Below are 143,171 nucleotides of genomic sequence, written 5' to 3'. Positions count from 1 at the left end.
TGCTTACTTTAGGTTAATTGATTGAATATTTGTTTCTTTATAAAGGTTTTCTTGGTTAAGAAAATGGTCATAAATGTGATCCATACTTTGGTCTGAGTATTTCTAGTTTAATTGCTATGTTAAAAAAAAAAAAAAAAACCTTCTTGAATTCTTTTATGTGGAATTGGGTCTTTTGTATAAAGTTTAAATTGATTGTATTGGGTCATCCTGAGGTTATTTAAAGGGCCTCTGAACATAATAGTTGTTTTTCTTTGTCCTTTTGAAAATGTTTCTGTTATGGACAATATGCAGTTTGGGATGTTTTTCTATGTATTGGGTATTTTAAAAGCAAACTGATTTGTATGTATAATGTTCACTCATGTAACATCTACCTAGATATGATAATTGTTCTAAGTTGTGAACTTACTGAGGCGAAATTTCTTTCTGTTATTACTGTAAGGTTATGGTAACTCTTTAAGATTTATCAGAAATTTGATTAATGACATTTGTTATTGGAGGTAAAAGTTTTGGGCTTAGAGTTAATTAGCTAATGCTATTTGGGAGTTTTAAAGCTCCACCCTCTGACAGTTACTGGGACAATTGATTGATAAGCTGTTAAAACTCAACTGCTTGTGTTATGTTATAGTTGTGTTCTTGCATTTTTCCTTCTGTAACTGATCTCTCTCTCTGATCAGAGCAATGGTCAATAGAATTGTTAATGCAATTCAATTATGTCAAGCCTTGCTATTTTCAGTCTGGCTATATGTAATCATTGTATCCTAAATGCTTGGGCAACTGAGTATTTCGCCTGGTCATCTGTCTGTTACTGGATATTTGTATTTTGTTCCTTTAAGGTTTCTACATGATAAGTGGACAATTAACAGGGGTTTGTAAGACTGCAGCCGTTTGCTTGGCCTGTAAAGCAAACTCGTCTCTTCACACAGGAAACTGCTGGCCAATTTATTTTGGCCTCCTCATGTTTTGCAACAGTTTGGTGAACTGAGTCTATCTGAGACTGATCCAATCTTTATGTGTTAGATTTGTGTTTTTGTTCTAGATTTTGGTCAAATTACAGGTATTGACTTGCTTCTGGAACCTGGATCAGCTTTGATCAGCTTTGATTGTCACCACGGCACACACCCACTCTGCAAGGAATGAGAGCCTCCTATCACTTCATAGCCTGAAGCAGCAGTTTGAAGCAGCAGTTTTAAAATGAGACCATGGACTGGACCCTGCATCGACTATACTTTGGACTAATATGAGGGACTTTGGGAATGGTTGATGACTGACTGTTAAACCTTACCTGGATCATCTATTACTGTGTATTTCAGATTTGATATGGATTTGTTAAAACTGTGTAATTATTGCTGATATGTTTTGAGGGCTTTTTAGGAAATGCTACTGTATTAGTCTGTTATGTATAGGGATTTTGATTTGCTCTTGGGATTTATATGGGGAATGGTCATTTGATAATTCCTTTCCGTGAGAAAAAAAAGGGGAGGTGGAGATAGAACATTGGGGAAATTGGTATATTTTTTCAAAATACCTGAAAGAATGGGAACTCCTAGCTTCCTATTCACTTTGCCTTAGGCATCTCTGCCCCACCCTCTATCTCATTAGTTCAGATTGAATTTGGATGCTTTAGTTTTAGAATCCCTTATTTTGTTAAAATTTCCCTGGCAGACTCAGTTTTGGAGATTATTTTTTGGAAAAGTTTTAGAAATCAGACACCTGTCGTGACACTGGCAGTCTCTCTGATCTATTTTTCTTCATTCCTGTAACCCCAGTTCATTAAGTATTTCAGCATTTCAAAGGACCTTGAAGTTTGGCTTGAGGCACCTAGTTTGGAGTTTGCCTGCCTTGATGGTCTAACTGCATAATCTGCTCAGAAATCTGTATTCTAATAGCAGCCCTGCCTGTTTCTCTGGGTGGGGACGGGTGGAGCTACTACAAGCCTCATCCTTCCCCCATGGAGAGGGCTTCCTCTCTGAATGGGCCTTGGACCCAGCTGCTTTGTAAGCAGAGACAGTTAAGTGCACAAATGACCACAGACCTAACTGTCCATCTCAAACTGGATTCTCTGGCTGAGATGGTGCTCCAGAACTGTAGAGGACCTGACATGCTTGCAACAAGGGAGCCTTTGTACAGCTGTTAACTCTGGAGTTATCAGGGAGAGACTTGCTCTTGCCATAAGTCCTTACATTTTTCTAGTTTTATTTTTGGCTCATTTGCTTTACATAAGGTGGGTCAAAGACCTCCTGGGTATCTAGAGGAAGGTGCTAAGATTCAAAGGTTTGAATATTTAGGAGAAAGAGTGTGGAATGTTATGCCACAGTTTTCTTTAACTGTCCTGACTCAGTTTCCCTGTCTCAGTTACCTTAACTGTTCTGTCTCTGACCCAGTAAAACTAAGGATTATTCGCTCTTGGGTTATAAATTAGCAAGATAAAAGAGTAGATCTCCTGATTCTTTTAGGGATTTACAATATTCCTTTAGAATATTCCAAGATCAACCCATGATATCTTTACTTCTTTGTCTCTGGAATTTTTAGGTTTTATGGCTTCCCCTCCCTGATAAAAAAACTTTCCCTCCCTTTCTCTTCTTTGTCTCCAAAAAGGTATTTAAGAAGTTGGGGTTCTTCCATTCATTGCTGGAGAATGGCGTCTGGCAGCTGTATGCTGGACACTGGATTCTTTGGGTCCTCCAGCCCTGGGACCAATATGGATTCCTTGGTCCCAGTATACTTATCTCTGTCTGACTGGATAATCTGAGACGAGAGTCCTGTCCAGTCAATCTTACTCTCCCATTAATAAAATATTAAAAACTCTCTAATCTCTCTCCTGCCTCAGTTTCTCCGGCATTACAATTTGGAGGCCCCAGCGAGATAATAGACCACTTGAGTCCCCTACAAAGTGATGAGACTCAATGATTGCTAATTATTAAATTATGGGTTCTTTCTCAGATTGTAGAACTTGGATTTGGCTTGTCATATAGTAACCTGAATATTTTTAGAAGAAGGTGAAAACATGTGCAAAAAATGTTCATGGCAGCCCTTTTTGTAGTGTCTAGAAACTGGGAACTAAATGGATGCCCATCAATTGGAAAATGATTGAATAAGTTATGGTATATGAATGTTATAGAATATTATTGTTTTGTAAGAAACAAGCAACAGGATGATTTCAGAGAGACCTAGAGAGACTTAATAAACTGATGCTAAGCAAAATGAGCAGAAACAGATCATTATACTCGGCAACAAGACTATACAACTATATATTGCTTGCATTTTGTTTTCCTTCTCATTTCCTTCTCAAAAAAAAAAAAAAAAACCAAAAACTTTCTAGATCCGATTTTTCTTGTGCAGCAAGGTAACTGTATAAATATGTATACATATATTGGATTTAACATATATTTTAACATGACTGCCTACCATCTAGGGGAAGGGGTGAGAGGAAGGAGGGAAAAATTTGGAACAGAAAGTTTTGCAAGGGTCAATGTTGAAAAATTACCCATGCATATGTTTTGAAAACAAAAAGCTTTAATTAAAAAAAAAAGAAAAAAGTGAAAAGTTTGTTGAAACCTATTATGTTATTTTAATCCTCTTTTATAATGTTTTGTAAATGCAATTTAGGGACTTGGATGTTTCCACCATTACTTGTGAGTTAAAAGAATTTACAGCTAAATCAATTTGTCTATCACTTAAAAGTTATGATAAAACCTAAAACTGGTAATTGCTGTGTATGGTAGGGAGGGGGTGAGGTCAGAACCATATCTACATTGGTTTTGCATTTTAAAGTAATTTTCCTTAATATTTGAAGATATACAGAATTGGGGGGGGGAGAATTGAGGGGGAGGAGGGGAGAGGAAGGGAAGTAATCAGAAAACAAAGCCCACAAGAATAAATGAGTTGAACAGGCAGAAGAAGCAGCAAGCTCCTTTTAAAACTTTTCTATGATTTGTAAGCTTGCTAGTGTTATGCCACAGTTCTTTTTTATTGTCCTGACTCATTTTCCCTAATTGTTATGCCTCAGTTTATAATTTTTCTGCTCAATCCTGTAAAGCCACCCCTCCCTCTTTATCAGAATATTTGATACGGATAAAAGATCTTGTATTTTAGAATATCAGAATGCCTCTCCCCCATCCCAAGCTATCAAAGTATCAGATGCTGTCTTATCAAGATGCCTCTCCCCATCTCCAGGGTTCCTCCCCAGTTATGTCATCCCATTTCCAGTGGCTCACTCCGCCCGGTCAGAGTCCCATTCCCACTCTCAGCACCCTGACTCCATTCCTGTCTCAGTCTACCCCCTGAGTATGAGCCATGTGTCTATAGGTCATTGAGAACTCACATTTTTTGCTGGATTATTGGAGACGATAATGCATTCAGTCCTGGGACCAAACCATTGGTTCTAGAACCATTTGGTTCTAGTAAATCTCTCCCTTTTAAATAAATTATTAAATACTCTCTAAACTCTATCTTGCCTCAGTTTCATGTAGGTCTCTCCAGGCCTCTCTGAAATCATCCTGCTGGTCGTTTCTTACAGAACAATAATATTCCATAACATTCATATACCACAATTTATTCAGCCATTCTCCAACTCATGGGCATCCACTCAGTTTCCAGTTTCTTGCCACTACAAAGAGGGTAGCCACAAACATTTTTGCATATGTGGATCTGTGTGGGTCAGAAACCATTAATAAAACAACTGGATAGATCTCTAGAAGCAAAGCAAAGTTTATTATATGTCCTCGAGAACAGGCGTCCCACCCATCGAGCAGACAATCGAAAGGAGGAGGCACCATAGCGGGCAGGGTCTACACATTTAATCCCTAACGCAAATTCCCCTCCCACCGCTGACCCTCATCCTTATTGGCTGAGGATCTTACATTCTAAATACGGGAACTATTTAAGAAATTGAACTTGACCAATAGGTACATAGGTACCCATATTTGGCTGAAATAGGGAGGATAACAAGAAGGGGACTTAAGTATGCCCTTAGGGGGTAACAGGGAGGGGATAGCAGGGAGGAGACTTTAAGTATGTCTTTAAGAAGATAGCAGGAAGGGGCTTTTGTCTTTAAGAAGATAGCAGGGAGGAGACACTTTAAGTATGCCCTTGACTTAATAATTAAAGTCCTTCAGGCCTACTCAAACTTTGAAATAGATGAAACCTTACTCGATTTTCACAACTGTCTTGAAAGATCTCACCTTATGTCGTTCAGATCCCTTTCCCTCCTTTAAGATCTCTTTGGGATATATTCATGTGAGGTCTTTTAGTGAACACTGGGGCAACTAAGTCATATATAAATTTCAAACCAAGAACTGTAAGATTTTCCACTCAAACTTACAGTCTTAGGAGTAAAATGAGAGGGATTTTCAGTATCCATATTTGAAGCTATTAAGTTAAAATGAAAAGAATTCATTGGACAACTTTATTCCTGAGGCAGGGAGCAATTTATTAGGAAGAGTACAATGAGGAAATATAAATAAAATAGCCTTATTAACAAAAGAAAAATAAATAGATACATAGTCTGTGTTAAGGAAGAAAACAGAAGAGGTCTAAAAATTCCTCCATTAAAGGTGACCCTGAAAAGAGAAATTGAGGTAGTACAAGTAAGAAAAGATCCTATTCCTATGGAAGGGAAGAAGGGGATTGTGTTCCCAAACCCTAATAATATTGTGGGAAAAATTACACACCAGATGTGTGTAATGAATGGTTTAATGTAGTAGATTTAAAGGATGCTTTTTTAGGGCTGCCTGCTAGATCCAGAGAGAAGTTTATTCACTTTTGAATGAAAAAGTCCTTTTTCCAGGAAGAAAGTAACAATTTAGATAGACTGTTTTACCTCAAGGATTTACAGTCCCCAAATCTGTAAAAGAGCAGGAACTTTGGAGAAATATACTTAAGGTTCAGTATGATTGATTTAAACAAGGTGTTAATTCAGTGGAATTGATAAGACAATGGTTATCTAGTTTAGCATGTGAGTTCGCTAGTTCCGTATGAGCGCCCTAGTGATATAATGATTGGTTTATAGTCAGTATGCTATAATGATGTAATTGTAATAGAGCATATAAACTTGGACAAACTCAACCAGAGATGGACTGGGAGAAGACAGAGGACTGGAGGCTGGAGCTCAAGTTCTCAGACTCAGAAAGACTTTTAGAGAGAGACATTCTATCTTTATCAGCCTTGTGGTGGCTCTCCTGCTTCCCCCACTGAGACCAAGGCCCTACTGAAGGCCTCCAGAAAGCTTGCCCAGGCCCCAGTGAAGAAAACAGACTGTGAGTGAGACAATAAAAACTTTTGGACTTTATCCCTGGCTATTCTTGTGGTGATTACTCTGCTGAAACAAAGACTGGTCCCAAGACCTCCAGAAAGCTAATCAGAACATTACACAAATCTATTTGGAAAAGTTTTGGAATAATTGTTAGAAAAATTTACAGTTCCAAAAGAAATAATTTTATTGCAATATGTAGATTTGTTGATATCTGGAGAAAAGAAAAATAAGGTAACAGAAGCAACAAATTTCCCAAGAAAAGAAAGTCTTAGAATAAGAAATTACAGTATGTAGAGAGGAAAGTCAAGTCCTTAATAAAGGAGTATAGCTTCTAGGGGAAACAGCAATAATTTTAAGGTTTCCTGACCTTAGAGTGTTTCTACTCTAACAATCTGCATATGATTCTAAAGTCTTGTGGCCTAGGAATATAATATTTCTTCCATTAGACTTTAGGGGAGATACATTAGTGATCCTGAGACTCAAACCTTTAGAGTGCTATTGTTCTGACAATCTTGTCTGTCAATGATTCTAAAGTCTTCTGGACTTAAAATAATCTAGAAGGGAGGAGGTGAAAGGAGGGGAAAATTTGAAACACAAGTTTTGCAAGGGTCATTGTTGAAAAATTACCCATGCATATGTTTTGTAAAAAGAAAGCTTTAATAAAATTAAAAAAAAAAAAAAAGATAATCCTAGATCTGCTGATCAGTGATAACCACATTCCTGAGACACTCCTCAGTTCTACTTCTAGGCTGTAAAATTAGCTTATCAATAACATGAAGAACTGGATAAATGTGTCTCCTTTCTTTGCTAAATTTTTTTGGAACTTAGCCCACTTCAATTGGTGCTATAATTACAATAAACTTTGCCCTTTGATTTAGATATGGGCAAGTTCTTTTGAGATACCTTGGGAGACCAGTCTGCAACTCCTAACATTTTGGGGTCCCTTTCCAATCTCAACATTGGAACACCTCATTTAAGAGGAGAAGCGAAAAGTTAAGTGTTGAAATAATTAAGGGAATTATGGCATTAGCCCTCCCCCAAACTAAGCGGAAATTGAGATGTATTAAAATATGAGGCCATATTAATGAGAAAAAAAAAGATCTAGTATTAGCAACTAAATCTTGTATCAATCCTGCCTCTTTCCTTCAAAAAGGAAAGAAAAGTAAAACTTTGGTGCAAAAGAGGAATGATAAACAGCAAAGGGAAAGAATTAATACATGGAGAAGTGATACATTAGGCTGACTAAACTCATTGTTACCAATGAAATTACCACAGTGTAATGGATACCAGAGAGGAGAGATATTTGAGGCAAAGGGGATCAGCAGATGAGAAAACTAACAAGTCAGCCTTGTTCAAGGAATCTACAAAAATGCATGTGTTAATTCTCCAAGTGACCTTTGTGTTTATGAAAACTTAAAAGAAAGATTTAAATTTGAAACAATTGAAACTGACAGGGTGAATTCTGAAATTGTGTCCCCTTTAATCTGTGAAAACTGTGTCCTTTTTGATCTGTAAAAGAAGGGATATTCAGGGAGAGGGCATATTTTCCAGACAAACCTTTTCCTAAGATAAGCAGGATCATTCAATTGGAAATCTCGGGCAAATCACTCCACATTGATCTTTTGGGTAGCGGGATTTCCATTCAGAAAACTTCAAATTTTGGGAAAAGTTTTCAAAGTGATTTTCATTCCACTGGGAGATCTTGGTCTGATAATCAGCTCAAATTGCCCAAGCCCCAAATCTGCTCATAAAATAGGTTTCTGTTCACTCATTCTTTGCAAATCTCCTCATTAAGAGATTTGTCCACTAAGAGAGAGCTTCTTAGTGAAAAATAAAACTTCCCTTTTGCCATTCAAACTTTTCAGTTTAATATGATTGTATGTATAACTATATCATATTGATTTCTGTATTTGGGAGTAAAGAGGAAGGAGGGAGAGTAAAAAAATGGAAACAATATTATAATAAAGTAAATGTTGAAAATGAATTATTTTTAAAATTTTCAATCCAAAAAGGAGCCACGTGTACAAAAATATTTGTAGCATCTTTTTTTGTAGTGGCAAAGAACTGGAAATTCAGGAAATGTCCATCAACTGGGGAATGGCTAAATATTTGAAACTTAAAATCTTACAAAAATGAATGTTGAAAATTATCTTTACATGTAATTGTGGGGGAAAAATAAAATACCATTAAGGAAAAAAAAGAACTGCAATCCAGAGTTGCTCTGGGCATATATGGTTCTCTTCTATGTTTCCATAAGAGTTGCTCATCCTCCCATATTGACACTAAATACATTGGTGGGAAAATGTGACTTGGATTTATGGGTGAACCATGATGTTTTAACTGCTTTTGTCTTCTATTAAGTAACTCTGATGAAACAAAACTTATTTTGTTTTCTACCGAATTAATGCAATAATTATTGTTTTTGCTTTCTTATTAGTAAATATCTTATGTTTAAATGTTAATAGTGTAATGCAATTGATTTTGTATAAATGGGAGGCAGGTTATTGGGGGTGCTTCAGGTGTTAGCATGGCAAGAACTGGGAGAATATCTCCCCTACTATAAGATAATCCCAAGAACCCATGTATTGTAAGTCATAGCCATGTAGCTACGGAGTTCTACAAACTCCAGACTTGCCAGCATAAGTTCATGATGAGGTGAATAAATCATCCTAGAGAACAACACTGGGGCTCCACTTTATGCTCAGGCTATACTACCTACCTCCAGACAGAGGTGATGGGCTTAAGGTACAGGATAAGACATATATTATCAGAAAGAAGCAATGTATGGATTTGTTTTGCATATCTATAACAAATCATGATAATGCAAAACAAATCCTCACATTGTTCCCATGCAAAAATAGGCATTTGCTTGAATTTGCTTCTTATTAAGATTTTGATTTTCTTATTTGTAATTTAAGAGGGTAGATTTGGAACAGGAATGGACTAGCTCCTTTGATGATGTCATTCAATTAACAATTGTTCAGGAACTATTTATTACTTGCTGATGTGGTTTGAGTGGTCTCAATTCCTGGTGGTCAAAAGGTTAGTGGCAATAAGAGAGTTGTTAAAAATCCCCTTTAAATCGGCCACATGTTTAGGAATGAAAGAATTCACTTATTCCGGAATTATTAGTTGCAAAACGAAAGTTTATTGTTGACTAGAAATCAGTTTACCAAGAGATTGACTTCTATAGTGGCAGATCTATAGAAAATGGAGTTTTGACACTGAGAATGGTTTCTCAGTGGGCAGAAGGGTCCTGGCAGCTGAGTGCACTACCTAAATCCATCTGCAAAAACCTTGGTTGAGGGAAGCTGTTATATTGGGTATCTTGGTAGGGACTGGGACAGCCCAAGCAGATCAGACCAGGTAGGGGCTGGGACAGAGCAGATCAGGATTCCTCAATTGAATGAGAATTTAGGATTTCTATGGCAATTGATTCTCTTATCCTGAAAGGTATGGGCTCTGTCTCCACTCCTTGGAGCCTGGGAGATCCTCATCAAAGGGAACACATTCTCAGTGTGATAATCTTAAAGAATTTATAGTAAACAAGTATCTTAAACAATTTATAGTAAAGGAAACAGTTCCCTCCTGCTTCACTTACTATATACCAGGAACTGTGAAAGGTACTAAAAATGAAAGAAAAAGCAAAAGACAACCACTGCTCTCAAAGGTTCACAATCTACTGGTGGAAACAGATGCAAACAAATATGTTTAAGCAAGATATATGATGGAAATAATCATTAGAGAGAAACTTTTGTTTTCAGTATTTTTATCCTATTAAAAATTATTGAGGATCTCTCCAAAGTGTTTTTGTTTATCTTGGTTATATTTATAGACATTTACCATATTGGAAATAAAAACTATTTTTAAATTTATAGACCCTCTAAAAGGGTTTCAGAAATCCCCAGGATTCTCTACACCATACTTTGAGAACCACTGACCTAGATTAATGGGTCAGGAAAGATTTCTTGTAGAAAATAATATTTTCACCGGGACTTGAAGGAAACATTCTACTCATGAATAATAGCATAGTCGGTTGTAATGTTCTTCTCTAAAGTGTAATGTTGTCTGAGAGCAGGTTTCTTGGGGGACTTCTGGGGGCAGCCTTCGTTTCAGTTCAGTGTAATCACCCCAAATGCAGCCAGGTGTTAATATCCAAATCCTTTATTGTGTCCTTCAAAGTCTTGAGCTTCAGCCCCTAGCTCTTCCAAATGTCTCCAGCCAGCACAAAGGTGGAATATAGAATGAATCTGTCTCTGCTCCAAGAGTGGGCTTGTTCTTTAGTGGGCTCCTCCTTATATATGCTCTCTTAAAGGTGTGAATTATGTGGAACTCTAATAAGTACTAAGTACATTAATAAACTAGAGAACTGTTAAGTACCATGCTAAATTAGATAATTATTGTCTCTATCAATTCCAGTGACTTAATACCTTGTAAAAATCCTAACGTCTGTGAATCAATTATCTTTTTCAAGAAGTGACAAAGAGGTCAATGTGACTGATTCACAGAATACATGGACAGCCAGTGTATGTGTAAAGAAGCCTGGAGAGGAAGAAGAAATCCAAATTTGAATATCAAAGATTTTATATTTGATACTGGAGGTGATAGACCTTGGGATTTATTAAATATTTACAAATTAAGTCAGACCTGCACTTTAAAAAGATAATTTAAGTGGAGAATGCACTAAAGTGGGAAGAGATTTTTGATCATGATGGCATCTATAGCTTAACTTCCAAGGTTATAAGATAATAGTTGGCATAATATAACATAACAGGATCGTTGCTCCTCACTGGGGCCCACTCAGATACCATACCAGGGGTATAGTCTTTTGCTGGAGTTTATTTATTCCATCAGCTGTTGCTGTTACTCTTTGAAGCCTTATTGATTCTACCAATGTGCAATCTAAGGGATTGATACTAAGGGAAGATTCATTGTAACAGCCTGCAATTTGAGGCATACTATTCTTATTTGGATGTTTGGCACTTAATACATCTTACATATATTGTTTGCATTATTTAGCTTATGCAGCAGTGACATAAGGCAGTTAAACGTTTTTATTATTATAGCTTTTTATTTACAAAATATGTGCATGAGTAATTTTTCAACACTGACTTTCTGTCCCAACTTTTCCCCTCTTTCCCTCCCACCCCCTCCCCTAAATGGCAGATAGTCTAATGCATATTAAATATGTTAAATATATGTATACATATTTATGCAATTATCTTGCTAAGGCAGTTACTGGTCTATACTACAGACTAAAGAAGTTGAAAAATGATGAGATATTCAGTTTCAGTATTAATATTTATCTATCCTTCCCATAAATTATGATCAGAAATAATGGCAGAGCTATCAGAGTTGAGAGAACTCTTATGATTAAGATACAGTAGAACTGATGAAGTGGATTAAGTCAGACACTACTAGGAAGGCTGTGTTTGCTGGAAGCATGCAGTTGTTAACTGAAGTTGAAATATGCATCTGAAGGACTTTAACTCAGTCATGCTGCAGAGATAAGAACTGAAAGAAGGAACCAAGGGAAAGAAAAATACTTTTATCAGATACATGCAAATAGCTCTACTGTAATGTTCTTCTTTAAATTGTAATGTTCTCTGGGAGCAGGTTTCTTGGGGGCTTCTGGAGGCAGCCAGTAATCACCAAAAGTGCAGCCAGGGATTAAAGTCCAGATCCTTTATTGTTTCCTTCAAAATAGACCAGTTAGCTTTCTGAGAGGCCTATCTCTCTCTCCTTGGCACCGAGAGCTCTTGCCACTAGTCCTTTGTCTCTTCCAGCCTCTAGCTCCGAATGTCTCCAGCCAGTATAAAGGTGGAAGATGGAATGAATCTGTCTCCATCTCCAAGAGTGGCCTTCTGTGTCTTAGTCTGCTTGTCCTTTAGTGGGCTCCTACTTATATATGTTCTCTTAAAGGTGTGAATCTTGTGGACCTCTAATAAGTACTAAGTACATCTAGAAAACTGTTACGCACCCTGCTAAACAACCATTGTCTCTATCAATTCCACTGACTTAGCACCTTGTAAGACTTCTAATATTCTCCTAAAGAAAGCAATAAACAAGGATTTGAATGAATTTTATCTGCAATTTAATATTATGGGGCTAATAGGTACTTTAGGAATTTGCATGAGTTTTGATGTTTTGGAATTATTTAACATAAAGTGTCCTTTTCCTTGTTGTCTACTTTTTAAACTACATATTGGATCTCTTGCAGCATTTGTCCCATGCCAACCATAGAACCTGATTCTGTTATTCTTTAAATATAGTCTTCTTTGAACAAATCTGGAAGGTCTGATATATGAAAGTCATTTTACAGGGTCATAAGCATGATTAATGAAACTTGCTATTTAAGAATGAAAATCTAAAGGGACTATTAGCTGCTATTATTCTGAGGCTAATACTGGAACATATATCTAAATTAGGCATCACAATAAAACTTTGCCCTTTGATTGGGAGATGATTCTCCAGATTGTGAAATTCATAAAATTGTGAAATGTGAAGCTTGTAAATTCATTATGGATGACTTTTTGAGACCTTTGTCTCAAAACTGAGGGTGGCTTAAATGACTTGTCCAGGGTCACACAGCTACTATGTTTCTGAGATCAAATTTGAACTCATGTCAACTTCTAACTCTAGGAACAGCGCTCTATCCACTGGGCAATCTATCTGTCCCTATGGAGTCATAGGAGCATGGTTGCCAGTTCAAATAGAGACAAATATATCTATAAATCCTGATGGACAGCCCATACCAACTACTAGCTCTAGTATAGTAACTGAGAAATCAATCAGTGAAAGATAAACTGGTCCTGTTATTAATTACTAGACTAGGTTAAATTTAGATAAACTTATAGTTACATTCATATCTAAGTAAAAATGCTAGAGATTGTCCAAGTAAAATGTTTTGCATATAATTGCAAATATTTATATCTCTACATGTGAATTACTATATATTTGAATATGCTTGTTTCTTATTTTACTGTTATATTCTTTGACTATATTTTGTGTAATAGCAAAGTCTATTAATTAATTGCTTTTCATAAATGCTATTGCTTATAGTTAAAATATACCTTACATATAGGCCTAAAATTGTTGTAACCTATTATAATTTATTAATTTATATTATTTATGTCAAAAAACAAAGAAAACTCCTCTATTTCATGAAATATCTATTCCTTCCCTGTCCCTCTCCCCCAAGGATTATTCTGAAATTTGCTGGGTAAATTATTCTTGGTCATAATCTTAGCTCCTTAGATTTCTGGAATATTATATTTCAAGCTTTTTGTTCCTTTAATATGGAAGTTACTAACTCTAATGTGATTCTGATTGTGACACCATGATATTAGAAGTATTATTTTTTAGATGCTTGAAATATTTTCATTCCTGACCTAGGAGCTCTGGAATTTAGTTATAATATTCCTAAGAGTATCCATTCTGATATCTCTTTTGGGAGGTGATCAGTGGATTCCTTCAATTTCTATTTTATATTTTGAAGCTAAGCTATTGGAACAATTTCTTTTATAATTTCTTGAGATCTGAAATAGTCTTTTTCCTTTATAATAACTTTCAGACAATTGAATAATCCTTAATTTATCTCACTTAAACTTATTTTCTCCTTCAGCTGTTTTTTTCAATGAGATATTTTACATTTTCTTCCATTATTTTATTCAAAAAATATTTTTATTGATGTCTCATGGAGTCATTAGCTTCCAATTGTGCAACTCTCATTTTTAAGGAATTAATTTCTTTAATAAGCTTTTGTATTGCTTTTTACATTTGGCCACTTCTGCTTTTTAAGGAGTTCTTTTCTTTAGTCAATTTTTGTGCCAACCAAGAAACAGGAATTGATTGGGTGCCCATCAATTAGGGAATGGGTGAACAAGTTATGATATCCAATAGAACATTATTGTTCTATAAGAAATGATTAACAGGTTTATTTCAAAAAAGCTTGGAAAGACTTACACAAATTGGTGCTGAGTGAAGTAAGCGGAACCAGGAGAACATTGTACACAGTAACAACAAGATTATGGGATGATCATCTCTGATGGACTTTGCTCTTCTCAACAATGTGGTCTTTCAAGGCAATTGCAATTGACTTGGGATAGAAAATGCCAATCATATCCAGAGACATAATTATGGATAGATCAAAGCTTAGTATTTTCATCTTTTTGTTTTTTTCTTTCTTATGTTTTTTTTCCCTTTTAGTCTGATTTTTCTTGTACAACATGACAAATATGGAAAATGTTTAAAAAGATTATATATATTTAATCAATATTAGATTAGTTGCTGTCTTAGGGAGAGGAAAGATAAAAAAAGGGAAGAAGAAAAATTTAGAACACAAAGTTTTACAAAAATGAATATTGAAAACTATCTTTACATGTATTTAGAAAAATAAAATGCTATTGAAAAAGATTTTGTGTCACTTTTTTCATTTGTTCTATTCTGCTTTGTAATATATTATTTTCTTCAGTATTTTGTGCCTTTTTTACCAAGCTGATAATTCTCTTTTTAGAATTTTCTTATATCATCCTCATTTCTTTTCCCAGTTTTTTCTCTATCACTCATTTCTTTTAACTCTTTCAGAAATTCTTGTTGGACTTATGTTCAGTTAGCATTTTTTTCTTAGAGGCTTTGCATTTAGTTGTTTTCATGTCATTGTCTTCTATATATAACCAATTACTGGGGAAAACTAGGGTTTTTTCTCTTCCTCTCTCCTCATTCTCAACTGGATCAAGTTAGCATCTGAGAGCATTGCTGATAATGAGATTGGATTTATTTTCTCTCACTCTTGTTCAGATCCCCCTCAAAGAGAAACCCACTATCCTCTATTCAGGCTTGGAGAAGGGGGAGTGGTAGATCCTTTGTCTAGCTTGCTTTAGGTAATAGTACTCTGAATAAGAAATAAATCTCTTTTTCTAAGACTGACTGATCAAAGTCAAGTCCCTCATATTCTTATTATGTTAAGGTATAAGGAACCTCAACAATGTTAGGGTCCTCAAGTCAGAGTCCTGAGTATGATAAAAGAATTCACAAATTCAGTTTGTTACCAAGTTAAGGGGCAAAGATTTATTATACTGCTAAGTTCCAAAAGAATTTACTGAAGAACCAGGAGCAAGAAGATAAATTTATAGGAAAAAAAAATAGAAAGATCAGGTGCTGCATATCACTGATATGCTAATTTCATGACTTAGAAGTAGGATTGAGGAGTAGTGTTAGAGGGAGAGTTGGGGAGTATTGAATTCTATGGCTTTAGAGATGGAGATGAGAAGTGTTCTGGTAGGCACTTCTTTGTTGTCTCAGAAACTTTATTATTGACCAATAGATTGTTATCTGACAGCTAGCATTGTTTGTGGAACTATAGCACTCCCAAGCCAATGGTCTTAGGGTTATTGCTGTATCCTCCCTAGGAGCTACACCACAACATTCCCCTTTCAAGCAATTGGAACCCAAATTAATTTGGGGCAAAGGGAAGAAGGTCTCATCTTCTGGAGCTGATTCAGACTGATAAGGGGTATAGAGCTGGCCCTGCCTAGTGGAGTTCAGACTTAGGAGGAAGCCATGACTTGCAGAGGCATCTAGAAGATGGTGAGTCTCAGAATTAGGTATTCTAGGAATTCCAGTGGTATTCAGGATGAACAAGGAGTTGGAAGTTCATGGCCTGGAGTAGAAGATGCAAAGCTCACAAGTAGTATGGGAGAAAACAATTAACTTAGAGAAGGAGAGGATAACAACAACAATAAAAAGCTAGGATGAGGAAAAGGAGGACACACAAGTTCACCCTCCTTTGTCCAGTACGTTTCCAGTGTTTCCAGAAGTCCTGTGAAATAGTAGTTTCAGGTCCTCTATGGCTTCACAGGAATATCCAGAAAGATCTGAAGAAGAGGTAACAGGAATAAAACTTTCATTTCTAGAAATATGAAATCCTATTGGGAAGGCCTTCCAGTTTAACTGACGTTGACAAATCAGAATGACTATGGTTCTTTTCATTTTATACCCAGGAGATCCTTCCAAAATTTTAAGTCTACCATGTCCTCCAGATTTACTGGGGTGACAGTCTGGGCATGAAGATCTTGGGGCTTAGGGATATGTTTATTTGTATGTTCAAAAAGAGCCTTCTGGACTGCACTAAGCTATGTGACAAATGGAGTGATCAGATACTGTTCTGAATCTGTAAGAATGTTAGAAGTTAAGAAGGGCCCAAAGCTTAATATTCTCCCAAGGTTCAATGCAGACTCTAAGCAATAATGAGAGATTCTTCACTCAATCCAGGCACAATTTAGTAAGGACTCACTTGAGAATGTGATTTCAAGATTGAGAATGCCAGGAGATGATGATTAATCTAAAGTTCTTCAACTATAGCTTGGCTTATTTGAGAAGTGAAGGCTGGATCATTGTCACTCTATAAAGAGGCCAAAACAAGGTATGGTTTCTTTTAGCAAACACTTTGATACTTCCTGGATTTTTTCAGTTCTACAAGAGAAGGTTAATACCCAATTAGTAAAGTTGTCAACAAAAAACAAAAGTAGTTTGAAGCCCCTACAAGGGGGCATACATGTAAAATCTATTTGCCAGTATTCTGGGAATGTACCCCTCCTCTGAACACTCTTCAGGATGGGGGGATTTAACAGCCCCTTTGGGATTTACTTGAGCACAAATTGGGCAGACCTGGTAGATTTGTCTAATTGTTTCTTCCAGCTTGTGACCAATGAAAATAGATTTCACAAGGAATTGAAGGGCATTTTTCCCAAATGAGAAATTTGGTGTAGGCCAAACAGAAGTTTCTACTGGCTTGCCTTCAAGATCAGAAGCTGGCCGGAGAATGTCTGAAACCACCCCGAAGAGGAAAGGGAATACATTCCCTTTCTTTAGCAAGGTCCTGTTCCTGGGAGCTATATAAAGTAGTATAGAAGTAAGGTAGTTGGGGAATCAAAAGTACCATGGTCAGGAGCAAATGGGCAGTAGCACAGGCAGCTGAATCTGCAAGCCTATTTCTCTTGGCCTGAAGGGAATCCCCCTTCTGGTACTCTTTATAAAACATAACAGAAACTTCTCTATGTTCATGGACAACTTGCAGTAATTGTAAAATTTCCCCTGTATACTCAATGGTGGAATGTTTGGCTGTCAAAAAGCCTTTCTTTCCATATAGCCCCATGAACATGCAAAACATGAAAGGTATATCTAGAGTCAGTATAGATGTTCACTCTCATTCCTTTCCCTAGTTCTAAAGCTCTGGTAAGGGCAACAAGTTTGGCCCTCTGGGCAGAGGTCCTGGAGGGAATGGCTTCCTCACAAAATAGGTGAATAAAATCACCTGACTGAGTGCTGTCAGGGAGCAAGGTGGCAAGGTTGAGTGTGGCACACTCAGAGAGTCAATTCAGTGGTGTCTAACAGGAGAGCCGGATACCTGGGAAACCTCCCACTAGCAAGCCACATTTTTAAAAATTTTTTTTATTTTTTATTTTTTTAGAAAAGCCACCTTTGCTTCTAGAATGCTCTGAACCTAATGAGGAGTTGGAACCGCAAACAGTTGGCCTAGGGTGAGCTTGGAAGTTTCCTCAATTAGAAAGGCTGTGGCAGCTAACTCTGAGACAAGGAAGGCCACCCTAAGGACACTGGATCAAGTTTCTTGGAGAAATAAGCAATGGGCCTAGGATGGGGTTCCAAGAGCTGAATTAAGACCCTTAGGGATTAGTTTGGTTTTTCATTCACATACCACATATCAGCATCAAAGGCTTTTCTAAATTAAGCAGGGCTAATGCTGGTACAGAGGTCAGTTTAGCTTTCAGGATCTCAAAAGCCTTGGTCTGATCAGGGCCCCAGTCAAAGGGTAGTGTGTCAGGGTCTTAAGGAGAATCATAGAGGAGGTTGGCAATAATCCCAAAGTTAGGTATCTAGATTCTACAAAATACAGCCATGCCCAGAAAAGTGCAGAATTGTTTCTTTGAAGCAGATTCAGTGACAAGATCACCTGCTTCCTCTCAGCTGTGAGTGAACAAGAGATAGAAATTACATGGCCCCAGTATTTAATAGACTGACAGGCAAAATGTGGAACTTGGACAAAGAAACTTTCTAGCCTTGGGAGCCCAGAGGTAAGAGTTTTTGTTAGCATCAACATACTGAATGAGGTTGCTATTAAGCAGCTCCAGATTTCTCAGAGCTTTAATCTGTGCTGGAAAATAAATGGGGGCTATCTTGAAAGCCTTGAGATAGATCTGTCCATGTTAATTGATGGGTTCCCCTGGATTTGTCCATTCAAAGGCAAAAAGAAATTGTGAGTATGCAGTGATATAAAAAGATTTTTTTTTTCTGCCAAGTTCAGTTTTATTAAGTGTCTATAAACAATCAAAATAACATTTCATGGGATAGTCACTCATCTTGTATTTCAGGGCTCAAGATTGATAAATATTTTCAAGAAGTCTACAACACAAATAATTGCAGCTTATGTCCCAACATCTGTTGCCAAGGATGAAGAATTTGATAAATTCTATGGAAAATGATAAATTCTTTGTATTGGGGAGCCAATACAAAGAGGGCTGCTACTGTCCCTGCTTTAAAATCTCTTTGGGATATAAACCCAGTAGTAACACTGCTGGATTGATAACTTTTTGAGCATAGTTCCAAATCATCTCCAGAATGGCTGGAGATTCCACCGACAATGTTATCAGCATCCCAATTTTCCCACATCCCCTCCAGCATTCCACATTATCTTTCCCTGTCATTCTAGCCAATCTAACAGGTATGTAGTGGTATCTCAGAGTTGTCTTAATTTGCATTTTTCTGATTAATAATGACTTGGAGCATCTTTTCATATGGCTAGAAATAGTTTCAATTTATTCGTCTGAGAATTGTCTGTTCATATCAATTGGAGAATGTCTTGATTTCTTATAAATTAGAGTCAATTCCCTATATAGTTTGGAAATAAGGCCTTTCCTTTGACTGTGAAATGTTTTCCCAATTTATTGCATCCCTTCTAATCTTGTCTGCATTAGTTTGTACAAAAACTTTTCAATTTGATATAATAAAAATTTTCTATTTTGTAATCAATAATGATCTCTAGTTCTTCTTTGGTCATAAATTCCTTCCTCTTCCACAGGTCTGAGAGGTAAACTATCCTATGTTCTTCTAATTTATTTATAATCTCATTCTTCATGCCTCGGTCATGAAGGCATTTTGATCTTATCTTGGTGATTTGGAACTATGCTCAAAAAGTTATCAATCCAGCAGTGTTACTACTAGGTTTATATCCCAAAGAGATTTTAAAGCAGGGAAAGAATGCAAGAATGTTTGTAGCAGCCCTCTTTGTACTGGCTCCCCAATACAAAGAATTTATCATTTTCCATAGAATTCATTAAATTCTTCATCCTTGGCAACAGATGTTGGGACATAAGCTGCAATGTTAAGTGTGGGTCAATGCCTAGTTTCTGCCATATTAATTTCCAATTTTCCCAGCAATTTTTGTCAAACAGTGAGTTTTTATCCCCAAACCTGGGGTCTTTGGGTTTATCAAACACTAGATTATTAAAGTTATTGACTGTTTGGTCCTTTGAACCTAACCCATTCCACTGATCTACTAGTCTATTTCTTAGACAAAAGAAGATCTTTAAGATCTAAAGTAGAAAAGCATTGTGTGTTCCCTGCGATAGTATAGGTGATGAGTTGCAAATGATGAGGTGTAAGAATTGAGGTAGGAGATCCCCTCTGGTTGAGGCACAGGTCCTATGCAAAAGGATTCACAAACCTGAAATCTATGAGGCAAAAAGGGATTTATTGGTATGTATAAGGCAACTTGCTAGGAAGACAAACTTCTTAGTGGGCTGAGTCCTGGCAAGACAGCTTTCTAAGAAGAGAGCTTTCTTGGCAAGCATAATCCTGTTTTGAACTTCTGCAAAGATTCAGGGCTCACATATAAAAAGATGCTCCAAGTCATTATTAATCAGAGAAATGCAAATTAAGACAACTTTGAGATACCACTACACACCTGTCGTATTGGCTAGAATGACAGGAAAAGATAATGTGGAATGCTGGAGGGGATATGGGAAAACTGGGACACTGATACATTGTTGGTAGAATTGTGAATATATTCCTCCATTTTGGAGAGCAATTTGGAACTATGCTCAAAAAGCTATCAAACTATGCATACCCTTTGACCCACCAGTGGTCTTATATCCACTGGGCTTATATCCTAAAGAGATTTTTAAAAAGGGAAAGGGACCTGTATGTGCAAGAATGTTTGTGGCAGCCCTCTTTGTAGTAACCAGAAAGTGGAAACTGAATGGATGCCCATTAATTGGAGAATGGCTGAATAAATTGTGGTATATGAATATTATAAAATATTATTGTTCTGTAAGAAATGACCAGCAGGATGATTTCAGAAAGGCCTGGAGAGAATGATTTGATTGATACATGAATTGATGCTGAGTGAAATTGAGCAGCTTCAGAAGATCATTATATGCTTCAACAACAATACTATATGATAATCAATTCTGTGGATATGGGCCCTCTTCAACAATGAGATGAACCAAGTCAGTTCCAATAGAGCAGTAATGAACTGAACCAGCTACATCCAGGGAAAGAACTCTGGGAGATGACTATGAACCATTACATAGAATTCCCAATCCCTATATTTTTGTTCACCTGCATTTTTGATTTCCTTCACAGGTTAATTGTACACTATTTCAAAGTCTGACTCTTTTTATACATCAAATTAATTTTGTTTGGACATGTATAAATATATTGTATTTAACTTATACTTTAACATATTTAACATGTGCTAGTCAACTTGCCATCTGGGGGAAGGGATCGGGAGAAGGAGAGAAAAAGTTGGAATAAAAGGATTTGCAACTGTGAATGCTGAAAAATTACCTATGCATATATCTTGTAAATAAAAAGCTATAAAAAAAAATTCAGGGTTCATAGTTGTCTTTTATTAGCTGTCTGAGGCTTAGGGCTTCAATTCAAAATTGAATGAGATTCACTCAATGTTGACAACCAGGCCTAGATCTCCAATTGAAAAGAGATTACTTATCTTGGGAGTTTGAGCTATTGGGAGTGGTTCTGGACTAATCTTCAACTCAATAGAGGCTGTGACCACATCTCTGGCCACAATCTCCAACTGAATGAAATCACTTAACTGGGTTCCCTGAGGATGGGCCTCTTTCAGAGGAGAGTTTGAGACTCAGGAACTTCTCCCAAGAGATGTTTACCCCCATCATTTTCTCATCAAAATTTTCAGTTTTCATCATAGGGATTAGGCAAAATGGAGTGAATAGTTTCCATCAAAGGTGGCAGTCCCTCTCTGGCCCTTGGCTCCATTGCTTACTGGCATCTGTGAGGGAACACATTGACATTCTGGAGGAATACTAAATCTGGGATGGCATGAAATAGCCCCCCCCTACCCCCACCCCAGGGATTTGTTGGTCCCAGACAGAGGAATCTACTCCCTCTCAGATTATAGATGGAATATGGGAGGCTTTGAGAGAAGCACAAAAAGTGCACCCAAAGGTCTGAGAAGGGAAAATTGGGTCCCCAATTTCACTATAAAGTTGAGTGGGACAGTATTGACCACAAAAATAGAGACTCTCTGAATAAGAAAAAGCAAAAAGGGATTTATTATGATCTTGAGAGAAAGGGCATCTCTCATCTGACAAAGTGTCAGTAAAAAATGAGGGCAAAGTAAAAACTGCAAAACACAAGATTAAATTCCCTGAATGCAGAAGCTCTCACCCCTGCCTGACCTTTTCTCACATTGTTTGGGGGATTCAGGGCTTACATTCTAGTCGCAGAAATCTAACCCAGAAATAAAAGAATAAAAGCCAATAATAATAAGTTCTTAATTTAAACTTTCCTAGAGAACTAAAATACAAACAGATATTCTAGTATAAGAGAATTCAAAGTCAATATCAGTTTTAAAAGAAATAATTTAATATTAATTAAGAGGTGATGGGAAAAAGGAGGGAACAAACACCTGCAACTTTTAGTTATAGCTCTATTTGTTATTATAAAATCTCAAGTCACAATTAAGGCTGTACTTTAAGGCTATATTCCTAGGAGAGTATCTTCTCTCAGTTAATTCCACATAAAGTCATGACCTAACAAGTGGGCAGGACAGGAGGATATAAGAAAGAGATCACCAAACTGACAAGTCAGAGGGAAGATCTTAGAATTGTTCCTAATTTTTCTTCAATTCCAATCATCCTCTAAGGGGAAGATATGAGTAGAGCCAGAGTACCAGGGCATGACAGAATACAAGGTCTCCATGTCAAGGAGAAATTCAGTGGACTTACCTGCCACATCCAAAGTGGGTTCAGACATCATGATGGAGTAAGAGGGAACTTGGCCAAATCCTGGGGCACTGTCAACGCTGGTTATGAGGAGACAGGAGGACAAAGCATTGGGAAGAGATGATTCAACCCCACTGCAGAGTATCTCTTCTAGTGCCCCTCCTATTTGCACTTAGGGAAAAGACCTGGAAATAAACTCCAAGGACAGTTGTGTGAGAGGAATGGTCCTGGCCATGGCATCTGAAGCATGAATCCCCATGGTTTCTGGATATGGCAGCAATTGAGCCTTTGCTGCAGCTTGGTTCCTATTGTTAAAAACAAAAAAACAAACAAAACCCAAAAACCTCTAAAGGCTATTTCCAACAGCTGTGTCTGGGAAGTTTGAGGACCCATGGCTAACTTCTATAGCTTCCTCTGAATGACTGGGACAGACTGATTAATAAAATGCATGTTGAGTTCAGGAGTACTCTCTAGAGTAGTGGGGTCCAGGTTAGTCTATTTCTTTAGAGCCTTTACAAGGTGCCCCTGAAAGAGGGCAGTATTTTACTCAGGTCTTTGAATAACTTCCTTAAGTTTTTCATAATTATATGCTTTTTAATTCCCTTCTTCATGCCATCAGTAAAGGCAGATTAGAAATTGACCTCTTTTTCTCTCCTGATGATTCTATCCAAGGTCTGAGACTGGGACAGCAATAGCTTCTGGTGGGTATCTACTATAGATAGATACCCACCATGGACTCAGCCATAGCATTCCCAAACTTCTGGGCTAGATCCCAGATTTTCTTTAAGATAAAATTGGAGTGAGATGATTTTAAGCTTTCAACAATAGTGGAGTCCTCAGAATAATGGCCAAGTTTTCACATTGAAAACATTGCATCTTGGGTGTTCCACCCTAAGAAAATACTACTTTTGTCAATGAGCAGAGTTTAGGAAGATGGCTGAATCAGGATCCTGAGGAAAAGAATAAGGGGTCCTGCTCCTTGTATGGTAAGGATTGAAGAGCTGGGACCATGAGATTTCAGAATCTGGGTCAAGAGGTGAGGGTCTATTTACTCCAAAGATATAGGAAGTATGAACATACTCCAGGAAAGTCTCATTCTTCTCTCCAAAGGATGAGTTTTCCACCATTTTTGAACATGGCTTGTATGATGAGAGTGGGGAATATGTCAAGGAGGAACATGAAATGGGAGGTCCAAGAAGTCTGTTAATTTTGTCATTCTCAACTAATTGGGGTGATGGAGGAGGAACCTTGTGTTTCAGGAGAGGAAACATAAGGCTCATTCCCAATTCAATAACCTTGGATTCCCCCACAGGGGATCTACCCCTGGGTGGATCCCCTGTTTCTTGCAAGAACAATAGATAAACCAACTTACTTCATACACTCCTGAATTCTTTTTATCTTTGTTGCATATTTCTAACAATTAGTCTAATCAAGTTCATGTCCAGGTGCAGCATGACTGCTGAATGAGTATGCATTTCAGGTTCTCTTGGTCGGAGTCCCAAAAGTTGCTCCTAGAAGTTGTTTCTTATTCCTCTGGGTTTTGATGCTGCATCATCTAGAAAAATCATACTCTACAATAATGGAATGCTAAGGAGTCCTCTTTAAAACTCTGAAGACCATAATCTTTGTTTCTTTTCCTGGTTGCTTCTATGCCTTAGGAGTGTTGAAGCAAAAATTCAGGTGATAGCTGACTTTTTGAATAACTCTGTAGTCTTTTCTTCATCACATGGTAACAACCAAAACCTTTACAGAGTATTTTAAGTTAATATCTTTAATTTTCTTTACCTTTATTTAAAAAAATTTTCAGTTCCAAATCTCCAAATCAATTTCAGTCTCCCTCCCCTCTACAACTCACCTACCCATTGAACTGAGAAGGCAAGTAATCTCATGATTCTTTTGAAAGCAGCTCCCTAGCTTTCTCTTTCTGGAGAGACATCTTCTTAATGTTTTCCACATGCAGATGCTATCTGGGCATGTGCCAGACCTCAATATTTTGGATGGATTTTTTTTTTAATGTCATTTTTAAACATAAGCTCAGTTAATCTTTTCTGACTGTTACTGATTTCATTTTCTAGGCAAAGACACTCTGGCTTTGTGATTTCTGCTTTCTCAGAAAATTCTATATAACTTTCTGTAGAATAATGGGGGGAGTTTTTGGAGGGTATTTTACTTTTTGATATGAAAGAGGTAAAACTATCTTGTTTTACAATCATGACCAATAGTGGTGTGTCCAGACTAGTTCTCTGGAGGATCTCTGTACCAACTCAAGTCCTTGGTCTTGGAAGAGGAGTGAAGAGGCAGGACTCACATTCATGGTCAAACATGGAGTCCATCTATTCCCAAATTCAGCCTTATATACCCTGATACCCTTATATAACCATTGCACACTACACATGCCCAAACTATATACTGTGCATGTGGGACCATATAAACAACTTGCTATTGTGTGTAAATATCTCTTTTTCATTTAGTATCACTCTGGTTTAATTACAATACAAGTGATCACCTGGCTTTTCAGGAAGGCTGAGAGCCTTTAGGGGAAATGGGGAGCTGAACTAGACACTGTAAACGGGTTCCCTCTAGGCTGAAGGATCTTATACCTCACCCAGAATTCCCCCACTATCTGTGGCCTTCTACAAACAGAAATTCACCTGAGAAAAGGGAATCTTTTCCCTATCTTGGTAGACCATAGATAAGAAAGGGGGTTCTACTTGATCCTCACAGAAGAAAGTGACTCTTCAGTAGAGGTCTTTTAAAAGGACCCAAATTTTTTATCATTCCCTTGACTGGGCAGTTGGGAATGAAAAGTTTTGGTTGGTGAGTTCTTGTGTTGGAATCCTTATAAAGTGTTAAGTCTTTAGAATTGATAGAGACAATAATTATCTAATTTAGCATGGTTCAGTATGATTGATCTGATCCTACAAGGAGATGTTATGGACCAGTACTTGAAACAAAGTACTAAGTGGAGTTGAGGAGACAATGTTTAAATCTAGTTTAGAATTGATTTAATCCTACAACAAATAATGGTTTCCCAGTGATATAACGATTGGTGTGCACTCAAGGTACAGCATATAAGCAAGAAGCTCTCAGGGCTAAAGAGCCCTCTGGGAGAGACAGAAGCCCACTCTGGGAGGCAGAGACAGGGTCATTCTATATTCCACCTTTGTGCTTGGCTGGAGACATTCGGAGGGAGCTAGAGGCTGAAGCTCAAGACTTTAAAGGACACAATAAAGGACTGGATTTTAACTCCTGGCTGCGTTTGAAGTGATTATTACTTGGAACCAAAACTAAGGCTGCCTCCAGAAAACCTCCCCAAGAAATGTCTCACAGAGAACTATTATATTATACAAAAGAAGAGAACACCACATTCTTGGTTGGTTTTCAGGAGGTCTCTGGACCAGCCTTCGTTTCAGCAGATTAATTACGACAAGAATAGCTAGGTGTTAAAGTCCAAAATCCAAATTCTTTATTGTCTCCTTACCTGGGGGCTGGCTAGCTTTCTTGAGGCCCTTCAGATGGACCAAGATCTCAGGGTGGGGAGCAGGAGGACAGGTCAGCCACCACGAGACTGATGAAGATGGAATGAATCTCTCTTCTTGGCTCTGAAAGCTTGAGCTCCCACCTCCAGTCCTCTGTCTTCTCCAAATCTGTCTCCAAGCCTCTCAGTTCCCCAGGAGAGTGACCAGGAGCCTGACCGAAGATGGAATGTCTCTGGCTGAGTTTGTCCCAGCTTTATATGCTTTATTTTAATTATATCATAGTAGGTGTGAATCTTGTAGAACAATATTAAGTATTAAGTACATGTACTGAACTAGAGAACTATTAAGCACCATGCTAAACTAGATAATCACTGTCTTATCAATTCCACTGACTTAACACCTTGTAAGAATCCTTGTTTCAAGTACAAAGTTCTGGCTCATAACAAGGGAACTCTGAGTGGTTGACAATTTAGGGGTAAACTAGTATCAATTCAGGTCTAGGAACAGGATTCATGTAAATTTAATGATGTTGCTACTACTAGCCATTATGATTGTTTTTACTTTAGGAAACCTACTATTGAAGGGTGAAACTTCTAGTGGAAATTCAGCAACAACCCTAAGGCCACCTAGCCTTGAGAGCAATGTAATTAAAATGTAGTAAATAATGATAGATTTCTCTCTCTAGTTTCTACATGAGATGTAGTAGTAATAATCCGAAGGTCTCTGGCCTTGGCAGTGTGGTAGTTCCACAAACATTGCTGGCTGTCAGATGAATAGGACCATGTAAATATTTCTCAGAGGCTGTAGGACTTTATGCCTAAATTTCAGGAAGTCACATGATCCCTATTCTCAGAGGGCTTTAGGGCAGAAAAGGTCAAACCCTAGGTCTAAGTTTCAGGAAGTCATGTGACCCACAGGAAGTAGACAGCATTGCTGACCATTGGTCAATGGTTACTTCCTTTTCAGTCCATCCAATGAATCCAAGTCTTTTGCTATATAATTCACTGCCTGTTTCCAGGCAAGGGCCACACACACACCATGCTGAGCTGCTCATCTCGTGTGCTTGGACTTTTCCTTGTTAGGACCCAATAAATGCTTCCTGTTTGTATCTGAAGATGTCTTTGAGTAGTCAATTTGGGTAAGAGGGTCTAGCATCTTGTCCCACACACAGACAACAGTCTCTTGGTCAGTGATAACAAAGTTTCTTTTTTTTAATTGTTATTTGTTTTTATTATTATTATAGCTTTTTATTTACAAAACATATGTGTGGGTAATTTTTCAACATTAACTCTTGCAAAACCTTCTGTTCCAACTTTTCCCCTCCTTCCTCCCACCCTCTCAGATGGCAGATAGTCCAATACATGTTAAATATGGATAACAAAGTTTCTGAGACAATAATGAGGTACATGCCAGATCACTCCTCAAATTCACCCCTAAGCCATAAAATTAGTAAATAAGTAATATGAAACTCTGGTATCTCTAACTTTGTCCTATAAATTTATCTTCTTGCTCCTAGTTCCTAGTTCTTAATTAGCAGTACAATTATAATAAACTTTGCCCCTTGACTTGGAGATTAGTCCAAACCTGCAAATTCACTGGTCTGAAATCACAACCTTTTTTGAGGGATCTCCCATGACCCCCAATATTATTAACTTTTATTGTTCAGTTGATTTTTTTCATTTGTTTCTGATCCTTTCTGGCCTCATTTTACAGATGAGGAACTGAGGCAAACAGTTAAGTGGCTTGCTAGTAAGTATGGCTAGTAAAAGATGAGTCTTCCTGACTCCAGGTACCCTACTCTATCCACTGCATCATCTAGATACCTCTGTTAACTTACCCTGACAGTATTCTAATTATAGGAATTTAATGTTTTTATTATTTGTATTAAGCCCTGGCTAAGAATACCTCACAACCAGTCGTCTTCCTTCAGTAAGGGGTTAAATTTACAAGTTCCACAGAAATGAATCAAAGCACCTCAACTTCTGGCAGATAGAAGGGAGGTTCCTATGTTCTTCATTAAGAAGCCAAAATATATGAATTACAGAGACCATAATGCATGTCAGTTAGATAGTCACTAAACATTTATGAAACACTTGCTATGTACCAGATATGCTAAGTGCTAGAGATAAAAGAAAGAAGAAAGGTAATTCCTACCCTCAAGTTGCTTACAACCTAATTGGGGAAGAGTAGGAAAATGAAAGGACTAGGAGAGATAGGAAAGAAAGAAACTAGCTTTTGGAGAATGATGAAATCCATAAGAGTGCTAGGGAAGGGAGGGGTCTAGCTGGACCCCCTCCTTAAAGTAAGATTATAGGATAAGCCCTCCTATCAGTAGGAGAAACTAGAGGGGGAAAATACTGATAAAGTAATAGTTTCCAGGCTTAGATCTTGCAGGATGAAGAGATTCTTAGGGCTGAGGGAGAAGTCCAGGAGAGTTCAGCTGGCTGAGAAATGAATGTCAAGCTAGAGAAAATGTCCTAATCCAAACATCAGCATCTTCACTTGATCACCTCTTTTACCAAGGAAAGAAGAGAAGGTATGAAGTGGTCAGATATTGAAAATCTACTACTAATTATAGAATAGTTCAGCCTGGGAAACATAAAGTTAATAACTACAATAACAATAAAGGGTTTTTTTTGTATTTGTATTGTTTTATTTTGTTTTTCATATTTGACATTTAAACACCCATCTTCCTCATAAGGTATACAGTGTCCATATTTCTCTGATTTCACAATCATTGCAAATTCTACCTCAAGATGGTCTGTGCAGTGTGTCTAAAGGGAAAAATACCTTTCCCACAACTCTCTTCCCAGTTTGTCACAATGCCTGAAATTCTCACTATTAAAATATCCACCATTGGGTTAAAGTAGCCAATGTTAATGTTATCTGGGAGGGAAAAAAGACAAATAAATACCTTTCTATTGCTTTAATAACTTGTCACAGATTACTTATTCATATTATTTAGCACTTCTGTAAGAATAGTTAAAATTGGAAGAATGGGACAAAAGAAAATTTATATATATGAAAAAAGAAGGGAGAATGGTAACACTTGGTGGAGAATATTGTGGTTGGGAGAGAATGGGGAGTAGAGATGGTAAAAACATCATGACCAAAAAAAAAAAAAAAAAAAGTTGTATAACCCTGGTACAGTTATTTCCTCTCTAGGCTTCAGTTTTTTTTAGTCAGCAAAATGAGAAACTTAGATTAAATTATTTATTAGCATTTGGCCATCTGTAGGGTGGTAGAAGGGAAGCACTCAAAGTACTTTGACTGCCAGGTGTGGCAAGAAATGAGTGGGTTTAAAAACAAAACTTCTACATTTAAAAGTCATTCCCTTTCAACTTACTAGTAACAACTGGGAAGTTAAAAAATGCTGCCACTAATAAAAATATTTTCCTTCTTTTTTTCTTTCCTTTCTTTCCATTTCTTCCCTCCTTCCTTCTTTCCTACCGTTTTAAGAGGCTACACAAATCAAGTAAACAAACATTTACTTTAAGTGCTTACTATGCGCTAAGCACAGTGCTAAGTGAAGAGGATTTAAAAACGGGCAAAAAAGCCTGTCCCTGCCTTCAAGAACCTTACATTCTAATGGGAGAAGACAACAAACAAAGGCATACACAGGATAAATTGGAGATTACTAAAAGAAACCAAGATAAACTTCTTGCAAAAGGTGGAATTGAAGGAAGCCCCGGGGCAAGGACGAAGAGGGAGACCATTCCAGGTCGGGGACAGCAAATGAAAAAAAGCGGAGTGCAACTCTTTTATTTTTGGTATCTACAGTGACTATTACTGTCCACAACCCTTTTCCCCCATTACAAACCGACTTTCCCTCATTTTGTTCCTGCTTTGAGACGTATCAGTTTTCAGCATCGCCATCTATAGAACAGAAGCTGCACTAGAACCGAGTCGGTCTCCTCGCTCTCCAAATTACGTCATTCGGGTCCACAGTCTCGAGGTCTTGCCGCTCGCCTTGCATTCTTGCCGGGCGTGGTGGCGCGCGCCTGTAGTCCTAGCTACTCGGGAGGCTGAGGCTGGAGGATCGCTTGAGCCTAGGAGTTCTGGGCTGCCGTGTGCTATGCCGATCGGGTGTCCGCACTAAGTTCGGCATCAATATGGTGACCCGCCGGGAACGGGGGACCACCAGGTTGCCTAAGGAGGGGTGAACCGGCCCAGGTCGGAAACGGAGCAGGTCAAAACTCCCGTGCCGATCAGTAGTGGGATCGCGCCTGTGAATAGCCACTGTACTCCAGCCTGGGCAAGATAGTGAGACGCGGTCTCTCTCCTTTTTCGCATTTTGCAATTTATGCTTTACATAGAAAACAAAACAAAACCATCAAATTGGGGAATGGGAGCGTGGTTTCATGTGTGTAAATCTTCTCTATAAATTAGTCGAACTTAAAAGGCAGAAAAAGATAGTGAGATGTTGAGTTCATCAGTCAGAGGATGTTTAAAACAAGTCACTCGCGTGTTAGAGTTGTTGGTTGAACTCTGCTTTCTAAATGACAATGAGAAAAGTTTTATTTCTCTTTGTTAAAATTGACAGCACAACTTGCACACTTTCTCTGCACTGCCTCCTGCTGGATATTTCGCAAAATTATCCGAAAACATAAAGCAAAGAACTTTTGGACCAGCAGGAGTCGCTAAGACTTCAGTTTGGAAAGTATATGTAAAGGAAGAAAACTACAGAAAAGCCACAGGATCGACTGCCCTCCTTGAATTTACTCAGAATATTTGTCCGGGAGGATAGATTAATAGATTAGAGACATTCTGTCTCTGTCTACTTTAAGGAATTATAAATACACTATATCCCGTATTACTTAGACGCGCGCTTCAATGAATTTTGGGTCCGCCGGTCTACCGTCAGTTTGATTTCTGCGCCTGCGTGTGGAGGCGAGCCGCTTAGAGTCTGAGCAGACTTGAGGGAGGAAGGTGCTGGTCAGGAATCGGAGTGTCTCAGGATCTTTCACCATGAAGACGCGTTTCAGCTCCGTAGATATTTGCGCCATCCTCTCCGAGTTCAATGCCAGGTAGGATCGATCAGACCGGATCTGTGCGGTGGAGAGCTGAGAGAAATCTACAATGATACGACATACCTGAGGTCTACTCTCGTTTTCCTTATAATTCCAGGCCTTGTTCGGGCGAAGTGGAGCCTCGAATTTTGGGGAGCGGGTGGCCGACCAACCTGAGGGTAAAGGTGGGCGGAAGGCCCGAGCATTCGCCCACTGCGAGCTCCTGAAACCTGGGGCTGGCCTGGAATGGGCTCTTTCCGTCTGGGAAGTTGTCATTGCCTATAGTCTACCCACCGTGACTTCCGAATGGATTCCCTTGCGAGAACCGAGATTGTTTAAAAGCCATTTTTAATCTTTAAAGCATTCTGTTTTAATCTTAAAAGCATTCTGTGAACCAAGCCTTAGTCAAGCCCCGAGGGTGAGCTTGGAAGTCAGAGAAACCTCTTGGGTTTCCCTGCAGTGGCATAAGTTAGCCTCTCCTACACTTAGAGATATTAAGTAGTAACACTTAATTCTGTAACTTTACAGATAATTAAATGTGTCAGTAGGAGATGAAATTAGAGATCCTATCTAAAAAGAGAAAGTAAATAAATGGGAGTAGTCATTACCATTATTGTTATATTATACTAGATCTCTCTTAATACAGTCTAAAGTCAAATTTTTGGGGGGAAGATACTTTATTCACATAGATGTCAGAATAAGGATAGATTCAGGATGTAAGAATAGTTAGTATTGCCCCTTATTATAGAGTCCTTTTCTATTCCCTTTAGCTATTCTTAATGGCAGCAAAAAAACCCAAAAAAAACTGATTTTAGATGGGAAGGAAGAGTATAGCTCCGAGCATTACATTTTAGGAAAAACATTGACTCAGCTGGATTCAATCTACAGGATTACAACCAAGATGAAAAGGACTGGAAACCAGTGGATCGTTTGAAGAAAGTGGGGATGTGTGCCAGAGAGAAGGAGTGTGTGTCTGTGTGTGTGTGTATATTTCTTAATATATTTGAAGGACTTTCATTTGGAAAAGAAGCTGGACTCCTTTTAAAAAGGAAAGATTTCAATTAGAACAGTCCAGAAGTAGAGTGGACAGTCTTTAAGTCGGCTAAAAACCTATCAGAGAAGAAAAGGGGGGGGGGGGTAGCTAGGTGTCCCAGTGTGTAGACCACCAGTCCTGAAGTCAGGAGGACCGGAGTTCAAATGTGGTCTTGGACACTTAACACTTTCTAGTGTGTGACCCTGGGCAAGTCATTTAATCCCAATTGCCTCAGCGCAAAAAAAAAAAAAAAAAAAAAAAAGTAAAGGGGGCTCTTTTTTAGGTATTGATTGGACTCTTCTAAATAAGATTCTTTTTCTCTCAAGTCCTAGCTCTGTTCATATCTACTTCTGTGAATTTATATAAATTATCTAGCTGTCTAGTTCCTCATCTACTAAATTGAGGTTACATTTAAAAATCTGTGTATGTTGTTGATGTGTACTGTTTTTTCTCAGTCCTGCAAAATGTGACTTGTTACATATTTTCAATTTGCCTTACAGCTTGTTGGGAATGAGAGTGTACAATATTTATGATGTGGATAATAAGACATACCTTATACGCCTTCAAAAGTAAGACTTTTTTATATTTCTTGTTGTGATTATTTAAATCTGAGATTGTTCATTTTTCACCTTAATTTTTTCACAATTGTTTCTTTGGCAAGTATTATTTTTAAGGTATATTTTATTTCTTTTTTTCCCTATAGGCCAGACTTTAAAGTTACGCTTTTACTTGAATCTGGTATACGAATTCACACAACAGAGTTTGAATGGCCAAAGAATATGATGCCATCTAGCTTTGCCATGAAGGTAACTTTTCCTTGGAGAAGAAAAGCTAAATTTTAAAATTGAAATCTTCTTACTTAGAGTTAATTTGATTTATATCCGTGTGGTATTACCTTTTTTTTCGTATTAATTGAATCAAAGATATACTGTGCAAATTCACTTACTTTTTACTTACCCCTCATTTTTTTAATCTTTAGAGTGAGGGGTAGAATTCAATTTCTCATAAATTTCTAGGATGTATTTTTAAACAAATAATTACTAAAAATCCAGAATAGGAAATTGTAAACACAATGATTTCATTAAGAACAAGTATGGTCAGACAAATGTCATTTCCTTTTTTGACAGGTTTACTAAAATGGTATATGAAGGTAATTCAATAAATATATGTTAAGCACTTGCTATATATAAAAGCATCATGTCAAGTGTAAGAGATATAAAAATTAAATATTATGCCCTATTATGTTCTACTTAGGAGATAGAACTTGTACACAAGTAAATTTATTACTGGGATATTTTATAGGGAGAACACTCACATTAAAGGAGTCAGGGAAGGGTTCCTAAAAATGTCACCTGAGTTTAATTGAAGAAAAGGAATCTGAAAGGTATAGTTAAAAAGGCATTTCCAGCATGAGAAGTCATTTGTGTAAGTGCATGGAGGTGAGAGATAAAGGACTAAGTGTGGAGAACAGTTAGTAGTCATATTTGACTAGAGTGTAGTATTCATAAAATGAGCATGGAAAGGTAAATAGTACCAGGGTTGTGGAAGGCTTTCAACATCAGACTGAAGAGTTTGCATTTTATCCTATAAAAGTCACAACCCCAGGTGTCTTTGCTAAGTGGAAAAAAGGGGATGGATTTATGAGATGCTATGAAATTGATGAAATTTTTAGTGGGGGGGTGGGGGGGTAAAATTGATAAGATTTTATAGTAGGGGGAAGACTTTCTAGCTACCAGTTCCAAATCATATTTCTTCTCTTCAGTCTTTCATTACCACTTCTGTACTAGAAACTTGGGCTTTTCCTCTCCAGAAAACACCATGGGCTCTGATAGATGAGTTTTCATCTTATCTTGCCTAGAATTAGCCTCTACATTATTTCCTTGCCACCACCAGCTCTAAGCTTAGCCCTACTCCTCCCTTACTCTTTCCAAGTTCCAACTCTCTTCTGTGCTCTAAGACTTGGGAGAATCCATTGTTAAATTTTCAGTGTGAGCATTTGTACCATGAAATATTTACAAATTCCAATTTGATTTATTATTTTATTAATTTTGTAGGCTTAAGAAAATATTAGTAAATGTAATTTCAAGTTAAAAGTGTTGTGGGGCAGCTAGGTAGTGTAGTGGATAGAGCACCAGCCTTGAAGTCAGGAAGACCTGAGTTCAAATCTGGCCTCAAACACTTAAGACTTCCTAGCTGTGTGATCCTGGGCAAGTTACTTAACCCAATTGCCTCAGAAAAAAAAAAAAAAAAAAAAAGTTAAAAGCGTTTGTGGTTCTAAAAAATTGGTAAATTTGGAGGAGTAGCAGATATATAGGGAAGATAATGAAAATTTCACTTTGTAATTAGTACATTTCATTTGTTTACTGAACATCTAAGAGAAAATATTCAGAGACTAATGTATGATAGATAGTTCAGTAGATAGTTTAGGACTAGACATAAATTTGAGAGTTATCTGCACAGACATAGTAATTGAACTTAGGAGAGAGGAGAGACCAGAATAACATTGTTAGGGACTAAATGCTAAGAGTTGAATCTGACCTTATGAAATTTAATAGAAATAAATATGAACTTTTATAGTTGAGGCTCAAAAAAATAACTACACAAGTTGAAGTTGACATATAGGTAAACATTAGTTTATGTGGAAAATATCTGAGAATTGTAATAGACTGCAAGCTCAATGTGAATTATCAGATATGAAAGTCAACAAATATTATGTAGTGTTATGCTACATTTAAAGATTCATAGTGTCCAGAACCAATAAATGTGAATCCCACTGTACTTTGCTGTGATTAGAATATATCTGGAGTATTATATTTAGTTGTAGGCATTGCATGACAAGAAGGACATTGATAATCTGTAGAGCATACAAAAGTAGGAAGCTAGAACATCAGAGGGCCTTTAAAATCATTCATTGTGACAATCTGTTGAAGGAAGTGAATTTATAAATTAATTAAAAGGTATTTAAGTGGTTACTATATACTATATTTTAATTTTTAATTCCCTCAAATAAGGAGAGTTAGCTTGTCACACAGGAGTAGTGGCTAGTGAAGAGTTTTGTTCTAGAAAGTCATAAGGATGATAAATCAAAACATAGGGTATTCTATTATAGGCATACATTTTCCAGAAGCTGGTAGTGTTGTTTGCTGCTGGCACAACAAAAGATACAATGTCAGGAGGTACATATGTAACAGCAAGACTGGGAGATAACAAGGGTGAAACGTTGTCAGTTACCTGGATCTGGCTAGTTAAAGATATTTAGCCATAAGAATAATAACAGGGGAATATAGTAGTCATTTACAAGTATTTGAAAGACTGTTGTTGGGAAGGGAGAAAAGACTTTTCCCCCCAAGGCAGAATCATAATCAGTAGGTTGTAATTCAGGCTTTCTCTTTTGAGAAACAGAGAATGGTCTACCATAGGAATTAGTCTCCCCAGAGGTCTTCAAAGACTTGAAAACTACATGTCAGGTATATCATGGAATGGATTCTTATTCAGGAAGATTTCAGATGTCCAGTCATATTGATTCTGTTTCCATAATATTTCCCTGTAACATCAGTCATCTTCTCTATTAATGTGACCCACTGAAAAAGCTTCTTGATTCATCTCAGTTTCAAGTTCCTTCCCCTTTGGGGGGTCATTCTTCATGCAGCATAAATTTCCTATGGTACAGGTCTAATTGTGCTATTTACCTACTCAAGAACCCTTAGAGATTTCCTGTTGCCTTTCAAACAAAATATTAATTCTTCAGCCTGGTCTTTAAGACCTTCCACAAAAAAATAAAAATAATAATTAAAAAAAACCTTCCACAATCTGTTCTTAGCTGCCTTTTTCCACAATCATTAAACATTATTCTAATTTTCCAGCCAAGCTGAACCAATTAGCTAGTGATTCCTTACTTTTTTGATCAAATAATATATATAAAATTATTTTTAGGCCTTATAATAAAAGCTTTTACAATCCAATACTTTGCATGTAGTAGATGGTTAATAAATATTTGTTGAATTCAATTAAAAAATATAAATATATTAAGCAAATTCTGATCTAATAATAGATGATTTAAGAGTTCAGTTTTATTCAAACTGAATAAATGACTTTTCTCCTCCCTTGATAGTGCCGAAAGCATTTGAAGAGTCGAAGACTGATCAGTGTAAAACAGCTTGGTGTGGATCGGATTGTAGATTTTCAGTTTGGAAGTGATGAAGCTGCCTATCATTTAATCATTGAGCTTTATGATAAGGTAAGTTGACAACTTTTTTTCTTTCTGAGAAATGACAATTATTATGTCATGTATTTGGCTTGATGTGAAGCAGGATTGGGGAGTTCTTTTTCTATCAATGATCTATAGGAAAAAATTATAGTCCAGAAAAAAAGTATCAGTGATTGTCTACAGGGAAACCCCCCCCAAAAAAAATTAATAGTTTTGGGGGGTTAGACTTCAGACAGTCCTTAGTTGTCTGAAATAGTAGGCTCCAAAATTACAAAAAACTTTACACACAAATAAAGTCAGATTTAAGTAATTGGAAAATTATTAGGTGCTCTTGGATAGGCCGAGCGAATATAATAAAGATGACAATACTTCCTAAACTGATCTATTTATTTAGTGCTATACCACTTGGACTCCCAAGAAAATATTTTAACGATCTAGAAAAAATAACAACAAAATTCATATGAAAGAAAAAAAGATAGAAAATCTCAAGGGAATTAATGAAAAAAAAAATCAAATGAAGGTGGCCTCGCTGTACCTGATCTAAAACTATATTATAAAGCAGCAGTTATCAAAACCATTTGGTATTGGCTAAGAAATAGATTAGTTGATTAGTGGAATAGGGTAGGTTCACAAGACAAAATAATCAACTATAGCAATCTAGTTTTTGACAAACCCAAAGATCCCAACTTTTGGGAGAAGTATTCATTATTTGACAAAAGCTGCTGGGAAAACTGGAAATTAGTATGGCAGAAATTAGGCATGGACCCACACTTAACACCGTATACCAAGATAAGATCAAAATGGGTCCATGATTTAGGCATAAAGAATGAGATCATAAATAAATTAGGGGAACATATCTCTCAGACTTGTGGAGGAAGAAGAAATTTGTGACCAAAGATGAACTAGAGATCATTATTGATCAGAAAATTGGAAATTTTGATTATATCAAATTAAAAAGCCTTTGTACAAACAAAACTAATGCAAACAAGATTGGAAGGGAAGCAACAAACTGTGAAAACATTGTCACAGTTAAAGTTTCTGATAAAGACCTAATTTCCAAAATATATAGAGAATTAACTCTAATTTATAAGAAATCAAGCCATTCTCCAATTGGTAAATGGTCAAAGGATATGAACAGACAATTTTCAGATGATGAAATTGAAATTATTTCCACTCATGAAAGAGTATTCCAAATCACTATGGTCAGAGAAATGCAAATTAAGACAACTCTGAGATACCACTACACACCTGACAGATTGGCTAAGATGACAGGAAAAAGTAATGGTGAATGTTGGAGGGAATGTGGGAAAACTGGGACAATGATGCATTGTTGGTGGAGTTGTGAATGAATCCAACCATTCTGGAGAGCAATCTGGAATTATGCCCCAAAAGTTATCAAACTGTGCATACCCTTTGATCCAGTAGTGCTACTACTGGGCTTATACCCCAAAGAGATACTAAAGAAGGGAAAGGGACCTGTATGTGCCAAAATGTTTGTGGCAGCCCTGTGGTATATGAATGTTATGGAATATTATTGTTCTGTAAGAAATGACCAGCAGGATGAATACAGAGAGGCTTGAAGAGACTTACATGAATTGATGCTAAGTGAAATGAGCAGAACCAGGAGATCATTATATACTTCAACAATGATACTATATGAGGATGTATTCTGATGGAAATAGATTTCTTCAACAAAGAGAAGATCTAATTCAGTTTCAATTGATCAATGATGGACAGAAGCAGCTACACCCAAAGAAAGAACACTGGGAAATTAATGTCAGCTGTTGGCATTTTTGTTTTTCTTCCTGGGTTATTTTTTTCCTTCTGAATCTAATTCTTCCCGTGCAACAAGAGAACTGTTCGGTTCTGCACACATATATTGTATCTAGGATATACTGTGACATATTTAACATGTATAGGATTGCTTGCCACCTGGGGGAGGGGGGTAGGGGAAAAGTCAGAACAGAAGTGAGTGCAAGGGATAATGTTGTAAAAAATTACCCAGGCATGGGTTCTGTCAATAAAAAGTTATAATTTAAAAAATAATAAAATAAAACTAACCCAGATATCCAAAAATAAATGAATAAATAAAATAGTAGGCTCCAAAATGTGGACTATGATCTAACCTTAAGAAATGTGTGATTAATTGGAGGATAAAAAGGTGGATCCTTTTTTTTTGCTGAGATAAAGTGAGTTGCACAAGAGTAGATGGATGAGTTATGTCAGATTGCAAATCTTATTTCATTATTTTTTTTTCAAAATATTCCTCTGTTCCAAATATTCCTATTACTGTTAAGAACACCACCATCTTTCTAGTCTTACAGGTTTCATAACCTTGATGCCATTTTTGACTCTTTATTCTTCCTCACTCCATATGTTCAATCAGTTGCAACTTAGGTTGTTTGGTTTCCATGTCTCTTGCATTTGTTCATTTTTTTTTTTTTTTTTTACTTATATAGTATAGTTCAGGTTTTTATCATGTCTCACTTGGACTAACAGTAGCATTATAATTGACATCTCTGCCTCAAGTATTGTCTCACTTCTGGTATATCCTCTACACAATGGTCAAATTGATTTTCCTAAAGCACAGGCCTTCCATTTCCTATTCAATAAATTCCAGCGCTCCTTATTGACTCTATGATGAAATTCTATTTCATTTTAATTTCATTCTTTATGTATTTCCCATCTGTGTTTTATAATACACAAATTTACTAGTATATACATATTAGTATGTAACAAATAAGTAAATAAAACATATTAAAAATTTATGCTCAGAAATTTTTTACACATGGATTACAATCAAAAAAAAACTTGGAGATCCCAAAGCTAAAATAAATGTGGTATAAGAGATAAGGCCTATGTTGTAAGAAAAAAGGTCTGGCTCTCTTCAACAATGAGATGATTCAGACCAGTTCCAATAATCTCATGATGAAGAGAGCCACTATACCCAGAGAAAGGACTGTGGGAACTAAGTGTGATTCACAACATAGCATTTTCACCCTTTTTGTTATTGTTTTCTTGCATTTTGTTTTCTTTTTTTTTTTTTTTCTAGTTTGATTTGATTTTTTGTGTGTAGCAAGATGTATAAATATGTATGTATATATTGGATTTAACATATTATAACACAAGGTTTTGTTCTTTTTGTTTGTTTTGTTTTTCTGCTGAGATTAAATGACTTGATTGATCAGAGAAATGCAAATTAAGACAACTCTGAGATATCACTACACTCCTGTCAGATTGGCTAAGATGACAGGAAAAAACAATGATGAATGTTGGAGGGGATGCGGGAAAACGGGGACATTGATGCATTGTTGGTGGAGTTGTGAACGAATCCAGCCATTCTGGAGAGCGATCTGGAATTATGCCCAAAAAGTTATCAAACTGTGCATACCCTTTGATCCAACAGTGTTTCTATTGGGCTTATACCCCAAAGAGATACTAAAAAAGGGAAGGGGACCTGTATGTGCCAAAATGTTTGTAGCAGCCCTGTTTGTAGTGGCTAGAAACTGGAAAATGAATGGATGCCCATCAATTGGAGAATGGCTGGGTAAATTGTGGTATATGAATGTTATGGAATATTATTGCTCTGTAAGGAATGACCAGCAGGATGAATACAGAGAGGCTTGGAGAGACCTACATGGACTGATGCTAAGTGAGATGAGCAGAACCAGGAGATCATTATACACTTCGACAACGATATTGTATGAGGATGTATTCTGATGGAAGTGGATTTCTCTGACAAAGAGACTTAACTGAGTTTCATTGGAGAAATGATGGACAGAAACAGCTACACCCAAAGAAGGAATAATGGGAAATGAATGTGAACTATTTGCATTTTTGATTTTCTTCCCGAGTTATTTTTACCTTCTGAATCCAATTCTCCCTGTGCAACAAGAGAACTGTTTGGTTCTGCAAATATGTATTGTATCTAGGATATACTGCAACATGTTTAGCATATATAGGACTGCTTGCCATCCTGGGGGGGGGGGGGGGAGGAGGGAGGGAGGGGGAAAAAACGAAACATAAGTGATTGCAAGGGATAATGTCGTGTAGAAATTATCCTGGCATGGATTCTGTCAATGCGAAGTTATTATTAAATAAAATAAAATTTATTATTAAAAAAAAAAAAAAAAAAGGAAAGCTACAACCATAAAAAAAAAAAAAAAAAAAAAAAAAAAAAAAAAAAAAGAGATTAAATGACTTGCCTAGTGTCACACACCCAGGAAGTGTTAAATGAATGAGGTTAGATTTGAACTCAGGTCTTCCTGACTTCAGGGCTGGTGCTCTATCCACTATCTAGCCCCCAGCTGCCCCATAACACAAGGTTTTGCAAGGGTTAATGTTGAAGAATTATCCATGCATATGTTTTGAAAAATAAAAGCTTTAGTAAAAATAATATTTACCTTGAAAAAAAATTAATGTACATCTATAACTAGAAATAAGAAAATTTTAAAAAAGAGAGTAAGGGGAAAGTAATGAAATTACATGCCCAGATCTGATTTTTCTTAGCTTCATTTTTTAACTTGTTTCTCATTTTGTCCATCTTCTACAGAGTTAGACTTGTCCAAAATTTGGCACCCTTTAAATTTTAGTTATGTATACCTTGCAAAAATATTCCATTTTTGGAATTCATGATTTGTATTGCAGATACTTTCTGTCAAGGTATCAGGAGTCTAATAGCAGTCACAAAACGATATGGCAGAAAGTTATGAGTTATGTTTGAGTTCTGTAAAAAATTTGAATATGAATCACAAAGGACACATATCAAAGGCTACTTCTTTATTACTGTAAGTTTAATATGTAAAATATGGTGTTAATCACAAAATTTTAAAGTTTAATTGAAAATAACAAAAGAACATATTTGGACTGTGTCTTTCTAAATTTCTTTTTTAATAAAGCTCCATTTTTGTTAATTTGGACTAGGCCTGTGATTTTGTCCTTCCAGGAACTCCCAAAAAGGAAACTTCCTCTGCCAATACAAATAGGCAGCTGATCTGGAACTTGAATGTTAGCGAGCTGTTTCCTGGATTGAAAGGTTAAATGATTTTCTTAGGGTTATATAGTCAGCATTGATTGGATCAACACACACTCTTGAGGCTAGCTTCTTACATACTGTGCCGGGTTCACAACATTTTTGTTTTTCACACCTCTTTGAACAAAAAACCCAATACTTCTTAGTGTTTGTTATTTGACAGTTATTTGGCTGATGATACCAAATACATTCCAGTAAATGAAGGCATCAATAGATAATAGATATTTTACCATTTTAACTTTTTTTTTTTTTTTTGCTGAGGCATTTGGGGTTAAGTGACTTGGCTAGGGTCACACAGGAAGTGTTAAGTGTCTGAGACCAGATTTGAACTCGGATCCTCCTGACTTCAGGGCTGGTACTGTATTCACTGTGCCATCTAACTGCCCATCATTTTGACTGTATGTTGTGATTTTCAGAAATGCATTGAATGTTTGAAGTGGGGACCTGTAGTGCTTTATAGACAGCCTTTAAATCATCTCTAATGCTATTGCTGCTAAAAGCTAAGTGGTATGTGACACTAGGTCATAGGAATTGCCTTGCAATTAAAATTACAAATGAGATATCTATTTGTACTCATATGTAACTTCAAGAATTATCTTAGCAGTAGTGGGGAGTCTAATATCTGTTAAAAAGAACAGAATATCTGTTAAGAATATTTGTGTTTTTATTAATTTGAAGAACTGCCAGTGAGGATATACTCTGATTGCAGATTGGTTTCATAAATTATACTGCTTCTAGTAGGCTTCAAACTGGAGTTCTTTAGAGTTTCTGTAATCAGATCATTAAGGGATGTTAAAGAAATAAGCTAGAGAAGATATTTGGACCTTCTGTTGTTTTTAAACTTATTTCACTGCATGTTGATTGAAGCTCTTTGAAGATTTCCCTTTTCTTCCTTGATACAATATTGAGAAAAATATTAAGCTACAAGTTCTTTTTAAATTTTTATTTCAGGGGAATATTGTTCTTACCAACTATGAATACCTCATTTTAAATATCTTGAGGTTTAGAAGTGATGAAGCAGATGATGTGAAGTTTGCTGTTCGAGAAAAATATCCAATTGATCATGCTAGGGTAATGGAACCATTACTTTCACTGGAAAGGTAATTAATGCTTTATTTATAATAAACATATTATTTTTTTTAGGGAAATAAAATTAGACCTTGTCATAATATGATTTGAAATGTTTGAATCTACTTTTAATTGGATAAATTAGGTTTGATAACATTGTCTAAATTGACAGTTGTGTATAATGTCTGATAAGTTATACGCACCTGTGATCATTTCAGGTAAATAAATTCTACTTAGGAATGTAAACTAAAGCCATTTAGCCACGTTTTTTATTATTTGTGAATGGATGATAGTTTCCTCCCAAAATGAAGGGCATTTGGATATTTCTGGTTCTTTTATAGAAAAATGAGTATTCCAAGTGTAAGAGAAACAAATTATGAGGTAGACAATTGAGACTGAAAAAAGATGGGGTTTTATAACATGTTCTCAGCTTCTAGACAGCAATTAGTGTGCATGAGCTCTAGGAGAAAAAATTTCTTCTAATAATAACAAATAACTGATTTTAAAAAGTGCTTTTGTTGATCAGTTTTATTTCATAGGTATCATAAATTTACATAAGTGTAAACAAAGTATGTTATTGCTAGCAGTAAGCATTTTAAAATTAAAAACATTAGATGTTTGGATGTGATAGCTTATCATATATTTCATAACAGTTCATGTTGCCTTTTGCTTATATAAGCTAGTATGTTGGAAATTGTTATAATTTTTCACGTTTTTGTCTTTAAAAAAACTAGAATTTTGTTTTAAAACTTATTGTATTTTGTTTGAAAATATTTTTGTGATTTTTGCCTGAACCATGGAATTGTTATTTAAAATATTGTTATATAATACACATTATACATTATGATCATTGAAAGTAAAGCTATGTTTGAAATAGCTAAAATTATATTGGCATTTGTTCTATATTTGGGATTTGGTATTGAATCTAAGTTTGTAATGTTTTGTCAGAATCATGGTAGTAAAGACATCCCTTGTCTCTACAAATTTCCTCATTTTTCCTAATTACTCATAATAGACATTTACAAAAAAAAAGAGTTAAAAAGCAACTTAAGAATAGACACAATTTTTTTGTGTATATTCAGCCAATTTTATTTTCAGTTCTGAAATTCTCTCCTTTCCTGTACCCCTCTCTCATCCATTCCTCACCATTGAAAAGGCAAGAAATACCAAACAATACCAATTGTATTTATATATCAAGTTATACAAAACATATGACATTAGCCATTTTCACTACTGCTACTAAAAAATAAAAAGGAAAAAAAAAGTTTCGGTCTATATTCAGTCCATCAGTTCTCTATTTGGAGGTAGAGAACATTTAAATGATGAGCCCTTTGGAATTGTATTTAGTCATATTGATTAGAATTATTGAATAAAAATTGATTATCATTGTATATTGTTGTTACTGTGTAAATCATTCCTTTGGTTTCACTCTTTGTGTCAGTTTACATAAGTATTCTGAGGTTTTTCTGAAACCATTCCTTTCATCATTTCTATAAGCATAATTTTTACAGTATTACATTCAAAGACTATAACTTGTTCATCTTTTCTCCATTTGTTAGTTCAGCCAAAATTAAAAGTCACTGATTGTGCTGCAGATATTACTTGGTTTTATCAATAATGATTTCTTATTGGCCCAGGATAAAATATTTTCAGTGATTAGTTTTAACTGTTCTCTATATTAATTGAATGTATACATTATGTGTAATCAACAAAGAAAATGAAATGGAGAGCAAAGTGTTTCTGTGTGTCTGCCAATATCATTTTTGTCTTTGTAGAACTCTGAAATTGTGTAGAATAGAATTCGAGAAATGACAGGCTAGACCATTTTTATAATTGAATTTTGGCTGGAAAAAGCTGCTTGCCATAAAATGAATTGCTTCGTTAAGTGATTGATCAGATAAAGACACACACAGAAGTGTGACGACATCATACAAGAACCATATGTATCATTTTATTTTCTGAAAGTAATTTTTCCCCTACGTAATGTAGCTTCAAGGAAATTAAAAAGCTAATTCTCATTTTTTCATAGATTAACTGAAATAATATCCAATGCACCCAAAGGAGAACAATTAAAGAGGATTCTTAATCCATATCTCCGTGAGTAATACTATGTATTGCAGTGTGATATTTGTAAGATAATAAATCTAGGATAATGTCTTTTTTAAAAAATGTTCTTTGATTTGTTTTTTTTTTTTTTTTTTGGAAAAATGGAAACTAGCATGCTTGAGAATATTCAGTTCAGCAAACTTGTATTGAAATAGAAATGAAAGTTAATCTGTATTGAAGACAAGGCCTTCTGAAGGATTATATTAAAGGTATCTTAGCAAGGAGAAGAAAAAAAATCACAAATATTTCCCACCAAAAAAAAAAAAAGGCCAGTAAGAGGACATCATTCACTGTATTTGGGGCTATCCCCAAATCATCTTGACTTTTTTCTTGCCACTGGACTTCATTGACTTTGGAAGAGAGCTGACAAATTTGGACAACTCTGTCCCGTTTAAATCTAATTCATGAGCAAGTTAAGACATCATCTGTGGTCATTGGTCCTCCTTGAAAATGAAGGATGAACAACAATAATTCATATGGCTTCTTATTTTTATACTGTTTTCTTTTCCAGCTCACTTTACAGAAAAGGAAACTGTGGCAAATAGGGTTAGACTTGCCTAGGGTCACACAATTAGTAAGGGTCTGAGGACCGGATTTGAATTCCAGGAAGATGAGTCTTCCTGATTCCTGGCCTGACCCTCTTATCCACTGTACCACCTAGCTAACCTACTGAAAGAAATAAAGACATTCAAGACATTTCCTAATCTGGCTCCAAACTCATTGTAAATATTGCATAAGTAAACCATCAAGTATTTATTAAGAACCTATTATATGCTAGACACTGCTAGATGCTAGAGATACAAAGATAAAGATGAAATATTTTCTGCCTTTAAAGAGCTTATTAAGGGAACAAAAGCAAATACATACAAAATATGTATAAAATGCATAGTGTTTTGGGAGGGACTTGCATTGAGGGCAAGGGAAGATCTGAAGAAAGACTTTTTGTAGGAGGTGGCACTTAAGGGAAGTTTTGAGGGAAGTAAGAGATTCTAAAAATAGAGTTGAAGAGTGGAAAGAATTCAAGGCAGGGCAGACAGACTATGCAAAGGCATGGTGATGGGAGATGGAAAATCATGTGTCAGGGACAGCAAGAAGGCCAATGTGGCTAGGATGTTTAACACCAGAAAGGGAGTAATGTGTCAACCAACAAATATTTATTAAATGCTTACTGTTTGCTAGGAATTATGCTAAATATTGAGAATTAAAAAAAAAAAAAAAAAAAAGCAAAGCAATCTCTGTCCTTTATGGAGCTTGTATTTCAGTAGGTGTGGGGAGATAAAAATAAATCAAGAGTGTATAAACATTTCAATTTAATTAAAATTTTAAAAATACTCAAAACATACATGCAGTGTGGATGGAAAGTAATCTTAGAATGGAAGGTACTAGTTCACCTGGGGAGGAAGGACGGAGAATAGACTCCTTGTGAAAGGTGGTGTTTTATCTTAATTTAAGGAATTCGGGAAAATAAAAAATGGCAGTGAGGAAGAAGAACATCCAGTGCATTGACACAGAGTTGGGAGATGAAGCATTATTTGAGAAGAACAGTAAATGTGTGGCTTAATTTTAGAAGTCATGGAAGTTCATGTAAGAAGACTAGAAGGAATCAGGTTGTGCCAAACCAAGGAGTTTGATTCTTGATGTAATAGGGTTTCAGGTATTCGGAGTTTAATGGGCTTTTAGTACTGTGGTCAGACATATACTTTAAGAGCATCACTTTGGTAGCTGTGTGAAAAGTATATAAGAGTTGGGAGGCAAGGAGATCATTTAAAGGAATATTGAAATAGGACCTTGAAGTAGATTGGTGTAATATTCTCTTCTCTAAAATATAATCGTTCTCTGGGAACAGGTTTCTTGGGGAGCTTCTGGAGGCAGCCTTAGTTTCAGTTAAGTGTAATAATCATCTCAAATGCAGCCAGCTGTTCAAGTCCAATCCTTTATTGTCTCTTCCAAAATAGCCCGGTTAGCTTTCCTTGGTTCCAAGGACTCTTGTTGCTAGTCTTTTGCCTCTGCCAGCTTCAGCCTCCAGTTCCCTCTGAATCCAAAGCCTCCAGCCAGCACAATAGTGGAATATTAAATGGATCTGACTCCTCCGAGAGAGAGTGAGCTTGTGGGAGCTGTGACTTGTGAATCTTCTCCACTGAATCCTGACTTGTGAATCTCCCGAAGTCTCTAATTGGCTTGTGGGAGCTCCTTATATATGATTTCTTAAAGGTGTGAGAGGTGTGAACTCTAATGTGTGAACTCTCCCAAAGGTGTGAACTCCAAAGGTGTGAACCAAGTACATAAGCATTGTTTCTATCAATTCCAGTGACCTAGCACCCTGTTTCAAGTTCTGGCCCAACCAGCTAGAGAAAAGGAGAAATAAGAGATGATGTGGAGATAGAAACAATAATGTTTGCTAACTGATTTGATAGATGAAATGAGTACAACTGAAGAATCAACAGTGATATCAAAATTTTGAATCTGAGACTGGGGTTTTCCCAAGTTCTGTTTTGGACATTTTGAATTTGAGATGCCTCAGGGCTTTCCAGTTCAAAATGGCCAATAAGCAGTTAGTAATGTGGGACAGGAGTTCAAAAGAGAGCATAGGGCTGATTATGTATATCTGAGAATCATAAGTATAAGGATGATAATTGAACCCAAAGGAACTAGTGGAATTTGTGAGATAGAATAGATGAATGAGAAGAGAGTCCTGAACAGAGCCTTGGTGATCACCCATAGAAAAATGGCACTATGTAAATGAAAATCCAGGAAAAAGAATGAAAAAGAGCATCAGATAAATAGAAGAACCAAGGGAGAGTACACACAAAAACTTAGAGGGGGAGAGTATCCAGGATGAGAAGGTGATCAAGTAACAAATCCTGCAGAGAGGTCATGATGTAGGAGTATTGCGAAAAGAACATTATATATTGACAATCAAGAGATCATTGGTAATTTGGAGAGAGCAATTTCAGTTAAATAATGAAGTTGGAAGTTCTTTTGCAGAGGATTTAGAAGACAATGAGAAAGAAATTGGAAGTACCTAGTACTTACAGCTTTTTTAAGTTGTAAAAGAAAGGTGAAAAATAACAGGTTGACTAATAGGAATAATAGGATCAAATGAGTTTTTTTTTTTTTTTTAATGGGAGAACATGGGTATGTGTGTAGACAATAGAGTGATTGGTCTAACAATCCAGGAAAAATTAAATTGTTTTAAAACTTCATTTTGCTTAGGTTGTAATATGAAATTGACTGGCAAATCTAGTGAGTTTTATGACAGGTATGAAAGAAGAGTATAGGTCCAGAATCAAATGGGATTGCATTTGGGAAGTGATGCCATGCTTCCACTAATCCTAAACTCTAAATATGAAAATCGATCTTAAAAAAGTTAGGTTTTGGGATCATTCAAACCACCCAAAGTCAAGTAGGCTCCAAGTAGGCTGTAATGATCATTACCATAGGTCTGAAATGTATGATCATGAAACATAATGAGAGAGCAAGGAATAAAAGATGGACAGTTTAGTTGCTCTACGAGTACTGAAAAAGTATAATGACCTGGATAATGCTCATAAGCATACACTCCATACAGGATTCCTTGGAAAATATAAACAAGCATTATAAAATATGGATGCATTATGAGTTTCATCAACAAGGCCATAGATCCCTTGAAGTTTAAACAGTAATCTATTATAACTTTTTTTTCCTACATTGATAGAACAAACTACCATAAAAATCGTGTTATCTAGATAATTTTAGGAATAGGCATTTTTGTTATTCTTAATATTAATGAAACAACTTGAAAAAAATGAGTATATATTTACCTTTCCATATTCTTAGCCCTCTTTGGTTAGGTGAAATTCCTGAAATTCCTCAGAATTGAAATCCTTTAGTTGATAGGACTGAGTGAATCGCTTTCTCATTCAGATACAACAGTACTACAAATTCAGTTTATAGTTTAGGAGAATAAGAAAAACAGATTATAACATATCTTTTCAATAAGTATTTACTAAGAATTTTATATATGACAATTAGCTTTAATCCCATGTTTTGATGCTTCTAAGTTAGCAGATTGTTCTCTGGCTGATTTGACAAATAAATCCCATTGATCTATTTAGAAAGTATCCCATTCTTGGGGCAGCTAGGTGGCACAGTTGATAGAGCACCAGCCCTGAAATCAGAAGGACCCGAGTTTAAATTTGGCTTCAAACAGTTAACACTTCCTGGCTGGGTGATCCTAGGCTAGTTACTTAACCCCAATTGCCTCAGCCAAAAAAAAAAAAAGAAAAAGAAAAGAAAAAAGAAAATAGCCCATTCTTTAGACTTTGTTAATAAATATCCCATTTGACCAATGCAGAAACATATGCATTTAAGTCTTTTCTCCACCATCTAAACTTCACGGTTAAGGTATGGATAGGCTCTGTTAAGCTGGACAGCTTCCAGACTGCAAATCTGCCTTTGAAGAGGATTATTGTGAGAAAATGAAGTAGTCAGTATTATGTAGATTGAGAAGAATAAAGATTTAAATTGAGTAATTAAAAGTTCATTGATAATTTTGAAGAAAGCCCTTTTGTGTGCATAGATAATGGACAACATATGGAACATAAAAATGAGTGGAAAAGCAGAAAAGGTAAATTTTAAATACAAGTAATTTTTGACTCTGGTCCTCATGTTTGCCTTTAAAAGGCAAAATTTATTTTTCAGTAATTGGTGCTCTGGTAAAGATCCTTTCTTTGTGATCTCCTTTGAGATTTTCTTGGTAAAAATACTGGAATTGTTTGCGATTACTTTTCCAGTTTATTTTTAATTGAGAAATTTAGACAAACAAGATTAAATGACTTACCCAGGGTACCCAGCTAGTTAGTGTCTGAGATCAGATTTGAACTAAGAGAGATCTTCCTTATTTTGAGCACAGCACTCTATATCCTGCATCACTTATGCTCAGTCCCAATCCTGTTATTCCCTATACCTGGAATCTGCCTTTTACCACTTAATTTTATATAAATACAGAGAATCTTTTTGTCATGGATTATGAGGATTGGCCCAAACCAACTTCTTGTATTTGTCTGCCAGTCCTACTGAAAGGTATGCATATTATGGGAGGAAACGTGATCAAATCTATATATTAATAGAGACAAGAAGAGGCAAGGCTAAATTTAATGGCAGAGGTCCAGGAGATGTTAGATCTAGAAGAGACTGGTAGATTTTACTAATGGTTTTTGAGGACTTTTTACTGATCATAGAGGATAAAGTAAGGGCAAGGGCCAATAAGAAGTGGAGTATATGACTCAGGTTCTGTGAATAAAATTGCAAGGGAGAGGGAGGCAGAAATCAATATTTGCAAGGCACTGGCTTAAGCAGGGAAAAAAGGAAAAGATGGAGAACAATCCTTATCCTCAAAAAGCTTATAGAACTAGAACATATAAATAGATAAATAAAAATATGAGGAAAGACAAAGCATCAGCAGATCAGAAGTTTACTAATAAGAATAGATCCAAGTTGAAACTTCAAATTAAGTATTCTAAGAGGTAGAGGTGAGAAAGGAGTGCATACCAGATTGGGGGAAGGGGGAGAACAACTTGCCCAAAGATGTGGTGATGGAAGATTTTAGAGACCACTAGGTAGGCCAATTAAGGGGAGCTATGTATATTGAGTCTGGATATGTTGGCTAGGAAGGAAAATGGACATGGAAGTGGCTGAATAAACTGTGATATATGAATAGAAAGGAATATTATTGTGCTTCAAAGAAATAATAAATATGAGGAATCAGAAAAACTTAGCAGAATTCTGATTGATGCAAAACAAATAAGCATTCTGTAATACATTCTGTATCTTTAGAGAGAGTTTGCATATGGGGAAGGAAGTCCCAACATCCCTGAAATCAGAGGTCTAAACTCATGTATGTATATGTGTCTATCTACATGTACTTGTACACATTCCTACAAGTACATAAACATTTATTTTATATTTACATAGACAGTGTAGACAGGCAATAATGATGGAAATGATCTTGACCCAGAATTGTGTAGTAAAAGACTGAGATAGTTTGAGTTTGAGAAATTTCACAGTGCTTTCAAATTATTCATTGCTTTAGAAACACATCTCTTTTTATTATTATTATTATTATTATTATTTGCTGAGGCAATTGGGGTTAAGTAACTTGTCCAGGGTCACAAAACATGTTTCTTTAATACTAGTATACTCTTGTATGTTTGGCTGGAATATAATTTCTAAAGAATCAAAATTCTGAGCTAAGATAACTGAAAAGATACATGATGGGACATAAGCTTATTATGATATGTTTCCAATAATCATTTGTGTATAAGAAATATCATAAAAACATGTGACCAAAAATATTTTCAGAAAAGATGCTTAGCTTTTCATTTATTGAGAATAATACATGATAAAAGCACATCTTAAGTGGTATATTTTTATTCCCCAAATATTAAAAGCTAGAGAAATGCATTAGGTAGATCTTTTTTGCAGGAACAAGCAAAGGATGAACAGTATGAATCATTTTTGATTCATATCAATGGAGGTAATACCTACATGATCTATGAAATCATGGTTCTATCACAGGTTAAGTAGTATTTACAGGATTTGTCATGTGAAATTGAGGCTGTGTTTCATCTTATTAATTTAGCATCCATCATAACTACAGTGGATTATTTCATTTTTGAATGAATGAATGAATGAAGCCTTTAATAAACACTTCCTCTATAAAGAAGAAGTTCTATAAAGAACTGAAGATACAACTATAAGTGTAAGATAATCCCTGTTCTCGGGGAACTCATGGAGGAGCAACATATGAGAGGCTTCACTTGAAAAGGTCCCACACCTTTTTTGCCCACAATGGCAAAACAGAAATGCTTCTTTTCCTCTTTCCAAATGTCATTTCCACTGTAAAAGTCATGTCATTTTCTGATGATGAGCTATCTGACAGTGCCAAAGACTTTTAGTGGCAACTTTTTTTCCTTTGTATCTTCAGTAGTAATGGCTGCAGTACCTGCAGGAGCATTGACCAAACTGCTGCTTCCCAAGATGATTGCTTAGATACTAAAATGGAAATATTGCCATAAGCTCTTTGGTTCAGGGTTCTGGGCTTTTTTCATTTGGGTCTGAGGGGAGATAGTGGTAATGGTTTGATTTTCTTTTTTCCTTTTTTTTTTTTTTTTTTTTTTTGCTGAGGCAATTGGGGTTAAGTGACTTGCCCAAGGTCACACAGCTAGAAAGTGTTACGTGTCTGAGATCAAATTTGAATTCAGGTCCTACTGACTTCAAGGCCAGCACTCTATCTACTGCGCCACCTAGCTGCCCCCGGTTTGATTTTCTTGACACATGTTGACATTCCTTCAGGATGCTTTGCTACTTTTGAAATTTTTAATACTGCTTTATTTAATATTGGAAAATACTAAGTATGATGTTTTCTACTATAATAGCCTATGGGGCCACTCTGATTGAACACTGTCTTAGAGAAAATGGATTTTCCAGCCATTTCAGAGTAGATGAGAAATTTGAAACTGGAGGTATGTATGTTACAAATTTAAATATTCACTTTTATTTATTTTGCTTCTTTCTGTTTGCTTTTTGTTAGTTTTCAAATTATGAACAATGATTGTTTCTAGAAAAGAAGTAAATAAATAATATTTATAACTTAGAATACTTGATATACATACACACAGACATATATATACATACATCTTACCTTCCCTTTCTCCTTCCATAATCCTCCATTACTGAGTTTACTACCCATTTGCTATTGGAGCTCTATTAATGCTTGTAATGTTTTACTGCCACCAGTAAAATGATATCTAGCCCTCCTTTCCTCACAGAACACCTTCACTGGAACCACCATTGTAGGAACTGTAGGAACCACTGTAGGATGTAGAATATCCTTTGATGCTGAGCAAGAAAAATGTGTTTTGGGCATCTAGAGTTAGAAGTTTGATTTTATTTTTCCAAAGAATCTTCCAAATTGTTGAGTTCCATAGTATTATCGAAATTGTAGTTCTGTTATATTATTGATTAAAAAGTTTTTTGTAGGCTAGACTTGGAATTTTACTAACATTCTTTCTCATACTTAAAATGCTAAGACTTATTTGATGTGCTAAAGTACAGATCGTACCATTTTTTTTCCTTGAAAAGGGTTTAACTATTATAATTTCAGTTGCCTTAGCGATAACATGTTTTCAAAGCTAGTAGGTCAAACAAGAGTTAATTTCTTCTGTTGTTAAAAAAAACAAAACTAGAAGAAGACTTTAAAATGTATTACTAGTTCTTACTAACAAAATTTGTTTTGCTTCAGTATCTGTAATTCAAAGCATTATTGTTTAGGGATAATTAATTTTTACTTCTTTAATTATAAGTGATTTATGCTGCATTGACATAATAAAGGAAGGAGAAGGTAAATTGTTATTTCTTCTTTCCCATAATAGATATTGAAAAAATACTTGTTTGTCTGCAAAAAGCAGAAGATCATATGAAAACAATGTCCAACTTCAGTGGAAAGGTAGAACATTACTTAAGTTCTGGTTTTATTCCTTTAGCAACTTTAGAGTTGGCGATATAATTTATAAAACCTAGTATGTGTAAATTTTGTGGTCTTGTTATCTGTATTACCTTATGTTTTACATTTCTACCTATATGAATATTTTGAATTTTGTGGTTTTTTAGCTTTTAAGTTATCCATAAAATGAACTGAAACAGATTAAATTAGCTGTAAAAGCTCAGCTAGGTGGTCCAATGGCTAGATCACTGGGATTGGAATCAGGAAGACTCTTCTTCCTGAGTTCATATTGGGCCTTAGATCCTTACAAGTAGTGTGAACCTGGACAAGTCACTTAACCCTTTTTGCCTCAGTTTCCTTACTTGTAAAATGACCTAGAGAAGGAAATGGCAAGTAACTCTAGTATTTTTGACAAGAAAACACCAAATGGGGCCACATAGAGTCAAAAGTAACTGAATAATAAGAAAAGTGGCATAATTAGAATAGTTTAAATGATCTTTTCTTGGAATGAGATATGAGGAATAAGTTTCAGTTTGTTAGACCTTTTAAAAGGCTTTTACTGTATAGCTTCCACTAGTAGAGATGTTGCCTTATATTTGAAAAGATTGCTGAACTGGAAATCAGGAGACCAGATTATATTATTAGATCAGCCACTAGCTGTTGTTTGATCTTGGCAAATTGTTTTACATTTCTACCTCAGGTTTTTGTTTTTGTTTTTTTTTTAAATTTGAAAATCAGAGGAATTGGATTTGTCCCTTTCAGCTCCAATAGTCTTTGTTTCTCTAGACTAATTTTCTGTTAATTATCTCATGGCTTGTCAGTTTATTCTTTACTGTTTCCTACTTCTTTGGTATTTTTTGATATAGCCCTTCACTCACTCACCCCCAAAAAAGCTAGCAACAAATTCAGTGCAAATTATGTTTGTAAATGAAAATGTAAAATAGAAAACTTAATTCTGATAAATTTAATTTGTTTGTTTGATTTCTTTAGGGGTATATCATTCAGAAAAAAGAGAAAAAACCAAGCCTGGAGCCAGATAAGCAATCTGAAGATATACTCACGTAGGTATTTAAAGATTAGCTCACATTGGTGATTTGTTTAATATAAAATGTTTTAAATTATATTATGGATTTATTTACAGATATGAAGAATTTCATCCTTTCTTATTTTCTCAACATTCCAAATGTCCATATATAGAATTTGAATCATTTGACAAGGTGGGTTTTCTGGTAATCTGTTTGTTTTATTGGTTAATCTAGATAGATTCATATATTTTCTCCAATTGGGAAATGTAACAATGCATTATAGAATAATTGTTGACAGTTCTGTGAAATGTTGGCAATATGTGATACAATCATAGTCTGTATATCTACTTATATTTATTTACCATTTTGTTTAAAGATGATGAGCTTCGGCCAAAAATTAAAGGCTCCATGATTGGTCCAAATCTGTTAATTTCTTAGAGAATTTTTATGGCACAGAAAAAAGTGAAATACTTAGGGAAAAAGTTACTGCTTTATTAAGATATGATATCTTAAGTGGTTATTTATTCAGAGACCTCTCAGGTTGTTCACAGAATGTTTAACCAAATTCTCTGCTTTTTTTCAACTTTTGTTAATTTGTTGCCTGGCTTATTGATGCAATTGCATTATGGTATTATTAAATTACAAATTAACAAATAGTATTTATGCTTTTAGAAAAAGTAAATTTGCTGTATTTTCATTGTGAGTTTGAATGTGATAGAACTGTTTTTGCACTGTTCAGGACTGTGTACACTAGCAATTTTATGTTCTAGAAACAGGCATGGATTCAAAATAATCTTTATTATTTCACTTCTCAGCCCTCTCATTCTTCTTCCATTCAAGGATTCTATAAAAGAAATAAATAATATATGTCTGTTTTTTCACGTCTTTTGAGAGTAGGCCCATGTCATTCTTTTTTTTAATCTAGTGATAACATTTTGAAGACTTCTATGCAACATGTGTTGTCTGTATTTTTTTTTTTAAGGCAGTGGATGAATTTTATTCTAAGCTAGAAGGCCAGAAGATAGACTTGAAAGCTTTACAACAGGTATATTTATATTTATATTTAAAAGCATACTGTATTTATGTTTTACAAGGGACAAAAGTGGGGCAGCTAAATGGCTGAGTGGATAGAGCACCGGCCCTGGAGCTAAGAGGAATTAAGTTCAAGTCCTGCTTCAAACACTTAATTCTTCCTAGCTGTATGACTTTAAGTCACTTAACCCCAATTGCCTCAAAAAAAAAAAAAACCTCTAAGTGACAATAGTTTGATTTAATTATTAAATTGTTCTTTTCCTAGGAAGCCTTTTCAGAAGTTAGTTGCCAATTTACTAACCTTTATTATACAAACCAAAAATATTCACTTGTTTGAGGAAAGGCTCAGACCTTCTATTGAAAAATACCCTCCAGCATTCTTCCAGTTAGACAGCATCTTCTTTTAAAAATCAAATACTTTGAGGAAAATTAATCTTATTGTCCTAAGTTTCAATATCATATAATTTAGTATTAACAATGCTAACAACAGCAAAAACAATTTATTTCTGTGACCCTAAAATTTCCTTGAAACTCAGAATTCCTTTGAGGAAATGAGAGTTTTAGTGGGATGATGGCAGAAGAGAGATTTTTGGCTTAATTGAAAAATTTTGTAATTTGGAGAAGGCTAGGTCCAGGTCCAGTTATACAATAAAAGCATAGCATAGTCCCAAGGCAAAAGTTAAAAAAGGCTAGAAGCAATAAATGATGGTAAGAAAAAGGTGAAAGAAAAAGATTTCTTTCCCTCCCCTTCCCCCCATTTTTGCCAAAAAATAATCCCCTAGATAATTCTGACATGGACAGATTTTTAGATTGTTAATGTAAGCGATATTTGGTAGAAATAAGTAATGAGGAATACTTAATAAACTGGAAAATAAACATAGTAAGAAAATACTCTTTCTTTTCAATTTTAAAAATAAATTTGGGTTCTAAATATCGTGGCCTAAGTGATTTTTTTTTTGGTTTGACATGATGATTTTTTAATTTCCAAGAAAATGAATTTGTGCAAATGTTTAATCAAATCTTTTTTGTTTTATGCTTTAATGAAAGATAAAAAACATCAGTGTGATGCTCTTTTAGCTTCCCTTTTTATTTTTCATGTGTATATTTGGCATGAAGAGATGAAAAATAATAATTTGATAAAAATCCCATTAAATTTTCTCTGAGCAACATGTTTCATTATCTAAAATGATTCTGTGACCTGTTTATTTTTAAAATATTTTCCTCTGAGTTGAAATTCAATTTAATACTTACCTAGATTTGTATTTGTAATATCCTTTGATCTATTTTGCTGATGAAAGGAGAAACAAGCATTGAAGAAATTGGATAATGTCCGTAAGGATCATGAGCACAGATTAGAAGCCCTTCACCAAGCTCAGGTATTAAGTTTTCTATTTCACTCTTAACTACTTGTTTTCAAAAGGTTTATTTAATTGGCATTGGTGGTAATTATTTTTCTTAATTCCTTAAGGAAATTGATAAAATCAAAGGAGAACTCATAGAAATGAATCTACAGATAGTTGATAGAGCCATCCAAGTAGTTCGGAGTGCTTTAGCCAACCAGATAGACTGGACAGAAATTGGACTAATTGTAAAAGAGGCCCAAGCTCAAGGAGATATTGTTGCAAATGCAATCAGAGAATTGAAGCTGCAAACCAATCATGTCACAATGCTGCTAAAGTAAGTATTGTGAAATATAGTAATGAGAAAAATTGCTGATGTCGACTATTTTTGATCATCTTTGACTCAAAATAACTTTTTTTCCCTATTCTTTTCCCTGATATATTCATTTTATTATCTGCTTTTCCCCCCTCACCCCCCAATTTGCAAACTTAAATTAGCATCATTCACTGCAACAAATAGAATAGGAACTACTTAGATATGAAGAATTTGAAAATGAGTAAGAGTAATTGGAACAAAAGGTTGGCAATTGTCAATGCTGTAAAATTACCCATGCATATAAACTTGTAAGTAAAAAGCTATTAAAATTTTTTTTAAAAATGAGTAAGAGCCTTGACCAATTTCTCTCACTTATAGCAGTTCCTTCATTTGATAATTTAAGCATTCTTTTTAGGTAGGGGAAAAAGAAACTCATACATAATATTCACTGTCAAGAGGAAATTCAATTTTTTCCCCCAAGCATTTGTTATTTCTCTCTCTCTATCTCAGTGTGCCTTTCCTCCCTTGAATAATTAAAAATCAAAACAAAAACAAATCTCAGCACATAAGTCCAGCACATAAGTCTCAGGACATAAGTCCAGCAAAACTAATTCCCATACTGGCCATGTCCAAAAATGTACAACTTATACTTTAAGTTTATCACTTTTCTGGTGAAATGTGAGTGGCATGTTTCTTCTTTATTCCTGTGGACTTGTGATTTACCCTTATATTGATCAGAGCTCTGCAGTAGTGTTTGAAAATTTTTTTCTCTGTAATATTATTTTCATATGAATTGTTCATCTAGTTCTGTTCATTTCACTCTATAGATTCCACTTAAACTATTTTGGCATTTTTTTCTGTGGTATAAAATGAAATACTCTAAAAGTCTTAATTGTGCTAAGATTTTTTGTTAATAGGTTAAAAATGTGCTAAGACTTTTGGGACACTTCATATCCTATTATATTCATAAACCATTATTGTTAGTTGTTCCCCTATAGGAGGATAACAGGTAGTTTACAAGTTTTGACTACTATGAAAAAAGCTGCTGAAATGTTTTTCAAGAGCTGAATCAAAAGATATGTACAATTTAGTAACTTTTTGGACATAGATTACAAATTGCCTTCTACAATGATTGAACCAATTATAACAATGTATTTTCCCATAGTCACTCCCAGCACTAGAGGAAATTTTTAAAAGGATATTCTTTACATCTGACTGGAAATAGGAGCCAGATATTGAGGCCTATAAATCTGTGTCCAGATTAGGACAATGATGTGACAGTTTCCCAAATTAGAATGATGTGGCAATTCATAAATGACTTCCTAGTTTTCCCTGTTTGTATAGAAAAATCCCATGTCTTTCCATATTTATGCTTTGGTATTTTTGAGGGAGATGAATGTATCAGAGCAAAATATTACTTGATTTACTCGAGGTTAACTAAGGGGCTGCCCTGAGCTGAGATGAACCCTTACCTATGGAAAAAGGAAGGGGAAGAATTTTTCAGCTGGTTTTAAGGGTGGAAGCAACAAGCAAGAGACATTTAACCCTTATGGGAAACATGGCAATCACTTGACAAGTGTCTAAAGTCTGGCTTTCAAATGAGGAATTAGAGACATTATACAGGTACTTTGACTTTTATTTTGGGTTTGAACACGTGAAATCCAAATTCAGGCTCCATGGAGAAGGAGGAATAAACTTCCAATAAACCGATTCTAACAAGATCTTTACTTATCTTTATTAATATACATATGTTTGAATACATATATTTTTAATAGCAAGCAATATTGATTCATTACATGTCTCAGACTGTGGAAAGAACACTTGTAGTAACAAATTATAGGTTGCTGGATATTGCATTAGATTGACCACTGAACTTGGAGTCAGGAAGACCCAAGTTAAAATCTAGTTTCAGAGTTTATTACTTGTGTGACCCTGGGCAAATCACTTAACCTCTGTGGCAGTTTCTCTGTCTCTAAAATGGGGATACTGATAACACTTAATTCTCAAGGTTGTGGTGAAGAGAAAATGAGATATTTGATCCTGCCATAAAATTTACCCACAATGTGTAAAGAATTCATTGTCTCTTATGTTTACATGGAGCTTTGGAATTATTTTAAGTTCTACAAACTAAGTATCATATAATGTTTATAATTAGAATAAGTTTGTTTTCTTAAATTTGAAAAACTAATGTAATTTTGAAATGATTTCCCTAGAAATCCATATCTAATATCAGATGAGGAGGAGGAAGATGATGAACTTAACATTGAGAAAGAAGAAACAGAAGAACCAAAAGGGAAAAAAAAAAAGCAAAAGAACAAACAGCTTCAAAAACTTCAGAAAAATAAGCCATTACTTGTTGATGTTGATCTCAGTTTGTCAGCATATGCCAATGCTAAAAAGTAAGATTATCCACTACAGACTTTTTTTTAAATTTTTCAATAGAATTTTGTTTTTTTCCATTTACATGTAAAGACATATTGAACATTGAGTTCCAAATTTTTTCAACCTCCTTTCCTTTTCTCTCCCTCCTCAAGACAACAATCCAATATAAGTTATGCATGTAAAATCATTTTAAACATTTTCATAGTAGCCATGTTGTGGAAAAGCAAACCAAAAAAAGATTAAAATTGAATGCTTCAATCCATAGTTTCCGTAGTTCTCCCTCTGAGTGTACATAGCATTTTCCATCCTAAGTCTAATTATTGGATCATTAACTTGCCTACAACAGCTAAGTCTGTCCTAGTTCATCTTCATATAATCTTGTGGTTACTGTATAGAATATACTCATGTTGCTCATTCATTCAGCATCAGTTCATATAAGTCTTTCCAGGCTTTTCTGAAATCAATCTGCTCATCATTTCTTATAGAACAATAATATTCCATTCCATTTATATGTCATAACTTATTTAGCCATTCCCCAACTTAGGGGCATTCACTCAATTTCCAATTCTTTGATACCACAAAAAGAGCTACTACAAACATTTTTGCACATCTGGGTCCTTTTCCCTCTTTTATAATCTCTTTGGAATACAGACCCAATACACTACTGGATGAAAGGGTATGCACAGTTTTATAACCCTTAGGGCATAGTTCCAAATTTTTTTCCAGAATGACTGGATCATTCACAAACTCCACCAATAGTGCATTAGTGTCCCAGTTTTCCCACTTCTCCAGTAATTATCATTTTCTTTTCTGTTATATTACCAATCTGATAGATGTGGTGAGACCTCAGAGATGTTTAGATTTGCATTTCTCTAATGAGTAGTGTAGAACATTTTTTCTTTTTTTAAAATAATTATAACTTTTTATTGACAGAATCCATGCCTGGATAATTTTTTACAACATTATCCCTTGCACTCACTTCTGTTCCGACTTTTCCCCTCCCTCCCTCCACGCTCTCTCCCAGATGGCAAGCAGTCCTATACATATTAAATATGTCATAGTATATCCTAGATACAATATATTTGTGCAAAACTGAACAGTTCTCTTGCTGCACAGGAAGAATTAGATTCAGAAGGTAAAAATAACCTGGGAAGAAAAACAAAAATGCAAACAGTGTTCTTTTCCCAGTGTTCTTTCTTTGGGTGTAGCTGCTTCTGTCCATCATTGATCAATTGAAACTGAGTTAGATTTTTTCTTTGTCGAAGAAATCTACTTCCATCAGAATACATCCTCAAACAGTATCATTGTTGAAGAATATAATGATCTCCTGGTTCTGCTCATTTCACATAGTATCAGTTCATATAAGTCTCTCCAAGCCTTTCTGTATTCATCCTGCTGGTCATTTCTTATAGAACAATAATATTCCATTCATTTTCCAGTTTCTAGTCACTACAAACAGGGCTGCCACAAACATTTTGGCACATACAGGTCCCTTTCCCTTCTTTAGTGTCTCTTTGGGGTATAAGCCCAGTAGTAGCACTGCTGGATCAAAGGGTATGCACAGTTTGATAACTTCTTGGGCATAACTCCAGATTGTTCTCCAGAACAGAACATTTTTTCATATGACTATAGATGGCTTTAATTAATTCATCTGAAAATTCTTCATATCCTTTGACCATTTATTGGTTGGGGAATGATTAATATTCTTATAAATTTGACTTAGTTCTCTCTATATTTAATGAGGTCTTTATCAGAAGCACTGACTATAAAAATTGTTGCCCAGCTTTCTGCTTCCCTCCTAATCTTTGCTGCTTTGGGTTTATTTACGAAAAAACTTTTTCAATTACTATGATACAATTATCCATTTTGCATTTCATAATACTGTCTATTTCTTGTTTGGCCACAAATTCCTCTCTTTTCTAAAGATCTGACAGGTAAACTCTCCCATGCTTTTCTAATTTGCTCATAGTATCACCTTTTATGTCTAAATCATGAACCCATTTCAACCTTATTTTGGTATAACCTATAAGATATAGTCTGTGCTGAGTTTCTGCCATACCATTCTCCACTTTTCCTGGCAATTTTTGTCAAGTAGTGAGTTCTTATTCCAGAAGCTAGTCTTTGTGTTTATCAAACAATAGATTATTATAGTCATTGACTATAATGTCTTGTGTACGTAACCTATTCTACTCATGCACTCCTCTTATTTCTTAACCATTACCAAATGTTTTTGATGGCTATTGCTTTATAATATAGTTTTAGATCTTGTAGAGTTCTGCCACTTTCCTTTGCATTTTTTCATTAATTCCTTTGATATTATTGATCTCAAAAAGAAATTTTAAAAGCATTTTTATCATATAAAACTTTTCTTGTAAATTCTTAAAAAATAAGATTCAAAGATATTTCAGAAATATATTTCCCATTTTGAACATTCATTTCATCCAAGATATTTGTTTATTTGCTTAATCTTTATCAAATGTAACTGCCCTACAGAATAAAGTTCATAAAAAATAAAAGTCATGGGGCAGCTAGGTGGCACAATGGGTAGAGTACCAGCTGTGAAGTCAGGAGGAACTGAGTTCAAATTTGGCCTCAGACACTTAACACATCCTAGCTGTGTGATCCTGGGCAAGTCACTTAACCCCAATTGCCTCAATAAGCCAGAGACACTAGCACTTAGATAGATGGATGTATAGATGTTATCTCCCCCAGTAAAATGTAAATTGCTTGAGAGAAGATATCACCAGTATCCAGCATAGGTAGGATTTAAGCACATAGTAAATGCTTCAAAAAATAGAAGTCACGATGTTTGGATTTTGAGATAAATTTATGTTATTGCAGATACTATGACCACAAGAGACATGCTGCCAGAAAAACACAAAAAACTGTTGAAGCTGCTGAGAAGGTATTGAATATTTCTCAGACTTTAACTTTTCCCCTCTCTCATACTTTAATGGCCTTATTGAATTCTTTCTCCTCTCTCATACTTTAATGGCCTTATTGAATTCTTTCTTCCCTTTCCTATGTCTTTTCTATTCACTTTTACATATATAGACAGTATTGAAAGAGCACTGGAGTAGGAATCTGGAGATCTAGATTCTATTCTTAGATTTGAGATCTCTTAGTTGGGTGACTTTGCATAAATTAATTTATTTCTCAAGACTTCAGTTTCCTTTTCTATAAAATAAGGTAGTAATCATAGGTCACTACTGTTCCTTGCAGCTTTAAAATTCTATGATTCTCTGATTACAAGTTTCTTAGGTTTTACAGTTAGCCCTTTGTTTGTAACCTATTCCTTCTAAAATGATTTTCTTCATTTGTAGGCATTCAGATCTGCGGAAAAGAAAACAAAACAAACCCTCAAAGAAGTTCAGATGGTTACCACTATTCAGAAAGCAAGGAAAGTGTATTGGTAAGTGGATTTATTTTGCACTTCTCAGTTTTCCCATTTCTCATTTGGAGAATCATTCCCACCATATGAAGGAATTAAAATGGATATTAAGAAACCAATGAAGTTTTCCCCCTCTTTTAAAACTCCAGGGAATCCTCATTCCTATTGTAAGTGTTTGTAATTTACCATTTCACTTTTGAATTACTCTTATTTTAGGAAGTTGTACCTTGTGTTGAATAGAAATCTGCTGTTTCTATCATTGCCCTCTGGGCCCCAGAAAAAAAAAAATCTCTGAGACCACTTATTTGGTATTCTTCAAAGAGTATTTCTTTGTGTATGGGCTAAATTTGGTGGTTGCTTAGGTCCCTATCATTTCTCACATTGTGTGAAGTACTAATCTCTTTTCTAGTTGAAGATAGCTGCTCTATTTCATTGCTACTAATATCCCAGACCCTGTAACTGAACCTTCTATGGCATGATTTTTAGGATTCTCATATCTTGGATCTTCTTTTTCTGGATAGACTCTAGTCATCTGTATTTTTCCTACAATGCGGTACTTAGAACCAAAGTATAGTATAATGAAAAGAATAGTGGATTTGAGTTAGTGAACTATATTAAACCCTATCTCTGGCACAACCTGTATGGCATTGGGCTCATCTCTTAACCTCTTTGGTCCGAACTTTCCTCATCTGTCTATTGGGGTTGGATTACAAAAACTAGGAAAGCAAGGCAAGAAAACAATTGTTGTCGAAAATATCTGAAAGTTTTCAAAAAAAAAAAAAAAAAGGTGAATATATCATGACAACCAAAAAAATTTAATGTTGTCATAAATTTCATTGAGAGGCCCATCCGGCATCCAGACTGGAAAAGCTAAAAGGTACACTCGAATCTTACCTTGTTAAAAATCCCCTGCAGAAGGAGATAGATTGGGAACTGGGAGGACTATTTAATTACTGGATCAGAAATGCCTACCTTAGAATTGAGTTCAGTGTGTTTGTGTGTAAAAACACAAGTATATATAAAATTGTATTTCAGTATGATTTTTTAAAAATAATCCTATGTAATTTATTTTATGCCTTTAAACCTTGTTCTGAGAAAAGGTTTATAGGCTTTACCAGACTGTAGAGAGGAGTGAGAAAAAGGGAAAAGGTTCTAAAACTGATCTTTTTGACTCTTTGAAATGAGAAACATTATTGATAAATGTGTAGCCAATCTGATTTAAAAGCTGAAAAGAGTAACAAAAACAAAGTTAAACCACTTTTGTAATCATCCTAAAATAACCCCAGTAGCATTTTTTTCTCTGCACCTTTCAGTCAGTTTGTAAAGATGTGGTCTTTTATGAGAATTTTGCTGAAGCCTGTCCATGCTCTTCTAACATGTTCATCAAGAATGTTCTCGATAAATGTATGTATTAGTTTCATAAAGACTTAAATTTTTATTTCCGTTAAAAGCTATTTTTTTCTCTCCTGTCTTTCTCTTCATTAGAAAAAAAAAGTAAAACCAAACTTGTAACAAAATATGCATAATTAAGAGAACACATTCCCACATTGGCCATGTCTAAAAAGTGTTTTATTCTGCATCTTGAAAATTCTTCACCCTCTCTAGTGAGTAGCATGCTTCCTCATCTGTCTTAAGGGATCTCATTATTTGTTGTGTTGATCAGAACTCTTAAATCTTCCAAAGGCCTTTATTCTGTTAGCAGTATTGCATAGTTCTCCTGTATTACATTATTCTCCTGGTTCTGCTTACTTTATTTTACATCTGTTCATACCAGTTTTCCTTGCTGCTTCTTATGAAATTGTCATTTTAATAATTTCCTTCAACATAATAGTATTCTATTATGCTCGTATACCATAATTTGTTCAGCCATTCCCCAGTTGGATACCCCTTTTTTCTTAATTTCCAATCCTATGCCCCTACAAAAAGAGTTGCTTTAATTATTTTTGTACATATGGATATTTTTTCTTATTCTTTGTTTTATTAATGATGATTAGTGATTTGGGTCAGAGGACAACCCTGGTGTTGTTTGTTTTTACTATATAAGCTCCTTAAAAGCAGAAACTTTATCATTTTTGTATTCATATTTTCAGTGCTATCTGGTTCTTCAATGAAAGATGAACTATTATATTTATAGGTCTGCCTAATAGTGCACATGAAATCTTTTTTGAACTGAGCTGTCACTTAAGAAATTATAGTAAATAACTATAGAAGCAACTTTTTCCTTTTTGAATGATTAATCATTTTTCTTCTTTTATGATTTTCACTGGATCTACCTTTAAGAGATGAGAGAATAATTCTTATATTTTCTACTGAAATTAACAGTTTAGAACAGGATAAAAAGATTTTAGTCAGTTTATAAAAATGATCACATGAGACCTTCAATTAGTTTTTGGTTTTCATGTTAAACTTTTAAGTCTTCATGATGAAAATTATTTTGAAAAGGAAATTCAGACGTGGGAATTTTAAAGATCTTATATTGTTCAATTGTTTTTCAGTTGTCTGATTCTTCATGATCCCAGTTGATGCTTAGTTTGCTAAGATACTAGAATAGTTTGCCATTTTCTTCTCCAGCTCATTTTGCAGATGAGGAAACTGAGGCAAATGGGAATTAAGTGACTTGCCTAGGGTCACACAGCCAGTTTCTGAGCCCAGATTTGAACTCAGAAAGAAGATGGTGGGGCCAAGCATACTATACTTCCTAGTTGCTCGATGATCTTAGAGAGGAAGAAAAAAAAATCATATGCTAGCTAATTTTTTTTCTCCTGATTTGACAGGTTTGAGAAGTTTTTATGGTTTATTAGCTCTGAGAACTATCTCATTATAGGTGGAAGAGATCAACAACAAAATGAAATGATTGTGAAGCGATATTTGACACCAGGTTTGTAAAATCCATGTTAAATTTTTGAAGTTTTTTAAATGTACAAACTAGCTATCTTGATCACAAAAGCATTTTTCTTCATCTTGTATTCCCTTTGAATATCATCTTGGACAAGACAAAACAAAAAATCATAGGATTTAAATAAGGTGAAAGGAAGCTTAGAGTTTTAACTAGTCTAGTCTAATCATGAGAAAAACTAAGGCCAATAGATATTAAATGATTGTTCAAGGTCTTTTTGATGCCAGATAACAAAAGCCAAGGTTCTTGGAAATAGAAATAAATTGTTCCACAATGAAATTTACTGATTTGTGGAACACCTGATTCCAGCAAAATCAAAGTCCTCATAATCTGGTTGTCCATGACCTACTTATTGAAATTTATTCTAATGAGTTTCCTGAAGGAAAAAAACTGTAATTTTGTTCAATTTTTCAGTGCTGAAATTTGCAAGCAGTCTCTTTATACTTAGAACTTATGTGTATTGTGATGTTCCTTTTTGATTTTTTTTTTTAAAGGAGATATTTATGTTCATGCTGATCTTCATGGTGCGACAAGCTGTGTAATTAAGAATCCCACAGGTAACATTTTCGATCTCCTTTAAGAAGATAAATGCTAATTCTGAGTTATAGAAGTTTCGTATGATAAAGAATATATTACTCTATTCTGTTTTTCATTTCCTCTGTGCCTTAGTAAAGCTAAACTCTGCATTCTCTGGGACCAAACAGCTTTCATCCTTAACTTTATCCTTGTCATTTTCTGCCCTGCCAAACTTGCCATTGTTGCTTCACCATCCCAAATAGTACTGTCAGAGGCTATGCCCGAATGGAACACAACAATTCTGCTTTGTCTTTCTAAGATCATGTAATTTCATCTTGATAACTGCTGTTTCCCACTTCCCTCACCTTTATCCCCAATCATATGGCCCTGTTTAAAGCTAATTACTAGATGAATGTTTTAATTGGTATAAGATTAACATTTTGAGATAAGTGAATAGGATTGCCATTAATATTGGTATCCCTTTTTCTTATTTAAGACCTATTTCACTAGAAGTGACTTGATTTTATTAGTATGTGGGGAGAGGGAGGAGAGACAACACAGCAGTTGTGCCATTATTGTTATAGGAGAACCAATCCCACCACGGACTTTGACAGAAGCTGGCACAATGGCGTTGTGTTATAGTGCTGCCTGGGATGCTCGAGTTATCACCAGTGCTTGGTGGGTGTATCATCATCAGGTAATGGGAGCTTTTCCTTTTCTTAAAAGGAAAAATTAGTATATGTGAATAATATGTCAGTAAATTTATAAATAAACAAAATTAATTCAAGGAGGCCAGTATTAAAAAATAGGATTGTTGAACTAATACTGAGTACCACCACAATCCATGTCTTGCTGGATAGAGTCTTTCTTTGACATTATAGAATCAAGGTTAATCTTTTATTTGACCGTATTTTATGCATAGTGTCACAATTGGAACAGTTAGGTGGATAGATGTGGTGTTTTTGTTCTTTAAAATATAATAATGATACTCTCTGGGAGAAAGCAGATTTCTCGGGGAGGTTTTGTGGAGGCAGCCTTAGTTTCAGTTGAAAGTAATAATCACCCAAAATGCAGCCAGCTGGTAAAAATACAGGTGTTTATTTTCTCCTAAAAAAGCCCGGTTAGTTGAGAGGCCTATCTCTCTGCTTGGTTCCAAGAGCTCCCTCCAAATGTCTCCAAATCCAAAGGTATGTCCTTCAGCCTCTTGGTTCCAAGAGCTACCTCCAAATGTCTCCAAATCCAAAGGTTTGTCCTTCAGCCTCCAGCCAGCCAAGTGGAAAATGGAATGAATCTCTCTTGCCTCTGAGAGAATGCTTCTGGCTCTCAATCTCCCAGAGTGCTCCGTGTCTGTCCCAGCGTGCTCTCTCCAATCTAATTCAGCTGAATTCTCTTGATTAGGCCTCTGTCTGATTTTTATATCTGAGAGAGTGGGATTGTGGGATATCTCCCAGCGTGCTCTCTGGCCCTAAGAGCTTCAAGGGAGGTGTGAATTCAGATATCTCATATTAAACCCTGAAATCTCCCAAATGTGTGAACTCCAAGGAATAAAGGTGTGAACACAAGCATTGTATCAATTAGTTCTACTTAGTACCTTGTTTCAGATTCTGGCCCAAAACATCTCCTTGCAAGATCAGATCAATAATCTATCAACTCTAATGAGTTAGCAGTTTGTAAAGATTCCAACAGATAGAGAGCTGGACTTATACTCAAAAAGACCTAACTTTAAATTCTGGCCCAGACATTATTTACCTGTGTGCACCTGGGCATGTCTTTTAATCTTTTAGCCTCAGTTTTCCCTTTTCTATAAAATTGTAACATTAATAATAATCCTATCTTACAGGGTTGCTCTATAAATTAAATGAGATAGTCTTTGTAAAATACTTTGTGAACCATAAAGCATTATATATGGTTGCCTAAAAATGTACAATAAATATCAAATGTTAAGAATCATTAGGAGAGTAGCAGAGAACCAAAGAATGATTTACAAGGAAGTAAAGAAGCAGTGATCATTCATGAATATAATTTCATCTACTTAACATTATGTACTTACTTGATCTGGTAATTTGTTGTTACATATTTTGAATCCTTCCTGATGTTCTGCTGTACTCATGACAATGTTCTCTTATGTTTTGTTTTATTTTGTTTTGTATTTCTTTTCTGTTTTCCTTTTTTTTCTTACACTATTTTTTCAAATAAAAAAAATAAAAAGCACCAGCCCTGGGGCAGGGGGGAGGAGGAGGGAAAAGATAAGTTGAAACTGGCAGAATTGAAGACCCAAGATTAAATCTGGGCCCAATCATCAATTGTTTTATCCTGGCAAGTCACTTCTCTCTCTCTCTCTCTCTCTCTCTCTCTCTCTCTCATTTGCCTAGGATGATGGATAGAATTGCATGGGTGATAAAGATATTTATATTTAGGCAGGGGATGATTTGGTAGGGGGAGTGTATATATAATATCTTTCTATCTGTATTAGAGAAAGAGACATGAGTTTTTCCTCAATTGATAAATGATCAAAGAATATGGACAGGCAATTTTCCTATAAAGAAATCAAAATATTTTATTGCCATTTGAAAAAATGCCCTTGAGTCATTATTGAGTAGAGAAATAAATGCACATTAAAACAACTTTGAGTTATCATTTTATACCTATCAGATTGGCTAACACAATTGAAGGGGAAAGTAACAAATTGGAGGGGATATGAGAAAACTGGGACACTAATTCATTGTTGGTGGAACTGTAAACTGATCCAACCATTTTAGAAAGTAATCTGGAATTATGCCCAAAGAGTTATTAAACTGCCTATACCCTTTGAACCAGCAATATTACTACTATGTCTAATTTCAAAGGTATTTAGGGAGAAAGGAAAAGAACCTAAGTGTTCAAAATACTTAAAACAGTTCTCTTTTTGATGGCAAAGAACTGGAAGTTATGGGGATTTTCATCAGTTGGGGAATGACTAAACTAGTTATAATATATAATTGTATTGGAATACTACTGTGCTTTAAGAAATTATGATTTCATTAGATAGATGTGTACAAAATAATGAAGAGGAAAATCTGCAGACCAAGAGAACAGTGTGAGCAATATTGTTTTAAGATTAACTTTGAATCAGCTAAGTCATTTTGATTATTATAAATTCCATATTAACTGCAAAGGACCTAGAAAGGAGGATGCTATCTGCATCTAGAGAAAGAATTGATAAATAGAAATATGCTTTTGCAAAATACCTGAAAAGGTATAACTGACAGGTACAATCTATTACTAATATTATTCCCTTTGACTAGGTTATAATTTTAAATTTTAATTATAATCCCTGTATTGCCATATGCCAGTCACAAAATTCCATTTTAGAACATTCATGTTTTCTACCTCAGCTATTACATTTTTATACTTCTCTATTTTTTTGCACTGAACTTCTAGTCCATTAATTTTTATAGAGAATTATTCTTAACAATCTAAAATTTAGAAAATTATCTCTTCTCTTCTTTGTATTTTATATGTCTTTTCAGCCACCAAATGACAATCTCTCTTAGTGTTCAGTGTTTTGTGATAACTTATAGAACTAAAAGTAAAATTAAAAATAAAATTCTTGAGTTGAAACTGGCAGAATTGAAGACTAAGTCTGGGCCCATTCACCAGTTCTTTTATCCTTGCAAATCACTTATCTCTCATTCTCTCTCAATTTCTCAATTGTAAAATGTGGACAAATGTAACACTCAACAAAGAATTGTTGTGAGTATCAAATGAGATAATAATTGTAAGTGATTGTAGTGATTGATCCACAGTAAATGCTTGTTCCCATCTATTCCCCTTTTCATTCATTCTTTCAGTATTTCTCTTGTTAATTGAATCTAATATTATTTTTCAGGTCTCTAAAACAGCACCAACTGGAGAATATTTGACAACAGGAAGCTTCATGATAAGAGGTATGGATTTAATATCAATTTCCTCATTTCCACTGAGGAATTGTGAAGGGCATATATTTTTAGGAATCTATTTAATGCTATTCATTAGCATAAAGTAAGGACTGAATGCAACTGTGTCTTGTGTGATCTTTGTAGTAAATGGGGACAGTTTTGGCACTTTAGGGGCAAGATTTACTGTCTTCAAATCCATTTATAATTTTATTGGTTTAAGATTATATGACTGTGGCATATATTTCAATAGAAAGAATGATGAAAGTGAATTGTTTTAAGATGTGAGAAATGTAAAACTAAGGATAATCATGTACTTCTACTAACTTCACTATACATAATATAGAAATCTTTGTCTTGCATATATTTCTGCATACTCTGTCATGTAGTGAAATACTTGAAGCCACTAATATATTTTGCAAACAAATATAGAAATGTTTTTCTTTTATCATTCACCCTTTAAAAAAATATTTAAAATTAAATACAAAAGAAAAAACAAAATAGACAGAAAAATGAAAAAACAATAACAAAATACTGTCATGTACCTAGCAGGATATTAGAGAAAATTCAAAATATGTGACAATAAATTTCCATTTCATTCATGACTGTTCATCTTATAGAAACTTTTTAAAAGCAGAGATGTACATTATCTTTTTTAGGAAAGAAGAATTTTCTTCCTCCTTCATATCTTATGATGGGGTTTAGTTTCCTATTTAAGGTACTCTTCATTTTCCTAGTTATTTTTTCTTTTCTTATATTTCATTAGCAACTTAGACAAAAATCACTTACGTGAAAAATTGGTTCTCTAGGTAGATGAACCATGTGTTTGGAGACATCGAGGGGAACGGAAAGTCAGAGGTCAAGATGAAGATTTGGAGACAGTGGCTAGCAGCGCTAGTAAGCTAGTTTCAGAAGAAATGGAGCCATTAGGTATTTCATGAATTTCATCAAATTCAATAAGAATGGTTATTATTTTGGTAATCTATAAAAATATTTTTAATTAAGAGAATAATATTTGAACAAATATGTTTCTTTTCGTAGATTACTAACTGTTCTGAATTTTGGTTTCCTTTTTCTTTGTAGTCTAAGTGCCCAACACAGTGCCTTGTACATAGTAGGCACTTAATGTTTCTTGTACCCAAACTGGAAACTGATTAACTAAATCTAATATTTATAATAGATTTAATTATTTACTAAAATAATAAAAAATAATTTAGCAAATGTGAAATTAACTATCACAAAGATAATTTAATAATATGTAGAATTAGTATTTAATTTTGCACCTAAGAATTATTATAAATAATGCACAGATGACTTTACAATAAGTATAAGTTTGTCATTGTAGAGTACATGTTGTAAAATGGTTGGAGTACTGGGGTTTCTGACAGTTACTTGTTTTGTTTCTTTGGGAAATCCCTTTACTTCTATGGGCTACCAGCTACTCTTATAGGACTTTTGTACGAAGTCATATAAAGATGAATGTGAGAGATAGCACATTCTTGAGTTTTCCATGTTGAGGAATTGCATATCCTTAGAATTTGTCATTTGAGTTTTTGCTTAATTTATTAACTCCAAGTTAAATAGTACTGTATTAGTTAAAACACATTAGCATAATTCCTTTAGATAAGATATATATGGGAAATGTAAAAAACATATGAGAAACTGTGGTGTAGAGGATAGAAATCCAGGTTCAGAGCCAACCTTCAAGTTTAACTTCAGTGATTTTGTGGTCCTGGGCAAGTCATTTTACCTTTGAATTCCCTAAGTACTTCTTTATTTTGCTGATGTATATTGACAAAGGGAGTTATATAAACTCTCACTAGGAGGTTACCGTTACCAGTCACACCTAATTCCAGGCCTTCAGAAAATCTCTGGCCACTTCTCACACAGTGGTTCTCACTCAGTCAGAGGTTTTCAGAGATCTCTGGCCACCGCCTCACCAAGAGGTGGTTCTAACGTCCAGCAGAGCACCGTCCAGCAGAGCACCGGAGGACAGCTGCATGCAAACTCAAGATCTTTATTCCACGGGTTCACATCCTGCCCTAGCAGACCACCTCCTCACTCCTAGTGAATTCCACCTACTTCCTATTCCCCATTGTTTATATAGGGTCGATGAGGTCACACACATACAGCCAATTAGGGAAGGAGATGCCTCCCGTTGATGATGCAATCTCAGTGCGACCATAGTTCTGCTCACTAGGCAGTCCATGCTGGTCACAGAAAATCACATCCAGGGATTTCAGGCTTCTAGGCCTTTGTACTTCCTTATTGCACTGTATAAACTTCCTCTCTGAACCCTTATAACCTTAGCTGAATATTTCCATTCATATGGTTTTACAGGCCCTATTCTTATGATTCCTTCCCCCTTTCTTCCCTTTTATTCTCTGCTAGATTATTCCTTGGATTTTTGTGTATGTGAGAGACAATTGGGGTTAAGTGACTTGCCCAGGGTCGCACAACTAGGAAATGTTAAGTGTCTGAGGCCGGATTTGAATTTAAGTCCTCCTGATGAGGGCCATTGTGCCATCTAACTGCTGCATCTTTGGATTTCTAAAGAGCATTTTTTAGTTATTCTCTAATCCTGAATAGTATTTCCCATTACTATTTGATTCATCAATGTATAAAATACAAAATCAAATGTATACTTTCTCTTATTTTGTTCTTATTTTATGAAAATACTCCATAAATAGAAGTTATGAGTCATTTACTAGAAATTGGATGAGACTGCCCATAGTCATGACCACTGAGCCTTTGAATTATCTGCCCTCAGAGAAAAAAAGCAGTTTTGAAAAACTTTAATAGTTTTTCAGTATTCACCTTTTCAAAACCTTGTGTTTCAAATTTTTCTTCCACCCCAAGACAGCAAGCAATCCAGTGTAGGTTAAACATGTGCAGTTCTTTTAAACATATTTTCATATTTGAGGAAAAAAAATCAGATCAAAGGGAGAAAAAACATGAGAAAAGGGGAAAAAACAACAACAAAGAAACAAACAACAATAAAAAAAGTAGAAAAACTATGCTTTGATTCAAATTCAGTCTTCATAGTTCTCTCTCTGGATTTGGATGGTATTTTCCATTTTTATTTATTGAAATTTTATTTCAATAGGTTTATTGAAATTGCCTTAAATCAATAAGGTAATCCATCATATAATCTTGTGATTATGTGCAATGTTCTCTTGGTTCTGCTCACTTAACATAAGTTTATATAAATCTTTCCAGGCTTATCATCATTTCTTACGAAACATTCCATTTCTTAGATTCCACAACATTTATATGCCATTCTCCAACAGATGGGCATCCACTCGTTTTCCAGTTCCTTGCTGCTATAAATATTTTTGCATATGTAGATCCTTTTGCCTTTTTTATGATCTCTTTGGGATATAGACCCAGTAGAGACATTGCTGGATAAAACAATATGCACAATTTGATAGTCCTTTGGACATAGTTCCAAGTTACTCTCCAGAATGGTTGAATCATTTCACAGCTCTACCAACAATGCATTTGTTACCCAGTTTTCCTACATTCCCTCTGACATTCATCATTATCTTTTCCTGTTATTTTAGCCAGTTTGAGAGGTGTGAAGTAGTACCTCAGTTATCTGATTTTGCATGAGAAAAGCATTTTTTTAAATAGCTTCCTGCTCCTCAAAATTGCCAGAAGTCAAACTATTATTTAATTATAATGACCAATTTCTTTCCCAGGGAATTGATGTTGAAATCTACTTTTCTCTTTTAGGAGAAAGATGGTGGACCACAAATATGGAGTGTGGTATTTGCCAGCAGATATGGTCATTATGTTTTATGGTTTTTCTTAAATGATCTTCTTTACTTTAAGAGAAGTCTCAATTAGTGGGAGTGGGTTAAAGGGAAATAACTTTTATGAAAGCAGAAGTCATCAATAAAACTAAAAGAAAAGAAAATTTGTCCTGGTAGACTGACTTCTTTGTCCACTCTACTTTGTTGTGATATTTTAACTTTAATTTTCCTTATTCTGATGCAGATAATGGTGATAGCAGCAGTGGAGAGGATCAAGAAGAAACTTCTGAAACTGTAGAAGAAAGGGAAGTAGTAAATCAAATTGATCAAGAGGTCATTAGCATTCAAAATGACAAAAACAGACCAAAAGAAGGATCAGCACAAGAAGAGAGCTCAGATGATGATGCCAATGATGATGATGGTGATGATGACGACAGCGATGACGACAATGATGATAACACCAATGACAGTGGAAAATCTCAAACAATGAAATCAGATCAGGAAATAGCAAGTAAAAGGAAGGATGAATCTGAAATATCATTAAATTATCCAGATACTACAATTGATCTATCTCACCTTCAGTCCCAAAGGTGATTCAAAAGTAACTAATGTGAAGTTTTATGAAGAGCTAGTGATAATATAGAAAAGTAACAAAAAGATTGAGCCTTCCCTCTTCCCTAATAGATTTATTTCAGAAACTAGATGATAACTCTTTGTTTGATTTTTAGAGTTTTAATTGATTTTAAAGAGTTTTAATTGATGTATTTTGTCTCTTAAATCAAAGTAGATGCCATCCTTTGGGAAATGGCTGAAATGAAGGAATCTTATATATTCTTCCTTCACTTTCCCCAAAAACCATAATTATAACAAGAGGAAAAAAAATTAACAAAATTGATTAATACATTGAAAATATCAGGAAAAGTGCTATATGTAACACCTGGAGACCTCTCATCTTTATGAAGGAGTGGATTTGTTCTGTCTTCTCGTATGTCTTCATTCAAATCATGCTTGAGCTTTATAATTTTGTTACATTCATTTTTGATTTTTTGGTGTGATTCTTTCCATTTATATTATCATAGTCATTGTGTGTATTGTATTTTTAGTCCTGCTTACTTTACTCTACATCAGTTCATGTAAATCCATATTTTTCTGTATTCATTACATCATGTAATCTCATATGACAATAATATTCCATTATATTCATGGATATCTACTTCATTAATATTTTTGTGTATTTGGCAACTTTCTTTTTATCAATAACATAAAGATTTCTAAGATTCTTAATCTAATTCTTAGATTTCTAAGAAAGGAATCTCAAAGGGTGGAGATATCTTCCTAATTCCACATTGATATCCATAATAACTATACCATTTTACAGGATAATTCCTTTATTTTTAAGAAATGTAGAAATTAAAAAATCAGCATATGTGAAAATGCTTTATGAAATCTGATTTCAACTAATCTAAATCAAATTAGAAACAAACACAAGGCTATCATTTCCTAAATTGATTGTATAAAGCTGATGGCCTTGCAAAAAGCTTAAAATATATCTTGTCCGAGTGAAGAGTATAATATAGAGAAAATCTAAAAGAACAATATTATATAGATTTTACCAAAGATTGGATTTATTGTAGTGTTACTAATGAAAAAGGGTATGTGAAGAGCATTTTGTTTTGATGCCTAAGGTGATTTTTAAAAAGCTATTACTAATAAGTGATAGAATTTGTTCTTGTTTTCATAGATCCTTCCAGAAAACAGTTGCTAGAGAAGATACTTCTGATGTGGTAAGTTGTTGCTGAACTTTTTAAAGAAAATAGCATTATGTGTACTTTTAAAAGAAGAAAGTAACTTTTTAAGTTAGCAATTTTGTAGAAATTAGGATTAGATCAAATATTTTATATCATATGTAACAAAAAGCTCAAAATGGAAAGGTGACCTGAATATAAAAGATCAAACCGTTAATATTAGAGTGAGACCAAGTATTTTCCACCACAGTGGTTAGGAAGAGAAATCTTAACCAGACAAGCAATAAAAGACATTTTAAAAGATAAAATAGACTATTTTTACTATATAAAACTGGAAATATGTTAATACAGATAAAATCAATAAAGACAGAGTAGTGGAAAGGGGGTAGAATGAGAAAAATATTTGCAGCAGTGTTATTAGTAAAAGTCTTACCTTCAGAATATACAGTTATATCAAGTGCCATTCTGCAATAGATAAATGAATATGAAACTTTCAAATTATAAATGGCCACATAAAAGTATGATCCAAGTCTCTAATAAGTTTTAAAAAATACAAAATAAAGCAACACTTAAAGGGTTTTTTTTTTAAAGATGGAAACAATATTGGAGGGGCTTTGATGAAATGTGGTCCAACTGTTTTGGATTTCAATTTGGAATCATGGAAGAAAAGTTACTAAACTGCCTATATTCTCTGACCTGGCAGTATTACTGCCAGTGGGCTTATACCACAAAGTGAAAATTCAAAATAAAACCTCATTTTATATCATAAAAGTCATAGCATTACTGTTTGTGGTAGCAAAGAACTAAAAAGAAAGTAGATGCCATCCTTTGGGAAATGGCTGAAATGAAGGAATGTTATTAATTAATAAATATAATGATGAAGATGAAGAATTGAAAGTAATAGAAAAACCTGTGATTATCTTGAAAAAGAGATAATCAAAAATAGGCCCTTTCATGGCAGAGAAGCAGAGGGGCCCACTAGGACAGAACACATATGCATTATCAGATAGGGTCTTTGAATCAGATATTTTTTGCTTCCTTAAGTGATTTTCTTTGACACTAGAAATAATTAAAGGCATTCATAAAACATTTTTTGCTTTTGTTTTTAATATTTGAAAAGTCATTAGTATTGGGGTTTATTTTTTTGTTTTTTGTTTTTTGTTCTTTTTGCTTGTTTCTTTGGCTTAATAGAATGACAGTAAATTACATGGCCGGAGGCATTTGTCAGCCAAGGAACGAAGGTAAAACAATTTGTATTTTCAAAAATCAAACATCTTGATTTGTAACTAATGATAGTTTAGTTGACATACCAGCTATCTCTTTTCAAAGCTCAGCTTTATTAAATTGAAATTACTTGTTTATAAGTCTCAGAATAATAAGTCACTTAATTTAATTTTTAATGTTTAAATGTAAAAGGTTTTTCTGTTTAAAGACCTGAACTTTATTAGGATTAATTACTAGGATTTAATATGGCTATTGATCTCATCTTAATAAATTGCAAAATCAGTCTGGGAAATATTTATTGAATGCCTCCCATGTTTAAGGCACTGGGTGTTGGGGATACAAAGATAGGCTGTGATCTCCATGAAGTAGAAAAAGAAACACTCAAATAACTTGATACCAAAGAAAGTAAAGAGATCCCAGCTATGATAAATGTCAAGGCTAGAGTTGTTGTGAAGGAAATAGTCTTGATGAAGGCGTGACATCTGTATTTGACTTAGAAAAATAAGAGCAGGGTTTTAGCAGATGCCAAATGCCTTACCATGAGAGATCAGTGAAAGAATGGAGAATAGACAGGTCTCCAGTTTGGCTGAAATGAAGAACAAGGGAAAGAAATTAATATGATAAAAGGATAGCCAGGAAGGATGGAGTCAAAATATGGAGGATTTGAACATTGAATTTCTCTGTTGAGGCAACAAAATAGGTTCTATACCATAGAGGGCATTTATTAAAGAAAAGAAGGCTAATGCCTTTTCCTTAAGGAGAACTAACATATATGTATAAAAAATATAAAAGCGTATTGAAGGGAGAGATGGTTCCTGAATGTATTGGTCAGGCTAAAGAATAAAGGGAATTAATCAGGAAAAACTCATGTAAAAGAGACTTAAAAAAAAATTAGAGAAAATACCATAAGTTTTGATTTAAGGAAGTGCTATGAAAGTTCTCTCTCTCTCTCTCTCTCTCTTTTTAACTCTATCATGTAAAGAAGATTAGCAGATTGGGCAATATTTTTAAAGTGGAAATAGAACTAGAAATATTAGGGTATTTTTTAAATGAACTTAGAAAGTCAGGGCAGTATATTTGTAGCAAATCATTATCTATAGTAGAACAAAGTAAATGGAAAAAACTGTGCCAGGTTTTGGAATAGAACGAGATGGAAATATGGTACTTATCTTTGTAATTAAAATTGATTAAGGAAAATAGGACAGAAACACTTTAGAAGAAATAATATACATAGGCAAGCTTAAAGAAGTTCCAAGTCTGTTATCTGTAAAAGTACTATAGGAATTCACTGGGAAGAAAAGATCACTCAGCTAGAATAGTTAAAGCAGTTGGTTGAGTGAGTTAAGGTTGAAAATGTAGGTGGGGCCAAATGATAGGTCATTGATTGCCTAGATTATTCATTGTATTAGGCCATTGTTTCACCTTTGTTTAGCTTTAGATTGGATTAGAAGAGGAAAAGAAGAAGGGGAAAATTGGTGACTTTAGATGTATTCTCTGTTAGAAAGTTTAGAAGCTGTTTTAAAATGTTATGCACCACAAAATTTACATGTTTTTTTGTATTATATTAGAAATAGTTGACACTTATAGCAAGTTAGGCTTTTATATCTAGTAATATACTTGAGCCATTATTGCTATTCCTGTTATAGTCTTATAGATACCCATATTAATATAGCATTTTAAGTTTTACAAAGCATGTTTCACTTTTTATTTTATATGATACAACAACCCAATGGAGTGATTGCTATTATTATAAGATGGGGAAACTGAGACTAATACATAGTAGATATATGAGACAGGATTTGAAGTCATGTCCAACTGACTATGGCAGAGCTGAGAAAGTTGTTTTGGATTCAAAGAGTTTGAATTAATAAAGATCAGAAATTTCTGTTTTGTTCATTTTTAGGGAAATGAAGAAAAAAAAGCAACCAAATGATTCAACAGATTTAGATATATTGGAGGACAAGGGAAAAGAAAATACACTGAAGACTGAAGTTTTTCCAAATACAAGCAAAACTGTTTCAGGTCCACAACCAGTGAAGAGAGGACAGAAGGTAGAGGCTGAGAAGTTACAAGATTAATAGTAATTAAAATTACTACTAAAATGTGGTTGGTAGAAAAAATAAGGTTTTGTGGGATTCTAATTTTTCATTTTACTGAAATATAAGATGTAAAAGAAATTAAAATTATTTAATAGATAATCATAGACTTAAATTTAAGAGGTGGGAAGGACCTAAGAGAACAAGTCTAAGTATTTTTTGAGGAAATTAGGGCCCAGAGAAGTTAAGTGGGTTTTCCATTCTCTGTCTTAATGCCTTTTGTCGAGTTTAGCCGGGAAATTTTGTGAGGGTTTATTAAAAATTCTTAAGCATAATTTTAAGTGACTTATGGTCACTGATACTTTAACTTATAATGTAATACTAATAACTAACTTACCGTATTTACTATGTGCCAATCACTGTATTAAGTGATTTTCAATTATTATCTCATTTTATTCTCACTTCAACCCTGGGAAGTAGATGCTATTATTATCTTATTTTAAAGATGAAGAAACAGAGACAGAGGTTAATGGTGTTATATAGGTAGTCAGTGTCTGAGGACAGATGTATACTTATTCTTCCTGATTTCAGACTCTACACTCTATGAAAGACCAAAAATCTCAAGGAATTTGTTCAGAGCATATAATAGTTTACTAACTTATGATCTTACTGTCCTATTTGTCTTTGGCCCTAAAACTTCTTAAAGGAGTAATTTAAACTCCCTACTTATTATTCTCTGATTTCTTGTAGTCTGCCTTCTCTTTCTATTATTCAAATGAAATTGGTTTTTTGAAGCCTACAAATGGCTTCCTAAGTACAAAATATAGAGTGCTTTTCTCAGTCTGTATATTTCATGACTTCTTTGTAACATCTGACTCTTGATCAGTCTCTTCTTGAAACTTTCTTCTATGGCCTACCATATTCTGTGCTAAAAGGCTGCTTGGCATAATGGAAAAGTCATTGAATTGGAAGCCTAAGGTCTCAGTTATAGTACTTAGCTGTGTAATCTTGGGCAAATTAATTTTCTTTAGATTGCCAAATTATTTTTTTAATAACATAAGCAAAGTTGGACAAGTAACCTTTAAAATTCTTTAGTTTATAGTTCTGTTCTTCTGATCTTTCTTTCTCCTTTTCTGACTTTTTCTCCTCTTACCACCAAATACAAACATTCCCCCAATTGAAATTCTTGCCTTTTTCTCTAGGCTTCTTTTTTCCTTAGTCAGTACAGTCAGTAGAGTGTCAAACTTTGGAATCAAGAAGATTTGTGTTCAAATTCTGTCTCAAAGAACTGTGTAATCCTGAGGAACTCACTTAGACTTTGCCTCTAGTTTTCTCATGTATTAAATAGGGATCAAAATAGCACTCATTTCACAAGATTGTTGTGAGGATCAAATGAGTTAACAGATAGTTAACTTGCTTAGCAAACCTTACAATGCTATTTATTATTTTTATTAATAAACTACAAAAAAACCCATTTTTTACTTTTTAGTAATTTTTTAAAAAACCAATATTAACTATCATCACAATGAAGTAAGTAACAATTATTTAATTAATCCAACACAGTCATTTCTGTTAGTTCCAATTAATAATAATAATAATATTAACTGAAAAATACTTAAATATTATCTCATTTCATACTCACAAAATCCCACAAGGCAAGTAACTTACTATTCCGATTTTACAGTTGAGGCAACTGAGGGATAGGTCAAATGATTTGTTCAATGTCACACAAAAAGTATTTGAGGACAAATCTGAATACTGTCTTCCCAATTCCAAGCCCAAGATTTTATTCACTGACCCATCTAGGTGCATCCTCAGCAAGACTCTATGTACAGGGGAATAGACCCAAATAGTGAAGAAAAGGCAGGGACCCACTCGAGCGCTCCTCCAAGTACCTTTAATTAATGACCTAAACAAATTCAAGATGGGCAGAACTCACTAAGAAACAGAGTGAAAAATTTTCCAGGCTAGGACAACTTTGAAAGTTGGCAAGAAAGGCTTGTCACACTGGGTGATAATGGATCACAGTCTAGTGCAGGTTTCTCCAGCACAGTCTCAGCACCAGTAAACCAGAAACAGGTCTTGGGATGACTGAATCATTGAGAACAGTGGCAGTTTCCAGACTTTTCAGCCCAAAGACACCAAAGATAACTTAGTAGACAGGTGGGAAAGATTTGTTGTACCTGGGTGAGAATCCAGCTCAGACCCTACATAGCCCCAGCCCCAGAAAATCAGGAGGAGGAGGCCTTGGGAGCCCCTGAATCAGCAAGGATAGTGGAGTTTTCAGCCCACAGATAGTAAGGAGATTGAACAAATTGGTCAAAAGAAGATTATAGGAGACTCTTTGCTGACAATGAAGCAAAACTCTGTTGCTTTGCCTGTACTCTGATCTGAGTCACAGTTCTGATAGTATTTCCAAGTCAAGGAGGAGCATTAACATCTTAGAGCTTGCAGCCACAGTCAAGTAGGTTCCCTCCTCAGCTCTAGGGCAGAAAAAAATGCTTGTGGTCATTCACAGACCAGAGCATAGGCCAGGAGAGTAGTAAATATATCTCTTTTAAGATCATACCAACTTGAAAAAATTGAAAACTGCAAGTCTCTAAGAGGATCTCTGAAAACAGCTGCATAATAAAACCCCTGAAAGCTTAGAACAGTATATCCTTCACTCTGGAAGCAAAGCCCTACTTTTAAAAAAATTTTAAAAGTCAAGTAATGTGCTGGAAGCATGAACAGAAAAATATTTTGACCATAGAAAGTCATTATGGTAACAAGGAAGATCAAAACATGCTCAAAAGCTAACAAAGTTATTGCTCATACATACAAAGCCTCCAAGAGAAATATGAATTGATCTCAACTCAGTTCAATAAAAGAGCTCACAAAAGAATTTTGAAAATCAAATAAGAAAGGTAGAGGTAAAATTGAGAAGAAAAATGAAATGATGCCCAAAAGAAAAGAAAAGCCAACAGTTTGGTAAAGAAGACGCACGCACAAAAAAAAATACTGACGTAAATAACACCTTAACAGAGTATACCATGTAAAAGAATGTAACGGTAAAGGAAGTACAAAAAATCAATGAGGAAAAGAATGCCTTAAAGAGAAGAATTGGTAAAATGGGAAAAAAATGCACAGAAGATAATAATTCTTCTAAACTAGTATGGGATTTCTTTTTTTTTTTTTTTTTTTTAATAATTATAACTTTTTATTGACAGAACCCATGCCAAGGTAATTTTTTATATTATCCCTTGCACTGACTTCTGTTCCAAATTTTCCCCTCCTTCCCTCCACCCCCTTTCCCAGATGGCAAGCAGTCCTATACATGTTAAATATGTCACAGTATATCCTAGATACAATATATGTGTGCAGAACCGAACAGTTCTCTTGTTGCACATGAAGAATTGGATTCAGAAGGTAAAAGTAACCTGGGAAGAAAAACAAAAATGCAAACAGTTTATATTCATTTCCCAGTGTTCTTTCTTTGAGTATAGCTGCTTCTGTCCATCATTGAGCAATTGAAACTGAGTTAGGTCTTCTCTTTGTCAAAGAAATCCACTTCCATCAGAATACATCCTCCTACAGTATCATTGTTGAAGTGTATAATGATCTCTTGGTTCTGCTCATTTCACTCAGTATCAATTCATGTAAGTCTTTCCAAGCCTCTCTGTATTCGTCCTCCTAGTCATTTCTTACAGAACAATAACATTCCATAACATTCATATACCACAATTTACCCAACCATTCTCCAGTTGATGGGCATCCATTCATTTTCCAGTTTCTAGTCACTACAAACAGGGCTGCCACAAATATTTTGGCACATACTGATCCCTTTCCCTTCTTTAGTATTTCTTTGGGATATAAGCCCAGAAGTAACACTACTGGATCAAAGGGTATGCACAGTTTGATAACTTTTTGGGCATAATTCCAGATTGCTTTCCAGAATGGTTGGATTCGTTCACAACTCCACCAACAATGCATCAGTGTCCCATTTTCCCGTATCCCCTCCAACATTCATCATTATATTTTCCTGTCATCTTAGCCAATCTGACAGGTGTGTAGTGGTATCTCAGAGTTGTCTTAATTTGCATTTCTCTGATCAATAGTGATTTGGAACACTTTCATATGAGTGGTAATAGTTTCAATTTCATCATCTGAAAATTGTCTGTTCATATCCTTTGACCATTTATCAATTGGAGAATGGCATGATTTCTTATAAATTAGAGTAATTTCTCTAAATATTTTGGAAATGAGGCCTTTAGCAGAACCTTTAACTGTTAAGATGTTTTCCCAGTTTGTTGCTTCCCTTCTAATCTTGTTTGCATTAGTTTTGTTTGTAAAAAGGCTTTTTAATTTGATATAATCAAAATTTTCTATTTTGTGATCAGTAATGATCTCTAGTTCATCTTTGATCACAAATTTTTTCCTCCTCCACAAGTCTGAAAGATAAACTATCCTATGTTCCTCTAATTTATTTATAATCTTGTATTTTTTGCCTAAATCATGGACCCATTATTATCTTATCTTGGTATACGGTATTAAGTGTGGGTCCATGCCTAATTTCTGCCATACTAATTTCCAGTTTTCCCAGCAGTTTTTGTCAAATAATGAAATAGAATTTGATTCCAAGGCAATCCCAATAGACTTTGGATAGGAAATGCCATCTGCATCTAGAAAAAGAAATATGGAAATTGAATGTAAATCAACACATGCTATATTCACTTGTTTTTTGTTTTTTTTCTTTTGTTTTTCCCTTTTGTTCTGATTTTTCTCTCCCAACATGATTTATAAAACAATGTGAATAAATAAATAAATAAGATTGATTTTGAAAGAAGAAACAAAAAATAGTAGAGCCAGTAATCATTAATCTTGGACAAAGTCAAACAAAGATTTAATCAAGAGAAAAATCTACATTATATCAGCCACATTATTGTTTTAGAGGCATGTTTACATATGGTAAATGTATGTGCATATATATGTAAGCATATATGGATATGTTTGCATGTTGGTTTCTGTAAAAAAAAAAATAATAATAAAATTGGATACAGAAGCTCACTAAAGAAAATAATTCCTTAAAAATTACAATCAAGCAAATGGAAAACTAATGACTGTGAGAAATCAAGAAACAAACAAGCAAAAAAGAATGAAAAAATAGAGAACAAAAAAATAGAAGACTGACCTGGAAAAAAGAACCTATACATCATCTTTAAATTAATTTTCAAAGAAAATGGCCCTGATATTCTAGAACCAGAGGGTAAAAGAAATTGAAAGAATCTATCAATCATGTCCTGAAAGAGATCACACCCTGAAAACTCCCAGGAATATCATAGCCAAATTCCAGAACTTCCCAAGTCAAGGGCAAAATATCGCAAGCAGCTAGAAACAATTAAAGTATCATGGAGCTACAATTGGGATAATAAAAGATTTAGCAGCTTTATTTTTTTTTTCTTTCTTTATTTGTTTGCAAAGCATATGAATGGGTAATTTTCCCATCATTGATCCTTACAAAACCTTTTGTTTCAAATTTTCCCCAACTTCCCCTCATCCTCTTCCTTAGCAGGCAGTTAGTCCAATACATGTTACATATGTTGAAATACATGTTAAATCCAATATATGTTTACATATTTATACAGTTATCTTGCTGCACAAGAAAAATCAGATCAAGAAGGAAGGAAAAGAAAAACTGAGAAAGAAAACAAAATGCAAGCAAATAAAAACAGAGAGAGTGAGAATGTGTTCCACACTCTGTTCCCATGGTTTTCTCTCTGAGTGTAGATGGTTCTCTTCATTATTGAACAAGTGGAACTGGTTTGAATCCTCTCATTGAAGAGAGCCACATCCATCAGAATTGATCATCTTATAGTCTTGTTGCTGTGTGTAATGATCTCCTGGTTCTAGCAACTTTAAAGGAAGAACAAAGATGAGATTACAACCAAGAATCACCAACAAAACTAAGTATAATCCTAAAAGGAAAAATGGATATTCAATAAAATAAAGGACTTTTAAGACATTCCCAATGTAAAGACTAAAGTTGAATAGAAAGTTTGATTTTCAAATACTAGACTCAGAAAAAGCATAAAAAGTAAATGATGAGCAGGATGTTCTTAGAAGAACCTGGAAAGACTTCCATGGGCTGATGCAAAGTGAAATGTACTGTGTATAAAATAACAATAATATTATAAAATGATCAATTGTGAATGAAAATTGTTATCATAATACTATTTTGGACATGTTGATTTTAAGATGTCTGTAAGATATCTAGTGTGAGATGTCCAATAAAAACACTTGGTATTGAGGTTAGGACAAGAAAAAGGTAAAGATTGCATATTGTCTACAAAAATGGTTTTATATTCATTGTTTTGTTCTCCATATCAATCTATTATCATGGTTTAGATACTTTATATATTTGTTGAATGAATGAATGGAAAAAAGTCCTTCTTGAGTAGATAATGATTGACTTTTAACTTTTGGATTTCTCATACCAGTCTTTTGACTCCACAGAGTAAAATTAAAAAAATGAAAGAAAAATATAAAGATCAAGATGAGGAAGATCGTGAACTTATCATGAAGCTCCTTGGAGTAAGTGAAACCTGAAACTATTTTCAGCTTGCTTCTTAACAGTAAATGATACAAAGCAACATGTTTGAAGGGGATAAAAATCCTAACATTCTTGGGGGTTGTATAGAGCAAAGGCAAAGTTTTTTTTTTTTTTTTTAATAACTTTTTATTGCTAGAACTCATGCCAGGGTAATTTTTTACAACAATTTCCCTTGCATTCACTTCTGTTCCGATAAAGGCAAAGTTTTTCAAAGGGCATAATTGTTTTGTTGTGTGTGTCTTCTGTCCTTGTGTCTTGTTTGCCTCCGTCATAAATTAACTAACATGGGGCCCAACAGCTTAAAGTCTTAGAGAAGTAGAGGACCTGAAGATCAGCACAAGATGAGTGGAGGTTGGAGGTTGGTGCTCCTTGTATTTATACCTCAAGTTTCAAGTTTTACAAATAGGCAGCTGCAAAGTGTATTCTGTGTTTCTAACAATATTGGTGCCATTTGATCTGTCTCCTAAAGGAGAAAATGAAAGGACTTGATGAACTCTCCAGATTATCAGAAATACTAAAAAAGGTGAAAAGAAGATAAAGTACATAAGACAGAAGTCAGTTCTCATCTGTGTCAGGAAATTATAGGATAAGAAATACAGTAGTAATGTGTATAAATTTTCTCTTAATAACCACTTATTTTTTCTTCCCTCTTCCCACTGGGAGACCAAAAAACCACTCCTCTAAAACAAAAATGCATGTCAAGGAAAACAAAATGATGAATTGGCCATTTCTAAAAATATGTATCTCATATTGTATCTTTGTATCTAGTTTTCAGGGCTCCTGGTATGGGAACCAAAAATATAATGAGGTTTAGGTTTTGGGGTTTCCTTTTATAGGGAACCAAATGATAAGGTCTAGATTTAGGGAACCAAAATGAGATTAGGGTCAGGGAGTTAAATGATAAGGTCTAGTAGCAAGTTCGGAGTTCAGGGAACCAAATAGAGAGGTTTGGCTCCCCTGCACTCTCTTGGGATTCGGCGCAAGGGTAGAGAGTTTTGGGGAATCTCTTTCTGGTGGTGCAGAGATTCTCTGTAAAGGAATTCTCTGCACCACCAGAAAGAGATTCCCCAAAACTCTCTACCCTTGCTACAGACCTGAAAAGCTAGATTGATAAAATAGATTTATTATAGGGATTGAGAAGTAAGGTTAGAAATCCCGACAGAGAGGCATAAGGTCTCGTTAGGGAAATAGGTGAGATAAAGAAAGGGTAGCACTGGAAAAGAATATTATCCAGTGGGCAGAGAGGTCTCCTTGGCATAGCAAGCATGGCATAGCTGACATGTCTAGAAGTTCTGCAAAGAAATTGCCATTTTTATAAGGAGGTCTTTGGTTGCAAGGGAGGCCTGCTCTCATCCCAATGAAGCTGGTGGATGGAATTGAATTGAATAGAAGATCTTTAATTGAATAGTGTTAGAATTCTTTTAGCTCAGGACTGAACCAACCCCATCCAGATAACAGAATGAAGCTGTTTATCTTGTTTTCCTTGAGCGGAGTCCCTCACTGAGGCAGAGTCCAAGGAGAATTTCTCCTTCAAGGATTTTTAGAGTTTCAGGGTCCCTTCTTCATTTTGTGTCTATCATCTTTCTATCAGGAGTTGGACAACATGCTTCCTCATCAAATCTTCTAGAGTCATGGTTAGTCATTGTGTTAAGTAGAATTTTTAAGTCTTTCCAATTTGTCTTTACAATGTTGTAGTTAATATAAAAATCGCTTCACTTTACATTGGTTCATACAAATCTAACCAGGTTTTTAGGAAATTATCTCTAATCATTTTTTATGGCAGAATATTCCATTACATTCATATACCATAATTTGTTAACCCATCCCCAAACTGATGCCTACCTCCTTAATTTATGGTTCTTTCGTACTACAACTAAAGAGCTATTAAAAATATCTTTACACATAAAGATCTTTTTCCTGGGTTGTTTTTTTTTATCCTTTGGGTATATAGATCTAAAAGTAGTATTGTTAGATCAAATTGCATACACAGTGATTTTATCAGAGTATTTATCTAAATTTCTCATGGTTTTGTTTTTTTGTGTGTGTGGACGAGTTGGAAAGATCCACTGAACATTTGCAGCTATCTATATATTGTTCTCCAGGGGGAATGGAACCATGTTTGGAGAAAGTAGCTCCAAAAAAGGGTATTATGAAATCATAGGTACCATCAGGTAACAGGTTTTTCAGTGATGAGCTCTCTGCTCAAAAGACTTGATGAGGAATTCTTTGCTGAAGAATTAGCTGTTTTGAGATAACCCAAGAGAGCAGTATGCCTAATTCCCCAGAGTATGTATCTAGGAAGTGACTTCAAAGAAAAGAACTGCCTGAGTTATCAAGAAGTGCCCACTTCTGGTGTTTGTTGGAGAGAAAAATGCTACCATTGGGAAGAAGCTGGCTCCCATTCTGAAAGGTGTAAAGAAGTCCTGGTCAGAAAAACATTGAAGCCTGGGGGATATAGGGTAGTGTTTTCATTAATCCTATCAACTGAGGGATATTCAGTAGAAGAAAGAATGGGAAATTAATAAGAGACTGAAGATAAGATTTGGAATTTTGGGCTACACTATAAAATATAGGAATGTTGTGAAATAAGAATGATGTATTTTTGGCACAAGATTGAGCAAACTGAACAAAGGCCAATAAAACTATATTTGACTTTTGTACAATTAAATAAAATAGAAAAGAAAACTCTAGAGCTATGACAGGCTTGATTGCACAAAGAGAAAAAATAAATACAACTCAGGAGAAAGAATAGTAATTTGAAGGAGAGAAAGTTGAAGAAGAGAGCTAGCTGGCAACGAGTCCACAGTTTAAAATATCCATCTACAAATGCACAAAGTATTGATAATAAACAAGGTGAATAGAGATTATCATAAAAAAGGCAAATTTGACCTCATTGATTCTTTGAAAGAATTTGTGGTTGAAATTTCAATTTAGAATGTTAAAGCATATTCAAAGTGAATATAAGGCATTAAACAATTTGTCATGGTAATTAGCAACAAATTAGCCTTAGGAGCCGTCAAAAGAAGACAAAGGACTACAACACTTATTCCAGTGAGGTTATGAAAGCCAAAGAGAATTTAGCTGTGAAGCACTATGTGATAAGGAGAAATATTTATGTGAGAAATCCAGAACTGCATTTTGAGAGGGGAAAGAATTTGGGTGGCAATCAGTAGGTAGTAAAAGAAAATATATTGTTTGAGGTTTTGGCAAGGAGTAATATATGAGACAACATTGAACAAAAATGGAAAGAAGGCCATTTGCAGCCTGTATTTAGCTTTTCTTTTCTCTCTCAAAAAGAATGATCATTGTACCCTTCAAGGTACAGAGCAAAAATGGTTAATCAGGATTGAGCTAAATCCCCTTGATGAGTTTGTCACCAAGTCAAGATGAATTCCATCTTAGTATACTAATTACTAATCAAGTCAGTTGATAAACATGTATTAAATACTGTGTGCTGGGCACTATGCTACTTGCTGGGAATATAAAAGAAAGGCAAAAGATACTTCTTGCTCTCAAGGAACTCACAAATTAATATGTTTAAGAAGATTTTAGCAAAGCAGTTGACAGTCTTTCTTATAGACAAGAGGGAGAAAGATGATTTATGATACTACAATTAAGCTGAATTCTTGGACTCAGAGAATTAATTGATGATGATGATAGCTAGTATTTAAATTACACTTAAAAATATGCCAAGCACTTTATAAATATTATCTCCTGATACATGCTATAGCTGTCCCTGTTTTGCAAATGAAAAAACTGATGAGGTACAGATGAGGTAGAAGTATTAAGTGACTGCTCAAACAGATCTGAACACATCTTGATTTCAGCTCCAACACTCTTCTGTACAACCAAGAAGCCTTGAACTCTTGGGTGTAATGCCCCAGAGATCTTTGCCTCTGTGCAACTTAACCTTTTTTTTTTTTTTTTTAACGACTAGTATGAAAAAACTCATGGATGATGTGATGTCTTTGTCAAGTTTATAGATGAAAAGCTAGGAGAGAAAATTAACCCATGTGATAATGATAAGGTTTAGATTTGGGGAACCCAAATGAAATTAGGGTTTCTGGTGGTCAGGGAGTTAAATGAGGTCTAGTGACAAGTTCGGAGTTCAGGGAGCCAAATGGAAAGGTTTGGCTCCCCTGCACCCTCTTGGGATTCGGCACAAGGGTAGGGAGTTTTGGGAACTCCCTTCTGGCAGCGCAGATGTTCTCTGTAAAGGAATTTACAGACCTGGAAATGTAGATTGATATGAGGTTTATTATGGGAATTGGAAGTAAGGTTAAAGTCTGGTTAGGGAAATAGGTGAGGGTAAAGAGAGGATGGCACTGGAAAGAGTATTCCATGGGCAGAGCCTCTTTGGGATGCCAAGCATAGTATAGCTGGCATGTTTGGAACCTCTGCAAAGAGAGGATTTTAGTTTGGCTCTTTTTATAATAAGAGATTTAGCTAAAGGGGGCCTGTGGGTGGAGTCCCAAGTTGGCTACTTGCTGGGTTTCAGCTAGGGCTAAAATTTGAATTGAATTCAATGAATTTCCGGATTGAGCTGACCCTACCCAGATAACAAAGATGAAACTGTCCTTGAGGCAGGGTCCCTCACTGAAGCAGAGTTAAAGGAGATTTTCTTCTTTAAGGATTTTCAGAGTTTTGGGGTCCCCTCTTCAATAATAGGATTCAGAATCTGGCTAGAAGTTTGAGCTAAATCTAAAATAAAAATTTGGTTAATTATAAGTCTTAAACTTAGATTTAAAAAGCATCAGTTTCACAAATAAAAAGCAGGAAAACATTAGTAGCGAAACATCAGGGTGACTATAAAAATAAATTGAGGTCTTAGGAAACCACAGATCCAGCATGGATTGACAGCTTGATATGGCAGCTATGGCATTGATATGACAGTCAATAGACTGTCTTTTGTTTATCTTCACATAGTAAAAGTTGGAGCAATGAATGAAAAGTTCCAAAGAAGCAACTCAAAGCTTGATTTGAAGAAAAACATAATAGAACTATCCAAAGTAGAATAGACTGCTTCAGGATTGCTTTTAATTCCTCTTTTCTGGATATCCTTGAGCAAAGTCTAGATCATGGTGTCAAACTCAAATAGAAATGGAGACCATACGTGAAACTCTCCATGGGCTGCATTTTACTTTGAAATTTTCTATGTTTTCTTGTACTTTTTTGGTTGGATTAACTGTTTGATACCTCTGCTCTAGATTACTCTTTATAAGGTGTATATTGTAAAAAATATATATATATATATATTGTTCAGACATAGGTTAGATCACTTAATTCTTTTGAGGTCTTTTCTAATTATGATTTTATGGTTCTGTGGCTCTACAGTGACTACAAGAAGGAAATGTTGCTTTGAAAATTACTTTGGTGGCTGAATAAGAGGAAAGAAATTTGAATCAGCAGATATTTGTAATAATTCAGACAAGAGGTATTGAAGACTTGCACTAGAGTGGTCTGGGCAGTGTCAGAGGAGAGAAGGGAGCATATACAAGAGAGGTTGAAGAAATGAAATAATTTATTAAAACACCTATGCTAGGCATTGTTAAGGATATAGACCCAAAAAATGACCCTGTGTTCAAGCATCTTATGTATATGCTATTTGGGAAATATGACATGTTTGCAGATAAATAAGTAGAGGATGTTTTATATATGGTGATGTTAGAAGGGGATATTAAGGAGCAGCACTATTAACAGGGGATTCAGGAAAGGTTTCTTAAATGAATTGACACTGGAGCTAGACATTGCAAGAATCAGAGGTAAAGCCATGCTTTCTGGGCTTGAGAGAAAGCCTGTAAAAAGGCAAATAGATTGGAGATGAAATATTACCAGTTGTCTGGACTAAAGAGAGCACAAGGAAGTTAATGTATAATCGATTTGGAAAGGTACCTTGGATCAAGATTGTGAAAGACCTTAGATGCCAAACAGGAGTTTGCACTTTGTCTTTGAGAAAATGAATAAGTAATAGTGAGAAAACATGGTAGAATGTACGGAGAACTGTCTTGGAAGCCAGTGGGATCAAGGTTCAGGTCCCATTGCTGATATCCTGATCTTCTTGTCTTCAGCAAGTCCTTTAAACTCTCAGTACAATATACTGAGTCTGGGCAGCTTTCTAAAGCTCCATATTACAAAGAAGATGCCAATCTGTACTGGAAGAATTGTTCCTTACCTGGGAGTTTCCTATGATAGTGACATCATAGATCCAGACCTTGTCTCTGTCTGAGGGCCATTGAAGTTTCTAGAAAAAGGGAAATTTTGGGCAAAACTGAAGGAAGTCAATGATAGAATTGGCCCACTGTGAATCATGGCAGAAAGGAGGAATTCAGAGAAACATAAGACTTGAATGAAATGATGCAGAATGAATGAACAAAGCAAAATTTTACAAACAATATACACAGTAACTACAGAAATAAAAATAACACTTAAAAAAAGTAGTTAGTGTATTGTAATGAACCAGTATGGTCCTGAAGAAATGATAAAGAAACACCTTCCTTCTTTTGAGAGAGAGATGAGAACCTTGGATGTGGAATGCCAAGGTTTCATTTGGCCTCTTTAAATGTTCTGTTGAGTAGGGGAATGTAAACAGAAATGGCTTTAAAAATAAAAGAACATAAAATGATCAAACAAAAGAAGCATGAAGAGCACAAAAAAAGAAAGAAAATAGGTTTAAACCAGACTCTTAACTATGTATCACAATAAACTACAAATGAATTCATGACTTAAACATAGTCCATGACATAATTGAGAGAATGGAAAGAGTATGGCTAGCAGGGAGAATTTTTCACCAAACAAAGAATGGTTTGACAGCAAATATCATTGATCTGCTGTTGAACACTTAAAAGTTTTTCACAATTTGGCTTCAGCATATTCTTCTAGATTTATGCCATCAATATATACACATCAGTGAAACTGTCTTCTTTGTTTATTATCCACATATAATATTTCAGCTCCCATCTCCTTATCTTTGTACAAGCTATTCTTTGTGCTTGGATTTTCTTACTTCTGCCTTTTATAGTCCAGAACTTCTGTTAAATCCAGAACTTTGTTAAGAGTTAACTTTGGTACCTCTGCCTTTTTTGATCCCTCTATTGTTAGTGCCCCTCTCCACCAAAAGAAAATCTTATAAGTAATAATTTTTTGTACACATAATTTCTCCTCTAAGTTCCTTGAGGTCCAGAATCACTTTTGTATCCTTGGTGCCTTAACATAGTGCATTGCAAATAGTTGGTTGCAAATGTTCATTAATTTGAATTAGGAATTCAGAACCATTGGAAGACAATGCAGTAGGAGACTAACCAGAACTAAAAGAATAGTATATAAAAAGTACAATAATGTAAATAAAGTGGATTTCAATGGAAAGATAAAAGATGAGTAATTTTATTGACTAATTTTAGCTCTGAAAAAGATGAAGAAATGTACTTCTCTTCCTTTGGTAAAGAAAAGGGAAGCTTTAGGCAGTGTTGCAAACACTGTCAGATCTGATTACTAATTACTGATTAGATGGTTTTGATAAACTATTTTGCTATGTTAGAAGAGATTCAGAAAGGATTGATATAAAAGCAAATAATAAAAAATTAGAAAAAATAGATTTTTTAAAAAAATTATTATTTGAAGGGGGAAAGTTCCAGAAGTAGTGAATTGAGATTGATGACAAATTCTGTAGGCAGCAGAAAGGAGTTGTTTAGCCATGTTAAGGGCAAAAGTTATAGTTTTATTGCTTGCTTTGACTGACTATTCAGGTCCTATCTTCTAGCTTTCATTTGTTAATTTTTTTCATTAATAGATTGTTTTCATTAAAAAAAAAAAAAAACACTTCCTTGAAACAATTTTGGCATACTTGTGACTGATAATGTCACTTTTTAGTTTACTGAGAAGGAATATTTGCTTTAACTTTGATTGTATGAGACTATATTCCAAATGCTATTGCCCATATTGTCCATTTTATTTGAGGCAGGTTTGTTTTGTCTCTCAGCATTTTTTATTTTTATTTTTTTCTCAGCATTCTTTAAATGAGTTTTTAATGCATTCTTTTACATTATCATAGTTTTTCTTTCCTAAAAAGCCATCCTACATAAAATATTTTTTTAAAGGAAAAAAAAACCAGTATTAATTTATTACTACATTGAAAAAGTCTGAACCGTGCAGTGTACAACAAAATGTAGATCTCCTATCTCCTCAAAATATTGGATTAAGAGTATCCTCTCAACTATAGAGGCATCCTTTTTTTATAATTTTGGAATATTCACTTTTGGTTTTTAGTGTGTGTGTGTGTGTTTCTTTCCATTTATGTTGTTGTAGATATTATTATGTATATTGTTTTCTTGATTCTGCTTTCTTCACTCTGCACAACTTCAAGTCAGTTTTTCCATGCTGCTCAGTATCCATCACATTCATCATTTTTTATGCCACAGTAATATTTCATTGCATTCATGTATCAGAGTTTTTTTAGTCATTTTCCATTTGATGAACATATACTTTATTTCCAGTTTGTTTGGTTTTTTTTAATCACAGAAAGTTCTGCTATAAATATTTTGGCATATAAGAGTACATTTTTTTAATCAATGGTTTCCTTAGGGTGAGTGTGGAGATGTATAAGCCCTATAATGGAGTTTTAAATTCAAAAGGAATAAACATCTTATTTTATTTATATAATTCCAAAATGTTTGCCTTAATTTATAGGTCTATCGGTAATACAACAGTGCCTATGTTCCCACAACTCTTCTAACACTGAAATTGCCATTTTTGGGGGACACCTTTTCCAATTTTCAGGGTATGAGGTTTATCTTCAGGATTGTTTTAATTTGCATTTCTTTTATTATTAGTTATTTGAAGCATTCTTTCATATGTCTTAATATTTTTGCATTTGTCTTTTGAGAATTGTTTATTTATATCCTCGGACCACTATTAGCTGTTGTTGTCGTACCTGTGTATTTGTTAATTGTTTACATTTCTTAGATATCACAGACTTTTATCACAGAAATTTGATAGTCTTTTCCTTCTTTTATCTTTTGTAATTGCCTCTACTGTATCTCTTCTTGGGTGAAGAATACATCCTTTACTCATAACTATGTTTATGATCTACTTCTCTTCTAATTTTTTTAGCATGATCTTTAATATCAAAGTCACCTTTCATCTCCAATTTCTGCCAGTTTTTTTTTCCAGTTTTTATTGTTATTTTAATCATTATGCATGTTTTCTATTTTGGTTCTTTTTTTTCACTGTGCATGAAATCATACAATTCCAAAGTAAGTTTTTTGTTTGTTTTTTGTTTTTGGACAAGGAAAACTTCTAGGAGCAGTAGGTGGAAATTGCAGAATTAAGTATAGACTTGATGTAAGAAAAAATTTTGACAGTTAAAAATGTACAATAATTAGTTGATTGTTGGGAAAGCTAGGTGATGTAGTGGCTAGAACACCAGCCCTGAATTCAGTAGGACCTGAATTCAAATGTGGCCTCAGACACTAACACTTCCTAGCTGTGTGACCCTGAGCAAGTCACTTAACCCCAACTGCCTCAGCAAAATTAATAATAATAACAATTAATTGGTTGCTTCTAAGTGGAAGCCTTTAAGTGGAGACTAAGTAACCAATGGCAGGGAATATTCTAGAAGGGATTTGTTGTCAGGTTTAGATTGATATTTGTAGCCTCTAAGTTCCTTTCTAGCTCTTAGGTTTTGTGATGATTAAATAAAGTCTGCAGGTTCAAGCAAAGAAGAAAAAGGAAAAAAAGGGAAGAAAGGAAAAACAGGGAAAACAAAAGAAGAGGCAACAAAGAAACAACCCCAGAAGTTCAGAAGTGAACTGAGAATTGGTGACAGAATTAAGAAAGAAACTCCTCTTGAAACTGTAATTCATGAATTACAAGAAATTACCATGGATGATCAGCCAGATGATAAGGTAAATCTTCTCATTTTAAAAATAAATTATTGTACGGAGGAGCTAGATGGTGCAGTAAAAAGAGCACTGGCCTTGGAGTCAGGACCTGAGTTCAAATCCAGCCTCTTTACAAGTCCTAACTGAAACTCTGGGCAAATCACTTAATCCCAACTGCCTTGCAAAAAAAAAAAAAAAGGCAATGAAATATATAAATGACTGTAACTTCTTATCGAATAATTATCACTACTGAAATCTGAAATTAAAAGAGACTACTGAATCAATGCTCTTTCCTAAAAGCACATTTGTTCGCTTTTTTAAAAAATAGTGAATATCTTAAATTATCTTAGGAGCTAAAGAAAGCGTTTATAGCACACCCCAGTTTTAATTTCTTATAAGAGGTAATGTAGCATCGAGGATATAAAAACAACCTAGGAGTCAATGATGATACCTACCAGGTTCAAGTCTAGCCTTTGACATATCCTGGATATGTGACCCTGGGCAAGACAATTAATGAATACTAATTCATGTCCCTGACAACTTCTAAAGTTATAAATTTCAGAATGGTTACAACTTGCTCTGGGTAAAGGGCATTCCCGGTGATATCACAAGTTCAAACAACAAAATTGTGGCTAGTATAACCTCTACAACACAGAAAGAATTGCTGAACTGAGTCCATTATATTACTGAACCTGAAATGGCTGCTGATATGCCCTTGCCTCTTTTGAGGTACAAATAGAATCATTAGCAGAAGTTGGCAAGTTTGTAAGTAGACTTTGTTTGCTCATAGGCACAACTCATCAGCATTAGTTGCACTAACATGAATGTTTTTCATCTTATAAAAATCTGATTTTTATATTTGAGATTTTTGATTAGATATTATAATGACTTTAAAATGTATTTTTTGAGGGGCAGCTAGGTGGCACAGTGGATAGAGCACTGGCCCTGAAGAGGACATGAGTTCAGCTCCAGCCTCAGATACTTAATATTTATTAGCTGTATGACCCTGGACAAGTCACTTAACCCCAATTACTCCACCCCCCAAAAAAACGTGGTTTTTGAAATTAATATGGTCCATTTGACTTTGGCTCAAATAAAAGTCAGAAAAAAATTTACTTCCTGATGTTTTTGTAGAAAGGATCATTTTATTGAAGATGACTTAGGTATATTATAAGTATACTGTTTAAAAAACTAGAAACTTAACTAAATAATAATTTAGTTTACAATTTGCACATAAAATTTTCTGGCTGTGTAAAATATCTTTGAACAAATAATTTTGTTGTCACTGTTTCTTGTGAATTTTGTAGAGAATTAAAAATTTTATAGAGAATTAAAAGTTTTGAGGAATCATTGTTCTTTGTGGCAAATTAAATTTACAATTTGCATTATAAACTACCATGTTATCAGTTCAATAGTTTCCTAGATGTATAGCAGTAGCCTTTTTTTTTTTGTTTCTTTAAAAAATGTCCTTTGGTGGTAATGAAATCAGTATTTTTGACTATTGCATTCTGATATTCTATTTTATTCTCTTGTCTGGAATCAATGTAGTTAAGGTCTATAAATGATTGATGATCATCCAATATTTAAGAATAGAATTTCTAATAAAAAAAACTTTGTTAAAATGTAAGAATTCTCTCATGAACATTGTTAGAAAAGTACCAATTTGGAAAATACACTTCTTAAGAAAATTTTCCTAGAGGCACTAATTCATTGATAGATTTTTTTGGTTGATCTTCAGATTTCACCCATATTTTTTTCATTTGGTGAATTACTCGTTATATCTTTGGTGATTAATGAAAACCATGTTAACAAAATGTTAAAAAATTTTCAGAAAGCAGTGCCTCCTTTGGTTTTACTTTCTTCCTTTAAATGGCATATTATTCTCTGAAAAATAAATTTTAAATACCAGTTCCAAATTTTTGTACCATGAAATACTTAAATTTACTGCTTTACAAAGATTAATTGCTTAATATAAACATGCCTGTCTACAAGGGTCAAATGGTGACAGCCAATTAAATAGTATGTTGTCTTGGCCGTTACATGATCTTTGGCATGGACTACAAGGGTGTGATTGTACTAACTGTAATTTTTTGTTTTGTTTACATGTCTGGAGCAGGAAGAGCAAGATGTAGACCAACAAGGAAATGAGGTATGATTTTATTGTAAGGTCAGGGAAATCAATGGGGAGTCTCACAGCACTCTCATCTGTATTCTATCAAGCTAATCAACATGTGAGCAAGGCCCTCAGATGGACCAAGAATTAGGAATTCTATGACCAACTTTCCTGTACCTTATAGATCTATTTATGTATCTTAACTTTGCTGAGTACTTAGCACCCAGTAGTCAGATTGCTCCCATAGATTTACTTCCATCATTATATTTAGTAGGCTACAATGAAAGTAGATTTTAAGTAAAAAAGGAGTGGAAATAAATTCAGCCTTTCTCACATTATCTATTATTTTGCCACTTTGAAATTATCCGCATTTTTAAAAATGAGGTACAATAACTTTCTTTAGTTAGGACTGCCCTCAGTCACTCAATGCTTCTCCCTATTTTATTGCTATTAATTAACTATAACTCTGGAGACAAAAGGTTAAAAGTAATTCTTTGTTAATTAACGGGAGTCAAGTACTAGAGCTTTTTTAAAAAATTGCAGTTTTAGTTTCAGTTCCAAATTGCTCCCCTCTCATTGAGAAAGCAAGAAAAACAAAACCCATTACATACACATACAGAGAAAACAAATTCCCCATCATCAGCCATGTTTGTACACATACATATCCCCACACCCCTCTTAGTCTGCACTCTTGAGTTCATCTCTTATGTGGAAGGTGTAACAATTTTGTTATGAATTCTTTGGAAATGTGATTGGTTGTTACATTGATCAGAATTGCTAAGTCTTCCAGAGTTTGAAATCCGAAATGTTGTTTTGATTGTAACAATTATTCTCCTGGGTCTGCTTACTTCATTTTGGATCAGTTCACAGAAATTTTCCCAGGTTTTGCTGAAACTGTACCCTTAATTATTTATTTATTTTTGTCCTTTGTTTTAAATAATATTTTATTTTCCCAAATACATGCAGAGTTTTTAACATACATTTCTGTAAAACTTTGTGTTCCATATTTTTTTCTTCCCTCCTTCCTCCCCAACACAGCAAGCCATCCAACATAAGTTAAACCTGTGAGATCCCTTCAGACATATTTCCATATTTGTTGTGTTGTTAAAGAAAAAGGAGACCAAAAGGACCCTTCATTATTTCTTATAATACAAAAGTATTTCTGTGAGCACCTTGTCTATTTTCCATTCCTTGCCACAACAGAAGAACTCCTAGACCTTTTTTCTTTCTTTTTTTTGTAGACACAGTTATGATAATTGCTGAGTGGTTTTCTTAAGGCTTTTAAAAATTATTTGCTCTTTAGATATTTTATTAATGTATTTTTCTTTTTAAAACTTATTTCCCATCTCTCCCCCTCATCACTAGAAGTTCCTTTTAACAGTCAATACTGTTACTGAATACTGCAAGTATTCCACAACTAGACAAATCCATCTCTTTGGTGTGAGGTGGCAGGCATATTTTTATTGTCAGTCTGTGAAGTTATGATTGGATAAATATTTTTAATTCAAGGCTTTTTTTTTTAATCTGTAAAAGGAGATAGGTGGACCTCTGAAGACTCAGAGATTATTTTCAGTTCTAAATTTGTGATGCTACTGTAAAACAAAGTAAACAGGCATCCTTGTAAGGATGTAAGGTACCTCCTTGGTTCTCTTTGGAGAAAACAAATCAGGTTGCACTCTCCTAAATTACATTTAACAACATAAAAATGATTTAAGGGAGATACACATTATTATAGTTTCCAATGTAAAAGTCCCATTTCAAAAGAGTTTTTGCTTTCTAGGAGAACCTGCTGGATTCTTTAACAGGACAACCCCACTCTGAAGATGTTTTGCTTTTTGCTATACCAGTATGTGCCCCTTATACCACCATGACCAACTATAAGTAAGTCACCATTAGCCTATTCAAGTTAACAAAAAAAAGTATGTCTCATAAATTGCTACACAATTTAGTGATATGTGCAATTTCTTTTTAAAGATACAAAGTGAAACTTACTCCTGGAGTCCAAAAAAAGGGAAAAGGTATTTTTGTCCTCTAATTCTTTTAGAATTATTATAGTTTCATATGGCATATAAAATTATATGCTTATTGTTTTTAAAAATGGTGATGAATGAATTGAATGGAAATCAGTTCAACTTTTTTTTCTTTTCTTTTTATAGCTGCTAAAACTGCCTTGAATACTTTCATGCATTCAAAAGAAGCAACAGCAAGAGAAAAAGATTTATTTCGCAGTGTAAAGGTGAGTTTTCTTTGATGATCTCTCTTACAGACTCTGCCTCTTATTGATATAGTCAAGTCAGATTTAAAATAGTAATTATAAATATGTTTCATGTCTATAGAATTTGAAAGTTTAAGTATAAATACAATATGTTTATATTTTTAGGACACTGATTTATCAAGAAATATTCCTGGAAAAGTGAAAGTATCTGCACCCAATCTGCTTAATGCAAAGAAGAAAAATAACTGAGATGAAATAATATATTTTGAAAGGTACTTAAATGCTCAAAGTGGCTTAGTTGCAAGTCATACTATGCATTCTACAAAACTTTTTCTCCATTTCAAATAGAAAAAAACAGTTATCGTAATTGTAAGTTTATATAAAATTTTGTACAACACTATATATATATATATATATATATATATATATATACACACACACACACACACACACACACACACATACACACACACACACACACCTATCTATTCACCTAAGTCAGTGTGAAATTTAGGTCACAAGTGAACCTTCATTTCATGTTGAAATACTGAGATAGTACATATGCTGCAGACTAAAGTTACCTTGTAACAAATGTTTTTGGAACCCGTTGGAAAAGTGTTTCTCCTAATGTTAATTACTAGTTGATTTGTATTGTAACAGAGTATTCATATGCAATATTTTCTTCTCCAGTCACTTCTGGAGTTCCTTTGAATCTGTTTATAAAAATGATTATGATTCATTGTTCCTTCTGCCTTCACCTGTTCTGCTCTCCCTAATTTATCCTATGCTGCTACCCACATCCACTGGTTTGTATCAAGCAAAAGTGTTGTATCTAAAGCTAAGGAATTACAATTACTAAAATTGTAAAATTCTCTCCTCTCTCAGAATTAGATAGATATATTTCCAACCTTTCAGGATTCTTTTGTTCAGGCCAGAAGATGATTAGTATACTCAGTTCTTAACTCATACCTGAGAAGCACTTAAAATTTTTCCAGCTGACATTTAAACTCTCTCAGGAGAGATTATGATATGATTATGTACTAACTGGGTATTCATATTCTATCATTTCCCTTCTTCATTTATGAATGATGTCAAAATCCCGTGACCTTGAAAGTTAAATTTCAATTAAACTAATTTTATCTGTTGTCTAGTTGTAAGCTTCCCTAATATTGTGAGATGATTCTATTAAGTTTATGCCCTTAATTAGAGTAATTAAATAAGAATATGTGATAGCCGTTCTTGGACTTTCTGTCCAATATGTTTATTTCTTTTTGCTCTAATAGAAGAAAATCATTTGCATTAAGTACATTTATTGCAAATATCTTCAGACACAAAAATAGGTTCTCTAGGCCATTCACATGCAAATTTAAGCCAAAAAAGCTAACAACAACACAGCTTACAAATGATGCCACTTTTTGAAATTAATTACACCTTTTAGAATTTTGCTTGTCCATGCAAGATTTATTGGAGGCATGACCAGTAGAGAGTCTTATGATCCAGATGTATTGTTACTACCAAACCTCTGATTCACACTGTGAAGTAAGTGCTTTGGAAGGCAGTTCCATGAGCTGGCTAATAAGTCTTTAAAGCAAATGACAGCTTCTAGGCTTAATCTGAAGAGAAGAAAAAAAAGGTATTCCTGTTAAAGCACACTAAATTATAATAAATTACAAGAAAAAAAAATTAAGGAGGTAAGAAAACTATATATAAGTGATGCTGCTTATTAACACCATCTCTCAAGTACCCAACTTATTTTCACAAATATTTACGAGAAATGAACCAATTAAAAATTGCATTTTTTCCCTCTTAGCTTACCTTACAAGCGATTTTGGTTGTACTGAAAACACAAGTATTTCATTACTGTGAGCCTAAAAGATTTTTAAAAAATATGTTTTAGTCACTGAATTGAGAATTAAAAAATCATCTTGGAAAAAAAATTAAAGAAAAAAGAAAACTATACGTACTGCTTTGTGCTGAGCAAGCAAGTTGTTAGCACATCCACCAAAAACAATCACTTCTCCTTCATCACTTGCACAAGCTGTATGCCATAATCTGCAAAGAACAAAACATTTCAAATTAAAAAAAAATGCCTCTCCTTCAATAAATAGTCTTTCCATCTCTTTCCCATTACACTATTGAGAATGTAAGGAAAGTGAAGTGAAGAAGTGAAGAAGCAAGCTTCCCCCTCCCCATGGCTACATTCTTATCACATCAAAATAGGAGGATAAAATTTTAAAAAACTGTTCCATAATAAAAATACACATTTCTGTCATATATATATTTAGGGGGACTAATTTTCCCCCTTTTTCTTTTAATGTTTTGATGTCAGAGACACCCTGAATGGGATCCATCTGGTTAGCATGTGATATCACATATGTAATCTATATTATTAAATAAAAAATTTCAACTAAGATACTAAACATGGATCCCATTCAGGTTATCTGTCTGAAATATGATTCCAGTTACCAATTTTGGCAGTTCTCTTTCTACATCTCTCTTCAACTGTTTCTACACTATTACAATAATCTCCTTTCAGAGATGGAGTATGATGGATGGATCGTCCACACAGCTGTCAAAATCTTAAGGCATAGTACAATTCATGTTAGTCTTTTGTAGAAAAATGTGTCACAAAGAGTTCTTAGCCTAATGTATAAAGGTCATCAACAAAAGTTCTTATCTATCCTTATATATGCTTCATATTACCCACTCTATTTTCCAGACAAACTGGACTTTATGTTCACTAAGCTTCACATTACTTCTCTTTATAAACTCTCTCTTATAACTAGAATACAGTACCTTACTTTTTCTAGTTTCAAGATTCAGTTCGGGTATCACAACTCCTAAATAACCTCTCCCTTCAAATTGCTATAATACTTTTTGGTGTCTTATCCTAGCAGATTATAAGCTTCCTCAAGGGAGACAGTTTTGTCTTTGTCACTGTAACTCCGGCATCTCACAATATCTAAGAATTGTTCATTAAATTAAAATAAGGTGAGATAAAGATAGTTTATAAAGCTTTGTGTCAACAATGAATATATCAGTTTCCAATTGTCCATTATCTTAATCTTTAAACATGGGAATAGAATGAATTGTGAATGACATTTGAAGTTTTAGAAAAATCTTTAAAAAAAAAAAGAAAAGAAAAGAAAAGAAAGAAAAATCTTTCAAAAGAAAAATGCTATCTTATTAGAACTCATCTTTCCTGTTAGTTTTTCAAAGTTTGAATTATATCATCATTCCTTATCTAGGCAAATAAGGAGGCAGGAAAAAAAATACTGAACTGCAGTTCAAAACCCGCCTGACCCTGTATGATTTATTATATGTGGGCAATTTATGGATTTAATTTCTCTATTCAAGATACAGTGCTTAGTGCTCATAAATTATGAGACAGATTTATGAAAAAAATTACATTTCAAAATCTCACCTTTTTAAAGTAGTAAAATTTTATATAAAGTGATTTTTCTGTTGTTAAGCAACTTTGAGGAGAAAGAAGAAAAGTGATCATTTTGAAAAAAGCTAGCTAGCATCAGATAATACTGGCCTTCTTTCCATTTCCAGAATCTCTCAGCTTTTGCAATTTTCACTAGCTATGCATGGTCTAGAATGTTCTCTCTCCTCATCTCTGCTTCCTGGCTTTCAGAGTCTTGGATAAAATCCTAGGTTTTACAGAAAACCTCTCAAATCTCTCAGTTATAGTGCCTTTTCTCTCAATTTTATCCTGTCTATATCTAGTTTATATCTCATTGTTTGCAAGCTGCTCCCTCTATCCCCTCCCATTATATTGTGAGCTTATTGAGTGTATGGTCTGCTTTTTGCCTCTCTATATATTCCCAGCACGAGGCACTATACTTTAACTAAATGGCAGGAATACTGAAGGTTTGGCAACAAAGAATTCCTGAAAAAAGTGGAAGGTAAGATTTCATTGAGGAAAAAAGCATTTCAAATGAATGATGAGAAATATTACACTTATCAAAAGATTAGAGTAAAAGAATGCCACACAGGAAAAGGAAGAAAAAGAAACTACAGAGATGATAGACTCCATGTCAAAAAACAGCGCATCTAATTAAGGGTGGTAAAAATATTTTTTCCTAGTGTCTTACAAATCTGGTTCCATTTGAATTTTATACAGGATATCTATCATCCATGATAGTGAATTCTTTGAAGTATATATGATCATTAAAGTTACCATTGATTTCATCTACCAAGGAATCTTCTACTCAACATATGTATGAATGGCACCGTTTTGGAAGAGATAAGGCTGAATTTAGAGCATAGATTTTAAAATTCAAGGGAACTTGGACAGAACTTGGACACTGCTTAAAATGCTTTATAATCAGCAAAGAATTTGTAAACCAATAAAAACAACTAATAGACATGAGCAAGTAGAGGTATATAGACTGGTATTAATGTATTCTCCACTGTCTTTTTTGGCATAATAATACTCTGATCTCTATATTCTTTGGGGATCTTCCTCTCTTTAAGAATGTGAAAATCAATCTGTGAGTGCCTTTTAAATTATCTGAATTTTAGCATTGATTTCCTCTATATATAAAGGAACAGAATTAGAAACACTGCCTGACCCCCTAACTTCTATAAAAAGGGGATTGATTCCACAATAGTCTTGAATCCCTAGCACCTACTCCTTTACATAAGGGACAAAGATTGAATGATGAGCTAGAAAAATCCTAACAGATCTGCTTACTGAACTTTTCCCAGTTCAATAATATCATTTACTCTGACATTTCCTCAACCTACTATTCTATATTTCTCTTCTTTTTCATTTCCCAACTGATATAATCAGTGGACCTATCTCAAATGTTTCTACCTTAATTTTAAGGTTAAATTTATTTATTTATTATTAACCTTTAAATTTATTTAACCTTTATTATCTCAATTCTAATTTTACTCAGTCTCTCTACAATTCTAGGTACTGCTGACTATCTCTCCTTCCTAGCTACTGTCTCTCATCCCTTACTTATCTTTGTTATTTATCTTGAATTTTCCTATCTAACCCTTACTCAATTTTCTTTCTTTAGCTTTTTTGGGAGGAGGTCAAAATTAACTTGCTCATAGTCACATGGCAGATATTTAAATGTCTCAGGCTATATTTGAACTCTTATCTACAAGGCCAGTCCTCTAGTCACTGTACTGCCTAGCCCCTTTATTCAATTTGCTTTACCAGTTTATTTTTAAGAAATGGTAGATGGGCAATGGTTTCCTTCTATGGCTTTATCCTGAACCTTCTTTTTGTCATTTCTATTCTCTTCTTTAGTGATTTAACTGATGAAATTGTTTCTACTTGGATCCTGGACCTTATACATCCAGCCCTAATCTCTTAAAAATCTGTTCTTAAAATGGTTGTTCAGCACTTATACCTGATTCTGTTAACTTTCCAACTCAAAACATTTTCTCCTTCCTCCCAACTTCCCTATTTCTTATGAGGATATCACCAACTTGAGATGATCCCAGTTGAAATTTGAGTTGTCCTTTAGTGTTCCGTTTGTTTATACCTTGGCTTTTCAGCATAGCTGTGTTTAAACTGCATCCATTCATTCTTATTGATCCAATAAGTCCAGGCATCACCTAATAACAAAGCCAAAGGAACAAAAAGACCCTTAAGCATATCATTTTGTTGTAAGCTGTACTTTTTCCCTCTTCATTGGAATGAATAATTAAACAAATCCCATCCATCCTTTGCAAAACTGACACTCTATGAAAATTAGACAAAAAAATATGGATAGGAAAATTAAATGCAACCTATCAAACACATCGAGGCAGAGACTCCTATTTATAAATGACTCTCTGAATTTTTTAGAACAATATATTTAATTAAATTACATTTGTTTGCATACTCTTTTCCTGTGGAAAGTTAGGGGCACACATTCTGCTCAAAAGCATCAAACGAACTTACTTAGTGGTTGTTTGTCAGTGGTAAACCCGCCAAAGAGAAAAAGATGATCTGGAGAAACTGGTGTTAAAGAATGCCAAGAACGACCAACTGGGCAGAGACCTTGTGGAATTCTGAAAAAGTAAAAAACAGTTATAATCAATCATTGCAATAATAAGAGTGTTCTAATTTTTTCTAATTTTTCTAATTTTTCTAATTTTTTCCCCACTTCCCTTTAATTAAATTACAAATTGGCATGAATTAGTGTTAGCAAATTTTTAGTTAGTAATCATAAAGATGTCCTTAAAACAGAAAGTCTAGCTAGAAAGTCTGTTTGCCTCAATAAATGATTATGATAACATTATAAAAAAATAAAACACGTACACTGAAATTATTTTTTACTTAGAAGGATTTTTCTGTTATATGTTACCTACAATTCATTCCATTCCCATGTGTCCAGATTAAGATAATGAAGATCATTCATCCTGGAGTCCTAAGTAAGGGAGGGGGAAAAAAGTTACTCTAAATAATCCAAAAGCAAACCAAAATTTAGAAAAAGATATACTCACCCGGTATCTGCCTCCAAATACAAAGCCTTTGTTTCCAACAGTAGCACAGGCATGGGCAGCTCTAGGAGAAGGAGATTTACCCTACAAAAAGCATCACACAGGAAAGCTTTGTTAACAAACTTTTAAATATAAAACTAAGCTGACAATGGAAAATGGTTGTTTCTGAGAATGGGAATACTGTTAATAGAACCATATCTGAAGCTGAGTAAATAAAAACAGTCAGTAGCAGTATTAAAGTGAAGAGACAGGAAGACTAAACCAACTGTCTAAATAAAAATTAAACCTGTACTATAAACTGGCATTTATTCATCTCAGTTTATTATTTGTTTTTTTGAACTAATGAAGAAAGAATTCTTAAAAGCTTTTTTTTCTAAATAGAAAAAATAGATTACTTAAGAATTATAAAACAAATGAATTCATTTTCAAACAACTGGGAAAAGTACTACCTGGAGAGGAAAGTGCTATATATCTTAACTTCCTGCAATATTAATGGTCTTGAGATTTGCAACAGAGAATATAGCTAGTTATCTTAATGCAGATTACCAAAAGTCTGTCATTCCAATTGCAAACTTTCCCCCCGATATCTACAGCTATTTCCCACTTTATTTCAAATAAACTCTGTAACCTTCTCATCCTATCCAACCTACTACAATCCTTTACATCCTATATAGGAAAGATAACACCAAATCTGTAGATATCAGCCACATCAATTACTCTCTTAACAACTACAAAACCAGATTATATCATATAACCAAAAAATGAAGGGAAGGGGGAAATCTTTCTTCAATCTGTTTCCTTGTACTTTATCAAAAATTGTGATTTAAAAAAAAAAAATTAGTTTAGTGTTCTGAAGCAACTTACTATAGTTATAGGCTGCCTCCAGGTAAAAGTTTCAGTGTCCAAAACATGTACATGATCGTTCCATCCTCTGGGATGACTTGAGTTCTAAATAAGATAAAAATTTAAATTTAACTGCTTTTGGCCATATTCAGTTATTTCCTAACTTTTGGTTGCCACATGCTTATCCACACTAAATTGCACACTATGAGCTCTTTAAAGGGATTATTTTTTGCCCTTTTTTGTACTCCAGTGTTGACTTCATATAATTACAGTTTGATTAACAAGATATACTAAAAATGGAAGGAAGGAAAGGGTGATGTCATCAATAATTCAGTTTGAATCAACAATCAGTTATTAATATTGAATCAAATAATTTTAAAAATCATTTACCCAAAAAGATGTTTCATCAAACTCAAAAGTTCCCAGTTGTTTGTCTTCAGGTAAATACCCATAACCTCCAAAAAATATTAGCCTGTAATATAAAAATAAGACATTTTATGAACTATACCTTCTAGCTTATTCACTAGTGATTCATTTTCTTGCATCACATTCAAAATGTTGATAAGGTAGCTTTTTGATATTTACTTCACTCAGATGAGAATGTTAACTTTTAGGTTTTTAAGGGTTAGACACTTTTTATGTTCAGTTACTATCATAGTTGATAAAGGACACATTATAAACTTAAGAGGTTTTTATGTAAACAATTCATTAATGCTCCTAACTCACTTGTTTTTATATACCCAGACACCAAGTTTGTCCTTTGATGATGGCGGCATTCCTTGACAATCAACTCTCACCCACTGTAACACTTTGTCTGTAGACCTTGAATCCAGCATGTAGAACTAGAAGAAGAAAAAAAAAATTATTTTTATTTAGGCAACTAAAATGAGGGTAAAGAGACTGGACATAATTATAGAGCAATATTACTAGTCTGAGATTTGCAACAGAATACAGCTAGGTATTTTAATGCAGATTACCAAAAGTCTGTCACTCCATCTACAAACTTTTCCCCCAATATCTACAGCTATTTCCCACTTTATCTCATTTAAACTCTGTAACCTTCTCATCCTATCCAATTACTACAATCCTTTACATCCTATACAACCTACTATTACTTCCTTTCACTGACGTTGGCAGAGCTAGTTTCTTTTTTCCTCCAAATTGTGTCAAAAAGCATGTTATTACTCCCTCACAGAACTGTGTAGAAAATGCTTTGTAAATTAGTGCTTTACACCTATGTATTATAATACTCTATTATAAAAATGGTACACTAACATTGAATTATAAGGAATAAAACTACCTCCAAAATAAATTTTAGTTTAACCAGTAGATAATACACAGATATTTATTTTATCAGGGTTTTTTGTTTTGTTTTGTTTTTTAAGGCTGAAAGTATAAATTTTTGCAGCCAAAATACTAAAGATAATCATGTTAAATTAAAGAAAAATGGTAGACTAATAAATCCTTTAACTTTACTTGAACAACCTAAAAAAACTGGTGTCCACAAACTTAATGCTTCTAAACAAGGGAAAAGAGAATTTTATTTTCTTGAAATCACTAACCTTATTAGTATTGCCTCTCGAATGATGTCCTCCAAATAAGTATAGCACCCTATCTACACAAACAGCACAACTCCCTGACATAGAAGGAGGAACATCACCTTCAGTATTTTTCTTCGTCCTGATAGGAAATAAAAAAATCTGAATATTAGTTATCTTTCCAAAAAAAGATAGGACAAATAAGGAAACTATTTTAGAGACATCAGTTTTTTAAACCTGACATTTTCCCTATACAGTTGGGAAGAAATACTTCTACAATCAAAGTTGAGAGAAGGGACCTCAGTGACCATACTCAATAAATCTCTTCAGTTTTTTCCCCCAGTGTATTTTTCAATGCATTTCTGGCTGCTTCTATACCTTATCCATATCCTTCCATAAGTTTACCGTCAAGGAGTGCATATAATATGCTATCCTGTTACGCTGGCTATTTATACCTGTCATCTCTCTGGCCTTTCCCTGATGACATCTTTTATGCATGTTTTTCAAATATTCTCAATGGTTATATGCTATTCATAAACACCAAGCATCTCTTCATTGGTCTCTATAGATCATACTTTGCAGTCAAGAATATTCTGTCTTAAGGCCATAGAGCAACACTAGTAGAAAGGTTTTTAAAAGAAGGCTTTGTGAGACCTAACTCAGTTTCAATTGATCAATGATGGACAGAAGCAGCTATACCCAAAGAAAAAACACTGGGAAATGAATGTAAACTATTTGCATTTTTGTTTTTTTTCCCAGGTTATTTTTACTTCTGAATCCAATTCTCCCTGTGCAACAAGAGATCTGTTCGGTTCTGTATACATATATTGTATCTAGGATATACTGCAACATATTTAACATATATAGGACTGCTTGCCATCTAGGGGAAGGGGTGGAAAGGGAGAGGGGAAAAATCAGAACAGAAGTGAGTGCAAGAGATAATGTTGTAAAAAATTACCCTGGCATGGGTTCTGTCAATAAAAAATTATTATAAAATAATTAAAAAAAAAAAAAAAAAAAAGAAGGCTTTGTTCAGTAAAATTTTAGGGGTCAACAAAACAGCTTTGCAATTTCCTTGGAACAATTCGGTCCTTTTCCATTCTTGTTCAATATTGAGCCTTTTAAAACATACTTTTAAAAAAAATGTTTCAAGAGCAGAAACTGGCAAAGATGGTGAATAAGAAGAAACAATACAACCTAACTGCTCTCTTCCCTGACTTCTCCAACGAAAATCAAAAAAAGCAAACTAGATTTTTTTCCTGCCTACATCAGCAAAGAGTTAGAGGCCTGCAAGCTCTGGGCTGATGGCCCATTCAGGAAGGTATAAAAAGATTCTTCTAGCACAGAGACCACACTAGGACCTGCAGCTATATGTAATGGCAAAAAAGAATTCTAGCTCTTAAGGTAACTTAGGATGAATACCTAACAAGCAGCAGAGTAAGACCTAGTAGTACCTGTATCTCTCATATCAGACTAAACTGATGGATAGGAGGGGGTGGGGGTAAGGAGTTATGTCTAGCCTAAGACTTTACAAGTGGCTAGATCTATCTATAATATGTTTGCAAACAGTTTGGTGTACAAATCTGATTAAAATTGAGTGTTAAGAATTTAAGCTAGCTCCACCTAACTGAAGGGGCTAGGGCCAACAGTCTACTAGAATTCCAAGCCTGCAATTTCAAGCATGCAATTGGATCACCCAGGCTAAAAGCAGGATGGAAGTCTGAAAGGCTCAAGGTTAAGGAATAGCAGTTATCAAGCCTATACTTAAATTGGAGTAAGATGAAAGTACTGAAATCATTATTGATCAGAGAAATGCAAATTAAGATAACTCTGAGATACCACTACACATGTCAGATTGGCTAAGATGACAGGAAGAGATAATGATGAATAGTGGAGGGGATGTGGGAAAATTGGAACACTGATACATTGTTGGTGGAATTATAAACGAATCCAAACAATCTGGAGAGCAATTTGGAACTAGGCTCAAAAAGTTATCAAACTGTGCATACCCTTGGATCCAGCCAAAGAGATACTAAAGGAGGGAAAGGGACCTGTATGTGCCAAAATGTTTGTGGCAGCCCTCTTGGTAGTGGCAAGAAACTAAAAACTGAGTGGATCCCCATCAATTGGAGAATGGCTGAATAAATTATGGTATATGAATGCTATGGAATACTATTGTTCTGTAAGAAACGACCAGCAGGATGATTTTAGAGAGGCTTGAAGAGACCTACATGAACTGATGCTAAGTGAAATGAACCAGAGATCATTATACATGGCAACAACAAGACTATACAATGGTCAATTCTGATGGAAGTGGCTCTCTTCAATACTGAGATGATTCAAACTAGTTCCACTTGTGCAGTGATGAAGAGAGCCATCTATACCCAAAGAGAGAACCATGAGAATAGTGTGGAACACAACATAGCACTCTTCCTTATTTTATTTGCTCGCATTGTATTTTTTCTCAGTCTTTTTCTTCCTTCTTTATCTGATTTTTCTTGTGCAACAATATAATTGTGTAAATATGTACATATATCGGAGCTAACATGTATTTCAACATATTTAATATGTATTGGAATACCTGCCATCTGGGGCGGGGATGGGGGGCAAGGGGCAATGTTAGAAAAATTACCCATGTATATATATGCTTTGAAAATAAAAAGCTTCAATTTAAAAAAAAAGGTACTGAACAGCTTCTAGGATTTTTGAAGAATATCGTATTTAAAACCCAAAGAATACAGCAGCAGAGATAGAAAATGATCCAGTCATTCTGGGAAACACTTTATAACTATATCCAAAGATCATTAAGCTCTCCTTTAATATTTTCTCACAATTACATGTATAACATTTTTTAACATTAGTTTTTGAAAATTTTTGACTTCCAAATTCTTTGTTTACTTCCCCCTCTTAGGAGGCAAACAATTTGATATAGGTTATATGTGTGCAGGCATGCAGAACATTTCCATGTTAGTCATGTTGCAAAAGAAAAACAAAGTAACGAAAAAAATATGCTTCAATCTGCATTCAAGTTCCATCAATTCTTTCTCTGGAGATGAATAACATCATAAATCTTTCTTTCTTTTTTTTTTTTTTTTAATAATTTTAACTTTTTATTGACAGAACCCATGCCTGGATAATTTTTTACAACATTATCCCTTGCACTCACTTCTGTTCCGACTTTTCCCCTCCTTTCCTCTACTCCCTCTCCTAGATGGCAAGCAGTCCTATACATGTTAAATAGGTCACAGTATATCCTAGATACAATATATGTGTGCAGAACCAAACAGTTCTCTTGTTGCATGGGAAGAATTGGATTCAGAAGGTATAAATAATCTGGGAAGAAAAACAAAAATGTAAACAGTTTGCATTCATTTCCCAGTGTTCTTTCTTTGGGTGTAGCTGCTTCTGTCCATCATTGATCAATTGGAACTGAATTAGATCTTCTCTTTGTCGAAGAAATCCACTTCCATTAGAATACATCCTCATACAGTATCATTGTTGAGGTATATAATGATCTCCTGGTTCTGCTCATTTCACTTAGCATCAGTTCATGTAAGTCTCTCCAAGCTCCTCTATATTCATCTCATTATAAATCTTTCAGAACTGTCTTGGTCACTGTATTGCTGAGAATACCTAAGTCATTCATGGTTGATCATCATACAATATTGCTGTTACTATATACACTGTTCTCTTGATTCCATTCATTTCACTCTGCAGAAGTTCATGTAAGTTTTTCCAAGATTAAACTCCTAATTTAAACCAGAACCACTACCAGGGTCCATAGTCCAAGAAGATCAAAGTAAGAGGAAAAGGATCCAAATGGACAAGAAAATTTGGGAGTAGCTCATTTTATACTGGGAAATGGCTAAGTAAATTAAAATATATAATATATAATAGACTATTACTGCACTATTAAAAAAAATGAAAGTTTTAGAAAAGCTGGGGAACAGCTTTTGGGGTAAGAATTCACTATTTGACAAAAACTACTGAGAAAATTGGAAACTAGTATGCTACAAACTAAGCATTGACCCACACTTAACACCATATATCAAGATGGGGTTGAAATAAGTTCATGATCTAGACATAAAGAATGAGATTATAAATAAATTAGAAGAACATAGGATAGTTTACCTCAGACCTATGGAGGAAGAAGGAATTTGTGACCAAAGAAGAACTAGAAATTATTGATCACAAAATAGAAAATCTTGATCATATTAAGTTAAAAAGTTTTTGTACAAACAAAACTAATGCAGACAAGATAAGAAGGGAAGCAATAAACTGAGAAAACATTTTTTCAATCAAAGGTTCCGATAAAGACCTCATTTCCAAAATATGTAGAGAATTGACTCAAATTCATAAGAGATCAAGCCATTCTCCAATTGACAAATGGTCAAAGGATATGAACAGACAATTTTCAGACAAAGAAAATGAAACTATTTATAGTCATATGAAAATCTAAATTATTATTGATCAAAGAAATGCAAATTAAGACAACTCTGAGATACCACTACACACTACTTAAATTGGCTAAGATGACAGGAAAAGATAATGACAAATGATGGAGGGGATATGGGAAAACTGGGACACTGAAACATTGTTGGTGGAATTGTGAACGAATCCAAAAATTCTGGAGAGCGATTTGGAACTATGCTCAAAAAGTTATCAAACTGTGCATATGCCTTTGATCCAGCAGGTAAGTTATTGCTGAGTTTATATCCCAAAGAGATCATAAAGAAGAGAAAGGGACCCAGATGTGAAAAAATGTTTGTGGCAGCCCTTTTTGTAGTGGGTAGAAACTGGAAACTGAATAGATGCTCATCAATTGGAGAATGGCTAAATAAATTGTGGTATATGAATGTTATGGAATATTATTGTTCTGTAGGATAATTTCCAGCAGGATGCTTTCAGAGAGGCCTGGAGAGACTTACGTATGAACTGATACTAAGTGAAATGAAATCATTATACACTTCGACAAAATACTATATGATGATCAATTCTGATGGACATGGCTCTCTTCAACAATGAGATGAACCAAATCAGTTCCACTTGTTCAGTAATGAAGAGAGTCAGCTATACCCAGAGAGAGAATTATGGGAAATGAGTATAAATCACAACATAGCATTTCCACTCATTGTTATTGTTTGCTTGCATTTTTATTTTCCTTCTCAAGTTTTACTTTCTTTCTACATCTGATTTTTCTTGTGCAGCAAGATAACTGTATAAATATGTATACATATATTGTATTTAACATATACTTTAAGATATTTAACATGTATTTAACTACTGCTATCTAGAGGAGGGGGTGGGAAGGAGGGGAAAAGTTGGAACAGAAGGTTTTGCAAGTGTCGTTTTTTTTTTTTTTTTTAATTCTTATTTAATAATTACTTTATATTGACACTCGTTTCTGTTCCAATTTTTTTTTTTCCCCCTCCCTCCCTCCACCCCCTCCCCTAGATGGCAAGCAGTCCTTTATATGTTGGATATGTTGCAGTATATCCTAGATACAATATATGTTTACAGAACCGAACAGTTCTCTTGTTGCATAGGGAGAATTGGATTCAGAAGGTATAAATAACCCGGGAAGAAAAACAAAAATGCAGATAGTTCACATTCGTTTCCCAGTGTTCTTTCTTTGGGTGTAGCTGCTTTTGTCCGTCATTTATCAATTGAAACTCAGGTCTCTTTGTCAAAGAAATCCACTTCCATCAAAATATGTCCTCATACAATATCGTTGTCGAAGTGTATAATGATCTCCTGGTTCTGCTCATTTCACTTAGCATCAGTTCATGTAAGTCTCGCCAGTCCTCTCTGTACTCATCCTGCTGGTCATTTCTTACAGAACAATAATATTCCATAACATTCATATACCACAATTTACCCAGCCATTCTCCAATTGATGGGCATCCATTCATTTTCCAGTTTCTGGCCACTACAAACAAGGCTGCTACAAACATTTTGGCACATACAGGTCCCTTTCCCTTCTTTAGTATTTCTTTGGGATATAAGCCCAATAGAAACACTGCTGGATCAAAGGATATGCACAGTTTGATAATTTTTTGGGCATAATTCCAGATTGCTCTCCAGAATGGTTGGATTCGTTCACAACTCCACCAACAATGCATTAGTGTCCCAGTTTTCCCACATCCCCTCCAACATTCATCATTATTTTTTCCTGTCATCTTAGCCAATCTGACAGGTGTATAGTGGTATCTCAGAGTTGTCTTAATTTGCATTTCTCGGATCAATAATGATTTGGAACATTCTTTCATATGAGTGGTAATAGTTTCAATTTCATCCTCTGAAAATTGTCTGTTCATATCCTTTGACCATTTATCAATTGGAGAATGGCTTGATTTCTTATAAATTTGAGTCAGTTCTCTATATATTTTGGAAATGAGGCCTTTATCAGAACCTTTAACTGTGAAAATGTTTTCCCAGTTTGTTGCTTCCCTTCTAATCTTGTTTGCATTAGTTTTATTTGTACAAAGGCTTTTTAATTTGATGTAATCTAAATTTTCTATTTTGTGGTCAGTAATGGTCTCTAGTTCATCTTTGGTCACAAATTTCTTTCTCCTCCACAAGTCTGAGAGATAAACTATTCTATGTTCCTCTAATTTATTTATAATCTCGTTCTTTATGCCTAGGTCATAGACCCATTTTGATCTTATCTTGGTATATGGTGTTAAGTGTGGGTCCATGCCTAATTTCTGCCATACTAATTTCCAGTTATCCCAGCAGTTTTTATCAAATAATGAATTCTTTTCCCAGAAGTTAGGGGCTTTGGGTTTGTCAAACACTAGATTGCTATAATTGACTATTCTGTCTTGTGAACCTAGCCTTTTCCACTGATCCACTAATCTATTTCTTAGCCAATACCAAATAGTTTTGGTGACTGCTGCTTTATAATATAATTTTAGATCAGGTACAGCTAGGCCACCTTCATTTGATTTTTTTTTCATTAATTCCCTTGAGATTCTCGACTTTTTATTGTTCCATATGAATTTTGTTGTTATTTTTTCTAGATCAATAAAATATTTTCTTGGGAGTCTGATTGGTATAGCACTAAATAAATAGATTAGTTTAGGGAGTATTGTCATCTTTATTATGTTCGCTCGGCCGATCCAAGAGCACTTAATATTTTTCCAATTATTTAAGTCTGACTTTATTTGTGTGGAGACTTTTTTATAATTTTGCTCATATAATTCCTGACTTTCCTTTGGTAGATAGATTCCCAAATATTTTATGGTATCAACAGTTATTCTGAATGGAATTTCTCTTTGTATCTCTTACTGTTGGGTTTTGTTGGTTGCAAGGGTCATTGTTGAAAAATTACCCATGCAATGAATATAGAGAGGACTGGCCAGACTTACATGAACTGATGCTAAGTGAAATGAGCAGAACCAGGAGATCATTATATACCTCAACAACGATACTGTTTGAGGATGTATTCTGATGGAAGTGGATCTCTTCGATAAAGAGAGCTAATTCAGTTTCAATTGATCAAGGATGGACAGAAGCAGCTACACCCAAAGAAAGAACACTGGGAAATGAATATAAACTGCTTGCATTTTTGTTTTTCTTCCCGGATTATTTATACCTTCTGAATCCAGTTCTCCCTGTGCAACAAGAAAACTGTTCAGTTCTGCACACATATATTGTATCTAGGATATACTGTAACCTATTCAACATGTAAAGGACTGCTTGCCATCTGGGGGAGGGGGTGGAAGGAGGGAGGGGAAAAATCGGAACAGAAGTGAGTGCAAGGGATAATATTGTAAAAAATTACCCTGGCATGGGTTCTATCAATAAAAAGTTATTTTAAAAAAATTACCCATGCATATGTTTTGTAAATAAAAAGCTATAATAATAATAATAATAACATAAATAAATAAATAAATAGAATAGTTAAGTTAAAAAAAAAAAGAAAAAAGAAAAGCTGGGGAAGACCTATATAAATTGTTGCAGTGCAAAGTGAATGGAACAACTTGTACTAAAACAATTTTGAAAGACTTAAGAGTCTGTTTAATGCAATAATTTGGACTCGAACACAAGAAGACATTTCCAGATCTGATCAATGTAGTTATTGTTAACTATTAATATTCACAATAACTTGTGTCTCCCACTTTTCACTCTCATTTGATGAGTAGAGGATGAGAAGGAAATTTTTATAGCAAAAAAAAAAAAAAAAAAAAGAGAAAGAGAGAGAGAGATAGGGGCAAAGGAAAAAATATCAGAAGCCAAAAGGATATCTTGAACTCTATGAGACTAACTTAACTGAATTTTTTTTTTTTTTTTTTTTTTTTTTTTTGCTGAGGCAATTGGGATTAAGTGATTTGCCCAGGGTCACATGGCTAAGAAGTGTTAAGTATTTAAGGGTAGATTTGAACTCAGGTCTTCCTGACTTCAGGGCTGGTGCTCTACCCACTGCGCTACCTAGATGCCCCTGAATTTCTTTAAAAAAAGAAAGATGTACAGAATAGACACCTGAAGTTTCCTGCATTTATATTCTGCATTCATGGAAATGCCCATTTTATTTAAAAGGTCTAAATGTAAGGAGGACCCCCTCTAAGCAGGAGCAAGAATCCAGAGAGCAAAACCAAAGAAAACCCCAACATTCCCTTCCCAGAAGTGTGCAAGAGAGTGGGCCTAATATAAAGTCCCAATTTGGGATTCAACCATATATATGGTCAGGTCATTCTTCCCTCCCTCATATTCCTACATTTAATAAATTCACATGCCTTCTTATCATCTCTGGAATTAAATATAAAATCTTCAAGCTTTTAAAACCACATGATTTTGCCTTGTCCTACCTTTTCAGTCTATTCCCCACAATATATCTTAGTCTCTTTTGGGTCAAACTGAAATGCCAAGGTACTCTGAAGAAGAGACAGGAGGCAAAACCTGCCAGGCAAATCAAATCACCCATCACCATCTCCACCATCATTTCCCCTTAAACTGCAATGGAGACAGCCCAGAATCTTAAACCCAAGAGCTGTGAGAAAAGATGTACACCCCAAAATACCAGACCTGCAACCATCATTAAAGGAAAAATTATTTTGAGGAGAGGAGGGCCCACTCTTTTCATAACCATCAGCAACAACTGTGGACACTAATAGTCATATGAAGCAGAGGAGCTCAGGGCTAGACAACTAGTCCTGTTTCCAGAGCAGGCCTTATACCCATCATTCAGGAAAGCCACTCTTTACAGGGGAGGGAAGTCAGCCTAGCTAAAACAAAAAGCATCTTGAAAAAAGAGACAGGATTGCTACAATGTACTCCACATTCCTCGGAGTTAAGGTGAAAAAAAAAAAAGTCATCTTAAGAGAAACAGGAAGCATCAAATAAGTGGTAGAGAAGTTGAATCACTCATCTCCTCTAAGAGCCCAATAGAGATGATTTAAGGTCCTGAATCCAAGAACTTGGCAAGAACAGTACTTCTGACCTGGTGCCTTCATTTACTATTCTGGAGAGCAACCTCTGGAGACACAGACTGGCAATTGTTCTTGGAAATGCGGCAACTGCTAAAGACCCAAAATAGAAAATTCCTGCCAACAAAGTCCTTCACCCTATCAAATGGATTAAAATCAGAAACTGATATGATTTTATCAGTGAAAATATGAAAAATTAATCTGTGAAAGGCAAAGATATTTGTAAAATGCTTAGCATAGTGACTGGCAAATAATAATAACTATACAAATGCTAGCTCTATATTCTATCCATATCACTATCACCTGTTCTCCTATCCCTCTCCCATTAAAAAGGGAAAAAGCCAGCAAAGAAATCTTGTAACAAAGGTACATAAGCAAAAATAAATGCACACAATGGCTGGTACTACACAAAAACATGTTTCCTTCTGCATTTTGAATTTTTCATTTCTGTCAGAAAATTTTCAACATGTTTCATTATAGTTGTTCTGGAGTTATGGTTGGTTATTGCTTTGATCAGAAAGCTCAAGTTTTTAAAATTGTTTTCCTTTATAGTGTTGTTAGTGTAAAAAAAAATTTCTGGCTCTGCCTTAGTTACTACTTCTAATGATTCTCTTTTTTTTTTTTTAATTAAAGCTTTTTCATTTCAAAATATATGCATGGATAATTTTTCAATACTGACTCTTGCATAACCTCGTGTTCCAAATTTTCCCCTCCTACCCTTCAAGTCTTCCCCTAAATGGCAAGAATTCCAATATATGTTACACATCTTAAATCCAATATAGGTAAACATTTATACAATTGTCCTGCAGCACAAGAAAAAATAGATTAAAACTGAGTAAGAAAACAAAATGCAAAAAAAACAACAAAAAAAGAATGAGAATGTTATATTATGATCCACTCAGTTCCCACAGTCCTCTCTCTGGGTGTAGATGGCTCTCTTCATCAAAAATCATTGAAACTGGCCTCAATCATCTCCCAATGATTTTCTAAAATTACCCTTTTCATCTCAAATCATCTTCTGGTACACTTATAATCAAATGAATTCACGTACCACAATTTATTCAGTCATTACCCAACTGAGTCCTTTAATTTCCCCTTTAATATCAGGAAGTTTGTTTTATTTGGGAAGATCTCCTCTCTAGTGTTATCCTCCCTTTTAACACTTGCCTCCATTTTCCCAAGACTACCTTTCTGCTTTTAAAACCTTCAGAACAACCAATCAGCCCACAGGTCTTTTTTCTTTTGAAAATTCTAATTTCTTATTATTGTATTTTAATTTTGTTAAATATTTCCCAACAACAAGGAAAAAAAAATCTGGTTTGGGTCCCACTCAGGAATGTTTTTTTAGACTATGGTGTGGCTGAGTACTTGATACCTCTGATAAGTTAGATAACCTCTCTCCCCATTCTCGTTTATTCCTTATTTAGTATTTTATTTTTTCCCAATTTCACGTAAAAACAATTTTTAACATTTGTTTTAAAAATTTTCAAGTTACAAATTCTCTCCCTTCCTCATTTCTCATATTCCCTCATTGAGAAGGTAAGCAATTACATATGGGTAACATATGTGTAGTCATGAAGAATATTTCCATAATATTATAAACGAAAAGACAGACACTCCCTCCAAAAAAAAAAAAAAAAAAAAAAAAAGGAAAAAACTCAAGAAAAATAAAGTTTAAAAAGTATGCTTCAAACTGCACATGTTTAACCTATAGTGGATTATTTGCTGTCTATGGGAGGGAGGAAATTTGGAACACAAGGTTTTGCAAAGGTGAATATTAAAAATTATCTTTGCATATATTTTGAAAAATAAAAAGCTATTTTTTTTAAAGTATGCTTTAATCTGTATTCAGACACCATCAGTTCTTTCTCTAGGTATGGACAGCATCATCAGTCCTTCAGAGTTGTCTTCAATCATTGTATGGCCAAGAATAGCTAAGTCATTCAAAGTTGACAATCTTATAATATTGCTATTACTTTATACACAGTACATTTCACTTTATATCAGCTGATAGAAGTCTTTCCAGGTTTTTCTGAGAGCATCCTAGTCATCATTTCTTACAGAACAATAGTATTCCATCATAATCATATACCAGTTTGTTCGGCCATTCCCCAATTGATGGGCAATTCTTTGCCTCAGAAAGGGAAACTATATATATATATTTTTTACATATAAGTCCTTTTTCATTTTGCTTTTTGTCTCTTGGAACATATATATGTAGTATTGCTGTGATGAAGGGTATGCACGGTTTTACATCCTATGGGTATAGTTCCAAATTGATCTACAAAATGGACAAATAACTTCACAACACCAACAATGCATTAAATGTCTCATTTATCTCACATCCCCATTTCTCCAATCAACAGAGCATTTTTTCATATGGCTATGAAGGGGGAGGGAAACTATTCCCTTTACTGAAACTGTGTTCCCTTTTGATCTGTGATCCTTTTTGAAGTCTCCCCCCAGATAAGTGATCTTTTGGGATTCCAGACCCTTTGATTCAATTAGAAATCTTAGGCAAAAAGCACCCCTTTGAAGTGTTGTTAATTCCGACTGGAGATCTGGGCTAGACACTGATTAAGCAGCTAGGCCTGGAAACTTTGGCCTCCTTTTCAACCCAAAGCCTCAAGACTCCTTTTAAAGGGCAGTTTCTGAACTTACTCTTTTCAGAAGGTCCAAAGCAGCTTGCTTTGCTTCTAGGACCCTTCCTGCTGAGAAGGCATTTTCTTCTCAGTGTCAGCCTCCATTTCCCTATTAGGACTTTGCCACTAAAGAAGTCAGTCTCTTTTCAAAACTGGCTTCCTACCCAACAATAAACTTTCATTTCTGCCAATTAATATTTGGGGTTTCATGAATTCTTTCATGAAAAACCTGTGCACCAACCATAAGGGGCAACTCTCTGACTGCCACTAACCTCATCAGCTATAGATAGCTTTGATTACTTACCTGAAAACTGGTCATATCTAATCCAATAATCAAATTTATCAACTGGGGAATGGCTCTTATTTTTATAAATTTGACTCAGATCTCTATAAGTTTAAGAAATGAGGCCTTTATCAGAGAAACTTGCTTCAAAATTTTCTTCACATTACTTTTGCTAACATTATTTCCCTCTATCCTATTTCTTCCTTTCCTCCATTTATTGTTTTCTCTCCTTTCACTCTGTCCCTCCTCAAAAGTCTTTTGCTTCTCTCCTTGGGGGCAGGGATTGACTGTTTCATTCCTTAATCTTTTTAAATATTATCCTTTCATATTAAAACTGTACTCTTTGTTTACATATGCTCCTGTCCTAATAATGAAAGTTCTTGTCGGTTACAAATATCACCTTCCCATGTATAATCTTATTAAGTCCCTAATAATTTCCTTTTCCTTTTTTATATTTCCCTTGAGTCTTGTATTTAAAAGTAAAATTTTCTATTCGCTCTGATCTTTTCATCAAGAATGCTAAAAATCTTCTAATTCATTAAATATACATAATTCTTGATTGTATTCCTACCTCCTTTGCCCTCTAGATTATCATATTCCAAGCTCTCCAATCCTTTAATCTGCTAAATCTTGTATTATCCTATGGCTCCAGGATATTTTCACTGTTTGTTTTGGTTGCTTGTAGTATTTTCTCCTAGATCTGGGAGCTGTGGAATTTGGCTGTAATATTCCTGGAAGTCTTCACTTTGGGATCTCTTTCAAGAGGTGATAAGTGGATTATTTCAATTTCTATTTTACCTTCTGGATCAAGGCAACTTTGATGATGTAGAGGCCCCCCCCCCCTTTTTTTTTAAATCATGGCTTTCAGGTAGTGCAATCATTTTTAAACTATCTCTCCTGAATCTGTTTTCCAGGTCAGTTTTTTTTCCAATGAGATATTTCACAATGATTTCTAATTTTTCATTTTTTTGGGTGATGTTTTACTGTTTCTTGATTTCTCAGAGTTACTACTTTCTATTTGCTCAATTTTACCTTTTAAGGAGTTTTTTTTTCCTTGAATGAATTTTTGTGTCTCTCCATTTGGTTAATTCTACTTTTTAAGGCATTCTTCTTCTGAGTTCATGTTTTGATCTTCCTTGTCACTACAGTAATCTTCTGTGATCAAAATATTTTTCTGTTGTTTGTCCATTTCCTCACTTATTTGACTTTTAAGTCATTGTTAATTTTCAACTACTACCACATACCTAATAGATTTCCTAATTAGAAAAAGAAAATAACATATTGGACAAGATGTGGAGAAAAAATAAGACAACACACCATTGGTGGAGTTGTGAACTCATTCAAGTAACCCCGAGTAGAACAATTTAGAACCATGTTCAAAGGGCATTCATGCCCTTTGACCTAGCAACACTACTGCTGGGTCTATATCCTAAGAGATAGAAAACAAAGAAGGAAAGGACTTATATGTACCAAAAATAGCAACTCTTTTCCAGAAAAAAGAATTGGGAATTGAGGGGATGTCCAAAATTCGGGGAATGACTAAACAAATTCTGGTATGTGATTATGATGGGATACTATTGTGCTGAGAAATGATGAACAAGATATTCCCAGAAGAACTTGGAAAGATTTCCATGAGATGATGCAACATGAAATGAACTGTGTGCAAAATAACAGCAATATTGTAAGATGATCAGGTATGAATGACTATTCTCAGGAATATAATGATCAAAGACAACTCCTGAATAACTTATGAAAAATGTTATCTATATTCAGAAAAAGAGATGATGAATATATGAATATAGAGTGAAGCATCCTTTATTTACTTTCATTTCATTTGAGTGTTTTGGGGTTTTTTTTTGGTATATGTTTTTGTTTACAACATGACTATTATGGAAATGTTTTGCATGACTACACATGTATTGGCAATATTGGAAAGGGAGAAGGGAAAAGAATCAGGAGCTATAAGGTTTTAAAATGAATGTTAAAAAGTATGACTGGGAAAAAATAATATAAGAAATCCATTATGCTAAAAAAAAAAAAAAAAAAAAAAACAAACCCAAAACCAACAAACAAAAAAGCCTCTTCCACTCTGCTTCCACATGTACTATCTTAAGTTTCAGAGATATTTCTAGGAACCAGTTCTTGCAAAGTGGTATGATGTGAGGAGAGATGTTTACTAATATCCAGGCCTGTGAATGACCACAAGCACTTTTTTCTGCCCTGGAATTGTGAATAGAGTGCCTGCCTGTTCTTTATTGCAGTTCCTCACCCTGGGTCTGCCACTCAGGATTGTGCCCCAAATCTGAGTATGGCCAAAACAACAGAACCTTGCCTCAGTACTAGCAAAGAGAACTCTATAATATTCTTCTGTTCATTTGTCTGACACTTTCTGTGTGGGGGGCTCTGAACGTTGCTGATTCAGCTCAAATTCTGCTCCTGATATGCTAGGCCCACAGGTGTGCTGGCATGGCTTGTGATGGTCAATGCTCCACTCTACACAAGAGCAACAGATCTTTCTTGCTGACCTTCTAAGCTGTCTCAGGGTACAAAATTGCTTCGCTGTATCTTTTTGCAGCTTTTGCCACTTTAGAATTTGTTTAGATATTTGGAGGGGTTTAGGGAACAGCTAGCTGAGTACTTGTCTTAATCCCACCATCTTAGTTCTACCTCTTTGATTCTTCTTTATTAGAATGATAAACCTTTTATCATCATACTATCCTTTCAACTGTTTAAGTAAATTTATCTATGTCTTTTTACTTGTTTGTACAGGAGTTTTCCTCAGGATGGAATCTTTTTATTAGGAATAATTGAAGGGGAGCATCTAGATGGTAGATAGGTTCTCCTGATTCCAGGCAGGTGCTCTGAGTCCAAATCCCACTTCAGACATTTAATATTTATTAGCTGTGTGATCCTGGGCAAATCTCTTAGCCCCAGTTGCCTTGAGCAAAAAAAAAAAGAGAAAGAAAGAAAGAAAGAAAAAAGAAAATAATTGAAGTTTTAATTAAAGTTCAGGTTTGTTTTTTTTTCCTTTCCATAGGATATACTCAGTTTTTCCAGGATTATTTTTGGTTGTAAGCTTATTACTTCAGGAATATTATATTCCAAGATTTCTCAGTTGCAGTAGAAAATCATAGGTCTTATGTGATACTGAATGGTTCTTTGATGTTGAAGTTGGTACTTTCTAGATGCCTGAGGTATATATTTTTTTGACTTAGGTAATCCAGATTTTAGATGTGACATTCCTGAGACTTTTTCTTTTAGAACTTCTTTTAGGGAGATATTTTCTATTTTTTTCTATTTTCACTTTGTCCAATATATTTGTGGAGTTTTCATTTGTGTTTCCATTTGTTTGATGAAATTTGTCCATCTTTCTTTTTTTTAATTATGCTTTTCAAGAAAGCAATCATTCTTAAGTGATCATTTTTGGTCCTATTTTCTAGGAGAATTTTGGGGTTTTCTATCTTTTCATTCTTTCTAGTTTTGTATCATGGAATCTCTGATTTCTTTTTGGTCTAATAAAATTTTCAATGAGGTTTTTAATTGGATAAGGATTTTTTTAATACTTTATTTTTAATATGCATTGTTTTATGAATTATGTTGGAAGAGAAAAATCAGAGCAAATGGGAAAAATCATGGGAAAGATAAAAAAAAATAAAAATAAAAAAGAAGTAATCACAGCATGTGTTGATGTACATTCAATCTCCTTAGTTCTTTCTCTGGTTGCAGATGGCATTTTCTGTCCAAAGTCTATTAGGATTCCTTTGGATCACTGAAGAAGAACCAAGCCTTTCATAGTTGATCATCATACATTCTTCCTGTTGTGTACAATGTATTCCTGGTTTCACTCACCATCAGTTCATGTAAATATTTCCAGGCCTTTGTATAATCAGTTTGTTCATCATTTTTTATAAACAATTATCTTCCATTACAATCTTGTAGCAAGACTTATTTAGCCATTCTCCAACTGATGGGCATCCATCCACTCCTTTTCCAATTCTTTGCTACCATAAAAAGAGCTGCTGCAAACATTTTTGCACATGTGGATCCTTTTCCCTCCTTTTTGATTTCCTTGGGATACAGACCCAGTAATGGCACTGCTAGATCAAAGGGTTTGGGCAGAGTTCCAGACTGTTCTCCAGAAACAGCTGGATCATTTCACAATTCCCTCAACAATGCATTAGTGTCCCAGTTTTCCCACATTCTCTCCGACATTAACAATGATCTTTTCCTGCTATCTGCTATCTTATTAGCCAATCTAAGAGGTATGAGATGGTACCTCAGAGTTTTTAATTTGCATTTATCTAATCAATAGTGATTTAGAGCATTTTTTCATATAACTACAAATGGCTTTAATTTCATCATCTGAAAATAGTCTGTTCATATCCTTGGAAAATAACATGTATTCTTATAAATTTAACACAGTTCTTTATATATTTTAGAAATGAGATCTTTATCAGAAATACTGGATGTAAAGATTTTTCCCCAACTTTGTATTCCCTTTTAATCTTGTTTCTGTTGGTTTTATTTGTGCAAAAACTTTTTTTTTTATTAAAGCTTTTTATTTTTCAAAATATAATGTATGGATAATTTTGCAACATTAGCCCTTGCAAAAACCTTGTGTTCCAGTTTTCCCCCTCTTTTCTCACCTCTCTCCCCTAGATGAGAAGTAATCCAACATGTTATACATAGTAGAAATATATGTTAAATCTAATATATGCACACATATATATACAATTACCTTGCTATACAAAAAAAAAAAAAATCAAATAAAACCAGAAAAAAATGAAGAAAATAAAATGCAAGCAAACAACAATAAAAAAAGGGAGAATGCTATCTTGTGAACCACACTCGGGTTTCCACAGTCCTGTCTCTGAGTGTAGATGGTCTTTTGATCACAAGACCATTGGAACTAGTCTGAATCATTTTACTGTTGAAGACGGCCACGTTAATCAGAATTAATCATCGTATAATCTTGCTGTTACTATGTACAATGATTTGGTTCTGCTCATTTCACTTAGCATCAGTTCATGCAAGTCTCTCCAGGTCTCTCTGAGATCATCCTGCAGTTTCTTATAGAACAATAATATTCCACAGCAGTCATATACATTAACTTATTCAGCCATTCTCCAACTGATGGGCATCCACTCAGATTCCAGTTTCTGGCCACAAAAAAAGGGCTGCCACAAATATTTTGGCAAAACCTTTTAATTTAATGTAATCAAAGTTGTCGGTTTTGTCTTTCATAATATTCTCTAGTTCTACTTTGGTGATAAATTCCTCCATTCTCCAAAGATCTAATAGGTAAATTATCCCCTGTTGTCCTAATTTGTTTATGGTATCATCCTTTTTGGCTAAATCATGTATCCATTTTAATCTTATTTTGGTATGGAGTGTGAGATGTAAGTCTATGCTGAGTTTTTGACATATTGTTTTCTAGTTTTCCCAGTAATTTTCATTAAATAGTGAGTTCTTATTCCAGAAGCTGGAGTTTGGGAGTTGATCAAATACTAGATTGCTATAGGCCTTGCTTATTGTGTTGTGTGTATCTAATCTATTTTGAGGTCAGAATTTTCTTTTCTAAACACTTCATTCACCTCACAACTTTCTCCTTAAGAACTTGTATTTAATTTTTTATCTTTTGGTAAATTTCTTTCAGGTATTTATGTAATCCTTGTGGAAAATCCATATCTCTCTTTGAGTTTCTGTTTGCATTTAATGGAGACGCTCTCTTTCTAGGTTGGATTTTAGTATCTCAGTATATATTTTAATTCTTTTCATTTGTCTGCCTCTTTCATTTACTCATTTCTCCAGCTTTAATTCCTAAATTGGGGCTTTATGTCAGTGTTTATCTTCAGCTGTGTTTTTGGGAGGGATAGTCAGCCTTTCCCTACATCCTACCTCTCAATCTGAATCACCTGGCTCCTATGGTTCCTTAATATTCAGAGTGCTGAATTTTCAGGATTCCCTATGGTATTTCAGAAAACAATACTAAACATCCTTTGAAGTCCTGAGTTCTAGCTGTCACAATCTGAAAATTCTACTCCCAATAGTTCCTTCTGACTACCCTGGGACTTTCTCAAAGAGTACCTTCCCCGCTTGAAGCCTCCATATGCATATGTCTCTGGCACATCTCTGGTAGCACTGGGAGCTTGTTTTTGGCTCTGCTTTGTGGTTGGCCTTTTTCCATTTTCTGTGGGCTTCTTGCTGACTTTATGCAGTTCTTTGGTAGACTCTTTGTCATCATTAAGTCTGGCATAATTTTTACAGTGAGTGTGTTCGAGCTGGGCTATTTGCTTCTGATCAAGTAGCCAATCTTGTCTGAAAGTCACTATCAAGTTTTCTTTAAATTGCTTCTCTATGATCTCTAACATGATATTGCTCATAATCATCCATCATACTTCTTTTTTTTCCCCTGATCATACTTCTTCTGATCATACATATATCCACAAGATGAGTTCATATTTGACTGATGTTGCTTTTGGCCAGTATTTCATATTATGTGAAACTACTAAGTCATATTATATGAAACACTTTCTGGATTTTTTTTTAATAATTATTATAAAATTATTATTTTATCTGTTTTATGTTTCCTGTTTTTCATAATGAATTATTTTTAAAATAATTCAAAATTGAGTAGTCCCATTCTGATCCTTCATCATGGTATGAAGTTGTCTCTGGGGTCCTGAAGTGGAGCGTAACTTCTAGCAGCTTCTATCTAGTATGTTGGAAAAGATTTATAACAACCCTAGGCAACAGATTGACTATTTCCCAAGAACCAGCCAGCTGAGTATGAAGAGAAATCATCAGTAAGTTAGCCTACTGCATAAAACTTTATTTTGGCCAAGGAAACGAGAAAAACAAAATAGTCCTCATTCCTATTTCTACAGTGATGGTGGCTTCTTGAACTCAACTTACCCAAAACAATTCATTTACCCCTAAACCTGACACCTTTTCAAACTTCCCTATTATTGTCAAGAATCTACTATCCTCCAAGCCCACAACTGGGATTCAAATTCAACTCTTCACTCTATATCTTCACTTCACTCTATCCAATACCATCTCACCTATATCCAATCAGTTGCCAAGGTTCTGTTGATTTTACGTTTGTAACATCTCTAGCAAATGACCCTCCTTATCTTCTCTGATACTACCAACACTTTAGTGTAGGATTTTATTACATGACACCTGAACTATCTTGGTTAGTCTGCCTGACATAAATGTATTCCCACTTCACTCCATCCTCCCCTCAACTGTTAAAATGAAGGTCTGACCATGTCACTCCCCTACTTGGTAAACTCCGTCACCTCCACAATCAAACAGAAATTCTTCTGATGTTCAAATTCTTTCATAACTTGCACCGGACCTTTCCAGTATCCTTACATTTTATTCCCACTCATATTCTCTTCAATCCAGTGACACTGATTTCCTTGCTGTTCCTCATTCCTGAAATGTTCTTCCTCCTATCTCCAACTCCAAACTTCCTTTCAAATCCCAGGGAAAATCCCATTTCTATAGGAAACCTTTCCTAAGCCCTCTTAATTCTAGTACTTGCCTTCTAATGATTATTTTCAATTTATCCTGTATGTAAAATTATTTGCATGTTGTTTCTCCTATAAGATTTAAAGCTGAAAAGAAACTCAAATGCCATTTAGTCCAATCTGTACCTTAAAAAAGTACACCATAAACATAAACGGGAAGAGTCTATTAATCTCCCCTCTGTCTTCAACCCCAGATAATTAGAGTTACGTGACTTACTTGCCCAGAGTCACACAGCTACTAAGTGTTTAGTATCTGAGGCTGGACTTGAACTCAGGTCCTCCTGATTCCAGGGCCAGTGCTCTATCCACCATTCATCTTTTCTTTAAAAACTTCCAGTGACAGGGAACAGGTTCTTCCCAAAATGGCTTGCTTGGCTTTTGGATAAGAGTTAGGAAGTATTTCTTTCTATAAGGTTTAAATTATATGTGCCTCTTTGTACCTACCAACCACTGTTCCTAATTCTACTCTCTAAAAACAAGCAAAATGAATTCCTCTTTAATCTGTCAGCAAAAGTTGCTGACAGAAGCAGCTACACCCAAAGAAAGAACACTGGGAAATGAATATAAACTGCTTGCATTTTTGTTTTTCTTCCCGGGTTATTTATACCTTCTGAATTCAATTCTCCCTGTGCAACAAGAAAACTGTTCGGTTCTGCACACATATATTGTATCTAGGATATACTGTAACCTATTCAACATGTAAAGGACTGCTTGCTATCTGGGGGAGGGGGTGGAGGGAGGGAGGGGAAAAATCGGAACAGAAGTGAATGCAAGGGATAATGCTGTAAAAAATTACCCTGGCATGGGTTCTATCAATAAAAAGTTATTTAAAAAAAAAAAAAGTTGCTGATAGATTTCAGACCAATATAAGGAAAAATCCCTTAATTAACCATCCAAATGTTGTGGTTCAGGACTCCCTCTTCACTCCAAGAACCTTTGCTAGAGGTTTACCTATAGAATTATCTATAGAGCCAATTTATAAAAATACAATAGAAAAGAATTAAATTTGGGGCAGCTGGGTGACACAGCAGATAAAGTGCCACATTTGAAGTGAGGAAGAGCTGACTTAACATCTTGCCTTAGACACTAGCTTTGTGACCCTGGCATTTAATCCAGTTTGCCTCTCTTTCCTTATCCAATAGAGAAGAATACCACTCCAATATCTTTGACAAGAAAACCCCAAAAGGGGTCATAAAGGCCAAACATATTAAAAACAACTACATGACAACAATTTAGAGAAACATACATATTTTGTCAAAATCAATTTATCCTGCAATACCCCTTCATAATATTCTTTTTGTAATAGTTTATTTCAAAATTTATGTAATAAGGTTTTAAAATTATAAACAAAAAGTAAAATCCACTAAGCTCAATAAAATAGGATATAGCTTCTCTTTTCCTATCATAAAGATTCCAGAAACTACACTATTTTCATTAAGGGTACCCATACTTAATATTGAATGTAGGAGACTATACAATCTAGACAATTGTAAAAATCATTTTTCACCTCCATCAGCAGATGTAAATTGTCTCTATCTTTTATTCTATAATACACTAACGTTTCCTTATCTGTGGCCATGGAACCCTCAAGTAAACTTTTAAAAAATAATCAGGAGCAATCAAAGTCTAGGGCTAAAGTTCTTAACCGAAGATCTGTAAATTTTAAAGGAAAATATTTTGTTAACTATTTCAGTACTATTGGTTTCCTTTATAATCACATGTATTCTGTCTTTAAAAACATATTGGAGGGGAGGGGGGCGCGGAGCCAAGATGGCGGAGCAGGCACACACGACTCTCTAAGCTCCTCTCATTACCCTCATAACCAAATATTTAATCCAGCCTCAAAAATAACTCTTCACTGCTTAAATTCATGAAGATAAGAAGCACTACAACTTACCAGCTGATCCAGAAGCTCGCCAGGAAAGGTTTGTCCTGAGGGGCCAGGAACAGACTAGCACAGGCAGCGAGAGGCTAGCGTCCTGAGCAGGCCAGGGGCGGGGGTGATCTCTGTGGCTAGAGAAGTTATAGGGACCACTCTGCTATAGGCTAACTGCTCTGCCTTGATTACAAAGCAGTAAACTGGCAGAGAAGCTAAAGCCTAAAACAGAGGGTCCTCTAAAAAACACCAGAACCTAACGAGATCTGGCTGTAACCCCTCAAACCCGGAAGTGATTCAGGCAGACTTTACCGCAGCCCTGTGGCCACATCCGGCAATTCAGGGCTTTTGCGGGGGCAGTTACTAATCTGCACAGCAGGGCGGCACAGCCTGGGCAGCTATAATCGGCAGTGTGGGGGGCTCGGCCTGGGGCAATAGAACTTTCCCAGCAGACTGTGCTTCCCCGGGCAGACACTTCCGGTCCTGCAAATCCATTCACTGCTCAGCTGCTAATACCCACAGCCCCAGGGCAGGGTTTGGCTTGGGAAGTGAAACTCTCACTGCTAAGTGTCTAGGCCCAGGGCAGTCATTATCTCACACAGCTGAGGTTCTTTGAAAGGCACTTTCCCAGCTTGGCCCTGCAGGCCTGAGTTACTTTCTGGTGGGGAACTCTTTCCCAGAGCACTCCAGTACCTCGCTGCTTTTTGTAGCTGGTTGGCAGGACAGCTACCCGTCCATATACCTTTCACTGCTCTGCAGAGGAAGCTGGTAACCTCCTGGCTCTGAAGGCAGACCTTACAGGCTTTAACAAAATGAGTAAAAAAATCAAAAGAACGATTGATAGTTTCTACCCAGAAAGAGAACAGCTTTTCAACCCTGAAGAGACTAATAGCAGACAGTCTCCAGACGATTGTTGGTCTCCAATACAAAAGGCTCTCCTAGAAGAGACTATCAAAAACCTTAAAAGAGAGCTAGAAGAAAAATGGGGAAAGGAAAGAGAAGCTATGCAAAAGAGTACAGAAAAGGCACATAACTCATTAAAAGAAAAATTTGATAAAGTGGAAAAAGAAAACAACTTCCTGAAATATGAATTGGAAAAGATAAAAAACAGAGTTTGCGAATTGGAAAAAGAAAATGACTCACTAAAAAAAAAATTAGTTAAATGGAAAAAAATTCCATAGAGCAAAACAACTCAATTGGACATATACAAAAAGAAGTAAAAAAAGCTAATGAAGAAAATAACTCACTAAAAATCAGAACTGAACAAATAGAAATGACTGATTCATTGAGACATCAAGAATCAGTCAAGCAAAACCAAAAAAATGAAAGATTGGAAAAAAATGTCAAATATTTACTGGGAAAAACAACAGATCTGGAAAATAGATCTAGGAGAGATAACCTGAGGATCATCGGACTACCCGAAAATTATGATGAAAAAAAGAGCCTAGATACTATTTTACAGGAAATCATCAAAGAGAACTGCCCAGAAGTAATAGAACCAGAAGGGAAAATAGGCGTTGAAAGAATTCATCGAACACCTTCTGAAAAAGACCCTAAAATAAAGACTCCAAGGAATATTGTGGCCAAACTTCAGAATTTCCAGACTAAAGAAAAAATTTTACAAGCAGCCAGGAAAAAACAGTTCAAATACCGAGATGCCACAATAAGGGTCACACAAGATCTGGCTGCCTCAACATTAAAGGATCGAAGGGCCTGGAATCAGATATTCTGAAAGGCAAAAGAACTTGGAATGCAGCCAAGAATAAACTATCCAGCTAAGCTGAGTATTTTTTTCCACGGAAGAAGATGGATATTTAATGAAATAGAGGAATTCCATCTGTTTCTAAGGAAAAAACCAGACTTAAACAAAAAATTTAATCTTCAACAACAGGAATCAAAAGAAGTAGAAAAAGGTAAAAGGAACTCTTGAGAACTGTATTTCTGTTGTGAATATACATACAAATCATATGTATAATTTGATTTTACCGATATAACATAAAAAAGGGAAGTAGAAATGGAAAGGGGATAGTGCCAGAAAAAGGGAAGAAGGGAGATAAAAAGAGGGAAACTACATGCGACAATGAGGCAGAGGAAACCTATCATATATGAGGGAACTTAGAGAGGGGGAGGAACATTGTGTGAATCCTACTCTCATCAGAGTTGGCTCAAAGAGGAAACAATTGACATATTTGTTTTACACAGATTCTTCTCTCACTTCATTAAAAAGTGGGAGAGGAAAAGGGAGAAGGAAAAAGAGTAATAAGGGAAGGGTACAAGAAAGGGGAAGGGATTCCAAGGGAGGAGGGAAGGATACTAAAGAGGGAGAGCTGTGCGACGTTAGTGGGACCAATAGGGAAGAAGGGAAGGAGGGCAAGAAAAAGAAAAGTATAATCTGGGGATATTAGGATGGCAGGAAATGCAGAATTGGTTATTTTAACCGCAAATGTGAATGGGATGAACTCTCCCATAAAGAGGAGGCGGATAGCAGACTGGATCAAAAGTCAGAACCCTACAATCTTGTTTACAGGAAACACATTTAAAACAGGGAGATACATATAGACTAAAGGTAAAAGGCTGGAGCAGAATCTATTGTGCTTCAGGTGAAGTCAAAAAAGCAGGGGTAGCCATCCTTATCTCAGATCAAGCAAAAGCAAAAATTGATCTAATTAAAAGAGATAAGGAAGGAAACTATATCTTGCTTAAGGGTACTATAGAGAATGAAGCAATATCAGTATTAAACATATATGCACCAAGTGGTATTGCATCTAACTTCCTTAAAGAGAAGCTAAGAGAGTTGCGAGAAGAAATAGACAGCAAAACTATAATAGTGGGAGATCTCAATCTTGCACTCTCAGATTTAGATAAATCAAATCACAAAACAAATAAGAAAGAAATTAAAGAGGTAAATAGAATATTAGAAAAATTAGGTATGATAGATCTCTGGAGAAAACTGAATGGTGACAGAAAGGAGTATACTTTCTTCTCAGCAGTTCATGGAACCTACACAAAAATTGACCATATATTAGGACATAAAGACCTCAAGATTAAATGCAGGAAGGCAGAAATAGTAAATGCTTTTTTTTCAGATCACAACGCAATAAAAACTACATTTAACAAAAAGTTAGGTGTAAATAGACCAAAAAGTAATTGGAAACTAAATAATCTCATCTTAAAGAATGATTGGGTGAAACAGCAAATTATAGACACAATTAATAATTTCACTCAAGATAATGACAACAATGAGACATCATATCAAAATTTATGGGATGCAGCCAAAGCAGTAATAAGGGGAAATTTTATATCCTTAGAGGCTTACTTGAATAAAATAGAAAAAGAGAAGATCAATGAATTAGGCCTGGAACTTAAAAAGTTAGAAAAAGACCAAATTAAAAACCCCCAATCAATTACTAAACTTGAAATTCTAAAATTAAAAGGAGAAATTAATAATATAGAAAGTAAAAAAACTATTGAACTAATAAATAAAACTAAGAGTTGGTTTTATGAAAAAACCAATAAAATTGATAAACCTTTGGTAAATCTGATTAGAAAAAGGAGAGAGGGAAATCAAATTGGTAGTCTTAAAAATGAAAAAGGAGAACTTACCACTGATGAAGAGGAAATTAAGGAAATAATAAGGGGTTACTTTGCCCAACTTTATGCCAATAAATTTGATAACCTAAGTGAAATGGATGACTACTTCCAAAAATATAGGCTTCCCAGATTATCAGAGGAGGAAGTAAATTGCTTAAATAGTCCCATTTCAGAAAAAGAAATAGAACAAGCTATTAATCAACTCCCTAAAAAAAAATCCCCAGGACCAGATGGATTTACATGTGAATTCTACCAAACATTCAAAGAACAATTAGCCCCAATGCTTTATAAAGTATTTGAAAAAATAGGGAATGAAAGAGCCCTACCAAACTCTTTTTTATGACACAGACATAGTACTGATACCTAAACCAGGTAGGTTGAAAACAGAGAAAGAAAATTATAGACCAATCTCCCTAATGAATATTGATGCTAAAATCTTAAATAAGATATTAGCAAAAAGACTACAGAAAATCATCCCCAGGATAATACATCATGATCAAGTAGGATTTATACCAGGAATGCAGGGCTGGTTCAACATTAGGAAAACTATCAATATAATTGGCCATATTAATAATCAAATTAACAAAAACCATATGATCATCTCAATAGATGCAGAAAAAGCATTTGATAAAATCCAACATCCATTCCTATTAAAAACTCTTGAGAGTATAGGAATAAATGGACTTTTCCTTAAAATAATCAGTAGCACCTATTTAAAACCAGCAGTAAGCATTATATGTAACGGGGACAAATTGCAACCATTCCCAATAAGATCAGGAGTAAAACAAGGTTGCCCACTATCACCGTTACTATTTAATATTGTATTAGAAATGCTAGTTTTGGCAATAAGAGTTGAGAAAGAGATTAAAGGAATAAGAATAGGCAATGAGGAAACCAAATTATCACTCTTTGCTGATGATATGATGGTATACTTAGAAAATCCCAGAGATTCTACCAAAAAGTCATTAGAAACAATCTACACCTTCAGCAAAGTTGCAGGATATAAAATAAACCCACATAAGTCATCAGCATTCTTATATATCACTAACAAAACTCAACAGTTAGAGATACAAAAAGAAATTCCGTTTAAAGTAACTACTGATTGTATAAAATATTTAGGAATCTATCTGCCAAGGGAAAATCAGAAACTTTATGAGCAAAACTACAAAACACTTTCCACACAAATTAAGTCTGATCTAACCAACTAGAAAAATATTAAATGCTCTTGGATTGGGCGAGCAAATATAATAAAGATGACAGTACTACCTAAATTTAATCTACTTATTTAGCGCTATACCAATCAGACTCCCAAAAAACTACTTTGATGAATTAGAAAAAATAACAACAAAATTCATATGGAAAAACAAAAGGTCAAGAATTTCAAGGGAATTAATGAAAAAAAAATCAAATGAAGGTGGCCTAGCTGTACCAGATCTAAAATTATATTATAAAACAGCAGTTACTAAAACCATCTGGTATTGGCTAAGAAATAGACTAGTTGATCAATGGAATAAGTTAGGTTCAAAGGACAAAACAGCCAATAACTTTAATAATATAGTGTTTGACAAACCCAAAGACACCAGTTTCTGGGATAAGAATGCATTATTTGACAAAAATTGCTGGGAAAATTGGAAATCAGTATGGCAGAAACTAGGCATTGACCCACACTTAACACCGTACACCAAGATAAGGTCAAAATGGGTTCATGATCTAGGTATAAAGAATGAGATGATAAATAAATTGGAAGAGCATAGGATAGTTTACCTGTCAGACCTGTGGAAGAGGGAGGAATTTATGACCAAAGAAGAACTAGAGATCACTATTGACCACAACATAGAAAATTTTGATTATATCAAACTGAAAAGTTTTTGTACAAACAAAACAAATGCAAACAAGATTAGAAGGGAAACAATAAACTGGGAAAACATATTTACAATCAAAGGTTCTGATAAAGGCCTCATTTCCAAAATATATAGAGAACTGACCCTAATCTATAAGAAATCAAACCATTCTCCAATTGATAAATGGTCAAAGGATATGAACAGACAATTCTCAGACGAAGAAATTGAAACTATTTATAGACATATGAAAATATGCTCCAAATCATTATTAATCAGAGAAATGCAAATTAAGACAACTCTGAGATACCACTACACACCTGTCAGATTGGCTAGAATGACAGGGAAAGATAATGGGGAATGTTGGAGGGGATGTGGGAAAACAGGGACACTGATACATTGTTGGTGGAACTGTGAACACATCCAGCCATTCTGGAGAGCAATTTGGAACTATGCTCAAAAAGTTATCAAGCTGTGCATACCCTTTGATCCAGCAGTATTTCTACTGGGATTATACCCCAAAGAGATACTAAAGAAAGGAAAGGGACCTGTATGTGCCAAAATGTTTGTGGCAGCCCTGTTTGTAGTGGCTAGAAGCTGGAAAATGAAAGGATGTCCATCAATTGGAGAATGGTTGAGTAAATTGTGGTATATGAACGTTATGGAATATTATTGTTCTGTAAGGAACGACCAGCAGGATGAATACAGAGAGGACTGGCGAGACTTACATGAACTGATGCTGAGTGAAATGAGCAGAATCAGGAGATCATTATATACCTCAACAATGATACTGTTTGAGGATGTATTCTGATGGAAGTGGACCTCTTTGATAAAGAGAGCCTTAATTGATCAAAGATGGACAGAAGCAGCTACACCCAGAGAAAGAACACTGGAAATGAATATAAACTGCTTGCATTTATGTTTTTCCTCCCGGGTTATTTATACCTTCTGAATTCAATTCTCTCTGTGCAACAAGAAAACTGTTCAGTTCTGCACACATATATTGTATCTAGGATATACTGCAACCCATTCAACATGTAAAGGACTCTTGCCATCTGGGGGAAGGGGTGGAGGGAGGGAGGGGAAAAATCGGAACAGAAATGAATGCAAGGGATAATGCTGTAAAAAATTACCCTGGCATGCGTTCTATCAATAAAAAATTATTTAAAAAAAAAAAAAAACATATTAGGGGCAGCTAGGTGGCGCAGTGGATAGAGCACCAGTCCTGAAGTCTGGGGGAACTGAGTTCATATCTGGTTTCAGACACTTAACACGTCCTAACTGTGTGACCCTAGGCAAGCTATTTAAGCCCAATTGCCTCAGCAAAAAAAAAAAAAGAAAAAAGAAAAAAACAAAAAGAAAACACCATTATTCTAAGAAGTCCTAAGCTTCACCAGACTACCAAAGAGGCCCATGAAACTAAAAATGATTAAAAACTCCTGGCCTAGAGTAATTTTTAAAAATTCTATAAGAACCACACACAAATACAAATACATGCACACACTGCAATAATTTTCCCCCCCCACACACTGATTTTTCTAAAGCATATTAACATAATCCATTGAAACTTTCATTCAGTGGAATTTTGTGGAACTTTTTAAACAGTTACTTTTCCCTCTAAAAGCTTACACGGATTTTCATTCCTGACCCCATTTCCAAATAATATTTAAATTTACCATCTTCCAGTCTCCATGTTGTAAATCCATATTTCATCTCTAGGCAGATAAAAATCATAAAATCCTCTGACTTGAGCATTCTAAAAAAAAAACAAACACACACACACATAAAAAAGACTATTAATTTAAAAGATAACCAGCATTTGTAGATTTTTATCTTAAATAGGTATTATCTCTTTACTTCATTTCACAGGTGTTAATTACTTATAGATAAGTTTTCTGAAAAAATAATGAAAGTAACATCTTCCCACTGTGATTGTGGTAATACTAAATATCAGGCTAATCTGTAAAATTCACCATTTACCAAGATCCTATGAGTTAGAAGCACAAAGGTCTCAAGAATACATTAAAATCTTATTATATTTTTTGCCTCTGTATTACAGTGTTCTGCTGAATGAAGGTAGAAGACCTTCCTCACTATAACTTTAATGTTACTTAATGTCAAGTAGACCTTCATTAGGAATAGCTATTCTTTTATATCTATCTACACAAATAATTATCCCACTAAACAGAGGCTTTCCCAAATCTTTACATCCCTCCTTCAAATCTCCCATTACTCCATCTCTCTTGAGCCCCTCAGCAGAGACCTTTGCCTTGCATTTCACTGAAAACAATGAAACTACTCACTGAGTTCCTTCTCAGGTCCTATCAAATGCTTTTGGCCATTCTCTCCTCCATCCCTGTTTCCTTTTGTTTCACAGCCCCTTTACAAGGAATCATATTCCACGATGTCTGCCCTATCAACTTTAATCAACTTCTCTTTAATCACTTCCCCCATATATACAAGTCCTTTTCTCCATCTTCCTTCAATTCCTAAATTTCATCTGTTACCAGAAACCTTTTTCAGTCCCCCTTTAAGTTGATGCCTTTTCTCTGAGATTACATCCAATTTATCTTGTCTCTATCTTGTTTATATATGTTGTTTGACAATTGTCTTCACCACTAGAGTTTGAGCTCCTTGAGAAGAGGGATTGAAATTTTGCCTTTGTATTCCCAGTGCTTAGCACAACACTGGCAAACAGAAGGCACTTCATAAATATTTGTATACTGAGTGATCTGGCCAAATCAAAAATTTGTTTTGCTTGATTATATATAGTTGTTATGAGAGATTTTTTCTTTTTCTTTCCTTTTTTATTTTTAATTAAAGCTTTTTATTTACAAAACATATACGTGGATAATTTTTCCATATTGACCCTTGCAAAACCTTCTATTTCAAATTTTCTCCTTCTTCCTCCCATCCTCTTCCCTAGATGGCAGTTAGTCCAATATATGTTAAATATGTTAAAATATATGTTAAATTCAATATATGCATACATATTTATACAGTTATCTTGTTGCACAAGAAAAATCAGATCAAGGAAGAAAAAAAACCTGAGAAAGAAAACAAAATGCAAACAAACAACAGAAAGAGTGAAAATGCTATGTTCTGGTCCACACTTGGTTCCCACAGTCCTCACTTTGGGTGTAGATGGCTCTCTTCATCACTGAACAATTGGAACTGGTTTAAATCATCTCATTGTTGAAGAGAGCCATCTCCATAGAATTGATTATTGTAGAGTCTTGTTGTTGCCATGTATAATGATCTGCAGGTTCTGCTCATTTCACTTAGAATCAGTCCGTGTAAGTCTCTCCAGAGCTCTCTGAAATCATCCTGTGGGTTATTTCTTACAGAACGGTAATATTCCATAACATTCGTATACCATACTGTATTCAACCATTCTCCAATTGATGGGTACCCATTCAGTTTCCAGTTTCTACTCACTACAAAAAAGGCTGCCACAAACATTTTTGCACATGTGGGTCCCTTTCCCTTCTTTAAGATCGCTTTGGGATATAAGCCCAGCAATAACTTAACTGCTGGATCAAAGAGTATGCACAGTTTGATAACTTTTTGAGCATAGTTCCAAATTGCTATCCAGAATAGTTGAATTTGTTCACAGTTCCACCACCATCAATGTATCAATGTCCCAGTTTTCCCACAATCCCTTCAACATTCATCATTATCTTTTCCTGTCATCTTAGCCAATCTGACAGGTGTATAGTGGTATCTCAGAGCTGTCTTAATTTGCATTTCTCTGATCAATAGTGATTTGGAGCACCTTTTCATGACTAGAAATAGTTTCAATTTCTTCATCCAAAAATTGTCTGCTCATATCTTTTGACCATTTTTCAATTAAGGAATGGCTTGAATTCTTATTAATTTGAGTCAATTGTCTATATATTTTAGAAATGAAGCCTTTATCAGAACCTTTGAATGTAAAAATGTTTTCCCAGTTTATTTTTGAGGGATTTTTTTCAATGAGGGAATGAAGAGATAGGCGGGTGGAAAACTGGAATTCATTAATTGAAAAAAAATGAAAAAAATTTCATTTTCTTTTATAGTGAAGACTTTAGTAACTCTTCATTTATATAATTTGTGCTTTTTTTCCCCTAGTGCTGGTGGAATTTTGATGTTCTCAATTCATACACTATCATGAACCTGCCCTTGTCATCAAAGATGATCTCTTGGCACTATGACTATTGTCTATAGTCATAAAACAGGACCAAACAGGAGCAAAACAGATCAGTTCCATGACTTTAGCCCCAACCACAATGGATAGGATCAAATATCTTCACTATATTTCAAGACAGTCACACAATGAGAAAAAGCATTCTTTGCATCAAATGAGCAAACTTTCAGTTTATTAAGTGCTTACTATCTGCTAGGCAGCAAATATACAAAGACAAAAATAAAACAGTCTGTACTTGGAATAGTTTACATTCTATCTAGGAACACAGTATGTATAAATTTAAAAAGCACAGGGATAGGGTGCAAACCAACAATTTCACTGGTACTGAGAACTCCCGAGTAGACTTATTCTACTAATACAGCTTGGTATTTTATCTGCAGCTTCATAAAAGAGATGCCCAAATCATGAGAAATTAGAAAATGCTATCAAAAGTCAGATTTGAATCCATATTTTGCTGGTTTCATGTCAGCTGTCTACCCACCACCACACTGCTTTTCATTATATACAAAACTAATACAAGATAATTTTAAGGGGGAAAGACTAATAATTGGAGAGCTCACGAAAAGTTTCATTGCAGAAGGTGGCATCTAAGCTGAATTAAGAGCTAGAGACAAGATAGTAGGCACTAGGAGCAGCTAAGTGGTACAGTGGATAGAGCACCAGCCCTGACGTCAGGAGGACCTGAATTCAAATCTGATCTCAGACACTTAACACTTCCTAGCTGTGTGAACCTGGGCAAGTCACTTAATACCAATTGCCTCAGCCTTAAAAAAAAAAAAAAAAAAAAGATAGTAGGCACTTAATAAATTGAAAGCTGGTTCATGGATATGCCTTGTTGCTGGAGACAAGAATGACAAGCTAAGAAGGCAAATGGAAAATGGAGTATTGTCATATAAATATGTTGGATGGGTAGGCTGGTATCAAGTTGTGAAGGGCTTTAAATTCTAAACAAGGAAGTTTACATTTGATCCTAAGGGGAATACGGAGACACTAGAGTTAATACTGAATACACTCAGACTTGACTTTAGGAAAATCACTAACAACCATTTAATAGAATACTTGTGCTGGAATCAGAACATATGGGTTTATTCAAGATGTTAAGCAATGATAGTCCCATAATAACTACTATTTATATAGTGCTTTAAAGTTTGCTGAACATTTTACAAATATCTCATTTCATCCTCACAACAATTCTAAAATTGAGGTTAAGAAAGAGTAAGTTTGTAGTATCTTGTAACTACTAAGTGTCTTAAGCAGGACTTGAACCTAAGTCTTACGAAAAAAATTTTTAGTGCTCTATCCATTGCAATGTATGATGCTTCCCTAGTAAAAGGGAAAGGCATAAGCAGAGACAATAGGCTAAACTACAAATAACAAATGAAACTATCCTCATCTCAGCTGGTGAAACTAGTTTTTTAGACTAGCCATAATAATTTAATATTTCTGTCTTGCTATCACCAGGAAATGAAGCAAAATTACAAAAAAACATATTTACTTAAGATTCATGACAGACCTGTAAAGACCTTCAAAGGTCATTTAGTTCACAACATCCTAAATCTAAAATTTACAAAAAGCAGAAACAAAAATAACACATTACCTTAACAACCAGGTTGTAAGCTCCTTAAAGGCAAAGATTATGTCTTATTCGTGTGTGTCTATCTCCAGCATAGTTTTGGTCTTACATCACCAATTGCCCACTGGCCATTTCAAACTGGATGTTCTGGAAAAGTCTCAAACCCAAAACATATCGAAGAGAAGTCATTTACCCATCCTTCACCCCCCAAACTCTCACTAACCTCGAAATTTCCTTTTTTTTTTTTTCTGGGATATCATTATCTTTCCAGTTTCCCAGATTGATATTCTTCACTCTTCCTTAATACCACATAAATCGCTAAATCTTGCCGTTTCAACCATCACATACAACCTCTTCTCTCTCCTCAACAATCCCTCATCACCTCTTGCCTAGATTATTTCAACAGGCTATTGCCTGTAGGATAAAATATTTTAGTTTTTTAAGCTCTTCACAACATGGACTTAATTTTATTTTTTCATCTCATTGAAGTTTTCTCCCCTCTCTCGAAATGCCAATGGGGAAATTGGACTCTTCCCTGTTGCTAACAAATGATGCCTGTCTCTCTGCTTTGGCCTTCCTCACTTCTGCTGAATCCCCTTTTCCTTCAAGATGTAGCTTCAGCACCACCTGGATCCTTTCCCGATTCCCTCAACTGCTAGGACGCTATGTCCCATATCATCAAACTATTCTATATATTTTTTGTATTTACATAATATATATCCTTTCTAATAGGAATTGTTTCATTTACATTTCTTTTATCCCTATCTTGTATACAAACACAGTGCAGATGTGCTGGCTAAATGAAAGAAGATATAAAGGAAATTTCCCTAACTCGGGAGGGAGAGAGGAAGAGAAAAAGAGAGAGGGTGCGGGGGAGTGGGGGTGGGAGGGGGGGGAGATGGGGGGAAGAGGAATAATACAAAATGTATTTCAAAAGAATTAATTTCCTTTGTGATGCTTAGCAATTTTATTTTATGCATTCAAAACTATGACTGGGTTAAGGTCGCAGGTTTCCACCGGACTGGCACAGGGGACCTCTAAACAGAACAAAAGTACAGAGTAGCTACCCTCTGGGGAGGCAGGGGTGGGGCCTGGGACGACGTAGAAGGTGACACAGACCCGAGCTTTGGTTACCGACCTTGTAGCCGCCCCAGACAAGCATGTGTCGCCCGTCGCTGACCGCGACGTGGCCGCTACGCTCGGCCGGAGTGACCGCCTCGAGAAGCTCCAAGCCCTCCTGATCTGCGGGCCCGGGCCCCGGCCCTGGCGGCGGCTCCGCCACCTGCAGCTCCTCCTCCTCTCCATCAGCCATTTTGGTTTGTTCTTTGTTCAAGAACCACCGATGCCCCCGGACCCGGGGTGACAGAAAACAAATCCGCCCTCGGGCCCTCTCTGGATGACGCAGGGCCGGCCTCCCCGCCGCCCTCCTGGCCCCGGAGTTGCGTCAGCGTCGGCCTAGGGCCCCCGCGGGCCGGCCGGCGGCCTTTGCCGTGGGCTCCGCTGTCAGGGGGAAGCAGCCGGGGCCGCAAGGACCCAGAAGCCCCGGGTCCGGCCCCAGGTCGGGCTGCGTCGCTTCTCTTCGTCCAGGCCGCTACTGGGACGGCCCTGGCCAGCGTCAAGGGCCTGGCCTGGCCTGGGCTCGCCGCCCCGCGAGAACGGACTCCGGTCCGAGCTTGAGTTCCGTCGGACAGCCCCTTGTTTATACCTCCAAGCGGAAAGCGTCGGTTCTCCTGGGGCAAATCCTGGACGCAAACGCTGAAGCCTAGCGGTGCCGTCAGCGCCCTCAAGCGGAGGTCCTCCAGGCCCCCTCCTGCTTTGGGCTGGCTTCCCCCCCCCCCCGCTGGCGCAATTCCCTTTCCCGACCTAGGGGAGTTGGCTAGGTAAACCAGAGCTGACAGGGTTACCCCGGGAGCCAGAAAGGCGAATGGACAACCTTACAAACGTCAACCTGTGAGCAAAATGTGAACTAAGGTAGTGGCAGCCAGAATAGCGGGACGAAGTTGAAGCTATCTCTAAGATTTCTTCCTGGACTTTGGAGAGACAAAGTGGTGGGGGGTGGGGGTAAGGAA

The 143,171-nt window shown here is 34.9% G+C and overlaps 2 protein-coding genes across 5 annotated transcripts; one reads left to right on the top strand and one right to left on the bottom strand.

Moving 5' to 3' along the window:
• Positions 1-30,923: 30,923 nt before the first annotated feature.
• Positions 30,924-109,479, top strand: NEMF (nuclear export mediator factor). Of its 2 annotated transcripts, none has more exons than XM_051977921.1 (34): positions 30,924-31,039; positions 32,555-32,623; positions 32,758-32,860; positions 36,166-36,291; positions 42,245-42,393; positions 44,391-44,458; positions 51,883-51,969; positions 52,879-52,952; positions 53,940-54,010; positions 54,091-54,166; positions 54,957-55,019; positions 56,305-56,382; positions 56,475-56,683; positions 58,876-59,061; positions 61,886-61,949; positions 62,368-62,456; positions 65,210-65,313; positions 65,826-65,888; positions 66,432-66,544; positions 69,716-69,773; positions 70,421-70,479; positions 70,571-70,691; positions 73,761-74,106; positions 75,258-75,300; positions 76,453-76,502; positions 78,389-78,536; positions 85,014-85,091; positions 94,806-95,009; positions 97,102-97,134; positions 98,879-98,979; positions 99,073-99,116; positions 99,255-99,334; positions 99,479-99,585; positions 108,907-109,479. In XM_051977921.1, the coding sequence occupies exons 1-33, from the start codon at positions 30,981-30,983 to the stop codon at positions 99,560-99,562; spliced, it is 3,300 nt and encodes a 1,099-aa protein (XP_051833881.1). In that variant the 5' UTR covers positions 30,924-30,980; the 3' UTR covers positions 99,563-99,585; positions 108,907-109,479. The 2 variants fall into 2 exon arrangements, with proteins under 2 accessions (XP_051833881.1, XP_051833882.1); XM_051977922.1 differs by lacking the exon at positions 108,907-109,479 and adding an exon at positions 103,443-103,691.
• KLHDC2 (kelch domain containing 2) lies at positions 100,546-142,925 on the bottom strand. Of its 3 annotated transcripts, XM_051977925.1 has the most exons (14): positions 142,241-142,327; positions 141,127-141,259; positions 137,020-137,099; positions 108,172-108,289; positions 107,336-107,451; positions 107,000-107,081; positions 106,631-106,714; positions 105,770-105,850; positions 105,635-105,693; positions 105,225-105,334; positions 104,824-104,896; positions 101,278-101,365; positions 101,129-101,181; positions 100,546-100,926 (listed from the first exon to the last, which is right to left on the bottom strand). In XM_051977925.1, exons 3-14 carry the CDS (start codon positions 137,034-137,036, stop codon positions 100,803-100,805), a joined length of 1,005 nt encoding a protein of 334 aa, XP_051833885.1. In that variant the 5' UTR covers positions 137,037-137,099; positions 141,127-141,259; positions 142,241-142,327; the 3' UTR covers positions 100,546-100,802. The 3 variants fall into 3 exon arrangements, with proteins under 3 accessions (XP_051833885.1, XP_051833883.1, XP_051833884.1); XM_051977923.1 differs by lacking the exon at positions 141,127-141,259 and having other exon boundaries at positions 142,241-142,925; XM_051977924.1 differs by lacking the exon at positions 142,241-142,327 and having other exon boundaries at positions 141,127-141,912.
• Positions 142,926-143,171: the final 246 nt, after the last annotated feature.

This window comes from Antechinus flavipes, chromosome 2, assembly GCF_016432865.1.
Source record: "Antechinus flavipes isolate AdamAnt ecotype Samford, QLD, Australia chromosome 2, AdamAnt_v2, whole genome shotgun sequence".
In the NCBI taxonomy this organism is placed as follows: domain Eukaryota; kingdom Metazoa; phylum Chordata; class Mammalia; order Dasyuromorphia; family Dasyuridae; genus Antechinus; species Antechinus flavipes.
This window is presented reverse-complemented; position numbering and strand designations above follow the sequence as displayed.

Coding starts and splice junctions, on each gene's coding strand:
- NEMF (XM_051977921.1), top strand. CDS start 30,981: ATGAAGACGCGTTTCAGCTCCGTAGATATTTGCGCCATCCTCTCCGAG. Junction 52,953..53,939: donor TGTCCAACTTCAGTGGAAAG/GTAGAACATTAC, acceptor TGATTTCTTTAG/GGGTATATCATTCAGAAAAA. Junction 56,383..56,474: donor AAGCCCTTCACCAAGCTCAG/GTATTAAGTTTT, acceptor TAATTCCTTAAG/GAAATTGATAAAATCAAAGG.
- KLHDC2 (XM_051977923.1), bottom strand. CDS start 142,414: ATGGCTGATGGAGAGGAGGAGGAGCTGCAGGTGGCGGAGCCGCCGCCA. Junction 106,715..106,999: donor TTGATGAAACATCTTTTTGG/GTAAATGATTTT, acceptor TATCTTATTTAG/AACTCAAGTCATCCCAGAGG. Junction 105,851..106,630: donor GGAGGCAGCCTATAACTATA/GTAAGTTGCTTC, acceptor TGCTTTTTGTAG/GGTAAATCTCCTTCTCCTAG.